We start from the raw sequence: 144,179 nt of genomic DNA, 5'->3' as shown, positions 1-144,179 counted from the left end.
GAACTATACAATAATTCTGAGGAGGGCGTTTCGGAGGCTCGGAGGCCAAAAAAAAAAGATGTGCGAACCCTTTTTAAAATATATTAGAGCTGAAGAAGACTTGCCTCTGGGTGTCTTGAGGGTGTGGTCGACCGAAGGGCCGCCGTCAGTCATGGTGGGGCCGCTGTTACGATACCACTGCATTGCGCTTGTTTTGTTTCCAACGTTCGACCAGTTACAGAAGTCGTCCTCAAAATCGCAAGAGGCCACCGAAGGGCAGCCCTTTTCATCGATGAGAATGTCGTCCACAGCGACTGCAGTGTCCGGGGCGCTAGATGTGGCTCCGATGAAGGCCACCTGTGGCGTAAGGAGGAAAAAAAAAGTCTTGTAACACCTTGTAGAGAAGGACCACATTTTCTAGCGTTATTATAGTGCCCGGAACGTGTCTTCGACTCTTGCCATTACAGCGTTCTCAAATATAGGCCTACAGCTCTCGCGTTTGGGCAGTGCCCCAGTAAAGCAAAATCGAATATTTTTTGTCGAATATCGGTTGTGCGTTATTACTTTTTCGCGTTCATTGTGGACGCGACTCTGGCAAAACTCCATTACTGATTATCAATTTGAGAAGCAAAACAAATAAAAAAGCAAATATAAGTAATTTTTGTGTGGATGCTGAAGGCGAAAGGCGCATTTTTTGTTTATGTAATATTTCTTTTTTTTCGCTCCTTCAGATTCACTGTTAGCGCGGGCAGAGAGGACGCTGACACACACTTGTAAGCGACCGTGGCTCGTTCAATATCGAAAACCACATTGCCGACTTATGCTCTCTCCATGCATTACGACGGTAATTTGATAAGCACAGTAAAATAGCAAGATAAATACCACCTTGTATTTTAAATTTTATTTATTCTTCAACATAGTGCCCACTGACAGATTCACACTTGGTCCAGAACTGTCCACTTTTTTGTATTCGGTCAGAAAAATATGCTCTCTCAAAACCTGCAAAATATGCACCTGCAGTTTTGTCATTGCGATTGTCGATTGGTGGGCTGGCGATTTGTGCTCCGGCGAAAGAGCACATTTTTCTGCCATTCTGGGACGTTCTATTTTTAGTTTTTTTAGACAATCTAATAAGCTTGTATAATAGGCTCCTTCTATTGTTTTAACTTCATCTCGGTAGTAGACCAAGATATTTTATGGGGTATCTCGAAAAACAGTGGGCACCCCTATTCCAGCTGACAAGAAAATCTTTACCTTCTTCGGTGCACTCTCCCCAGTTGTTGTTGACTGCTTTTACTGCAGCTTAGAGTGAGGTGTAAAGTGGGGGATTCAACTTTCATCCAAAGTCACGAATCGGTGCCAAAAGTCTTTCAGGTTGCGATTCCACATCGCCCGACACTGCATTAAAGAGTCCTTTCGGGCGCGTTTTCCGTCGACAGTGAGCAGGTTTGAGACCCGTCGTGCACACACCCTTTTTATGTTTAAGATTCCATACAGGATTTTCTGAACACGTTCAGTTGAGATGCCTAAAGTTTTAGCGAACTCACGCACTTTCACTCCACGGTTTTTCGAAATGATGCTGCGATTTTTATTAACGATTTCCTTCGTGGCGACCTCATCTGGGCGTCCAGATTGCGCTTAATCTTCAGTGGATGTTCCGCAACACTAAAATCACCGATCCCCCCCCCCCCCCCCCCCAAAGAAAAAGGTCTTCAACGCTGGTGCCAAACCCCTGTAACCATCGTCCAACTTTGCTTTAATCGGCGCAACATTCCGCTGTTTGTTTGTTTGTAATAAAAATCTATTCATCTCGCGAAATTCTTTTTTTTTAATTTTTGTGGTAGGTGATGAAGTGGCTGCTTCAAACATATCTTGAGCGTGAAGCACATGTCGCGTTTTCTTGAAGTAATGCCTGAGCTAGCTTGAAGAGCCATTATTGCCAGCCTTAATTTGATCACATGAGTTGTAGCACACCCATCATAGATATTCACCGGACTGGTCAAAGGACGCTCATAAAAAGTGGCCTCTTACAAACGTGCTCCAGCCCATGGGCTCCAAGAAAAAGTACTTTTAACATTTATTTCCGCCCGATGATGTAAAATAAAAGTGTCATGTATCTTGGAAGCGGAGCAGCGCAGGTGGTTACAACAAACAGTTATTCTACTCCTGGCTCCTTGAGATTAATAAACCGTGGAAGATCCAGGTGTCAGGTGCTGTTTGCTAGTGAATACGGCTGCTGATACTCCCTGTGGGTTTGAGGGATTTTTATGCCACTTGGCGGGCTCAAGAGGCAGAAAGTACCTAGTGTTCCAGCCGACCATTCAGAAGACGTAAGTCTCGCATGTCGTTTTCTTTAAGACTGGCTGAGCAATAACTTCTCCACAAATAACTTTAAATGACTCAATTAAAGGGAACAAGCACAGTTCATTTCACTGACATTTCAAGCCTGGTTACCCTCTTTCTGGGGGCACAACCAGACTTGAATAACCAAAGCGATGACGAACTTACAGCACAAATTTGCCTGCCTCAGCGTCAACTATTTTGTGCCACATGGTCAAGGCTGCCGCGGCATCCGTAGAGTCACACCCTTCTATATACTGACAAAGCCTGGCAGATCACCACGAGACGCGGCCGCCGAAATCGAAAAGGTAGAGCGGCAGACCCGAGATAAGAGGAGAGCCACGTGACTGGCGCCCCGCTGTGGAGAAACACCGAAACATACTTCTCCCGAGCGAACAAGTGTGTTTCAAGTCCTTGTTGCTGCGAAAGCTGTACGCTGACGTCCAGGTTCCCCGTGAAATGGCTCTTTCATGCTCTGTGCTACCAGATCCTTACGCTTGAAATCTGCAACCGGGCACTCCATGGCTCCATCGTTGAACTGCCAAGCTTTGTGAGTATAAAGGAGGCTATGGTAGAATTAAAACGCTGCCAAAGCTACTTCCTCAAGCGCGTCGCTTCGTTTGGCGTCTCCCTTTGCACTAGAACGCGTTCGAATGAGACGCTGGGCGAAGCCACGCACTCTCACAATAGTGCTGAGTTCTAGCACTGGGGTAGCTACGCTATTGTTGACAATTAAAAAAAAGAAATTGGCTTGGATTTTTCTGTGTTTCGTAGGCTCGTACTTTGTCTCTACAAAGCCAATACCGTGACTAGAAAAACATTATTGCATGTATTTTTTCGCCTGGAGAAATTCGCGCATTGAACGGCAAAACTGCCCCAGGAATATGAAAGCCGTGAGAAATGCGACACTCGCGTTCTCTCATATCTACTCTCGCCCTTTTTGTTGAACCGCCTGCGACCAACCTCCCAAGATTTCGAAATCCGGCAACAGGATACGCCGGCTCCGGTTACGTTGTTTGCAATCACTTCTGGGCCACGTCCGACGGTATAGGACTCTATAGAGTGCCTTCATGTGCGCTTCGCATAGAGTGATGCCAACTGCCTGTTTCCCTTTCCCATACCCTCTTCCACCGCCATTTTGTTTCTCTCATTGTTTCCCCGTGCGCCGGAAAGTGGCCTTTGTGTCCATCGGTAATCCCATTCGAGGGGGAAAACGCTAATCTTCCCTCCGTGGGTTCCACAACGCTGCTCCGAACTTGTGAGATAAGGTGCTTGTTTCCGGGAGGGTTATAAGCCCCACGGATTATCGCCGAGGAACAAAATGGCTGCTGGTTTGTCGGCGAGTGGTATTACAAAGGATGGCATCACCCTAGCAAAGCGCACATGAAGGCTCCCTAGGACTCTAAGGACACCAGTTGAGAAAGCGCTACCGCATACTGTAGCAAAAGAAAAATGCGTGACACGCCCGTCGATCAGCTAAATTTGGCAAACGACACTTATCCAGCCAACTTAGTAGATGGTAGTGTTGTTTCATGAGCATAATGCCATTTTCACACTGCCGGTTGCTTCAACTTCCAATCCGGTCGTTTGATGATAAAAATGACCGGATCCGATCGTGGTTGCGATTTGAACGCGAGGGAGAATGCACCTTAGAGGCGGCTACGTGACCGCTGCCCACTAAATATGCGAGGAAAGTTCTTGCCCACAATATTTAAAAGATTTTTATGACTGGGTGCATCTGAAAGCTTAGTAGAAACTGCGATTGTCTGAAGCAGGGTGTGTTCAGGTAGGGACGGTCATGGTGGTGTCATGCCTGTTTTTGTTTTCAATTATATCTTTATATGAGGTAGCGAAACCTGCCCACACAACGGGATAGACCTTAAATTTTTCAAGATACTTCCTTGTATTTGTGAGAAAAATAGTATTTGAGAGAAGGTTGAAACAACGATTTTCCCTACTGCGCGATGAAGGAAGTTTGAAGGCTGGAGGAATAAATAATTAATCTTTCTACACCATCAAATGTTTTACGTTTAATGCGTGCATAATTTACTAACAGAATTTGTTAAAGTTAGCTTATATGAGCATATCGTTTAAACGAAATAAAATGCCAAACTTTGCTTCATGAGCAAATCTTACATAATTTCGGATATTTCGGAGAATTTCTAAGTCACTTTAAATTTTTATTCTAAAGCTGAAAGTTTTTCTCTCGAGTGTTTTATCCTTTGTGAACTTTAAGTAAAGTAATTGGCGTTCTACTGTTGAAGGTATTGTCTGCATTGTGCCGGGAAATGGCGTAAGAACCGAAAACGTCAAATTTTTGCAATTTTTGTGCCGCAATTAAAAAAAAGAAGTAATCATTCTCGATTTTCTTTTAAGTTTACCCGATGTACCCTGAATGACTGGTCATTGCAAATCTGCAAAAGCACGTTGCATTATTTTGTTAAAAGAATGTGTAACAGAGTTCATATTCGCATCGATTACCGCTGGGTCGTTTCTGTCTTACCGACTAGTGGTACACGAGCGATGCATGCCATAATATCCGTAGTTGGTTATATTAATACCCAGGCGCCATGAAGTACTCTAGAAATACCAGGTGAACTTGTTTTCACTGCTGAGGTGGCTAATACTGCCCATGAATACTGAAGCTTAGAGTGCGTCCGATACTTATTAAGGTGTTATACGTGGCTGGTTAGATGCTCATCGTGCTACCTTTTCAGGTCCCTACTTTATAGCCAGCCGGCAACGGCCAGGCGGCGCCAGTAGGGTGAGAGCGCAAAGTTATACCCTGTATCGTTGTAACTTGGCAAAGCCCCACATTGCGTGCCGAAGGCTTCGAAATCCGCGACGTATACAAGGGCAACAAACAGATATTGGAGCATGACGCAGCGAAAAGCCTGATACTTTTTCGGAGTTGAGGCGCGCTCCGGAGATACGCAGTCACGTTCCGATTGGCCCGCCAGGGCCGTAGCTTCCGCTCTACTGGCACATTACGCAATCACGGCTTCCTGGGATACCCAGTATTTCTTGCTTCAGACAGTAGGCTCAGCGGCGCCACTAGAGTAAAAGCTCACGTTTGAACAATGCAGCCACCACTCCCAGGGGTACCCAATATTTCTTGCTTCAGTCGCTAGATGGCGCCAAACCAAACAGCATTGCAGGCTGCCTATTATGACTATTTGGCTGATAAAATATTTGATTCGTCGTTTTAGGAACCGCTAGGGCCACGCGAGGTTAGGAAGCCTCTGGCCCGACTGATAAAGGTCGCCGCGTAAACGGAAGGTTAAGTTGTTGGTATCTTATTGCATTGGAACGCATGGCTCGACTCCAAGCCCAAGCATAATTGAAAACGGCGGCAGAAAACAAGTGTTTCTTGATGCAGACTTGCCGACAAAATCAATAACGCTCCCCCCTCCCCCGAAAGTGAGGCCGATGGTTAAATCCGCGCGGGCAAAGGCGATCGTATCTCACCGACGCGAGGCAGCGATTCGCGACACCGGCGGCGTCCCCTGCGCGGTGTATACATAACCTACAGGGCGAGTGGCAATGGTAATCAAACTCCAGAGTCATTGCTCCTGCGGTATCACAACAGCCTCTCCCCACGGAAGAGCAGATACGGAGGACGGAGTAGGCGAGTCGTGTAGATGCAAGGTTGGTGAAGAGGATGTTAATGCAGTGCTTGCATACTCTAAAACAGGCAAACTGGATTGCTCTAGGCGAAGCCCGAATAAGGAACATGTGCGTGTGAAAATCAATGGAAAGGCGCATAGTGTTTCAAAACGCTTCATGACCCGTTTCCTGCACGAAGCATACGGCGCCTACGAACTTGCCCACCCCAGCTTTGCGATTGCCCTCACAAAGTGTATATCTTAGCGACCTATTCGGTCCAGTGCTTGCCACACCGGGAGGTGTGTCGTTGTACCTTCTGTGCCAAGTTCCAGCTGTGCCTCGTGGGGCTAAAAAATACGACAGGGGATTCACTTTCTGCGGAATATGTGCAGGCTCTCTGTGTATGTCCGCAGACTACTTCCCCTTGCTTCCTCGGAAAGTGCGACCAGTGGAACGGAAGAATCGACATTGGCAAAATTCAATATTGGAAATATTAAGGAGGTAATCTTCGCCACATGGGAATTAGAGGAGTAAATTAAGAAAGCGCTAACGGCCGCAGCGTTCATCAATGAGCTTAAAAAAGACTGTGATAAAGTGCATCTCCCACGACTACCCACGACCCGTGCAAGCAAAGGCAATGCATGACAGGAAACAGTTTCGTGAAAGGGGTGCTATTATTTTCCACTTTGGGCTTTGCCGAGAATCAGACCGTGGTGCTTGCGGACGAGGTACAGGCGTATCATTGGCAAAACAAACAAATCAGCACCATTACGTGCGTCGTAATATTAAGGACGTCGACGCGGAGCTATGCCACTATCTGCGACGATCTAACTCATGACTCCGCGCATGCAAGCTTGGCCTTGACAAACATTAAGGCACACCTCGAGGGCAACGCACTCAACCTACTCTCGCCTAACTTACGTTAGCGATGGAGTGGCCGTCAATTTTAAGAACCGGTACCAACTTCACCAGTTGCAGTGCCGTGAGCTACAGAAGTTTATCTTTTCGGCAACAGGGCACGGCAAGAATGCATGCGGCGGGGTAGGGGGACTTGCAAAACACCAAACCTACGGATGGCGAGCTTGAGGCATTTCGAGAACGAAAATATCTAGATTGAAAGGACGCAAAGAGGGTGCTGGGAATCCAGTCACTTCACATGTGAAAATATAAAACAATCAGATCAGGAGAATTGCTTGTTCGAGGCACGCAGCTCGGACTCTGAGCGGAAGAAGCCCTGATTCCATTGAACGTGCTCTAAAAGAATGCTTCTGTCACCAAATCCGGCTGCGCCCGGATATACTAGAAACTCCTCTCGTTGAATTACACGGAGACCAACCGAGACGTATATCACAGTTTTCCAAGTTTCTATGCCCTTCAATAGAAACAAAACCCCGCGGGACAAACGCTCCGAATGCCTTCCTGCTCCTGGTTTGATATATCGCGTGGCGCTTCCAACAACGCTCTTTTCGTCTCTTTCTAAATGCGACCTGTGTGAACAGGAAGCCTGCTCTGGACATTGAGCCGTGAGATTCGATCTGCGAAAAAGCGGATCGAGTTCGGGAAAAGTGACGGTGGCTGGCCAGGTCCGTGCTGGGGAAGCCTGCGCAAAAAGTGTGTGTGAGTGTGTGGCTATCCTCATCGAGCTGCCCACCAGCGTACCGTGGAATCCACAGGTACCACCCCTTCGGACAATGCGACGGAAGAGGCCGCAACCCCCGGACAGTGACAATTTAGACACTCTCTCTACCCGCTAGCTCTTCAATATTGCAATCTGGTTGATAGTAATTCAAACTTTTAGGGGAGTTCAGCTTTCAATTGTCTAGCAATTGTTTTTCTTCTGTAAATTCTCTAGGTATTTTTTTCATTTTGCCGCCCTCACACCGGCTGGGTGAAGTGCTAAGACTATTTATTGCCACGTTTTGGTACTTGTGAGCCCCAATATATTATTTCTCTTTATATTTAATTCATCGTTTGAATTAAACTCGAGTTATCTTAAAACCTGTGTTACGTCCTCTTTATTGGCTTGACCTATCCGCTGTGTAGGCCGGTCGACAGATGAGCAGTTCATTCTTTCTTTTCTATTTATAGTGAACCACGAACCTGTGCGCGTGCGACGGCTTAGGACATTCGGTGGTGGCGCTGGCTAATTCACACCAAGAGCGTTCTAATGGCAAATAAACATCTGCAGATTTTTGCACTTTATGACCCTCCTGAAATTTCATCAAACTATTTTTCCAGATCGATAACTCTCACGGCTCCACAGCAGTCCCAGTCACAGATCATGACCTTTCTGAATCCGAATGAGGCGTCGCAAGAGATCCTCCAGGAGCGACTTGAGTAGCGCCCGTGCGCACGCTTGTCTGGTGCCGTCGACGCTGAACCGCTTACGCTACCTAAATCCCCTGTAACTCAACCTTGATTTCCACTTATTCGCCATTGTTTCTCGAGATATAAGCTATTATCGTGCCGCCCTAGGCAAGCCCGCCATCAGTCGGGGTAGAAGATTCCGCAATATCGCTCCTTCCAAGCGATGCCTCGAGAAATGAATCGAACTGTTTTGTCATCAAGCTTTCGAGCGGTGCCCAGAAATACGTACCAAATTATTTTGTCAGCAAGGTACTAAAATTAAAGTACTAACTTAAAAGCGTAGTACAATGAACATCGAACCAGCCAAGTATAACACCCTAATATGGATCAGACGCGCCGCAACATTCACTTTTAATTGGCAATATCAGCAACATCAGCGATGAAACCAAGTTCAGGTGGTGTTTTTAGAGTGCTTCGTGGCACCTGGGTAACAATATTGTCACGGCTGGTGCCTAAGAAAAACAATAAATAAACAGGAAGAAATTAACGTTTAATGTGGAGAACTTGTGCCAAAAATAAAAGGGTACAAAATGATAATAACAGAGCGTCGCGGGCGTCGAAGTCGGCGTAGCAGCAGAATCAAACGCTGTGGCGAAACTGACTCCGCTCGCCTTGCGGAATCCCTTATGTACCCTCGTGGGTTTCTGGATCGTTCGGCGTAGAAGGTTCGGTCTGTAGAACATTCTAACCTCGAATCAGCAAGACGGTTCTCGAATTCACTAGAACATCAAATTACACTGTCAACAAAAATGTGTAGCCGCGTCCAGGAATCGAACTCTGGCCTTCTGCGTGGGAGGCAAGCGCGATAACCGTTAGGCTACGGCCGCGCTGCCTACTTGGCGCGCTGCATTACTCCCCCCTTAAAAAGTGCATCGCCCCGATGCATCCCAAAATAAAACAAAGCACATAAAAAGAACGGTAAACTAAAGAGTCACTTGAAACACATAAGATCCACAGTCCTATCGAGCGTAGTACGGCTTCAGGCGCGCGACGTGGACGACTTCAGGTCGTGGTGGGCGGAGTGATGATGTTCTTGTTCTGCCGGGCATCACTTCGTAGTTCAGCTCGCCGAGGCGACGAAGTACCTTGTATGGTCCAAAGTACCGTTTCAGCAGTTTCTCACTGAGGCCGCGGCGACGGATGGGCGTCCACACCCACACCCTGTCTCCGGGCTGGAAGTGAACGTCCCTGCGACCCTTGGTGTTCACTAGTCACACTCGTAAAGAAAAAGGACGGGTCAGCACGTTTTTGCGTGGATTATCGACGACTTAATGATGTCACCAAAAAGGACTCCTTTCCCTTGCCTCGAACTGACGATATCTTGGACGCTCCCGCAGGCTGCGAGTGGTTTTCTACGCTTGACCTCAAGAGTGGATATTGGCAGGTTCCCGTACACCCGGATGATCGAGAAAATACTGCCTTCACTACAGGTCATGGCTCATATCTATTCCGAGTGATGCCATTCGGGCTCTGTAACGCCGGGGCTACATTCCATAGACTAATGGAATCTCTGCTGCATGGTCTCATAGGCACAGTTTGTCTTGTATACCATGACGGCATTGTGGTATTGGGCAAGACATTTTCCGATCACCTGGTGAATCTCGAGCTTGTGCTTGCACGACTTCAAAAGGCAAACCTAAAGCTTACTCCAAAAAAATGTTCGCTGTGCACAAGCCAGGTTGAGTACCTCGGGCACATCATTTCGACGGACGGAGTTTCCACAGATCCTCGGAAACTCTCTGCTATTGCCGACTGGCCAACCCCAAGATCCAGCGCTGACGTTCAAAGCTTCATTGGGCTGGCATCTTACTACCGAAGATTCGTCCCTCGTTTCGCCCAAATCACCAAGCCCTTGTATATCCTGACAGAAAAGGAAACTCTGTTTGTGTGAACCCCAGAATCCCAACTGGCCTTCGAGACACTCAAAACGGCCCTCACATCTCCACCAACTCTTGACTTCCCAAAAGAAACAACACCATTCATCATGCCAGTGACGCTAGCGCCTCGGCTGCCGGTGCTGTACTATCGCAAGAACAATACGGGCATGAGCGAGTCATTGCGTATTATAGTAAGGTTTTTACGAAGCCAGAACGCAACTACTGCACCACACGACGTGAACGTTTGGCCATCATCAAGGCCATAACCCATTTCCATCATTATCTTCTGGGACGGAAATTCAATATCCGAACCGACCACGCATCGTTTACTTGGATCTTATACAATCCTGTGCGCAACAAAGACGAGGACAAAAGCAGAGAAGAGGACACATTAAGGCGCAACTTTCAACTGAATTTTATTGAAAACGTGTTCCGGTATATATATAGTCTCAACCATCGCCACAAGGACAACAAAAAAAGACAAAAGTATAGGAAGAAAAACACCATGAGAGAGCATAACTGGGAAACAACACTATCTCGTTCTCAGGAAAAACAATTCCTTCTCCGATAATGCGATCGACGGCATAGCAACACACATGTCTCCTAAATAATCAATGTGCTCGGTTTCTATGATTTCGCGTGTTACCGCTGACTTGCATTTCCCAATTTTTACACATTCATCCAACAGTGGGGTACAACCGCATGTCCTGCAATGCAAGTCAAGAAAGCCACCGTTCTTTTTTTGCACGTTGTTATTGTGCTCGCGAAGCCAATAACAACGTGCAAAAAAAGAACGGTGGCTTTCTTGCTTGCATTGCAGGACATGCGGTTGTACCCCACTGTTGGATGAATGTGTAAAAATTGGGAAATGCAAGTCAGCGGTAACACGCGAAATCATAGAAGCCGAGCACATTGATTATTTAGGAGACATGTGTGTTGCTATGCCGTCGATCGCATTATCGGAGAAGGAATTGTTTTTCCTGAGAACGAGATAGTGTTGTTTCCCAGTTATGCTCTGTCATGGTGTTTTTCTTCCTATACTTTTGTCTTTTTTTGTTGTCATTGTGGCGATGGTTGAGACTATATATATTCCGGAACACGTTTTCAATAAAATTCAGTTCAAAGTTGCGCCTTGTTGTGTCCTCTTCTCTGCTTTTGTCCTCGTCTTTGTTGCGCACACGATTGTATAAGATGTCAAACCAACTCGCCCAAACAACCACTCTTCTTTACTTGGATGTTGAGTTTTAAGCCGCCTGATGGACAGGTCGTCCGATGGCTGGAACGTCTTCACCAATACAACTTCGACATACAGCATCACCCCGGCTCACTCCCTACCAATGCCGACGGCCTTTCCCGTCGCCCATGCGGTGAGAAGTCGTGCAAGCAGTGCACAAGCATTGAAAAACGCAGCTGCATCTCGCTCAAAGCAAATCCTTGTGGCAACGAAGCGTTGACACCGGAAAGTCTTCGGGCAGCTCAACTTGACGATCCAGACATCGGCCTGCTCATACAATGAAAGACGAAAGAGTAGACGACCTCAAGGCAAGGAGTTATCCAACTTATCTCCTACCCTTAAGGGCTACTTGGTACAATGGGACTCTTTGTGCCTTCGCGACAACGTTCTCTATCGGCGCTGAAAGTCCGCTGCGGGTGGCTCTGTCGTCTGGCAACTGGTACTGCCACACACACTCTGCTCCCTCGTATTTCAACAACTGCACAGCAGTCCAGAAGGAGGACACTTCAGCGTGAACCGCACGATAAAGAAGATTGGCCAACGATTCTACTGGCTGCGGTGCCACAGTGACGTGAAGCAGTGGTGTCGACAGTGCGACATGTGCGCTTCTCGTAAAGGCGCTCACGCCAAACAGCGAGCACCCCTTCAAGAGCATGTGACGGGGGCGCCTTTTGAGCGCGTTGGCATTGACGTGCTAGGCCCACTTCCCCGATCTAAATCTGGTAACAGGTTCTTGCTAGTCATTGTTGACTACTTTGCAAAGTGGCCGGAGGTTATTTCAATTCCTAACCAGACCGCCCCTGAAATCGCTGACGCCCTGGTGAAGAATTGGATCACCAGGTACGGGGCGCCCCTGAGCATTCACTCGGATCAAGGCAGGAGGTTTGAATCTCACGTATTTCAAGAAGTTTGCAAGATCTTCAACATCGCCAAGACGAGGACCACACCTTTCCAACCGCAGTCAAACGGCTTGGTAGAAAGAATGAACCGAAACATCTTACAACATCTGTCGATATTTGTAAATGACCGTCAAGGTGACTGGGACAGCATCGTGCACCTATTTTTGTACGCATACCGTACAGCAGCTCATGAGGTCACCGGTTACACGCCAGCAATGATGCTGCTCGGCCATGACCTTCGTATGCCCTGTGAACTAACCATCCCACGAGCATCAGAACCGGCCACAGACCCTGTGTCTTTCGTGAGGAAACTGAGAACAAATCTCGAGCGAATGCACGCATTTCCTCGACAACGGCTGTCAAGCGGCCTCGCTCGCATGAAGACCCAGTATGACGCACACGTCACATCACGCCTTTTTTCACCAGGCGACATGGTATGGTTGTATAACCCGGTTCGCAAACGAGGACTGTCCCCAAAGCTGCAGCCTCACTGGCAAGGAACCTTTACAATCGGGAAACGGCTCAGTGACGTGGTCTATCGCATACGTCAAAACGATCGATCCCGGGCTCTCGTGGTTCATTGTGATCGACTGTCGTTGTATGAAGGACTTCGTTAAACTTGGAATAAATTCCAGAAGACGGGAGGGGGATAATGTAGCGAATGTGGTGTCGCGGAAAAGAAGACAACGAGGAGAAGAACGCGGAGTGCTCGCGACAGAGTTCGAAGCCTACGAGCAAAGCAAGCGGACGTCCAGTAAATGAACAGCCTGTAAGCGGTAACCGCTACACTATTAAATGATGCTTGCCTATCCAAAGTGCTCATCAGTAAGTAAATAGTACAATCGTCCCCACAGCCCGACCTGTGTTTCAGGGGGTGCGCTGTGTAGTGTGTCAGAGGGTTTGAAACATTACCGTTGCTTTCTACACTTTGGCTTCACTTTGTTAGGTGGGAAGCAATCCAGATTATTATTGCTCGTTTCATCTCAAATGTTTCGATTTCGGCCACAAGTTTCCAATGCGGCGCTCAATCAGAGGCCTCATATAAGCCTACAAATCAGATCAACCAACTTTTTGTCATTTAGTGCTAATGCAACGTAATGATCTGTTTCCTATGTTCTGTTCACCAACAAGCTTACAGTGCCGTGGGAGCTACACATTCAGGGGACCTATCAATCACCTTCCTCTCATCCCCGGACCCTGCTCCCGGTGCATGGATGTGGGCGTGAGCGTGATCAGATGACAAACACTGGACGTAGAACTGATCCAGCAAGCATGTAGCTTCCACTGCACCGCCAGCTAAGGGGCGAACAGAGTGTACCAGTTGTGCGACTGTACATATGCCAGGTCAGAACCCGTATTGTCTAGGTTCGTGTCGAATTAGCTCTGCCATAACCCGGCAAGGAGCCAGACATCTCATTTTTCTCCGACAGGATTCGCGGTGGTCCCCCTGGAGGGAAAGGAGCTACATCTAATTCCCTCACGAGCTACAAAGGAACTAAAAAGCCACAAATATTTTATCCATGACGACACACACGCCACACTTGAAATGAAAGTGTGGAATGGCGATAGGTGATACCATTAAATGACAATGCACTACAACATCATGCTTGTGTTTAACATTTCTTGAAGTCCATGGAGGTTCTGCAATAACCGCCACATTGAGTTGAAAAAAATTAATTCGCAACTAGCAGCATGCTTTTGTACAAATCAAATATTCTTTGGAATTTCTGTGCAACGCTTGATGTCCCCAATATTTAGGTTCATCAAAATTGAGTTCTGAAAAAAACATTAATTCAAGGCTTCTACAGTGCCTTTTTCCTGATTCCATTAATTGAATGGCAATGACAGCACCACAGGGATTGAACAAAGGGTGAAAAACGCCGCCTTATTGGCGAAACTACCTGCCGAAGGTGGCCACGAGATTCCCTTGTCACCACTTGGTCGCTTGAATAAGCCGTTAAGTATTGTATCTAGCTGTACTGTGGCAGCAATGTTTTAGTTGTGATGCTTATGGGGCCAGGTCTCCTTCAGATGTACATATTTTCGTCAGAGAGTAGCCCATTGCCATGGCAGCTGGTATGACAAGAGTATAAATACGTTAGCCAAAAAAACATTGAACAGTAAGACAAGCTAGTATACCATGCTATACAATTCTACATATAGAGACTAAAAAATGAAGGAAATGCCACATTGTCTATACAAGACTCAGTATCTCAAGTCTCTCTTCCCTAGACCTGCTTTTACCAAGACGCGATGCGTCGGCACTTGCAAGTTCAAACAAAATGGTACAATCTACCTAACTCGGTCTCTATAGTTTGCATTGCAAAATGAAACCACGTTTTTATGTAGGCAGTGACAAGAAGACTGCATGCATAAGCTGAGCTTCTTTTTTTAGAACAAAACAATACTGCAAAGCTAACCCACGTTACAGCCTGTACCGTATCTAAGTGAGGTAAGTTAAATTCTGGTTGCTCTTCTGAATGTCTATAATAGAGCACAACGAACCTAACAGTGCTATAGGATTTATTTGTCAAAGGCTACCCAGCAGCACAAAGTGAGTAAGGCACAAAACTTCCTTTAGTTGTCTAAGACCGGAAAATTAACCCCTCACAGGAGTTGATGTGTACGAAAAGCACGATTTAGAAATGTATAACAATGAGTGCATTGTGGGCCAGATGTAGATAATGCAACAGATTTATAAGTTACGATGCCACCTGAACGTATGTACAATGTCAAGACATGCGAATTCGCTGTCCAAGAAAGCGTGTTCCCCACTGCGTTATTTTGAGCGACGATTGCTACTCAATAACGTCCCTGCAGCTTGGTGGTTTCAGACGGTGCTGTATCATTAGTTATGTTAAGACGTTGGAAACTTAGTAGCAGACAAAAAAACTACTGTTGTAACTTCTACATCCATTCAGCCCAACTAGCTGACTAGGTAAAATCATAACTAGGGATGTCGGAAGCCTGCTGAGGTTGGAGTTTGAAAGGTTTAGAAGGTTTCGAACCTCGATCGTTAAAGTTTAAATAAAAAAAAAACTCAAAAATTTCAATTTTTGCGGTGTTTTCAATTTGAAAAGTTTGACGCTGTCAAGTTTTTGAAAACTCATGTTTGAAGATTTCCACTCCCTTTACAGATTGAGCATAAAAAGTTTGAAAATTTCGAAGTTAGTTCTTTGCAATACAAGTTTAAAGATTACAAAGATTACGATTACAAGTTTTTGAATCGCAAGGAACGAGATAAAATATCACAATCTAAAATAATGTTTTAAGGATTCATCTAGAAAAAAACGCGAAGGATGCTACAAAGTTGACTAAATCCCCACAGATTTTATTTTGTGACATAAACACTTCTTTCTTCTCGGTACCGGGTTCTTATGATACTTCTCTTTATTTATTATGATTTATGAAACAAGCCTTGAATTGGTTGGACGGTTTAGCGACAAGCCTCGAGGCGGTCTGGTGTGCATCAGGAATTGCTACCTCTTTAGAAACTGGAAGCAATGCGATTGAATACCCATAATTAAGATGCTGGCATGAGACAACGGAATATACAAGATGATGGGTGCAAACAAAGTCGCCAAGGCAAGACATCTTTCGCGACGAATGTTTGTAGTTCCTCTGGGCAATCATTTCCACTGGGATGGCCCGTGGGGCAGAGAAAACACTCCAAGCAGGTACAGCACCCGACAGAGCTCAAGGTCAAGGGGCACGCAACCAGACAAGCTTGCGGGTCCCCCTGCCCCCAAGACACAGCTTTTCAGGTAATGACCGGTCGTGCATCACGCTCACTACACTGCCAGTTTCTTTGCCACCTCTGTGGCTCCAAGCAAGGCACCGGCCTAAAAACCCCAGGTGGCAGGTTCTAATCCCGGCCCAGGTGCCCGCAGTTTGACAAAAGCTTATTGCGGAGAAGGTCGTGTAACCGAGTTTTGTGTTGCACGTCAAATGATTCCCAGGTGGTCTAAATTAATTTTCAGTCATCTGCTGAAGTGTTCCAAATGCGCTTCGTCGGTTTGGCTCGTAAATCCCCCAGATTTGATTTTGCATGGCCGTCTCTTCGCGCTGACCTTTTTAGAAAAATAAGAAAACAAGTGGAGATATTTGTAGCTTTAAAATGCAACTGAACAGTGACGATAATAGATCAAGTGGCGATCCACTGTTGGCTCTCACAAGTCGGTGTCGGTTTCAATGCGCGCCTTTCCCCAACCAGCCACTAACACAGAGAGATCGGGCAACTTGCATTAAAAAACAACTAGGGTTATGAACAACGCCCCAGTGAAGTGAGTTTGTCGGGTTTCAAACCTGAAGACAAGGAACCTGCAGCTTACTTTGGGGCAACCTGCGCAGTTTTACACGGTAGAGGCTCTATACAAGGGCCGGCGAAAATCTTTTCAGGTACGAGGCCGGCCGTGATCTCAAAACGAGTCGTCGGTGGCACCTCCACATCTTTCCGTTAAAACTATTTAGGACCTTGTACGATTTGAGTAAAGCTTCTTCGCACTTTGTCAAACTTCTGCTTGTTTCACATGCCCAATTTTTTCCCTTGAACTGAATAGCTTAAAGATTATTTTTCGGTTTTATTCCAGAACAAGAAAAATTTGAATATTTTCGGCCTGATTCCGGTTTGCACACAAATGGAAGTTTTTTGTGATGTTTGGTTTTCTTTTCCGTTCGATGTCCCATTGAAACAGCTCAATGCTTTTCAAGACGTCCATCCAATTTTGTTTTTTCTTTTTATGAAGAGCTTAGTGTTGTCATTGTATGTGACTGCAGAAAACAAAGCGAGAAATTTCGAGCTCACAAAACAAGGCTAGACGGATAGGTGGGACGCTGCAAAACCCCCAAAACAACACTGATACAATGACATATATAACGGATCGCTGTATTTTTGGTAAAGAAGTGCACGAGTGAACACGGCCGACGAGAAAAGTCACGTCACAATTCCAGTCCCTCTGCTCCTCACTACGCCCCTTCGAGCTGGTGAACCGAAGCGAGAAGGAGAGAAGCGACGCCTCTTCCTCTCATTCTCAAATTCTCCCATGAGGACAATGACGTCAAAGACCTCACTTGATCGCGGCCTTCTTTTCCAAAAGTACGGCCACCTGTTTGAGATATCAATGTACGAGATGTACGAGTGATGTTTTGGAGTTCGTGGCTTCCCGTTGAACGCTCCGGCGTCCTTATTTTGTGAATCCAAATTTCAGTTCGGTGTCCTTTTAATGGGGCACTAAAGCGGGAGACACATGTACGACGAAACCTTCCGATCCGACGTGCGGACTGCCGGAATGACCTTGGGGGGGAGAGGGTTTTCGTAGCTTTGGAGAGCGTTGAAAACCCTCGCCTCCGACCGTCGTATTGCGCGGTCGGACGTCGGATCGGACGGTTTCGTCGTACATGTGTTTCGCGCTTAAGGCGTGTTTTGAGATTCTCGTTCTATAATCATACCTCAACCTACGAGCACTAATCATCCTAAAAAGTCAGAAATTATATTCATCTACGGCCGATTCGCATCTTAAGAGAGTGATCAAAGTTGCAGACACTCACCGTTGGCGCAGAACGACATCTGGCGTTACCAGACCTTGCTGAATATGGTCTAACCACGAACAGCGCGTGTCAGCCACTCGCGAGCGATGGGTTCCAGCGCGAACGAGCACGACTGATCGACCGCTCGTCCAGGCGGGATCCCATCGCTCACGAGTGGCCGACACGCGTCGTCCGTTGCTCAACCGTATTCAGCATGGTACAGCAGCGCCATCTGTCGTTCTGCGGTGACGCTAATTGTTCGGAACTTTGATCAGTTTTTTTTAGTGTGGATGTTGGCTGCAGATGAATGTAGTTTTGGTTTTTCTAGGATTGTGAGCGCTCGTTTATTGCGTTATTACAATAAAACAAATATCTCAAAATTAACACAATGCTGCGCTGTAGCAATGCGACATATGCAGAATTGCAATGCCTACTCCACGGGCGTAGCTTCTCGGCAGTGCACCAGCGGGTGGTGTGTGGAGCGAACTCAAAGGAGATATTTAGAGCGGCCGGACGTACCGCAAACACTGAGAGATATCACGAAGTATCCAAGTACTGAGTCACGTTTGGTGTGAAAATGGAATCAAATCACACGTCATTCTAAGTGATAATCGGAAGTTCTGAACCGTTCGCACAATGTTACAGGAGCAGTCTGGCTGTACTGCGACGCCCGACCTATTTGTTTCAGTAGTTATAAAGTGATATTAATTTTTGGTGCAATGTAGGCATAAATTCTTCACCTTTTGGTGAAATGTAGCAGGGTAAGCACTTTGGCGGAGCATACACATCAATGCCTTTCCCCTTGGAGGGCATTCTTGCACATCTCGATACAAATTTCCCATCTCTAATTCGCTTCCTCAGTAGCGTGCAGCAGGACTTCAAGGGATAACTTGCTGGTTGGGAACAAACATTGTGGCTAACTTACAAAAACCCCTGAAAATAAAATAAAAGTTTTGTTTAAACAGTCTAGCTGGGACACACTCAATAAAATAAAGTTACGAGAAAAAAATTAGACCGATACTGACTGCAAGAAATTTATTTGAAATTGTGCGCGGGAAGTCCATGACGTCAAGGGTGATTCCGGAAAGACCAACTCGGTCGCAAAGGCGAAGCCGATCCACCTCTCCTCCATGCGCCTGAAATGCCGAGAGAGAAACAAACAACGTAAGGACGTGACTGCCGACTAAATCACGTCTCGCGCCATCAAAATTGCTCTAAAAATTTCTTTTACGCGTAAAAGTTTTTTTTTTTTTTTTACACGCGCATCCCCATCAGATTGTTAAAAAACATGTTTGTTTTTTTTTCTTTTCAGGGGCCCTTAAATAGGGATAGTCTCCCACTCAATGGAATGATCAGGTCGCACCCCTATAAAGCATAGCGACCTACAATCTGTCTTGCATACAGCCTGTTTTTTATATCCATGTTTGAATTTCCTTTTCTGCACATTGGTTCAAGAGTGGTTTCGGTTGACTGCTTGGTCTTTTTTCCCCATCAGGCAGGCAGTCTACAGTACTTCAAGCTTCTGCAATGCTACATAGTAGAAGGGACGTGCCAAAGGTCTGGTTGACGGGCAGGATCGGGCTTCACCATAGTGTGCTACGCAATCGATCTCTGGGAAGCAAGCGTCTGCATGATCTAGTGTGGTTGCTTGGCAGATGATTGCCTCCAACACTGGTGTCATCAATATACGTGGTGAATGTCTCGAAATATATTTTCAGATGCAAGACCCTGAACTGCACCTGAAACTGTGACGTATTTTGTGCATGCTCTTTTGAAGTTTTGATTACACTCTGAAAACTGTGCCTAAAAGAACTGCTGGAGAATGGCGGCACGGATGCAGGCATACCAAAGTGAGTCATAGGAGCGGCCATGAACTGGTGCAGATTTTCTGGATCCATGTGTGGCTCATTCTAGATGTTCCAGCAAAGATAGCGATCAGAGGGGGGAAATATTGCTTCTGTCGCGGTCCCAACTTGGGGTTCCTTGAATCTCTCTCCACTGACTTGAGAGTGAGCCACATCAGAACAGGCATCTGCGGTGCCCGCCTTTCACTGCGGTAACACTGCCAGGATTGGGACAAGAGCTTCATCCATGATTGTCAATCTGGGAACGTGTTGCTAATTTTGGGATAGGCCTCCCGAGGGGTGTATAGCATAAATTTGTTTACTTTGAGTAAAAAATTCTTCAAGACTCAGCCTGGGGGCATGTTAGGGGAATGATGGGGAGGGGGGGTGGAGGGGGGGGGGAGGGGGGGGGGGGAGGGGTGCGTACAAGTCGCTCGTCGTGAGAACCAGTAGCATTGCATTCGTTGCGCTCAGTGTCCTGGATCTCGTCTAGATCTGCCTGTAACTTATGCGGCCTTTAGAAATTCATCATTACACAGTGATGACATCACCAGCTGGAAATTGATGGGACCAAAATAAAGATGACAAAACTAGACTGTAGTTGGAGTCTATCACTAGCATGACGAAGCTATCAAAAGCATGGACTGCAGATTCACACAAGAATGTCTAATGGGTAACAGGATTTGATGCACAAAGAATTCTGAAGATGGCTTTAATGCTTCCGTTCTGATTCCCTTGGACCTCCACAGGCTGAAACAGCATCTCTAAACTATTTTGTGAAAGTTGGTGATATTTCCAACAACTGAAGAGGTCACATGCCTATGTATCAAGTGCAGAGAAGAGGACAATGAACAAGAAAGCACCAGGACAAGGTCCCTATTTTTTTAAACCGAGTTCATTATTGGTCTTTATCCCGTACTCCATTCTCCGCTCCTTGGGCGTAAAAAGACGTACTGCAGCATCCACCTCACCTCCAGTGCTGATCAAAGTAACACGATGTAAAATAATGATAGGCGTAAGAAGCAAAGAGCTTGAAACCAATTCGCGTCCATTTAATTTCGCAAAACTTGGTATGCGCAAAATAGCCTAAACTGATACAAATGAAAGCTGTCTGTGCAATAAAACGTAAAATACGACAGAAAAAGTAAACACTTACGGGGCATACAACCGCGGAAGAAAATCCGTTAATGGCAATCTTGTTCAGCGACAAACAAGTGTTCAATTTAGCTACGAAGCATTCAAGCGTATATAAAGTCTGCATTGCGTTTCAATGCAATAAAAACAGCCAATTAATTAAAGCAGTGCGATTGACAGCCTTGCGGGCGCCACGCGGGAGCGTAGGAAGGCGACAATGTTTACTTTTACATAAACCACTCTGAAAACGTAGACACCAGCCACACACGCTGCGCAGGGCTCTCGCTCTCGCTTTTTGAAATACGGTTGAAAAGCACTGTGCATTAGCACTGCAAGCACTCCACATGTACACGGTTCCATTTACGGAACACAGCGGCAAGGCCTACTTCATTCGAGCTTGGGTAGAGAATCGCCGAAATCGGAGCAGTCGGTCTGTGGATATCGGCATGCTTGAAAATTCTGCTACCAACTTTTATGCGTGTGATATGCGGAACAACTCAATGAATATGCACTGGCAGAAGAAGCTACGCGTACTCTACACAACATCTTGTCCGCCAAGTCACCACTGCACTCAACTATCCGGCGGAGCGTAGCAGACATTCCTGCCGCCGACCGGCGCCGCAAGTGCGTCGAAGTCAATATTTTAAGCGGCGGTAATCTGGCCAATCAGAGCACACCGCTCCACGCTAGATCTGGAAGGGCGATGTTTTTTTAAATACGTGCCCGGGTCAGCTGGGGCCGTAGCTAGGCAATCGTGTGCCGTAAATTCTAAATTGTTGGTAACGAAAACTTTGCTCATTGATCTTTAAGGTCCAATGAAAACAAATAAGCGAAATGCAAAACAATACGGCGCTGCTAAATAAGAAAACAAAAGAGACATCTTGCACTTCGAAAGCTTTCACGTGAATAAAAGGAAATGTATTGATTCCGCCGGCTTAGCGGGTAAGTGCCATCAAGAAAACGCGGGTACTCCAGTCGCACTGTACAAAAATTATTGTCGTTTTCCTCTGTCTTTCATGCTAAAAAAAAAGCAAAGGAAGAAAAACGTGAGCTTTACTTTGCACTTTTGTGCAGGGGTACTGTGATGAGTGATCCACCACGAAGAGAAGGAAGAAAAGAGATGCGCGAGGAATGGCGCGGTTTTTGAAAGAGAGCTCGAGAAGGGCACGAGCACAGCTCGGACTCGGAAGGCGAAGCTGCGAACAGCTGTTCGGACCTCGGTAGACGCGACCAGGCGTCAGGGGCCCGACTCTGTCCCCGCCTCCTCTCGTGGTCAAGGCGCCGGCCTGCCTGAGGCCGACTGGACTACCTGAGGCGCTGAAGACAACCCCAGCGACCGGGTTCACCAACATCTCCGGGAACGAGACGCTCCGGGCTAACAACTGCCGCCGAGCCCATCAACGACGGGCCCTCCACCATCCTCCCTCGGCGCTACCCCTCCATGTGACCAGGAAAGAAAACTGTGAGACAACCCGTACAATGACATTCTGTAAATAGCCGCAGTGTAAATATTTGGTTTTTCTTTTCTTATGATGTCTATGTCACAATAGTGAAATATTTCCTAACGCATCCTGTGTCTTCCGTACTTCTATTAAGACCCTAAACACACGAACCACGTACTATCACAATTGGCGTCCGCGACAGGACGGAGGACACATTGGATCGTTCGGAAATAATCATTAAGCTATGGATCTCAAAGAAATTATAGAGCTAGGCAAGCAGCTAGGCCTACAAGGTGTTGAACTTAAAGAATAGGCGGACGAGAAAGTCGCTTACGAACGCGAAGAGAAGGCGCGTGAGAGGGAGAAAAGGGCTGCGGATAGAGTAGCAAACCGAGAGAAGGCTGAAGTGGAAGCACGAACATTACAGTTACGCATAAGGCTAGCTGAGACGGGAGCGACAGCTACTGCCGAGATCACAACAGAGGGCAGCAATAACGGAAGAACAAACTCCAGTCACCTTTGTCCCCGGAAATTTATTCCTCCATACGATGAAAGGCGAGACGATTTAGACGCCTACTTGAAGCGTTTTGAATGCATTGCTAAGGGCGAAGACTGGCCAGAACCTAAATGGGCTACCGCTCTAAGCATGTGCCGGACGGGAGAGGCGTTGAAAGTCTACGGCAGACTATCGCCTCGGGATTCTATGAGTTATGAAGCGACCAAGCGAGCTCTCCTGGATAGATTCCGTTTTACATCTGAGGGGTATCGAGAGAAGTTCAGGAAATCGAAACCCGAAGGAGAGACAGCCAGCCAGTTCACTGCCCGGCTTCAAGGATACTTCGATAGGTGGATGGAGGCGGGGGAGACACCCTCAACATACGAAGCGCTGAGAGATAAGATCCTGGCAGAACAGTACTTATCTCAGTGTCACACAAAACTTACTATATTTTTGAAAGAGAGAAACTGCCAGACGCTAGCATCAATGGTTGAGGCCGCCGATCGATTTCTTGAGGCGCAACAACAAAAGAACATCTCCTCCTTTAGAGACGATGCAAGAGCCACGTCAACTCGTAGACCTAACCTCGATGCGCCGGCGTTCGCGAAACCTAAATGTTTCCTGTGTGGCAAGCTCGGTCACAAAGCACGAGAGTGCAGAAGTAGTTTCCGGCAAAAAATTCCATCCTGTTCGTTTTGCCAAAGAGAAGAGCATGATGTAAAAGACTGCCCCAAGAAACAAAAAAATCCACGAATCCTGTGTATGGTGGAGCCGGAATCAGTAGAAAGCACGCAAACTCCACCTGGAAACTTTGTAGAGGGATCAGGTCTTGGATCCACAAAGGATTGCGAGGCAGGGCTAGTTAACGTGGTTCACGAGAACCACGAGGTATTCGACGTATATAACATGCCCGTCTTACGGGGGTTGCTTAATCAACAGCCCGTCAGCGTGCTACGTGACACGGGTAGCAATACAGTGATAGTTCGACGCGACTTGGTGAAAGATTCTTGTCTCACGGGAAAGACAGGAAAGGTTTTTCTCGTAGACGGCACATCATTGCAGCTGCCGGAGGCAAAAATAATGCTGCGTTCTCCATACTTTGTTGGGGAATTGATCGTGAAGTGCATGGATACACCTCTCTATGATGTGATTGTAGGGAATATTCAGGTTGCACGAGGAGTCGATGAGCCGGACTTCGAATGGAAAAACAAAACGGTCCAGCAGGCCTCACAAGAACCTGAAAAGGAAGATGCCTCGATAGGCACTGCAGCAACGACTGACGTGTCAGCTGCAAATAAACTGAAGCCCTCGAACAAAACGGGCACATCTAAGGAAATGAAAAGGCAGGAGGTCACAACCGAAGTCCTAAAGGAATATCAGCGATGCGATCGCACGTTGGAGAGTTGTCGGAACAAAATCGGAGAGATACACCTCGCCAAGGATGGATCAACATACAGCTTCTATGTCTCGAAAGGAGTACTATGTCGACGTTATGAACAGAAAGGAGGTAAGGTGTTTAAGCAAGTAGTCGTCCCAGCCGCCCTGAGAACGTACGTCATGGAGGTAGCACACGACAGCGTAATGGCTGGCCACCAGGGAATGAAGCGTACCACTGACAGGGTACTAGAGGCCTTCTATTGGCCAGGAGTGCAGGCCGACACTAAAAGATAAGTAAAATCATGTGATGCATGTCAGAGGGCCACTCCTAAGGGAACGGTCAAGAGGGCGCCCCTCGGCCGAATGCCAATCATTAATACTCCATTTGAAAGGGTGGCTATTGACCTGATAGGTCCGCTTCCTACGAGCTCCGAAAATAAGAACCGCTACATTCTAACTATGGTAGATTTCGCGACGAGATACCCTGATGCGGTAGCGCTACCATCCTGTGACTCTCACACAGTAGCGGAAGGCATATTGGAGATCTTTTCGCGCGTGGGCCTCCCCAGACAGATTTTGTCTGATCGTGGGACGAGCTTCACATCGGGACTCATGCAGGAGCTCACTCGAATGATGTCCGCCCAACAGCTGCTGACGACTCCGTACCACCCCATTTGTAACGGTTTAGTGGAGAGGTACGACTGTAATTTGAAGCAGATGTTGTGCAAGATGTGCCAGGAGAAGCCCCGATCATGGGATAAGTATCTCGCCCCACTCCTGTTTGCCTATCGAGAAGTCCCCCAGGCGAGCCTAGGTTTCTCTCCATTTGAATTGATCTATGGGAGGCATGTTCGGGGACCATTGACGATATTAAAAGAGATCTGGACGGATGAGGAGCTAGGACGAGGTCTTAAAACAACATACTCTTATGTTTTGGACCTGCGGGATCGCCTTGAAGAAACCACAGAACTGGCACATCAGAGCTTGGCAGCCGCCAGCAAACACCAGAAGAAGATGTACGACAAAAAGGCAGGAAGACGACTTTTAAAAGTAGGAGATAGTGCATTGCTATTGATACCGGCCAAGAAGAACAAGCTGCTCGTGCACTGGAAGGGTCCCTACAAAGTAGTAGGAAAAATAAACGAAGTCGACTACGTCATAGATTTAGGCCATACTACGAAGGTATTTCATATTAATATGTAAAAAAGTATGAGGAGCGAGAGAGGGATACCGAGGTTAAGAATCAGGTGTGCTCAATAATAGCTATCGAGGAGGGGGAAGCGGAGCAAGGCATACCGTGTATGGACGTCAGGCCTTCCCAGGGAATCGATGATGTGGTGGTGGCCGAAGACCTCAGCGAGAGAAAGAATGTGGACGTCAAGAGCGTTCTACAAAAATTTGAAGAGATATTTACTGAGGTGCCTGGACGAACAGAACTGTTGGAGTGCAAGCTTGAGCTCACAACAAGCGATCCTATCCAGACTCCACAATACCCAATCCCCTTCGCGACGAGGGAGACGATAGAACAGGAAGTGCACAAATGTTGGCGCAAAAAGTGATTGAGCAATCAACGTCACCATATCGTTCTCCTCTAGTCCTAGTGAAGAAGCAAGACAAGTCACATCGCGTCTGCATTGACTTTCGACGTCTAAACGACGTACTCATTCCGGATGCCGAACCCATTCCGCGGATAGAGGACGTGTTCACGGAAGTTGGGAAAAAGAAATATTTCTCGAAGCTAGACTTGTCAAAAGGGTACTGGCAGATTCCCCTCGCCAGCGATTCGAAAGAAAAAACAGCCTTTTCTACCGAGAGTGGTTTGTATCACTTCAAATACATGCCTTTTGGGATTAAGACTGCATCTGCCATCTTTACGCGACTAATGAGGAAGGTACTCACAGGTATCAAAGGGGTACAACATTACATCGACGACATTCTAATCGCCACTGACACTTGGGATGAACATCTCAAAGTGCTCGAACAAGTTCTTCGGCGAATTAGCGAAGCAGGACTGACTGTTAAACCGACCAAATGCCAACTGGGAATGAGAGAAATCACGTTTCTAGGTCACAAATTGGGGCATGGTGTGTTAGCTCCGCTACCGGAGACCCTACAAAACATAGTAGGCTTTAAGCGACCCACGACAAAGAAACAGGTGAGATCCTTTTTAGGACTGACGGGTTATCATCGGCACTTTGTTCCGAATTATGCGGAGAGAGCTCTTCCTTTAGTTGAGCTCACGAAGAAAAGGGAACCCAACACGGTGCGTTGGACAAGTAGGCACGAAGAAGCTTTTCGAGAATTGCAGCGAGCTCTCTCGGTAGGACCGATTCTCCGGGCGCCGGACTTGACGAAAGTGTTTGTTCTTAGGACAGACGCGTCAGGTAGCTGTCTTGGTGCGGTGTTGATGCAGGAGTACGCGTCGTACCTACATCCAGTTGCGTATGCCAGTAGGGGCTTGATGCCACGCGAGAAAAATTACCCTACCATTGAGAGAGAGGCCCTAGCGTTAGTTTGGGCAATCCAAAAGTTTCAGGTTTACCTATACGGGCGAGAATTTATAGTTCAAACGGATCATCAGCCGCTGGAACATCTACATAAGATGAAAACAGCAAACAGTAGAATTACGAGATGGAGTTTGCTTCTACAAGAATACCAATTCCGGGTACACTATATAAAGGGAGTAGAGAATGTAGGGGCTGATTATTTGAGCCGGGTGTGACATGAGCTGAAGAACCTTACGGGGAACGTGGTTGTCAATATTTGTATGGTGCGTCTGTTTGAATGAGGGTGTGACATTGTAATTAGGACTGCAAACAAAGTTTTGTTCTAACTGCGGCGGAACGTGTAAATGGAACTTCGGGATCTACCCATGTGAAGTGTTTTTTTCTTTTTGTACTTCAAACGAAGACAAGGACAGAGAAAAAGAAACTTTGGTGGGGGGTCATTGTGATGGGTGATCCACCACGAAGAGAAGGAAGAAAAGAGATGCGCGAGGAATGGCGCGGTTTTTGAAAGAGAGCTCGAGAAGGGCAGGAGCACAGCTCGGACTCGGAAGGCGAAGCTGCGAACAGCTGTTCGGACCTCGGTAGACGCGACCAGGCGTCAGGGGCCCGACTCTGTCCCCGCCTCCTCTCGTGGTCAAGGCGCCGGCCTGCCTGAGGCCGAATGGACTACCTGAGGCGCTGAAGACAAACCCAGCGACCGGGTTCACCAACATCTCCGGGAACGAGACGCTCCGGGCTAACAACTGCCGCCGAGCCCATCAACGACGGGCCCTCCACCATCCTCCCTCGGCGCTACCCCTCCATGTGACCAGGAAAGAAAACTTTGAGACAACCCGTACAATGACATTCTGTAAATAGCCGCAGTGTAAATATTTGGTTTTTCTTTTCTTATGATGTCTATGTCACAATAGTGAAATATTTCCTAACGCATCCTGTGTCTTCCGTACTTCTATTAAGACCCTAAACACACGAACCACGTACTATCACAGGGACTTACTATGCCACGAAAAATATGTTAACTGCCATAGATCACTTTATCCTTATACAATCATTAGAAGATACAATAGCACGATTCTGATTGCTTCTTTACAGCTTATGTAAGGAGAAAAGTTCTCTGTGAAACAAATTGAACAACGAAAAGTCCAACATGTCTTAAAGAAAGGCATAGGTAAGATATGACCTAATTCTTTTTTTGTATATTGTTTTGTTTTTTAATTACTTATGAAGTGCACATTTCGCCAATATTCTCGAAAATACATCGTCCATGTCGGGATATTTATTGTGTCAAAAAACTAGGTTCAACTGTAAGAGCAATTGAAATCAAATACGCTCGCTTTATGCTCAGACAGTTTGGTTAAAGCCTGCTAACTTTTCAGGCTCATGCATATATTCTGTCGCTCTCGTGCCAAACTCAGGCTTTTCTCTGAAAAAAATATTGTCGGGCTCGGGCCGTGCCTAAGCTTCTGTCTAAAAATTCCGAAGGGCCCGGGCCGAACCAGGACAGTGTCTCTTCCGGGCCAGGTCGGGCAGGGCCTAGGGATTAAATAATCTATCGGGCTCGGGCCGGGCCCGGGATTTGCCTCTACCGGGCAGGGTAGGGCCGAGCCTAGAATTTCTGGACCGGGCAGTACCCTAGTGTTTATGTGTGTGGGTTTCACAAGAGAAGGCGAGCTAGCCGCTGCTTGCGGCACAACGAGGATAAACTGCCGAATTTCCCCTCCCCCTTCCCGTGGGGTTTCCCAGGAATTGAAATTAGAGGGGTGCCAAAAGTTTTAGGGGAAGGGGAGGGTTGGGGGGGGCGGGGGGGGGGGGGCATTGAGAATAGAGGCTTCGTTGTGAATTAAGGGGGCACCTTCAGAAAGACAAGGGAAACGTATTCTGCACCCCCCCCCCCCTTAGTGAATGTGTAGGAAAATTACTGCCCCACCCTCCCCTACCCCAGGTCCCTTGAAGCGCTACAACCCCCTCCCATTCCTTTTTTTTTGTGTTCTGCCGCCTCAGCGATCCCCTTTCGCCCAACATCTGACTCAAAGCAGTCTCAAAATCTCCCGCCCATACTTTTGTAATTTTGTTTTAGTATCGAGAATTGCGTAAAAACACGATAAACTAAAAATGTCTTTTCGACACCGATACTTTTTTTTTCTGACACCTAATAGGATACACAAAATGCATATCAAGCTAGTATGGAACATACATGTATCTTCGATACTGACCGTTTTCTGTTACTAAAAACAACGTATCTGAATCGGTGTCAACTTCAACCTCTTCCCCATCTATTGTGCTTTTTTATTAATTCATACTAAAAAAGCTAACGGGGTACTCTAGTGTTTTCTTCATAGTCCCCAAATTGCCAAAAAATTTACTGAGCACTCCAAAAGATATCGCTGATATAGTAACCGATATATTAGGCTAAAGCAACAATTTTTGTGAAGTTACTGAATCTAGCTTTGGTCGTCACAGTATTTTTCAAAGTAAAAGTGTCACCAAAACAATTACGTCAGTGGAAGGCAGGTAGACAGGGGTTCACTCTTTGGGTTGTAGATTTCGCTCACTCTAAATACAAGCAGCTTTATGGTGTCGAATAAATACATTGGAAGCTCGCTCCAGCAAACGGGCATCAGCACGAAACAAATGCTCTGCATAGCCCATTTTTAGGCTGCCCGCTCGGCCTGCAAGCCTGTGTCCCACTGACATCCCGGCACTGCAGAGCGCAGGTATATTTAAATGTGGGTTTTTGTATCACTTTCACGTCATCATTACACAATAAATGTCCTGAATTCTTTGATACTAAATACCATACCGGAAAAGGTAAAGGCCGGTGATTAAAAAAAAAAGTTAGTTGATGAAGCTAAAAAATAATTAATAAAAAAATCCCCTTTGACAAGTAGAAAAAAAAAATTAAAGACGTTTACGATTCCTTGTAACGCCGTATTAGAGCGTAGCTCTTGAGGAGGAGAAGTGGAAGCTTTGCAGGAAAAGGCCTACCTTCGTCGTAACCTTAACGAGTGACCGTGGCACCACGCGTGACGTGATTATGGGAAACATCCCTAGATGCAACGCGCTGGTGACGACTGATGCGCGCGTTACATCATTGGACGTTTCCCATAATGCAACGTGCGGCACCCACGTGACGTCACTCGTGACCCTCGTGTCGTCACTCGTGACGTCACGTGTGGCATCATTGTCGGAAACGTCCCGTAATGCAGCGCGCGGGTCACGAGTGAGACCTGCACTTTGCATCATGGGACGTTTCCCATAATGCAACATGCAGGACCCTTGTGACGTCGCGTGTTACGTCATTATGAGAAACGTCCCAGAATGCAACACGCGGGTCACAAGTGAGACCCGCGCTTTGCATCATGGGACGTTTTCTATAACGCACCGCGAGGTTACGCCGACGGCAACGTCGACGGCGACGCCGCTACAGCTGGGAACAGGCGCCTAACACCTCCGCTCTAAAACCATGGCAAGCAACTACCTTGGAAAATATGAAAAATTTATCTCCGAGAGGCCAATTTCCCTCACTTATTTTAGACGCAAATGTTCCACAAAATATCACACGTCTCGCACATAAGGTAACCTGCAAAACATTCCATCTGAAACACCTGAACCAAGCTATGTGTCATGGGACGACAGTCTCGGAAATCACTTTTCCTCGAGTTTGAATTGAATAATCAGCTGCTTAGGTACCCTTCATGCCAGAGCCGAGACAACATCCCTTAACGGTCTTAGCGTCACGGTCCTCCCGCCGAGACATCGTCGATGCTTTCCAACACGTCCAAGCAGCCGCCCGCTAGACCAACAGCTTGGTGACGAGATTTCACCGAGCTCCAGCTCCTCAAACACTTTGTGGAATTATGAAACCGCCGCTGTATCAGACTCACCCCTCGTGCCAAGCTCCGATTCTTTTATCAGGTCCGCTTCTTGCAGCTTGTCGCCCTCTCCAGGTTGGGTACCGCCCTTGACGGGTACGCTGACTCAAGTGCCACCTACCTTTTTGGCACCCCTGCTCCACCTCAACCATTTCGGTAAACAACACCCCTCACGGCAGCCCCCTTGTAAAGCTGCAGATCGGTGACATCTCGTCCACTAAGCTGGTGGGTCTGGCGGGCGGCTGCTTGGACGTGTTGGAAATCCTCAGCGACGTCACCGCAAGAGAAAGGAAGGGGTTCGGACTGGGGAAAGGTATTGATTCGGTCCAGTGTAAGTGGCAGTGTGTTCGTTGATCAAGGAGGCGGAGAAGCCACATTCCTGATTGCAGTCCTTGCGTACAAAACCGCCCCCAAATTTTTTGTTGAAAAAAAAAAAAAGAAACAGAGGTGGATAAAGCTATGTCAGTTGGGAAGAAGCTTGCCTGGCCGAGGTTCCGTCTATGGAAACGAAAAGCGTTGTCCGATATAATTTAGTGCATGGGGGGCGAAGGAGGGCATCAATTCAGCGAGAGCGACACCCACAAGTTTTCGAAGAATAATGTTTGCTGGTTGAGGGGCGAAGAAAAGGAGGTTACCTTCAGGCAGGCAGAGGCTGATGCCAATGGAGCTGGCATCAGCTGCAGACTGGGTGATAGGCTGTCTAAACCGCTTTTGGGGGCGACGCGGTATGCACTTTACAAGGCAAGACGTTTGTTGTACCAGGTTAGAGTCACGGGAGAACCGGTGACAGCGGACAGTGTCGGGCCGAAGGACGGTGTAGTGGGCATTTTAAACTTTAAAATAAAAAGAAAAACGCCACTGAACAGCGATACGGTGAAGCGCGCGTGGTGTTTGGGGGAGCGTGGCAGTGTAAAAAACGGTTCTAAGCTCAGGCAGAGGCTGTGATTTATGGCCAATTGTTTCAGTGGTGCCTTCATGGTACAATCTGCGAAACCGGATAGCGGTGGTGGGTTTCAAGATGGTATCATAAGGGTCGATACGGATGCCACAAGAGTGGAGCCGATGAAGGAGAAAGAGCATCTCAATCCTCAAGAAGTCGGCATCAGGGTGTGCTAGGATCAATTTGTCGACATGGCTCCAGGCCGATCGTCCGTTAGCGCGCAATTATCAACTAATGGTAGTTGCCAGGGGCCACATGTAAAAGGCAGCTCATATAATACCAAAGGAAAGCACTGTGAAACAAGCTTTCCGTCCATCCAGTCGAAATGGGAGAGATTTTCGGTTGCTAACGAAAATAAAGATAAATTCAATTCAATTCAATAGCGGGAGGACGATGCTAAGGTACGTGTACCATTTATTCCTTCAGCAGCGACGGTCCCTGAAATACCTTTCTCTAGGTGTGAATTGAAGAATCAGCTGCAGTAGGTACCTTTTATTCCAGAGACTACTGTGAAGCGTTGACGAACCTGACTACACTCCTAAAAAAACTGTTTTAAATTCGAAATGGATTCAAACGATCGACCCGTTAAAAGACATATACACAGGAATGACATACTTTTTTACAGCTTGGATGGTAGATGGATGACATAAAATGTACTTACAGCGAAAAAAAAAACAAAAAAACATTTAGAGCTATATTAGTTGCGCGCAACGGATGTATAGTTGGAGTCCGCGAGAGCCGCCACTGATCACGTGGTAGACCTGCGCGCCGCCGCCGCCGAAAGTGAAACCGTAGCCGTCCAGTGCCTCCGCTGAAGTCTCTAGAACCTCTCCACGCCGCCGCCGCACGCTAAGGCTGGCGCGCCGCCGGGTGAGCGCGTTTCTCAACGCCGCCGCCGATGCCGCCGTCCATTTGGGAAAGGCGCAAAGCTCTATAATGTTGTGCTTGCGCTCTTTCGGAAGTTTCTCGTGACCTTAACAGTTACTTATTAATCTTCCATTTTTGTTGCACTAATAGCAAAAATAATTAAGTAACCTTTAGAGCCCAAATGAAGCTCCCGAAAGAGCTCAAGACTGTACAATGTGACTACAGCGGTCAAGTTCCCACGGGCTACGGTGAGCGCCAATTACATATTCGTTTCGCGCCTTCAATGTTTCATGAACATTTTGGTCGGCGTTGTAAATTTATTTTATGACGGACTTTTTCTAACTATCTGCTTAATTGTTTTTCTTTTCACACGCTATAAAGGTCATCTGGTGTTATGGGATACGAGTGCATGTTTTTACAGGTAACCGCTTGATGAGGGTACCAGTTTGTTGCATGAACCCGTTTGATACAGGTACATGATTGTCAAGGGTGCCCGTTTGATACGGGTACTCGTTTGATACTCGCATTCGTTTGATACGGGTACCCATTTTGATACGGCACCCTCGTTGAACTCTCACCCGGGTACCGAGGCGGATACTACGCTACCCCCAGTCAGCAATGACTGAAATGGGTTGACTCAGCACACGCAAACCGCGAGCCTGTGGTGATTTCTTTCTGAAATTCTTTAGAGTAAAACAACCAGAGGAATGCAGTACAGGGTCCCTTTTGAACATCGCAAGCGGGTATAAGCAAAATACATACCAAAATGTAGTAATGAAGCTCCCGTTAATCTTAACATGTGCTACTTGCACAAGTTTTATTTTATTAGCTATTTTACCACAAAGATGAGTGGCGCTGTTTTGGTTTGAATTGTAGAGGTTTGAATGGGATACAATGGAGGTATTCGAGTAGGACGAGCCCGCAACCGTGACCCCGCAACATATCATGTTAACCGCTGCAGTGGGCTTGAATGCTTGCTGCACCCACTCTCCGGAACTCTCCAAAGTAGGCGCATGGACGCAAGCAAGTGAATTAGCTCCTGAAGCAAATTTTCTCGTTGATGACGTCCAATACAAAAAAAAAAACGACTCCATCTTAGCTTACGAAGGACCGCATTGAGCGATACAAGATGTCGGAGCTCATACAAAACCATTTGAGTGCCACGCATGGCCGACGGGAAGGACACAGCGGCACTTAGTCACGTAAGACGTTTACGGGCTGGATTGGCTGGGATGGCTCGTAGCGTCTACTGCGGTTTACCGTAAGAAGAAACGGTGGATAATGACGACAAGGGAAAACAGACCCAGGCAGAACACCACTGTTGCACTTCCGTTGCCCCAATGTTGGCAAGAAATGGTTCCAATATCGGTCTGAACTTGGCATTTTCAAAAACGCCACCTGTACCAATGGTGGTCCCAACATTGGTTTCAATGTTGTTCCGCAGCTTTGCCAACGTTCTAGCCCACGTTGGATCAACGTGGTTTGCGCTTTTTGATCCAATATTGGCATAGAGGTTTCACAGTTTGCTGAACCAACCTTAGGCATCAAGCGCCTTACAGACTGGCTCTTGCCATATTGGCTTAAATATTGGCAATTCCAATATTGGCATCCAGTCTAAACACTGGCTATTTTTCCATCCATTGTCTATGCCATTATTGGGTGCCATTGTCCATCCAGTGTTCTAACCAGCGTCACAAAAACAGTGCAGAGGACCAAGAGAGTCCCTTGCCCTTTTTTGTCAAGCACTGTTTTCTTTCTGATACTAAAATCTAATAAATGTAGCAATTTTGACATATTTGGACACTTTAGAAATCATTAAAGCATGCAAATGAAGTGTTCACAACGTTTGACCCTGTTGGAAAATCTAGATGATGGAAAGACGATGGAAAATCTTCATTCAAGCGTAAAGGTAATATGGGATATCCTGTACCAGCGAAAAGGCGGCTCTAGTATAGTGGACTAAGCGGGTGGAACCATACACGCTTTTCGTATTATGGGACATCCTAGACCAGCGTAGTGGATTATTGCGGAACCATAAAGGCAGATGTTAGCATACGTGCACAACGTAATATGGGACATCCAATACCAGCAAAAAGGCGATACCATCATGTTGGAGCCATATGGCTCCAGCATGTTGGTATCCCCTTTTCACTGCTGTACAGGGCGATTTTGTTTTAAGCTTTACATAATTGTTTAGAAAGTTCGTGTAAGCTAAATTAATGCGGTTTGTGCAGGCGAGTTATACGGCCAGGCGTACGTAGTATAGGGACCTAGTTGTAACGATCAGTCAGATAATTAAATACAATTTGTTAATTAACTTTTTAATTAGTGAAAATGAACATATGGTTTCAATTAAAAACTTGCTGAGTCATTGAAAACCAAAAAATCAACTCTTTTTAGAAGAATACAATGCAGGGGTAGCGTTTCGCGTGTCCTGTAAAAGCGCTTTATTCGGACGAGTTTCTAGGTTTCAGTTTCTTATCGGAGCGCATCTCTGCACTCACGGTCCTGTTCCCCAGGGGCTTAGACGCGCAACACACGTGCGCCTTGCTTCCCTCCATCCTACGAGGGAGGCGAGGGGACGGCTTCGAACTGCGGCCACCGGGCAGCAGGACCGCGGGCGCAAAGATGCGCTCTGGTAAGAAACCGAAGTCTGGGAACACGTCCAAATTGACCTTTTTTTCCTAGAACGCCGTAAAATGCTGCTCTTGTCTTATATCTTAACAAAAGAAAGTTGATTCAGTGTGTTTTGATGATGCTTAGCAAGTTTCTAATTGGAACCATGGGTCTATTTTCACTGACTAAAAATTTCAGGAACATACTATACTTAAAGAGAGGCTGAAGCGGTTTTGTATTTGAGAAAACACTTTTAAATCTTCTTCGCTTGACCCCCAGAATCTCAAATATCAAAATTATTTGGTAATTTGGTGAATCCAGGCTGCATAGAATCAATTTTAAAGCGCTGCGAAGGCACTTCCCCGGAGAGTGACGCCACAAAAGCAGCTTTCGAAAACTGTGCTCACGCATCTTCAGCGCCTATCAAAGCTATGCACGCTCATGCTATTTTTTAAAAGGGCAGAAAAATATGCCACGACTGTGCCAGTGTGGGAGAATATACCCAGAAAACTTTCGATTGGACGCGCGGCCCTTAAGGGGCACACGCCTGGCGGCCGGAAGGTCTTCTTACGATATCACTGGTGGTCGGATGTTGTTTTTTTTGTGTGTTTTCTCTCGTTTAGTCACCTTTTGTGGAAAACTAACAGGATATTCAGATTCGTGGGAGAAAACTACGCTAGAATCAACCTCCCTCTAGCTTTCTGAAAGAAGTCTGGCACTTCTCTGTAATAAGCCAAGTGATCATTACGAATTTGAATTTTATACATGCCCCACTGACCATATAACTCATGTGCACAGACAAGGTAAATGTAGCTTTTACGGCTTTTTTTTTAAATCTGTAAAACATACATAAAACACCCTGTAGATAATCCCCTAATACGATATGATTGTATGGTTCCTTCACCGCTTGCATCGTTCAAGAAAGACTTGTGGACATCCAGCATTTCATTGGAATGCTGGATGTCAGCGAGTCACCACATCAGTGAGTGGTTTAAAGCAAGTATGATGTTTGCACACCAGTAAGCTTTTATCCGAGGCCCTCCAGGAGCACTAAGAGCAGAGGCGAAATGTAGTGACCTGGTAAACTTGGTTGCAGGTATTTATTTTTAGAAGAGTTGCATGCAGCAAAGCTTAACTTTGCTCAAAAGAAGATTATTATAAATTCCATACTGAAAAATAGTGTCCCTTGAGCTGTCAGACCGAACTCCCACTCTTGCCACTCAGGAGTTTCTAACTTGTGCGTAGAGGATCAGCACAACCCAGATTTGTGCTGCGAGCGCACCTGCAATATAAAATTTGAATAAACATGATGAAAATTGAGAGAATTACAATTCCTTGTAATGTGAAATTAGAGCGCAGATCTTGAAGAGGAGGATGGGAGGGTACGCCCCCTCCCCTCCTCCTCTTCTGCTCTCTCCCATTTAGCGGGAAATTGTCCTGAATTTAGCGGTAAAATTTCCCCACTAAATTTAGCGGGTTAAGTTTCCCACTAAATTTAGCGCGGAAATTGATGCCACGTGACCTGAATACAAATGCAGTTTTCCTGATAAAAGTAGCGGGGAAAATGACGTCGCAAGACCGTGTCACGTCAAACATAAAAAATTCATTTTTTTCAGCTAGACTTAGCGGAAATATTAACGTCACGTGACCGCAACATTAATTCGATTTCCTGCTAAGTTTAGTTGGGCGGTTACGCCGACAGCGACGCCGCGAAACGCGGAAACGGGTGCTAAGAGCTGCGCTAAAAAAACTAAATGCATCAGGTGAAATAAAGTGAAAATTGGAGATAAAAAAAAATAAAAGAGAATCTAAGATACCGTTCTCAGCTCCTTCCTTTTGTCCGTTCTCAAATGTTTTGATTTTAAGATATGTTAATCTCTTTATTCATACCCAGAGAACCCCTCCCAGTTTCAGCATGAATGCAATAAATCAATGCAGACCAGACCTTGTAAATTATAATGCACATGAAAATTAATGTTTGCCACATAGTCATGTATGAGTCAGTGGCTCAGATCTCTAAATACATTTGTAGTGAGGAACATTCTTGAATAAAACTTCTAGGCTTCAAATTCGACAGTTTGAACTTCCATAACGAACACTGTATGGCACTGATTTGTTTTTGGGGGGACACATCAGAAACGGCACAGCACTGTCATCCTTGCATACCTAACAAGAATTAATTTTTTTTTAGCATGGCATGTGCTATTCTAATTTCCATACAGCCCCTTTTAACAAAATTTCCTTTGTAGAGCTTTTTATTGGTTCTTATTTAACTTTTACGACAGATTCGGTACCTTGAATTTTCAGTCGGCATCAACAGTTTTATATATTGATGTAACAGCGAAAGACAAGATGTATGGGCTTGGGTACGGCTCAAAAAGCAAAGATGTTTAGAAAAGTACTGCAGAAAACTCAAATGTCAAAATAAAAATAAGGTGGAATGTGGATACAATTATGGATATGGTCAAGAATACTGTTAGCAGATTCAATATGAAGATTATGTGTTAGACGCACACTCAAAGAAAAATTTTGCATCTATACTCATGCAAATTACTTCGCAGAACCCAGCGCTGCAGTCTTGGGTGAGAGTTCGCTGAATGAGTCTACTGAAAATAAGTGTAGACGAAAAAAGCAGTTTGACCTGCGACAATGAGCATTACAGAACCAAGTGACATGTCATTATTACTGTTACAGTGCCGAATGTTTCAAACTGTCAGTCGCATCATTCTGCGAGTTCCCTCCGTATATTACAGGGTTTGGCTCTCTCGAATGCTTTGCGAGAAAAATGATGAACTGGAAATGTCGAGCGTAGTTCTAGAAAAACTACTTCCGGAATCTTATCTCAGCATCGTAGAGAAAATAAAAAGTTTCTAGAGATAAGGTTAGTGCAGGAGTTCAATAAACTACATACTTAGTTTTGTAAAACCATCTTGCCGTAGTAAACGTATAAAGTTCCCCTAGGTAGAGCTAGTCATTACGGATGATTGTGCCCATTGCATAACATAAAATTTAATATGCGACCTACAAATATATAGACTCAACCAAATCTGAATAAGTGGAACACTTGGCATTAAAGATTGGTCTCACCATTAGTGTCTGCAAACATCCACATAATAATTTCCATAAACCTATGTATTTCAAGAAAATATTTGGTGCAAGCTGTTTAAAACACCAGAACACTTTTTAACACTAATAGAAAGCCTGTAGTGGGCCACAACTTAAGAAATTTTTACTTCATTATTAAGGGCAATTACACATATGTGAACCTTAAAACTAGGCCTGCACTGAATTGCTTTCTTAAGTTGAACGTGCTATGCTCGGTCCACTATATAATCTTTGCAGAGCTCACAATGTGCAAGTTCCTGTTTTTTTTATATTTCACATCTCCCTACAGCTGGGTGGGGTAGATACATAAGATCGATGACACCAACGTAACACAATGATTATTTTAAGAATTTGTTTGGGTATAGCACTAGCGAAGCCATCTGCCTGCAGTTATTTCTGTGACTCCGTCGAACCTACATCAGCGGGCTTTAAGTTAACATGTTAATCATGTCTGCAGACTCTTTTTTGTAATTGGAACTCCACCCAACCCAAGATTTGAATATGTTTCTGCAATTTAGGCTTAGTAGTGCTTCTGCTCTTCTATTAATAGGTAAGAAGAATTTTTATTTCAAGTGGCATGCCTAACACCTGGTGGCACGAGGACTCCCCTGTTGTGACGCTGATCGAAAGTCACAGGCAGGAAGATACTGCGATGCTCTTGTTGCTGGGATTACCTCCCCTATGGTCCTGGCCAGACCACAGAAGAGGCTTGATTCCAAGCTTGTGGCCACTAGGATCTCCAGATCTTGAGGCCACCAAGTAGCTGAAAATAAAAACAAATCACAATCAAGTACTTGGCTGAGTTACATTAGAATGGCTAGCATGTTCTTTCGTGATCAGCACATAGATCCTTTTGTTTTTATATTTGTACTTGTACCTATAAAAAAACTGCTCCTTCACAGACACAGTCATAGTCACACCCCGGGACAAGGCCGCACAGGCCTTGAAATGATCGGTACCGAATTAAGGCGAAGGATCAAATGCATTCATTTAACCCTTTTTCACCCCAACCCGAGACATTTCTGTCAAATATTCACATTTAACTCTAAAGACTATAAAAAAACTACTACTGCAATGCAGAGCCGTATAGTGGGAGAGTTTAGCTAGTGGGTGTGGTGACGAAGGTGCCGGAGAGGAGGAAAGGGAGGAGAGTGCCGAAGCAGGGACAGAGAAGGCAACAAAGTGGAGACGACCGCCATTTTGACGCAACACTGTCGGCGCGGAGCACTGTTGAGGCTACGCGTCGTCTGCTACTGGCTTATTTATTTTTTTTCCTGAATAAAAGTTTGCGTTCAAACATGGAGAAACTTCTTTCTTTAGGTTTTTAAACCAACGAGGAATAACATCATATCATTTTATTGCCAGAGCCTGCCAAATAAAAGGAAAGAACCGAAGTTTGGATATCGATCCTATGCCGGGCGAATGAATGAATGTGGCGGCCCTCCCTGTTGAGCTAGGAGCAGCCTAGAGTTCACGCGCATGCGCTCACGCCTCTCGCTCTTGCCGCGGGCTGATTAGCTCGCCCGGAAAGAGACGTTACGGCAGCGAAATCATAGACTGCCAGACTCCCCCGTATATGGCTCTGCTGCAATGGAAAGATTTTCCTACCCTCGTGCTCAGCGAGTGTCGACTGGGGATACAACCCTAGTTCATACACTCGCTGAACATGAGGGTAGAGTGTACCAGCAGAGGGCAGGTGTCTGGATAGAAAGAGTTTAGTTGGCGCACCCAGAGGCTAATGAATAAAAATGGGTACTACTCTGAGCAAAATGCCAAAAAAGCGTGGATCTCGGCTCGACGCTAACAGCGGCACACAGTATCTATTTTACTGACTAAGGGGTACTAAATCATTATTTTTTGCTACCTAATCAAACTAAATATTCTTCCCGGCTTGCTTTTTAGGAAAATCTCTGAATTTACAAGAACTATTAAGTCAACGGCAAAAAAAAGCAATGGCAAAACCAACAATAGAATTCGCCTGCTCTCCAGTAGCACGACATCTATGGCAGGCAGACCTGCAGAATCAGCAAGCAGTCTAAAAAAACAGAGTATTTCCTATGTATATTTTTTTTTTCATGCTGCAAAGCAATGCTCGAAGGAGGTTTCACGACATTAACGAAATTTCTTGCAATCATTTGAGAACAAGTTAGAGCACTGAACTTGCCCTAGTCCCTGGCATAACGTTTTAGTGTTGCCCACGGAAACTCACATAAATTTGTAAATAAAAACAAAAAAAGACTAACCTTCATTAAAGAAATCTATCTTTGGCAAAAAAAAAGTTACCTTGAATAAGATATATGAGATTCAGTTGTGCAGCCTCCATTTGTGTGCTTAACCAACTTTGAGGCAAATCGGCGACAATGAAAAGAAGATGTTTGAGTACAATTAAGGGAAAGACAGAAAGGGTGCACACCTACAACAAGAAAATTTAGAGCGACCACGGGCAGGAATCTCTGGTGAGGCTCTCGGAGCGACTCCCTGCAATGGGCCTGCGCAGACCACAGAACAAGATCGGTCAGAGCTTGCAGCCATAAGGTGCTTCATACCATGAAGTTACAGAAGCGGGTGCAATTGGAAGCAAACTGCATTTCATTTCTCTGCAGAACGAAGAGTTTAATAGCTAGTATGCATTCATAAGGTGATACAGACATGAATGCACAGACTTTTCAATGCAAAACTATATCACCAAATTGTTAACCATGCCGGGCAACACTAAAAACCGAGAGCATTATTCCAAACTATCTCAGCTTAAAGTTGACCACGACGGAAGCTTCAAGCCATCCTTGCAAATTCAGTGCGCAAAGCAAGCCATGTGACCTTCTTGTTGGACGCCATGGTACGTCGAGCTTATATTCATGTGTCATGCTGTTTTTCCTGCAATGGCTTGTAGTTTCAAAAGTGGTCTAGCTTAAAGAGACGCAAAGTATAGACGTTTGTGAGTGGGGCCCTCACCTAGTCTGCAGCTACATTGCGAAATAGGACGTTCCAACTAAGATGTTTGCTGCCTGTAACCACACGACCATCATGTGCCAAGCGATTGTTCGAGCTAAGTATATGTTCTCGACAGTGCCGTTATTTCACAAGCATTTTTATGAATGTTAAACAGGACTGACTTACAGAGAGACTGCACCGCAACAACTAATGACTTGGGATACCTAAATGAATACTGATATATTAACTAAATGCAAAACAATTACCTGGCAGGCATTAAATTTTTCAAGAGGCTAGGTCGACTCCGCACTAAGTTGAAGGAGTCGATGCGTAATAGGACAATACAAACAAAAATATGCCTTAGAATTCCTTTTGCGCCTGCAAAATGATGTGTTTTTGAAGGTAAGACACAATGTTCTTGATTCAGAAAGTGCATCAGCTGTACAAACGCATTAGCAGTAGGGGCACTCGCCAAGCCTATTCTACTCAGCTCTGTGCAGGTGAAGCTAAGTTTGAGTATAGAAGTACACGCTGACTGACACCATGAGGAAGGCAGGGAGAAGTCTCCGTTGTTCCACCACCAGCCCGTCTGCTACCTTCGATGACGTTGCAGCGCCTCATGAGCCTGGAGCGAGCACATCTGTCCAAAGCGAGGTGAAAAGCACAAGCACGTGCTGGAGGGCGCCCAGCCATTCTCTTTTTTTGTGATCGGCTATACTACATATTTTTACTATGACATATTTTTAAGCGAGAAAAAGCATTGCAAACATGCAGTCCACCTTTGACGATAATACAGAATTCTGATAAAGATAACAACAGTTGCCATTCACCCTTTTCCACATAAGTGCTCCCACCTATCGGAACATCTAATCATGTGGTGCGTGAGTGGGTTCAGGACTGAGAGGCTAGAAAATGAAGCGCTCACAAGGCTTGTCTGGCCCTTCCAACCATGCGGGCACTTTTCCCTATCGTCGCGAATCCCCGGTTTCTAGACAAAATAATTTAGAATGGACAAATCTTGTCCACGCCCGAGGTAGAACATTGAATTGTGATTCGCCCATATTGTGCGAACCATCCTTCAAACTGCGATACCACCTGCAAATGAACTATGTTGTGCTGCGGCACGTGTCCATGCTGCCTGCTTGAGAGGAAAATTACTGCTCGTGTTGAAGACGCCATCCCATAATGTACAGGCAAGAATGTTTAACAAACTAAAATAAAATTTATAACATTCAATAGACACAGATAGGCTCACAAAGTGTCGACACCATGATTGTTGTTGTTGGTTTTACTCTTGCATACAAACAAAAGTGACTTCCTCTTCCCTCCGCTGTACAGTAAAACCCCCTTATCTCCGTGGCCCCTATTTCATTTAATTTATTTTAACCTTAAGGGCCCGGTTAGGGCATTACATAAGGGGAGGGCAGTAGAACGAAGAATGCAATAGCAGACGCAGTAGTAGAATAATAACAGTAACTACAAACAAGAACATGAGAAATTATACATAATGGGCTAGTAGATTATCGTAAAACACTGTTCCATCAGAGGTGCTGACGATGGAGGATGGCAACTGGTTCGACTCTTTGATGGCATATGGGAGGAATGATTCGTTGAATGAGTTAGTTTTACCAGAAATACGTTTTATTGCACAAGAGTTGTTTAGGCGAGAGGATATTCTATCGGGGGATGAGAGCAGGGCATTTTTTAGTTCTGGGCAATGATAATACATTTTATGAAGAAGGCATAAACGGGAGAGTTTCCTTCGAATGAGTAAGGGTATAAGCCCGAGTTGACTTTTTAGAAAAGAGACACTGGTGAAGTGCTCATACGATGATAAGATAAATCGGGCGGCTCGGTTTTGTACTGACTCCAGGTGATTGATTAGATAGACTTGATGAGGACTCCAGATTGCAGATGAATATTCTAATTTTGGCCTTACATAAGTTTCATATGCCAACTTTCGGACTTGGGGAGGGGCGTCTCGCAGGTTACGTCTGATGAATCCGAGGGTCTGGGAAGCCTCTGCAGAAACGGCTTCGATGTGAGGTTTCCATGAGAGGTCAGGCGTTAGTCTAAGGCCAAGATATTTATACATTGAAACTGATTTGATCACGTCTTTGTCTAGGGTATAATGGAAGGGTAATTGAGTTTTCTTGCGGGTAAAATGGATTAGCTTACATTTAGATTTGTTAAGCGACATGAGCCATTTTCCGCACCAGTCGTTAATTTTTATTAGATCATTTTGAAGCAAAAGATTATCAGTGTCTGTTGAGATGGTATTATAGATGACGCAATCATCGGCGAAAAGTCGTATTTTGCAGGAGATGTCATGTGGGAGGTCGTTAATAAAAATTAGAAAAAGCAGTGGGCCAAGGACGGAACCCTGAGGTACACCTGAAGTGGCGTTTGTTAGCTTTGATTCATGCTCGTTAACAACCGTGTATTGCATGCGAGACACGAGAAAGCTGCTAATCCATGAATATGCAAGGGGATCTAAGTTTAGGGATGACAGTTTAGAAAGCAGACGTTCGAAAAGTCGAGAAATATGGCGTCGGTTTGTATATGGCGTTCTAGGTTAGTCTCCAGTTCATGAACAAATTCACATAGTTGGGTCTCGCAAAAGAACCCCCTACGAAAACCGTGCTGGTGCCTGAAGAAAAAGTTATTTGACGTTAGGTGAGTCATGATGTTAGAATACAAGATGTGCTCAAAAAGTTTTGACGCAATGCAGGTTAGAGAGATGGGACGATAGTTCGAGGCAGAAGATCGAGTTCCCTGTTTGTGGACTGGGGCGATCCTCCCAATCTTCCAGTCGGAAGGCAGACAACTCTCGGAAAAAGATTGATTAAAGATGAGACTGAGAATTTCACCGGAAACGTTGGCTGTATTTTTAAGATATTTTCATTAATATTGTCTGGGCCTGCTGAGGAAGTGAGCGGCAGGTTTTTTATTTGCTTAACAATACCGGATGAGTTAACAGTAATCAACGACATGGGATCATAACACTCTTCAGGGACAGTTGGAACATTTTGTGGGGATTCAGTGGTAAACACAGAAGAAAAGTAATCGTTAAGCACTACAGGGCACTCCCTCTCCGGTACAGGCTCACCAGCAGTATCCTTCAGATGGATATTTACGTGGCCACTTTTAGGTGACATAAGCTTCCAGAATATTTTTGGATTATTTTGCGAGATTGCGGGGAAGTCCTGGGAAAAAAAATTTAATTTTAGAGAGCTTAATGGTTTTGGTATAGTTTTTGAGCGTAGTGTAATAAGCGTCCCAGGCAACAGATAAGTTAGTTCGTTTTGCCCTTGCAAACAGTCGTTTTTTCTTATTGCACAATGACCGGAGCGCTTTATTATACCATGAATTCGAAGAATCTGTCCTAATACGTAAAGTAGGGACGTATAATCTAACCAGATCACTTATTTTATTCTTGTAAAGTACCCAGTTTTCCTCAACAGATCTTATCGAGAATTCAGATACGTACAAGCTATAACAATTTCGTAAATCATTGTTCATTGCTACGTAATCGGCTTTATTATAATCGTGAATAATTTTACAGATTGGGTTTTTGACAAATACAGGGAACGACAGGTCAACGTGAAGGATACTATGGTCGCTCAAACCGTTACAATGACTTACTGTTTTTACAATGTCCGGTGATGTAGTCAAAATGAGGTCGAGAATGTTACCAGAGGGTGTCGGTTGGTTAACCACCTGCGTCAGATTGAAGGTTTGACACATGTCAAGAAATTCTGTCGATGTGCGTGACCCATCAGATAATACATTGACCCAATCGATTAGTGGAAGATTAAAATCACCAAAAAGCAACAAGTCAGAGGAAAGAGTGATGGTGAACGATGAATCACAGTCAGGTGGTCTGTAACATACAGCCATAACGGTTTTATTGGATGGCGTGCAAACACATACCGCAGAAAATTCGATGCTTCTATTTGAAATCGTGACATCAAAACAGGAAATACTTTATTTATAGCTATAACTACACCACCCCCTCTTCGAATGGCTCTGTCATGGCGAAAAATGTTCCAGTCATCGTTATGGAGAATACTTCTTTGTCATCAATACTAGGATGAAGCCATGTTTCTGTTAGGACTACGATATCGGATTCACTGTCCGCCATGACGGCACAAAGATCATTGCGCTTCGGTATGACACTTCGAATGTTGGTAAAAAGAAAAGAATGTAGTAGGTTTTATCGCGCGGTTCAATGTGGCGGGACCTGACTATCTTTCCGTTAGCTTTTTGCTTTGTTTGCTATGCATTTAGCTCGACGACAGACTGTGAATCTTGATCAAAGAAATAGCGTTTGTTACTGATGTGTAATTTATGAAAGCGCACCTTAAACGATACGTTAAGGCTCTTTTCGTACTCAAAAAGTTTGGCTCGAGATTGTCGCACTGACGCGGAAAAATCGTCGCGGACAGCAAAATCGCTTCCTTTCAACTTAAACACGGAAGCCAATATACTCTCTTTGTCCTTAGAACGAGAAAATTTGACGATTATAGGTCTGTTCTTGCCATCACCAAATTTACCTAAGCGGTGCGACCGTTCTAGATTGGAGGGGTCCAGCTGGATGCCCAGTTTTTCTGAGCAGAAAGCAAGTACAATTTTTTCCGATTGACTCCAAGTTTCGTTCAGAACGTCAGGGCAGCCAAAAAATAACATATTGCACCGTCGAAGTCAGTTTTGGTGGTCACATTGTTTTGAATGTTGGCTATCTCAGCCGACTTGACGGCCTTTGGTGCAGCGCCTGACACAGCTTTTGCCTCGGCCAGTTCCGCCTCAATAGCAGTTAGTCTCGCTGACAGCTGACCTACCAAAGCACTCATACTTTTTTGTTCATTTTGGAGAGCCATAACCTTAGCCAGCATGTCGCCCTGAGTAGCCTCAATTCGCTAAACAGTAGATAGAATGTTAGCAATAGCTTCAGGTATTTGGGCCTGGGTCGGTCACAAAGGACATAATCGTAGCCACTCAATTCTGCAAAATTGAAGGCTGCGAAAATGAAAGTTTCGCCAACATTAAGGGGTTTACTGTTCTTCCGTGTGTCACATGATGTTAACATTTCAAGGAAGCTGAAGGTATTGGTTCAAGAAAAAAATTGACCCATGAAAAAAATGCCCTTCTCCAGGTTAGGCACGCCAGGTTCTTTTGCACTACCTATAAGGTGGTAAGTTTGTTTCGGCAGAGCGTTTGGTAAAACGGAGTCACAAAAGTGGCTATACTTGGCGTCAACTATTTTGTGCTGCATTATAAAGCTAGAGTAGATTCCACAGTGCTTCAGCACAGCACTGTTTGTTGCGAGAGCATATTTTTTTAGTGTTGCATCCCATTTGCATGATCTGGAGAAATTGACAGAGTTGGAGCACTCCAAATAATAACAGCCGACTGTAGAAGCATTGAGAGATGCACACATGCGAACTGTGCATTTCTTAAAAGTGGATTCGAGCAAAGGTAAAAGCAATATGTATACTTACGGCGGCCATACTTGCCTTTCCCAAGCACGACCACTTTTCCCTTGGTAGCACCATCAAGTAAGAAGCACCAGCAACACGCCCATGAGACGCCGCCGACTCCTGGATTGAATGACGAATCACCTGATGTCTTGGAAGGAGATCCCGAATACTGCTTTAGGCCAGATATTGTATCTCGTGGGGCAGGGACTAGAAGTAAAAATTAACAAATTTATCTGAAGCGTTACATTCCTGTAGGATAGCAGTATTTTTTTTATGCCAGTGATGCGTTTTATTTAAACACAAATGGTTGGTTTATATGATGAACCAGCACCCCCTATTTTGCTTAAGTGTAACGCAGTGTCTAACGTTACGTCCGACGGAACCCGAAATAAAAATAAAGTTACGCCCAACGTAACTGTCAAGCATTCGAGTTACATCCGACATAACCCAAAAGAAAAATTAAAGTTACCGTATTTACTCGGAAATAGGTGGAACCCTACCATTTGTTGGACCCACCGTGAATAAAAAAATAATTCAAATATAGGTCGACCTTTTTTTATATTTAAGAACAGGGGAAATTTTGGACAAAGGAAACAAACCTTTATTTACATCACTCTCAGCTAAATCACGCGGCGATGCCAAAAACTTAATCATGGTCAGAACTCTGGACATGTCATCGTCGTCCGAAGCTTCGTCAGCTTGGTAGACATCCCTCGCGAATTCGCAACAATACTCCACTGACAACGTTGTAAAATACCGACAAGGAGAAACGAAAGAAGGTGCGAAGCGACGAAACACAAGCTACAAAGACGCAATCAAAGCCGCCGTGTCGCCATGAGCAACACGCATGCCGAGCGTTGGCAGAGCCGCCTCAAGCAACAAACAAAAGTAACACCGGTGTTTTTTTTGTTTTTTGTTTTTTGCGCGCGTTTGCGAGGATGGAGGGCAAAGTGCATGGCGCATCGCGTTCCTCTCCTTCCCCGTCGCCCTGCAAGGGGAACGCTAGTGGCTAGAGGCGCGATGGTCAAATCCCACGCCCGAGAGATGCGCGCGATAGCTGCACCGGTCACCGCCGGCGGCCCATTTCGGTTGTTTTCGTGCACCAAAAGCTTTTTGAAACAAGAAGCGGCGCGGCTCTACGCTTGGTGACTCGATAACTGCATGCCTCCGGTAGGCTCGCAAAATTTGGTCACCAATGTAGGTCGAAATTCTTTGGCCACGATTTCCGAAAAAAAGGTCAACTTATATTCGAATAAACACAGTAGTCAGCCGCGCGACAAGACACACATTATGAAAGCGATTGGTGCGAGCGACCAAGGCGATGAGCGACGTTTTCTAGAGCCCAAGAACCGAGCGGCGCAAGCAGCGAGAGTTTGAAATCTTGGTCGCTCGGCCTCGGCACTCGTAGCTTCTTGCCGTCGCTCGTCTCGATAATCGCTATATTGCTTACATGCCGTTCAGAAAGGCGCTCTAAGTGCTTACCATTGCATTGGGACCAGCCTCGCATCCAACTGTAACCAGCCTTGACTTTTTTTAAGCCGTCCAGGTAGAAGTTAACATCGTACATACATCGTTTTCAAGCATGTCTCCTCGTTCATTGCTCGATTTACAGTTTCGGCAAATGACAAACCGCAATGAAGCAGAATTATTCTAGTTCAAAATTTTCACGAAAACTTGGCACGCATGCTTACACTGTAGCGCACCTAATGTAATTTAAAAGTGGAACGAAAACGGACGAGATTCACTTACCGCTTCACGGAGACGTACGCGTTCGGATCCTAGGCCTATGGCCGAACCTGGAAGTCGCCTGCGGTCCGCCGATCGGACGAGTGGAGCCGGCCGCGCTGACCCAGGCTGACCACGCCTGGTTGAACTATGAGAGACGCCGTCAAGTTGAGAGCCAGAGACGCAGTAGAAACGGATTGTAAAACGTCTGTCCCGTAAAACCTAAACGAGCCAGCGACGCCAAACCATGCCAAACCCGCTACGTTGCCATCTCCGCGACGACCGGAAGCGTGGAAGCCGGGAAGTTAGAAAAGCCGCGGCAGCGGAAGCCACTAGGCGGAAGCCTTACGTTTCGGTTTCGCTTTTCTCCGACGCCGGCCACGGTCGCGGGCTGGTGGCTTTGCGGCTGGTTGCGACGACGCGAGGGGCCACGAAAAGCCGCCGAGTTGGCCGAGTACGAGTCACGGCCCACGATACGAGTAACGGGCCGTTTTCCGCTGTAGATCGGCGATGCGGTATCCGCGGCTTGGTGTCACGATCGGTTTGTTGCCGTGCGGGTTGACTCAAAGCTCGAACGGCTCGAAGTTATGCAGTTCCGTTCGGGCACCAGCCGCACCACGTTTTCCTTTTCCGGTGCATCGTACGTGGAGGCCTTTCGACGAATTCAGTAAGCGTAAAGATCGTGCCGCTCTCTTCGGTGCTGTGGAAGAAGTAGAGAGAGGGAAGAAGCATCAAAACCAAGGCGTTTAGGACTCCAGGCCGGGCCGCCGGTTCACTCTGAACGAGACGCGATGTGTGTGCGCACGCTTTGAGGAAGCCTCCGCGTTTCCCCGCGCCAGACCTCGCCGATCGTGACCGGACCAACCGGACCCCGAGTCCGAGAGGCTCTTGCGCAGCCAGGAACGGCACCGAGGTAGGAGCTGCTCGTTCTGCGTCACCATGCAGTGCTCTACAGTGCTCGGAGCTCTCGGTGTCGTTCGTGCTTGCACCGAAGCCTTTGTGACCCCTTCGGACGCGCAAGTCGTACTTCGCAAAGGTTTGGACGGGGCCGCCCTCGCCGAGCAGCTCCGCTATATTCCACTTACTTATGAGCGCAATAAAAGCTTGCGTTTGTTCTCGGGAAAAAAATCCCGGGACCGCTCTCCGCGCCGCCGACGAGGTTGGCCTCCGCCATGTTCTCAGCTGCTCACTCGCTCCCTCAGCAAGCGCCTTCCGATAATCCTCCCCGTTTCAAAATGCGATGCGACCTCCGTTTACATGGGCTGAATGAATGCGCACTCGCCATCTCGTTCCACCACTGTCTAGCGATTTTAATGCGATGCGCTTTCTTTGCGGATTATGCCGTTTACGTTGACCGCGTATTGAATGCGGCAACTGGATTCAATGCGACTAAATCGCATTCATGTAAGCGCGGCTTATGTTATTTTTCGACATGTATGGTGTATGTAAAGATACCAGTGGTAAACGATGGACGTTTTTAGTTGGAAGGTGTCGGTCGTCTTTCTGCATGTATGATTTGGTTATACCGGTGGTCCTGTGGTATAAGCGTTTTGTGGGAAAGATTTCGGTCGCCTACGACATCGGACGCAAAATCATACCAGCCACTCCTAATCATATCGGCAAGCAAACTGGTTGCCAGTATAGACAGACCCGGAGCCATAGTGGTGCCAGTATCTCCAGTTATGCAGAACGCCAAACCAAACTAGCTGCATACATAATAAAAATAAATTATTTTGGTGTCATATCAGAACTGTACAAGCAGCAGGTTTGTCTCTTGTACGATTTTCCAATATGGGACTGTTTATAATTTATTTAAATCGAATCAAATATTTAAAAATTGTGCAACCAGGGGGGCCTAGGCGAAACCCACCCCTTCGGAGCATGGAACAAACCACTCCCGGTTTGTTCCATGCTCTGAAGGGGTGGTTTATGCCATTCCCCTCTCATACGGAAAACAGTATGTCGGGAAGACCGGGAGGTGTCTCAATGACCGGTTACGAGAGCATCATTACAACACAAACAGAGTAATATCAGGGAATCCAGGTATCCATTGCCGGGATTGCGGGTGTTCTCCGGACCTGAGTAACTGCACTATCATTGCCAGAAGTGGTAATCAGCTGACAAGAGATATCATCAAAGCTGGAAAAATAGCTTGATTGGACAACCAATGTGTTGGTGTACCATCCTTAGCTTTCTCAAAGAAAGAATTGGAATATCTAGAGATGTCATCAAAGCACCAATAGTGATGAGAAATTTATCGCTCAATTTTTAATTTTTAATATAATTTTTAATAGCATTTTTAGTTGTCTTTTATATATTTAATTATTAGTTATTTATTAATGTTTATTGGCTATTTGGTCTCTGGTGTGCAAAAATTTAAATTTTTCTCATTAAAGACAAAGGTGAAAAAGTTGAAGATTTCTGGAAGAAGAAATATAGGACTGAGTTGTAAGTCAGCGCTGCGAGTCCGTCTCCTTCTTGTGTGCATGTGAGTGTGGCTGTTCATCCGCGCTGTTCCATCCAAGCATGAATTACCAACTTGCCCAAGCATCTGCATTATCAAACCCATCAACCCCTAAGCTGAGAGTGTAGAGGAAGCTAAGAACCTCTGTGAACCAATCGCAGGTTTATTTTTAATCACGTGATCACGCTCTCTCCCCTGACCACGTGCAGAGAGCGGTGCACGTGACAGTGCCGGGGCGCAGCTGCCCCGGCACTGTCAGCTTAGGAATGAACTGGGTTCTCTTCCCTCAAGTACTCTGAGTCCTCTTCGCTCACACAGGAGAGATTGAGAGGGATTAGCGACGGCGTGGGGAAAACGGGACGGGAACTGTTCTCTTATCACCGTCTCTCGCCCTTTCCGAAGCAGTTCCGAGGTCGTCGGCGCGACGCTTCCCTGCACACTTCTCTCTCTCGAATTCTTTCGTTTCCCGGTACATGCGCTTAGCTTGGGCTCTTTTGGAGGGTATGCATATAAAGTTCGCAACGTCGACACGGGGTGGCGCCACAGCCACACTGGCTGTGGTAATTGGTAAGGAAACACCTTCTGAGTGTGCCTGCCAGATGGTGGCAGGGTGCATATCCTCGATAGATTGGCGATAGTACGCATGGCAACGGAGGACGCACTGGATTGGTTGATTAGAGGGAGCGACGCCGGTAACGTAACTCCTAGCAACCGAAAATCGCCGGCGGCGTCCCCCTTCACCAGTTTCGCCTCCACGCAGTGGAGGACGGCGGGTGTTTTACTGGGCGCGTGTTAACCCCCCCCCCCCCCCCCCTTTTCGAGCATCCGCCCCCTCCCGCTCTCGCGACTTCGCGGCGACAATCTGCGTACAGCTCATAACAAAACAATGACCCACCTCGGGCCACCCTTACACACCGCCTCGCGGGGCCCCGCCAGGCGGCCCAAGTACCCTCACTCCACCTCGGTCGCTATGTTTACGTCACGCCATCTCTCTCTGTCATCAGCCAACCTTGTGCGGCCGCCGTCCTTCAGGCGCACTCAAAGACCCCTAACCTGCTTGTATCAGGAGAAGAGATGTTTTGGGAATGTTCAGCCCGCGGAAATGTTTTGAGGGTCTGCATTCACCACGATCTTGAATTGTTGCGCGAAATGCTAGTGAGTAAATTGTTGATAGTCGTGTAAAGTGCATGTGTACTCTCCTTGTCTCTCTCTACCTTGTATTTTTCTTCCTTCGTTTTGCTGGCAAATCTCCAAGCAAGAATAACCAACCATTTGAGCTCCAGGCAATCACAAGCATTTCGAGAGTCAGCATGGCGGCAGCAGCGATTTTTTTAGTAGTAAAAAAAATCGTTGAGTACTAGAAAGTCGCATGAGTGGTGGACGTTGAGAGCCTCGAGGTCAGCGGTCTTGTACGAATCTATCCTTCAAGGGGTAGTGGTGCTCCCATATTATGCTTCTGATAGAAACTAGTTGGTAGTTGAAATCCGGAGCAGATGCTTAACCCGGAAACCCGGGCTTATTTTGCATGCTCAAGAGCGAGTTGGCGCCCTTCAAAAAAGATCTTGATCATCAGGATTGTTCGTAATTTCATCCCGTCTTGAACGATATTCGTGGCTTTTTTGCGCTTAAAGAAATATTGGACGTTTTGACAACCAATTGCCAAACAGGTGCCGGTTTTATTATTCATTCCTGGTTGTTCGGCTGATATGTGGCATCTTTCGCAGATGTCTCGTACTTCGGCAATTATGCGGTCAACCAGATGAAAATCACAAGAAACACCAAAGAAAAGTATCTTGGCACTAACTAACGCCATGGAGCCAAATATAATCAGGACCGTGTTAGGGCGCCAGGATTGCCAAACCGGGGCGAAGTTGTCTGGGTTTTGTTTATTGTGAATGCAACCGCTAATAACGCTCTTCACTGCTAACGATGATACGTATGTGTTTTTTTTATAACCCTTTATTGCCCAAAGCTTTACTTGATATCCTATAGACAGGCAAAATCTGTCATGATTTTAGAACACACAAAACAATAGAAATCTTGTCTCGGAAAAAGTACCCTTTTTCAGGGTACTATTTGTTTCATGTTGCATCTGTTGAAATGTTGCTCGGGAAGAACATTGGGCATTTGCGGCTCTACTTCGCGTCGAACCAATGAAAAAATTTACGACATAAGAAAAGGCCCAGGCACATTAAAAATATATTGCGCAGTAGAGAAATGTATAACTGAAGTTGTAATATTTTCGCCCGTCTTTCTTCTCCCAGTTTTCAGGCCAGGGGTGCACGACGTCAGATATCACGTCCACTGTTAGTTTTTTTCATATTAACGGACGATCGACCTGTTTTAAGTTGCATTTCGATCCTTGCTAAGTGAAGGTATCCCAGCTCTTGCGACGGAGGGCGATAAATTTATTGAGGCGCACGTGGCAGTGGAGAAAATAAATAATTATCTAATTTTTGTTATAATGTAGTACTGGGCATTAAATGATTAATCCCTATCCGAAAAAAAAAGTTTGCTCCTCTCCTTTCAAGCAAAGCTGGCCCACGTTCATTGCTGTAAATACAATGACCATGCGTCATGTAGCCTATGACATATAGGCAAAATGATTTTAGTTTCTGACACACAATGTGTGTACGAGCTGCAATATTTTTGGTAAGTGTGACGAATTGCCAAGGAACGCTTTATGAAGCGATCTTCAATTGGAAGTCTACATAAAAGAGTGTTAACCTAAGAAAAATAAAACAAAAAACAAAAAGCACACCCCTTATGGAATCTCATCCAAGACCCAACAATTGCGAGCTCAACATTCTACCACCTCGTCAAAGGGGAGAGTAGCGAAGTGATCGAAGCAGACCTACGCCAGGGGCGGAACGCGTTCAAGTTGTAACTTGAGTAAAACTAATTTGACTGTTACAAAGAAAAAAGTGCAATCAATGAGAGAAATCAAAGAAAAAATTCAAGAAGTTCCCTCCGTTACATATACATGTAAGAACTGAGTTCGCAATTACACACTATAACAAAACAAAAAAAAGTGATGTCCACTACAAGCTTGAGAAATGCCGTGAAAAAACATTCTGGATATACCGAGGGAATCTGTAGGATCAGTCCTTTTTTTAAAATTGACTTCACCCTCTCTCGTTCATAAAAAAATGAAACTATGTAGTGAAGTTTAAGAGCTTCTTGCGTCAGCCAATCATAAAAACGTTTAAAAAAGACTGGATAGGTTCGCCAAAAATTGTATCTTAATTGAAAATAAATAAATGAGTATTTTCAAGCGTTCATAACGCATCCCTCCCAGAGCTCAAGCCGTAAGCTCAATCGACCACAAAGGAAGAAAAAAAAATATGTATCGAGAAACAAAATGAAACGTTTTTGTTTGGACTGTTTTATGCGTTTATTTTACATCTTCATCCTGTTTACACTTTCAAAGTAAAACGGATGAGTGCTTTGTCAAAATATACTTTTACATGCTAGAGCTCCAGCAAGCAACGTTTTGTTCGAAGTGAGACAGCCACAAGTAGCCTTCGTACGGCAGAAAATAAGTTCTCGTGGCTGAAAGGATCAATGTGGCAATGCGGGCCAGTTGGTTCACAATTACAACTGGTAGCAGCGCGAAAATACACAAGGTCAAAGCCGAAATTCACAAGACGAGCGCTCAAAGAGTTGCGCCGCAAAGCACAGCATAGCGATGACACATTGGCAAAATCTGTAAATATGCCGGTTATAGTCGCTGTCACATGTGCGTAAGAATTGTTCAAGCAGGGCAAGTTTTCTGCAGACAAAGCACTCGCTGTACTTGAAGTGGAGGTTTTCCTCCTGTTCGAGTGCACTTGAGGACTTTACTTTTTTATTTTTTACAGGGGTGCTGTTATTTTCAGGTTAGGTCTTTGGAAAAAAAAGCTTAAAGGGTGCTCATCACGTGGGTTTCGATAGCCACTCACACGCCGTGCTGGTTGCTTAGGACTCTGAGGTAGTTGTCAGTCCCCAACCTCCCTGCGTGCTTGATGTCCTCAATAAAACGTATAAACACGCCGCAACGTTCAGGTTATTTTAAATATGCACAAAGTTTTGGTGTGTGTGTGTGTTTTTTTGTTGTTTTTTTTTTTTTTGCCGTGCACGGGCTTCGTTTTTTGTTTGAACAGCCCCTTAAGCTATATTTTCTCTTGTAAATCTCTCCAAACGCTGAGCAAAATAGCATCCAAGAAGCGCTTCCAGGAGGAGCACAGCAAACGACACACCAAAACACGGCAAGAGAAACTGCGCAACCGAGAACATATTCAGCGACTCTGACCTCGGCTGCATCTCCTCTTTTGGCTGAGTAACCTGGCAGTCCATGGTAGCCTAGTAATACAAATCGGTCGCGTGGACTATTTGAATTGGCGACAGAAAAGCCGTCCTCAGAGGGTAGTGCTTCCGCACAGGCACTCCCGCATAGGTGACCACCAGGGGATCCTTTCACTCTGTAACTCTGGGAATGGCTGCGCGCATAAAGCAGGGCACCTGTCTGACCGTGAAGCACATCCATCCTTTGTATGAAGCACATTTAAAGCAGTTACGTCACGTACTCTTTTCTGTCTGCAGACTGAGGCACCTCTCCACTTTCCTCATGACTCCAGTGTTGTCCGAATCAGCAGCAGCCGATTTCCGTGGTGTGTCCCTGGTAATGCTTGCTCTTGAACACTTGCAGCTCAAAAGTCTGACCCTGATCAAAATGTATTTCCAGTTTTACTCCGTATATTGGAACGATGTCTTCCGTCAAGATCGTGGGAACAGTGTCTGCGTCATACGTTCGCACTGGAAATGCTTCTGGCCATTTTGTAAAGTAGTCAGCAATGACTATCACGTACCGATTTTCCTGTATCGTTTTCGGTAGTGGACGTACAACATCAATGGCCACTCTTTCAAACGGAACACTGACGCTGGATGTTACCACCCCCCTCGGGTTCGTGATGATTGTCCTTTACGCGACGCAGAGTGGTCGCACTTTTTACACCATTCGCGCACATCTCGAGTTGATCCGACCCAATAGAATCTTTCTTGAACTCGTTGCAAAGTCTTGCATATCCCAAGGTGTCCGCCAGCAGGGCTGTCATGAAGTTCACGCAAGATGGTGTCGACACGGACTAGAGGTAAAATGAGCTGAAGTGTGTTGTTTCTTAAGTCTTTGCTCTCCCAGCAAGGATACAACAATCCATCCTGTAGAATGAGGGAATCCCATCGTGCCCAGTATGCTTTCACAACGCTGTTGTATGGTGTAACCACGTTCCAGTTGGGTACTTCTCCCATCCGATTGCACTGCAGAATAGGTTGCAAATTGCTGTCGTTTTCTTGAAGCACACAGAGAACATGTGCAGTCCAGTTTGTCGGGTCTTGATCATCTTGCTGGTGTTCTACCATCGCAGGACATGCAGTCGTTTGGGAAGACGACAACTGTTGGCAGTCTAGTGAAAGGCGGTGCTCGCTCTTTAGGCATGGGCGACAGTTGCCAGGCAACCAAGGTCGCCGCGAAAGTGTGTCGGCGTTTGCATGTCCCTTGCCGTTGCATCAAATTGCACGTTGGCTATACAAGATGATGTTTCCGTCACTTACGTCCATTGCGCAATTTTAGACAATTGGTGTCAGAAGTGGGATTCGGACCCACAAACGTGGGCGTGGGTTCGAATCCCACTTCTGACACCAATTATTAAGAAATACAGGACTGTTTTTAAAATGTCAGCGTTCCACGGTCTCCGTTCACCGCTATCCGTCCTTTTTACTCACGCCTTCTTCTTGTCCTCCTTTTCATCGTCTTCTTATTCGCAGCACCGCCACAACAATATGTTTCGACCATAAGGCGAAGTCTACAATGTAGCATTAAGCATTGCAAGACTTCACGCTTCCATTGCCCCCCCCCCCCCTTCCCCCCATTGCTATATCACATACTTCGCTTTTTGGTCCAAACATATGTTTCCGCATTGTCATTCGCTTAGTTGATTCCACAAACAGCAGTGATTGGCTGTCCTCGTGTTCTGCGAGAAAGAAGACGCGCGGGCTTTTTTTAGAGTTCCGGTGACGCGGATCATTCAGTACTTTGGCGTACTTATCTCGGAGTTGCCCTCACTCTCCACACCGCTCTTTCTAAAAGCGAAAAAACATTTCGGAAAAAAAAAATAGTTTTTCCTTTTACGCTACTACACAACACACTTTGAAATACAATAGAATATAAAAATAGAAGGGAGCCAGCGGTGCAACCAACAAAGCAATTAAACTTTTTCTTTTATTGTAGACAAATATTATAATTATATGCTAAAGATTACAACTCGATAGAATATTAATATTTAGGAACAGCCTGGGACGTTAATTCAGTTGGTATCTTAAACCTTGAATATAAGTACGATTCTTGCTTCCAGGGTAGACGCCATCGTTCCTTTATTCATTTTAGTCATCTCCAGGCAATGTGAACGGCTCTTTTCCTTTGAAGGGGTCACACTGCTTGACGCACTTGTTTCTGAAGCACATCTGAAGAACACAGAGAAAGCCTATTAAATGGGAGATGAATGTTTTATGGAGTATTCGCCCTTTCTGAATTCTATAGTTAACATTCGCGCGTCGTTGACGACTTGATCGATACAGAGATGACCAATGCAATCAAACAGCTGATTAATTTTTGTGTGCATTTTTAATTATGTCAACGTACGCAACAGATGGATTTGGTCAGTATGGGCTCCCGTTTTAGCGCTGTGTGATATCATTTTAGCAAGGTAAGCTTGGGTGAAAAGGTCACTCTTAAATTTAAGCATAAATAATATAATAGAATAATTTTTCCTATCTAGAAGGCTTTCAGTTGTAACTCGTGTTTAAACCTAAATCCATATCATTATCTTTTTTTATTATTTGACCGCTAGGCATGTCCTGCGTAGCGAAGGAGTTAAAGGGTATCCCTGGCGAAATATTTATGATAATTGAGTTTTATAAAATTTTCACCTTGTACTAGATATCCATGCTTGAGTATGTCCAGGAAATATTTAATGAAGATAGTAATTTTCTTTCAAAAATGAATTTTGAATTCACACCTCCGAATTACTAGCTGCCGCTCCACTGTCAGCAATGAGTGAGTGAAAGCGTTCGTGACGCCAAATCTTCTACCCGAGAGACGACGCTTCCTACTCCATGACGTTGTGCGTTCTGCTGGTAGTGAGTGGCTGTGGTTGCGAATTTCATCTGGTTTGGGCATTTTGCTGCATACGATGAAGCGATGGTCATCGGGTGTATGGTGTAACAACACCTTCAAGAAATGCAGCAGAGTGACATCTTATTGGCTTCCGAATTCGAAGACTCTGTGGCAAAAGTGCGTCCAAGCAGTCCCACGCGAACGCTGGCTCCTAGTGTCCGCGTGGGGCTAGAAAGCAGTTCCCAGCTTGCTGGCGAATAAAACCTTCAATGCCATTCTGTTTCGAAGTGGCATTTGTTTCCACATGTCGGGGGATCGCGAATGCAGACCCCACGGGTGCACCCCTCTGAGTCAATGCCGGCGGTTCGAATGAAAAAGGTAAATTTTCCGAAATCTCGAGCTGAAAATCTTAGTACATTTGCCGGTCATTGCTTAACTAATACAAGATCGACGAATTGTAGTCCAATATTTCCCACAGAGGATTGCGACGGTCTTTATTTCCCACAAATCATCGTGACAGCTTCTGATGCTGGGCGAAAACAGGCTCATGCGGCCCATGTGCTCATGGTCACACACCTAACGTCACAACAAGATGGCAGGACAGTAATTTTTCAGGTTAGTTTAGGTTTCAAATATACCGTATTTTTACGATTAAAAATTATTTCCGAATCTGTTTTAAGGGAAACGACTTGCTGCTTTAGACTCAGTTTCCTTTGCACTTTCAGAAATTATAATTATGTTTGTTTGAAAACATTTACCGTGGCGCTGGAGCTCCCGTTTAAACCGGCTCTAGCATAACCCGAACTTACAGCGCCAGTTTTCTTCCGGCGGATTGCGACATGCTCCATATAGAAGTTGTCTTGCTTTTTACCGTCTGTGACACATTCAAGAACACAGTGTGCGGCTTGATAGGTTACTTCAGTGTTTTGATCAGTTTATTCCGCCGCCTCATAAACCGCGGAGCCACCATAAAATTCTCGGGACTTGATTCGCCTTGTGACTGTAGATCAAGCCAGTAAACTGGACCGGTGCTTCTCAGATTACGTATAACTCTTGCGCACCTCATGGTGACGGACCGGTGGAGGTAGGTACGGAAGACCTCTCACTCCTGCCTGCATTTACGGCTGTTCTGTGCGCTAACTTCTAAAATCAACCTACCACTAAGATTGCGAAAACATTTTGCATTAACCTAGAAACTTCTTTGACGCTCTTTGGTTTCACTCGGCGAAGAATCACCTGAAACGTACTCCGTTAACTTTGTCAGCCAGATTCCCAAGGAAATCTGGGGCTAAAAAGTAACCTAGTACATCTTTAAATATTTTTCTAGATTTTCTCGATGCATCATCTTCTATCTTCATAATCCATTACCTGCGTCTTCATTTTTAGCTAAACGGACTAGTCGTCATAAAAAAAAAACAGTGACAGAAATGCAGGTGAATTAATATGCCCTATAAGAAAGCTTAAAGAACGTCCAGTTTCCCGCAAAGCACTTGAGACAGTCGATCCCGGCTGTCTGCGCATCGAGATCGGTGAGTGACAAAACCTAAAATTATATTTTGTATTAAAAAAAAAAAAAAAAAAACTGCGCTGCACTATTGAGATTCACGTTTTACCCTGCCAAACGCCAAAAAAAAAAACTGTTTTTAGATTTTCTTTTTTTTATGGGGGGATGGTTTTTTTATAAATATGTTTTGCCTCGTCATTCGCAGAGCGCTCTCCATGGATTTCAGTAATCGACTCTCCGATGTGCATTGCATGAAAGTTCAGGGAGTTCCCGAAAAAAGAGAATTGTTTTTTCGCCAGCGTAGAGATTAAACTTCAAACGAAGCTCTAACTTCGTGAGATGTGGACGTTAGCGGCTGGGATAGAACACGAAGGTTGAAGAGCGTGATTTTACTTGGATCACGGTATAATTGATAAAAAAAACGAAATTGTTCTATCAGCCGACGTCCACCTAAGCCTAATATTTTCAAACAAGAAATGACATGGTGGGTGACTGTATTATTTATTTTAGTAAAGAAAAAAGTTGTCAACAATAAAACAAAATATTTTCTTGCTTGCTGCTAACTGTTTATCAAATACATAAATCGCCGAAGCGTCCACAATTCCACAATGATTGTTTTGTTATGAGGATATTTGGCTTAGGTGGCATAGGCTCAGAAGAAAATTTATTTTTTCCTCAATTATATTTTTGATTTAGGTAACGTCATGTTCTCAAACATCCGCGTTCTATTCCACCCCTAGCGTCACAACCTCACGAAGGTAGAGCCTTGTGTAATGCATAATATGAATCCCTAAACAAAAAATATACAAAAAAGTTTTTTTTGGGGGGGAACTCCGTGTAGTTTTTTTTAGATTTCATAGAGTGGAAAGAAATAAAGATGGTTTTGATTTTTGTTTGTCGGATATTTTTCAACGCAGGATAAAATACTTCGCTCATCGAGACACGCAACAAGAAGAAACGTGGTTACCGGAGTTGAAGTTTGAATTATCCCTAACAGGGCGTGAAACCAAACATGAACAAGTGCCGGGTATTTAATGAGCGTGACTTATTCAGTTGAATTAATGTACTGCAAACTCGAAAGAGAGAGAGAGAAAGAGAGAAAACGCGTTTCTTGTTGTTGTTTTTTTTGACATATCATACACATAGACCAGTGGTTCTCAAATGGGGGTGCCGGCACCTTTCGGGGTCCGCGAAGGCTTTCAGGGGTCCGCGAAGCCCAGCCTCATCAATCAAACCCGGCGATAAAAGGTGTCTTTTCTCTGATTGAGAAGAAACGTTCCAGTTTTGCGGGCAAGTTTTTTCGTGTATCTGTTGAAAATAGAATTCTACTTCACACAGCCTTTACTATATCTATTTATTAAATCTTCATATTAATTAAGCTATATGTTTCCCTTTCCCTCACCACGAACGGGGTCCACCTTCATCTCTCCCCATTTGCACGGGGTCCGCGAAACACCATTGTTGAGAACCGATGACACAGTGAATTGAGCAACGTCCTTCCGCGGTTTAGTCAGCTGTGTGACAGCAAATGACATAAGCTAAGTGTAATACCAAATAAAAAATCTTTGCCCTAAGTTAGTTAGGCTGACCATTAACGAGATGCAAACGTTCACAGCGATTGTATTGTCTTAAAGTTTAATAAAAGAACTACCGCGGTGCACCGCACTTACCTCTCCATCACCGCAGGGCATTCCATCTACTGCGGTTTCCTCAAAACACCTGAAGTTTCCCGCCAGGCAGCAATTGAATTCGCAGTTGATAGCGGAATTTATGTCCTGTTGTTCCAAATCATAAACAGTTGTATTACAAAATCACAAAATACAGGAGGAGTCGTTTAGCGTATCATGTTACATAATAACGATACGCTAAACACAAACACTTAAAGGGGCCATGAAACGATTTTCCGACTGTCGATAAATGCTTCTTAGTATCACTCCGTAAGGTTAATAACCGAATAAACGTGCCTCAGCTGTTCTATCTAGGCAATGGCAGTCGCAAATAAATTTGAGAAATATGAGCATCGTTTATTCCCTCCATTCGGAGCCAAGACCAGCGGCCACGTGGCATTGTGCCTATCATATGCCATCAACGTTATTCATTGCGACGCGCTGGGGTAGGCAGACTAGAAAACCCGTGCTGAGCTCCAGCCATTGTTAGAGTTCGACTATTCTCGTCACTGGAGTGGTTGGACACGAGCCACTACCCGAGTGTCCGACGAGGCACTGCACCGTTACGAGCCGAAGTCGAGTGCTCACGCAGTTCTCCTGTCCAATCCATGAGCCGCGCTCGACCGTCGTCAGGCGAGTGGTTTCGATCCACAATTACGTCATCAAGCTTTGCGAAGGCAAGACTAAATGAAATAGTCTGTTTTTACCTTCGAAATTTCATCGCGACCAAGAAGTTTCTGAATCATTGGCGAGTATACTTGGGCCAGGGGAGGACCCGTACGTCGCTGTAAAGTCATGAACATTCCAACGCGATGTTGTTTCATGACACCTTTAAGGTTACTTTCTTTGAGTCTAGATAAGAATGTCTAAAATTAGATAGGGTTTTGTTATAAATTATTTTATCACTATGGATCGTAAGCTCTAACGACTTCTTTGGAGTCAAATGTGGATGATTTCACTTTTATTTTGAAGTGCTCTAAGGAGAGAAATGTCGACATATTGCGTCACGAAGGGAGAGCCTGCCAGCGGCTTTGGTCCGTATTCGGTTCTTGAGCTTGGAACAAACATCCAGCGGCCTTGGCTAAGTAACTTCAGTGACTCTGTTAGCCCAATCAAGCCAACACTCTTATTTTTAAGTTTTTCACGGTATTTCAGGGCTGACATAAAAACTAGTAGAGTGATGGAACGTCCCCAGCTGCAAAACTATTCTAGGTGGTAAATGTTGATTCCCGTGAGTAGCCTTTCGAAGTAAAATGCGAAAAAAATACCGAGGTCGGGTTCGCACTACTAGTGTAATGCTGCCTACGCCACGTGAGGACATGTTCCATGTGAAGGCGCGCGCACTTTATCAGCGTTTTGTTTGGATGAAAGTGTAATAAAATATAACGCTAGCTGGTGCCGTGTTCATGCACTAGTTTAAAAGCGCCAGCTTTCAAGAAGTGCGTGAATCCGGACATGCCTTCTGCGTGTCCGGATATTTAGTATTTGCAATAAACTTGATAAAACGCAAAAGAATCACTACTTGGACAGAGCGCTGGAGTACGCTACGAGGGAATAGTTATTGGCCGATAATATAAAATGACATTTGTTTTATCCCCCTTTCCCATTCTATTGTGCGTATAATATTGTGCGCCAAGAAAAACTCTCACAATACGGAAAGGCCGGTTTACACCCATGGATTTGCTTGTCACCGAGTCTGTTTTGCAGCCCTGTGCTCCATTGCAAACTGGGACGCTGGCGCAATTTAAGAAATACCCATCTCGAACTCAACTGAACTCGAGAGAAGGTTTTGCAGTATTTCAGAATCAAACGTACGTACTCTCTGTTAGAAAGGGTCTATTATAAAAAGCCGGTCTCGTTTGGATTCAATCAATGGGTGTCTCAGCTCCGAACTCTGACTCAGCTCTAAACTTGAGACTGACGCAGCATTTGCCTATGTCGGGAAAAAGCTACGTTAGAAAAAAATGCTAAATTATACTCGTTGAACCGTACGCAGATAAACTGAATGTGTAGACAAGCAAAAAAGCGCCGAAAAAATACAGGGACACAGACGAAGGGAAACAGGACAAGGCGCCCTTGTCCTGTTTCCCTTCGTCTGTGTCCCTGTATTTTTTCGGCGCTTTTTTGCTTGCAATGAACCAACTGGCCCAAATCTCCACTTTACTGCTGAATGTGTAGAGACGCAAAAAAAACAGGTTTTTACAGCTTGCAAGTAGTTGGTAAACTGAAATACACATATGATGATGACTCCAGCATTCCTTACTTCTGCATAAAGCGGTTATGAAATGATTTTTCAGCTTTTTCCTGTTTAGCTTTCCTCCTCAAATCACAAATCGCGCCATGTACCAAACAGTTCAAGAAGGCGTAAAGGAGAAAGTCCCCTCTTGCACGGACCCTCGTTTGTGTACCCGGGCACCACCATTTTTCCCCTAGAAGATTAGCCCGTCGCTCAAAGCTCGAACAAAAGTTACTTTACTCACCCCGTTCACCCCGAAGCTGACCATTTTATGGAAGCTACGCGCTCGTTGGGCCAGCCACACTTTTATCTCGTGATCACGCTACCTCGCGCGTACCCACGCGCAGAGAATGAGGTCATATGACGAAAGAGAGGCGGCTGATTGGTCCGGCAAGCGCGTAGCTTTCACTGCACTGTCAGTTTAGTGGTAAAGGACACAAGGGAGGTCCCGTGTCATGTGACGTCCTTTGGAGACGGGTGTCGCGCTTTGGGTACCGCGGATGTCTCACAGTGAAAAGACAGATAGCTTTCGAATGGAAGGAGGTACGAAATAGTCCTTTGTGTTTTCATATTTCGTAATAAAAGTCAGGCTTTTTAATTTCTACCTTCTTTCTTTTGGACCACTGAAAGATGTGCTATGAGTAAAATCCCTATCTAAATTCAATATTCCCAGCCCAAATTTCGCTTAATGGGTTTTTTAAAGGGGCCATAAAGCAAATTTTTTACTGCTCATAAATACTACTCAGAATCCCTCCTTAACGTTAGTAACCGAATAAAATTCCCTTAATTTTTTTTTTCTCTAAGCAATTTCAGTCGTCAAATAAATTCGAGATATATGGCATCGCTCATTCACTCAACTCGGAGCAAGAACGAGCAGCAACGTGGCCTGGTGCCTATCCTCCGCCGCCAACGTAAATCATAGCAACGCGCTGGGGTTAGTTAAACACAAAACGCGTGCTAAGCTCCAGGCACTGTTAAGAGTTCGGTTATTCTCATCCCCGCAGTGGTTGGGCACGAACGACTAGCCGAGTGTCCGCCGAGGCATTGACTGTTACGAAATGAACTTGAGTGCTGACGTAGTTCTTGTTTCCAATCCATGACCCGCGCTTGACTTTTGTCAGGCGGGTTGTTTCGAACCCCACAATTATGTCACAAGGAAGAATGGATAATTGGGGAAGTTGGTGCGAAGGCACCAACTCGCTCAACTGTACGAGCGCCAACGGCATGAGCGCTGTCAACCAAAATGTTTTTTATAGGTAAACAGATGAAAACGACCGTTCATCTTTAACAATACGCCCTCCCTTCCCCCCCCCCCCCCCCCCCCCCCCCCCGGTCTGTATATCACGAGACAATTCAAGGAAGCGTGATGGCACGTGAATAACGCGATAAAAAGTAATGATGCTAGCGCAAATCCAAAAACGCCACCTCACTATCCAGCAGTGCCAAAGACGGTTGGCTGACACAGGAGGCTCCTGCCCTTTTTATTTGGTATTTGGACACTTGGTCCGTGTGCTTGAACAAAACTTGGGTGTCACTCAATCTTGGCTCACACTCACAGTCGGGTCAATGCAACGCAAGAGGAGAGTATGCACACCCTTCAATGAACTTTGGTGCTCTCTTAGACGGATGTTTAAACAGCGCCGCGTTTGACCTATATACAGCCGCCCGCATGAGAAAGGCATCTTATACGCTGCTTCAACGGTGTATGATACGACCTGTGTGCCATGCTTTACCGTGCAACTCTGACTATTCGGTTTTTTCTCTTACACGCCTTTCTATGAGGGATCAAACTTGGCTGAACTTGTTCTAGGCCGAAAAAACGACAGTCACTCCGTATCTTGCCGCGATCCGCTTTAACCCGTGTGAAACGAGGTGAACGTAAAGGACGGAAGCCGCCACCTTTCTGTTATTTCCTTCTCGCTCAGCGCAGTTTGTTGCTGCATTGGCCCTGATCCTCTTCTTTACTTTTTCGCAGGCTGCGTCTTTGGGACTGACGGATAGTGAGGTTTCGTTTTTAGATTTGGGCTGGCATCATACCGCGTTTTAGAGCGCAGCTCTTAGGCGCCCGTTTCCGGCTTGAGCGGCGTCGCTTTCCCCGTTGGCGTCACCGTTGGCTTAACCGCGCGGTGCATTATGGGACGCTTGACGTCACGAATGACGTCATCAGTGATGACATCGTCATCGTCATCGTCACTGACGACGTCATGAATGGCGTCACTGATGACGTCATTGGCATCCGCATTGTCATCGTCATCGTTCTTGATGACGTCATCAGTGACGTCACTGACGACGTCATCGGCATCTGCATCGTCATCGTCACTTTACCTCATAGGTGTCACGTGACCCCCGTGAGGTCACGTGACCCCGGTGACGTCACGTGACCCCGTAAGGTCACGTGACCCTCGTGAGGCGACAGCGACGCCGCTCGGAGGAAGGAGTAGCAGACAGGATGAGGAGGTGAGGAGGAGAAAGGAGGGGCATACCTTCCCCTCAGTACCCTTCCCCTCCTCGTCCTTAAGAGATGTGCTCTAATTCGGCGTTACCGGGAGTTGTAAAGGGCTTTCATTTTTTATCGCGTTTAACACGTGCCGTCAGGCTGCTGTGAATTTTCTCGTGATACGCACACGGGCGGCGTACTAACAAAGATGAATGGTCGTTTTCATGTTTCCCTAATAAATTATTTTAGATGATAGCGCTCGTTTCGTGTGTTTCTTCTTTGACCTCGATTGTTTTTGCGTTGTTTCCTACGATGACGTCATAAAGCTCTGCGAAGGAAACAGTGAAAGCAATAGTCCTTGTTTATGCTCGCTCTTTGTCCACGACCAAGAAGCTTCTGAATCAGTGGCGGTCCGTGCGAGTATACTTGGGCCCAACTAGGACCAGTACGCCTCTGTGAAGTCATGAGCATTCCAACCGAATATCTTTTTATGACGCCTTTAATCAAGCAACGTTCTTTTTTTACTTACCGAGCGTGTGACCACAAATAATTTTGGCTGATTATACTCGAGCGACATAATTTACACAAGAGGTTCGACAACAGGCTGTTCGTCCTAAAGTTGTATAGAACTCTTGCTGGTTACTGCGTGAACCGTACTTACCCATGCTTGACTGCATGACTCTCCATCTCCAGGTTGTTTATTAAAGCACTTAACTCTACCTCCAGGGCAGCATTCAAATTTGCACTGTTTTATATTGCCCTGCATGAAAAAAAAATCCATATATTTTACAATCAAGCGTACATTGCTCAAGTTTCATATTTCAATATTGTATGCACCACGGCGCGAATGAAACGAGCGTATTATTGTTAGGAAATCTTAGGGCTATAGACCTTTCCAGCGGCACTCTCGAGCGAAGCGATTTGCAGCGCGCGTGCCTGGTTTTGAGACGGTACGTTAGTGTGGCCCGACGGTGCTGGGCTGTGGGTTTTCTAGTCACTGGACTGTGGCAGCCTGCGTAGGCGCACTTCCGGATGTTGGTGGAGTCTAAATTGCCGCGTTCTATTTTTTATTTTTTTATTTTGTGTTCCATGCCGTATAGAATTTTTCAGGGTTTTTAAGAATGCATTGTACTATCGTTGGGAACACAAACAAAGAAATGAAAGCTGTTTTTGGTGAGTCCGTGCGCAACAACAAATGCAGCTGGAATGTTGGTTTCATTTTATGTTGATGTTTTTACTACACCATACGCTTAGACGTGTCAATCTACAAAGGTCTTAACCGTCGAATATATTTGACCGCATAGGATATCCGAACTACATGGATATTCCCCGCAAACAGCATGAACCGTTCAACGAGGCTCATCAATTGAACAACATATATTTTACTTACCCCACGGTGCCGCGTTATCTGAACAGTATTTGAGAAAAATTTCAAATAACACAGCATATCCAATATACAGTGCCGACGATAGTCACCTCACGGCGATCGGACGGAATGGGCGTGTTTAGGGCACATGTAGAAGAGAGCCGCTTTTTTTCACAGCTTCAAAGCAAATGAACGAACGTGTCTATTCCGTCCCCACACCCCAGACCCGACCCTATCAGCTATTTTTCGCGAAGGCCCGCAACATAGCCGGGAAGGCTTTTTGAAGATTATATCAGCGGAAATAGTCCTCAAAGAACGTCGAACTGCCCGCGTCACAGGCTGCCTGACGCTCGCCCTCTTCGTTCGTTACTGCGGTGAAGGCTGAGTAGGCCACAAGCCCTGGCATTCCCTGGCTCTCAAATTGGAAGAGATAACAAACAAAGGGTAAGCATCCTAAACAGGCCAATAAAGCAAAAACTTCCAACAAAAGCCGGTGCACTCTGAATGCACAATGCAGGCAGGGAGTTACGTTGACCGTGTTTCCGCAGCTCAGGCGGGTGGCAGACATTTCTGGCTGATAGAGGTCGCTAGATTCGCAAAATGGCGGCAGCCAGAGAGCTCTCATTGCATAGGTTTATAGGTCTCCTGCGCTGAAGCTTTGAACAAACTTACTAGAATGGAAAGTTGGGCGAGTTGGTATGAATTCATTTTGAAATATGAATTCATTAGCCTAGTGGACAGTGAGGTAATATTTTTGGACATGGATTGACCTGAGAATTGAAGATCGAGATTGAAGATCCAAGAAAGAAGAAAAGAGGAAGACGCGATGACTTATTTATACCTGTGCTGGTGTGTTTTAATGTGCTCGTTTGTTTTAATTTGATATGATTTACAGTGTTGCGTGCTTAATGGCGAATGACTGGAAGAGGAATAAGAAGAAGCCGACCTCGCGTGAATTTCTATGTATGTGTTCTGAATAGACAGTTGATAGTCAGCGCCTCGTTCTGTGTGTTCCTCCTTGTCCGTGTGGTATTCGCGCTGTTTTTCAAAATGAATTTGAACAAACTGTGGCGCCCTCTTTTTGAATTGTACAAGCTGGCCTGACTGGGCCTAGTACTACTTCTGGCACGTTGAGTGAGGTTTTGGCTTTCTGCGGGGTACTGAAGTACAGAAAACCATTTTAGGATTTGCGAAATCGGCTGGATTCAACTCCGCAAGATAATACAAAATGCCAGATTCATGCCACCACCACTAGATTATGATATCTTATTTTTGAATGGCGACGAGACAATATCTTGCGTCCCGACGCTTTTTTTTTTAATCTTTATTTTGGAACGCGTTATGCGTAGTGTCTTGGCTCACGCTCTTAGCTTCTTAGCTTTGACCGGTGCTTTGACGACGATCGAATTTGTGCTGCTTCTTTGCGTTTTTTTAGAGCACAGCTCTTAGGCACCCATTTCCGGGTTAAGCGGCCTCGGCGTCGGCGCAACCGCGCTCTTTACATTACGGCATGTCACAGTTCCACCGCAAAATTTAGTGGGTTAATTTTTCCGCTAAGTTTAGCAGTAAAGGTTTTCCGCTAAATTTAACGGGGAAATTTACGTTAAGTGAACTGAGCACCGAATCAATTTCCCTTCTAAATTGAACTAGGAAAATGACGTCAACACTTCGTGTCATGTCACCAGTGACCAAATTCAGCGGCAGAAGCGTCACGTGAGCACGTGTCACGTGGGCACGCGTCACGTGAGCTGCATGAGGAATTTGAGATTAGGAGTAGGGGTGAAAAATGCATCAGCGATACTTCTCTCGCTCAAGCTACGGATGAATATGAATATTTGAGACGTGCGCTGGGCGGGGACTAACGTGACGTGTTGTGTCTGACGGTGTGCTCCCGTTGGTATATGTTTGTTTTTTCCTAATAAATTCAGCTGAGAGTGCACCCTGTGACGTTGTTATTCTACTCTTGCTCCCTGTTCCTTCGGCGCTTATTTCCCAGATGAAGACGACGAGGAAAGGAGGAGAAGGAGGGAAGGATGAGGAGGAGGAAGAAAAGAGGAGGAGGAGGAGAGGGTACGGAGGAGGAGGTGTATACCCTCCCCTCTGTACCCTCCCCTCCTCTTCCGTAGCTGCGCTACAGACCTATTTCACAAGAGCGCCGCCATCTTGAAATAACGTCACTCCAGTGTGGGCGGAAACATTGCTTTGCCGCCGCCACGCCAATAGAAGACATTTAGGGTATCAGCGTAACCGTTCTCGTTTTGTCTTCCTTTTACTTTTGTTCTAGTTACAGGTTAAAATACTTTTATATGTTTTCGTCGCCCATACCGGATATGCCTACCTGGTATGGGGGACGGGAGTAAGCGAAAAAGGTCTATAGTTTTGCATTACAGAGATTCGTAAACGTCTTTCATTTTTCGTTGTAACCTCGCGTTCAACACAAGAGCAGGTACGTTTCTACGTGTGACAGTTGAGATGCTCAAGTTTGTACTACGCGAAACAGGTCCTAAGTTTTGCGCTATATGACTCCTAAGGAGCAGAGTAACGCAATCCTTCGACCCGCGTGTTTTGCCGACAACATGGCCGACAACAGCTCGGCGCAAGTCACGTGGTACTCATGGTTCCAGGAGGCGCCCGCCCATGAGGATTGACGCAACACCGCTGATTAAACAATAAGCGCCGAGTTCACACCTTTCGAAACTAGTCTGTCGTAAAGTTGGTGAAGCACTAAACACTTTGTCGAATTCTTTATAATATTTGATGCGTGCGAAAAGTTTGAGACGGCGATTTCCAAGGCAATGGCGTTTGGAGCAGAGGATTTTTTTTTTGTGCAGCGGAGATGGACTTTTCGGGAGTTGGCCTGAGTGGGTCACGTAAACGGGGGACGTCGCCGCCTCCTCTGCTGCATAATGCCGCTCAGGAAATTAAAAAAAAAAAAAAAAAAAAAAGTTCTTACGTTTAGCACAAATTATTGTAAAATGTTTCATTATTAAGTCAAAAACTATTGTCGTTCCGTACATCTCCAAAATATTGAAGTAGAAACGATTTTTTCGCGCTCTCCATGTATTTGTGACCAAAGTTGGAACCACCGGGCGTTCGCCGCTCGTCGCCGAGGGATGGCGTTCTCGATTGCACTATACTCGGCTCCGAAGGAGCTATATAGTGCTTTAGTCCCAAGGAGTCCCCTTCGCAGTGCTCCCTGGGCAACGCAGGAGGCGTATATGTGCTCATACATTTTTCGGTTTAAAACCGAAAGCATTGCATTGGCTGCAAATTAAATTATGCGTTTGAATATAGTCGGTTACAAGTTAAGAAGGTAGTAGAAGCCCCTCCCCATAAGCGTGACGCGCCCGCTTCAGACGCCTCCGCAGTCGAGAAGATAGTTCGCTGAAAACGCCCCTTCTACTTCAATGGATGGATATTGACTACAGACAGACCTTGTAGCGGGCGGCAGCTTGCGCCACCTAGCCGAGGCAAATTACTCGCTCCGGAAGGTTGACGTAAAAAGAAGGCTTCAGTGCAACGAAAATCGTAACTTTTATAAGTAATGCATATATGGTTGTTGGTTTTATCTTGATAACCTTCTTTCTCGAGTTAGGTACATTCCGTGTATTGTCTGCGTTTGCTAAAAGAAAACTGCGTTTCGGGTTTTGAAAGTTCCTGCGCTTCGCGTTTTAACAATGCCGAAGTCGCCCTTTTCCGTTATGAATCCCAACGTGGACACAGTGGAATGCGATTACTCCGATTCTTCTTCGTCAAGAGAGTCTGGTGCAGCCTCGCCGCCTACGCCTAGGCGCCTCTACAAGAAGTATAAGAGTGGCGATGTCCTCAACCGAGCTACACGGCAGCTGATAATGAACGCGTACGTCCAGGTGCGACACGAACCGCCCGCCAAGCCCGGCCAGTCCGGCCTCACTGTGGAGGAGTCCTGCATCAAAGTCAGCAAGCTGCTTGGCGTTGGTGTACGCACCGTCCTCGAGATTAGGAAGCAGGCGAAAGAAACCGAGGGACAAGTTGAGACACCTTCTCGGAAGCGCCAGCAAGTGAAGGCGAGAGGCGGCGCAAGGTCAGGTACGGCGAGTTCACGTTGTGCGCGCTAAGATCGTGCGTCCACCGTTTCTTTCGACGGAACGAGGTTCCCATGGTCAAGAAGATAACGGCCGAATTCTGCGCCAGCACGGAACTTCCCTTGTTGAAGGCTTGGACTGTGTGTCGCCTTTTCCACGACATCGGATTCGAGCATGACAAGAGGAAACGAAACTCCCGGTTGATTGAACGAGAGGACATAGTCGCCTGGCAGAAGAAGTACCTGCATGAGATCACACGTCACCGACAAGATGGTCGGAAGATCTTCTACTTGGACGAGACGTGGGTGACGGCAAGGCACACTGTCTCAAGGGTGTGGGTAGACACTAGAGTGGCCTCGTCTCACGACGCCTTCATGCGTGGTCTCTCGACTGGCCTCAAGCAGCCATCGGGGAAGGGCCAGCGTCTTATTGTCACCCACATCGGCAGCGATGAAGGCTTCGTCGACGGCTGCCTGGACGTGTTCCGTGGACAAAAGACCGGTGATTACCACGAGGAGATGGATGGCGCCCGCTTCGAGAAGTGGTTCGACGGTGTCCTCGACAAACTGCCGACAGGAAGCGTTATCGTCATGAACAACGCTTCTTACCATTCACGGCGGTTGGAAGCAGTGCCGACGACGAGTTCCCGGAAGGACGACATCCGACAGTGGCTGACGTCTTAGAAACTTTTATGGGACCCCAAGATGGTGAAGAAGCAGCTGCTCGACATTGTGGCCTTGGTGAAGCCACAGCACCTAAAGTATCGTGTGGACACTGCTGCCGAGACAGCTGGCTGCACTGTGGTCAGGCTTCCACCGTATCACTGCGAGTTCAACCCCATTGAACTGATATGGGCGCAGATCAAGAACGGTGTTGCTGGCCGAAATTCGACGTTCAAGATTGTCGACGTGGGGAGACTCCTCAACGAAGAAGTTGACAAGGTCACCACTGACAACTGGATTAATGATGTCAGGCACGTTATTGACATTGAAGCAACGTTCCGACGAGGCGGTGCCACAAGTGCCCACATCCAGCCCATCGTCATCCAGCTGGATGGAGAGGACACCCCATCCGAGAGTGACCTGTCTGGTGTCGAGCCCCTTGACGAAGCTTAAGGCCACCATTATGGAGAAAGCGAGGAACATCTCGGAACACAAAACGGTCCTTTTAAGTACAACTTATTTGCTTTAAGATCGGATTGTTGTTCTTGACCACCACTAACCTCCCGTGTCTCATGTTGTCATGCTTCTCTGCTCGTTGCCGTATAGCATTTCGATATGCAGCCACCACACAAACTTTTTATTTTTGTTGCGATAATGTCTAAGCTGGTTTATACATTGCACTGTGCCACAAATCACCAGTATAGATTTCAACTTCACGAAAACAAAAGTTTGCAGCCCATCTACGGCAAAGACATCAGATGCCATATTGACCCTTCCCGCTGTCTAAAGATGTTTGCTACGCAGCAAATGGAATTTTGATTGCAAATAAGCTCTTTTTTGTCTAAGAAAAACGACACAACATATCACTGCCAGTGCTCTGCATTAAAGCATAAATGGGACGTCTGTGGCCATTTACATGACTGAGGCTTCTGGGAATAACAAAGCCGTGTGTTAGCACAGTGGAGAGCGAAATCGCAGTACCAGTACTCTGTTTCTAAATCTAAAGGGAACGCCTGTGGTCTTTCACATGACCGAGGCCCCTCTGAAAACAACAATAATGTGAGTCAGCACTGTGGGAAGCTAACTCTTAATGCCAATGACCTGTTTCGAAGCATAAACTGGACGTCAGTGGCCATTCACATGACCGAGGCCACTCTGAGAAGAACAATAACGTGCATCAGCCCTGCGGGCAGCTAACTCTGACTGCTAATGACCTGTTTCGAAGCATAAACTGGACGTCGGTGGCCATCCACACGACCGAGGCCACTCTGAGAATAACAATAACGTGCATCAGCGCTGCGGGCAGCTAACTCTAACTGCCAATGACCTGTTTCGAAGCATAAACTGGATGTCCGTGGTCATTCACACGACCGAGGCCACTCTGAGAATAACAATAACGTGCATCAGCGCTGCGGGCAGCTAACTCTAACTGCCAATGACCTGTTTCGAAGCATAAACTGGATGTCCGTGGCCATTCACACGACCGATGCCACTCTGAGCATAACAATAACGTGCATCAGCGCTGCGGGCAGCTAACTCTAACTGCCAGTGACCTGTTTCGAAGCATAAACTGGACGTCAGTGGCCATCCACTCGACCGAGGCCTCTCTGAGAATAACAATAACGTGCATTAGCGCTGCGGGCAGCTAACTATAACTGCCAATGACCTGTTTCGAAGCATAAACTGGATGTCCGTGGCCATTCACACGACCGAGGCCACTCTGGGAATAACAATAACGTGCATCAGTGCTGCGGGCAGCTAACTCTAACTGCCAATGAGCAATTTCGAAGCATAAACTGGACGTCGGTGGCCATTCTCACGACCGAGGCCACTCTGACAATAACTATAACGTGCAACAGCGCTGCGTGCAGTCCAGCAGAGCGTACGAAGAGTGCTAACCAGTCTGTTCTGCTCTTGCAGCTTCTGCTCCTTCAGTCTGCATTGCACTCGTGCACCGCATAAGGAGACGGTTTTCAACGCGTCATCGCAGCCACAATACCGCTGGTATCGGCTTAAGGATTTCCTGCCCGACAAGTACTGCGGCCTTCCTCGTGCCTACGTGACCGAGGGGGCGTCTACGCGCCTGCAAGCAGTGAGCTTGCAAGTTTGCTTCGGACGCTTGGTCTTCCAGACCGGAACTCAAGGGGCGTTACTTCCGCAGCAGGATCCTATATCAGCGCATCACTCTCAGTCGGCGGGTTGCAGTCCAGCAGAGCGTACGAAGAGTGCTAACCAGTCTGTTCTGCTCTTGCAGGTAAAGTGCTGTTTTGGTTTAAGCGCTTCTGTGATTTTATACTCTGCTGGACTGCCCCAGTTTTTCAACATGCCTAACGACGCGGAGAATCGAGAGTGTATTGTGTGTCTAAAATCTCTAGGTTTGGATGGTCAGGGGCTGAAATGCTCTGTCTGTAACCACTGGTATCACATTGGGAAATGTGCGGGGATTTATAAGACTGCTCTGAAGGGGCTTTCTCAGGAGCAAATGCTTGCTTGGCAATGCTCTACATGCAAATTGCACTTCGCTCGGCAATCTTCAACTGATCAAGAGCCTACTCAAGAACAGAGCAATCCGAATGAACCGGACATTGCAAAACTGATTTTGGACATGAGCTCAAAGCTGACGGAAGTACTTGGTCGTCTTGATTTGATGGAAAAGTCGATCGCGGTGCAATCAGCCAAGCACGATGATGTGATTGCAAAACTTACGCAGCAGGAAAAAACAATAGAAGGAATTGAAGAATCAATGGAAATGTTGGGGTCACAGTACGATGAAATTCTTAAAAAAGTAGAAACTCAAGAGGACACCGCTTTGGAACTAAACAAAAAAGTGAGTAAGATGGAATCCGCAATGTCGAAGCAAGAAATGGAAATCCGTGAACTTAAAACAACCGTAGATAACATGGAACAGTACTCAAGACGAAAAAATGTAGAAATCCACGGCATCCAAAAGTAGGAAAATGAGAATCTACTTGAAATCATCCAGTGTCTCGCCAATAAACTGCAACTGCCTGTACCTGCGACGGAGGATGTCGAGGCTGTACATAGGTTAAGTGCTCGAGAAGGAAAAATTCCACCTATTATTGTACGTTTCAACGAGCGTTCTGCCAGGGACCAGTGGCTGACGAAGCGAGTGGCACTCCGGCAAGAAAAAATATTCATTAATGAGAACTTGACTAAGTCCGTCAGGGAACTGCTTTGGAGTGTGAGGCAGTGTGCTAAAGAGAAAAATTACAAGTATGTATGGGTCAAAAACGGGAAAATTTTCGTTCGTCAGGGCGGAAATAGGGCAGTCATTCGTATTAACCGTCAGGAAGATTTATTGAAAATCGCTTGAAATGTCAGTGTCGTTTGAAACGTTTTCAGAGTGGGAAACCCACTGGAAGGAAGCCATCGTGGCATCTCCTAGCACCGAGGTAACCCTAAATATGTTACACATCAATATCAGAAGTATACAAAAACACTGGAATAATTTATTAGTTTCCCTGGCCGATCATGTTGACAGTTTGGATATTTTAATTTTAACAGAAATTAATACTACCATATCAAACGTCTCCTTGTACTCTCTAGATGGGTTTTAATCGTTTTCACTGTGCAGAGAAAATAGAAGAGGGGGCGGAATACTTATGTTTGTTAAAATTTCTTGGTTCTGTGAACCAGTAACCACATCTCTCACTCAAGCTGAAGTGCTGGTCACTGCTATCTCAAGACAGGACATTTCATTCGTCATTGGCGCATTTTACAGGCCGCCAAGTTCGAATATTACCTTATTTTTTGACGAGTTAGCAGGATTACTAAACACGTTTGGCAATGATAGCCAGCTAGTGTTCGCGGGCGATTTTAACATCGATGTAATGAAAGTTGCGAACAATGGAGTTGCAAATTATTTGAACCTGTTTTCAGGTTTTGGATTAGAAAACTTGACCACGAATTTCACGAGAGAAGAGTTTCTTGGTAATCGGTTTACACGTACGGCGATTGATCATGTAGTTGTGAGACTAAATAAAGCAAAATTTCCCTCTGGAGTAATTAAGCAAAAAATTGCAGACCACTATTTTGTATCCTTTACAGCATTTTGTGGCGCACCGCAAGATGACATGGTTGATCAATACAGCGTGATTCTAGACGGAAGAAAAATAGATAATTTTATTAAGCAATTTGACTGGAGTAGTTTACTCACCATGGATCATATCACTGCATATCAAACAATGGTGGCTCAATTTGAATATATATACAACAACAGTAAGAAAAAAATAAAAATAAAACAAAGAAAAAGCAGAAATGCGTGGATTACTGTAGAAATAATGGAATTGTGCCATGAAAAGAATATACTATGGAATCGAGTGAAAGCTAACCCAGCAAACAGCGCACTGAAAGCGGAGTTTAGAACCTTACGGAATAAAATAACTGCTGAAATAAGGCTAGCAAAGAAAAGGCACTATAGCACTCGTTTGCAGCAAAACCCAAAACATCAGAAGAAAACGTGGCAAACTGTGCAGGAACTAACTGGCCACAAGAAAAAAGAAAGCATAGATGAAACAATTAAGAAAGCGTTTAGTGATACTGATTTGAATTCACTAAGTAACAAATTTAATACTACTTTTGTGCGTAGCGTGTCAGATCTTCACTCCCAAATGAGGGGTGCTCCGGACTTTGCATCCAGCCCCGTTAGTGGGTGTGGAAACTCGGCTTATTTAACACAGATGACAGAGGATGACTTAGTGAAGATTATCAAGAATACGGCTCCAGGCAAATCACCAGGAGCTGATAGGATTCGCCTAAGAGATATATCGGCAAATCTTGAGCACCTAAAGCACGTACTTCTGAAGATAATCAATTCGTGCCTTTCTACTGGTCAGATCCCCGACGGCCTGAAGATCGCGGTCGTGCGGCCCATCTATAAGAAAGGTAGCCGTAAAGTCATATCGAACTACAGACCAATCTCTATCCTGCCCGTGATTTCATTGATACTGGAAAAGTTCGTTTTCAACATAATGACTTCATTCTGTGAGAAATACTCCCTTTTATACCCGTCCCAGTATGGGTTTAGAAAAAATAGAGGAACAATTACGTTATTGGAAGATCTCTCTGACCATATCCACAAGAACATAGATAACAACAACTTTGTGTTAGCTCTCTTTCTGGATCTAACAAAGGCATTTGATTCAATTAACCACAAAATACTGATAAAGAAATTACTACGCATTGGCTTTAGGGGCCCTTTTATTGAATTTTTAACTGACTACCTCTCGGCCCGTCACCAAATGGTAAGCATTTGTGACGTTAAAAGCGATTTATTGCCAATTAGTACGGGCGTCCCTCAAGGTTCCATTCTCGGTCCTCTTCTTTTTAATATTTATGTAAATGACCTTGGCAGTCTACCATTTTCTTCGACGGTATATCAGTACGCGGATGACACTGTTCTGGTTTTTGCAAGTAATGACGAAGCCACAGCGTTACCGTATTTTCAACGCGATATACATGGGTTGATGGCTTGGTTCAGAGCTAACCAAATATTAGTTAACGCGGACAAAACGAAACTAATGCATTTTCATAATCCTCACAAAGTATTAAATTTGTCTACGCCTTTAATGCTACATGAGTCTGACTGCAGAGACTGTGAATGCACACCTTTAGAATATCTGTCATCTGTAAAGTATTTAGGTCTTTTTTTTCGACAAATTTTTAAACTGGGGCACTCACATAGACTACCTTGCGAAGCGTCTTCGCGTGGTTTCCGCATACTTGTTTCATCTGCGTATGGTATCTGACGTAAGTTTACGGATGAAGGTGTACCAAGCGTTAGGTGAATCGGTGCTCCGTTATGGTATAACGATATATGGAGCATGTTCAAATTACAAGAAAACAAAATTAGATAATATTCTACACAATGTGTCCAAAAATATTGCGTACAGAACAAGGTGGAGCGGTGTAGATCCTGATTTAAGAATGAGGTCTCTTCTAATTCTTTCCATTGAACGACTGTACATCTATGTAGTTTGTCTAAAACATTATTATAACGACACATTCAAGGTACCATTAAAAAAGCAAAGAACGCTAAGGAAAACAGAGCGGTTTGTTCAGCCTAGGATTTTTACGAATTACGGAAAAAGAGTAAGATCATTTTATGTCCCATACTTTTTTAATAAATTACCTGACGATCTATTTGGTTTACAGTCATTCAGTGTTGTTAAAAGATGCCTAAAATATTGGTGTCTTACTCATACTAACTAGTTCAGTGCGTGCGTCTCAGTGCAGACTTTGTTATGTTTTAATATGTGTGCGGTTGCATGTGCAGTTGCATTTTGATATTGTATAATTTTGACTTCTGTTGGCTGTCGGGTCCCGCCCACAAGCACCCTCGTGCTTTTGCGGGCCCGTACGTATCTGTATGTTTTCGTTCAGAAATAAATAAATAATAATAATAAATAATAATAATAATAATAATAATAACTGCGAATGACCTGTTTCGAAGCATAAACTGGACTTCGGTGGCCATCCACACGACCGAGGCCACTCTGAGAATAACAATAACGTGCATCAGCGCTGCGGGCAGCTAACTCTAACTGCCAATGACCTTTTTCGAAGCATAAACTGGACGTCGGTGGCCATTCACACGACCGAGGCCCCTCTGAGAGTAACAATAACGTGCATCAGCGCTGCTGGCAGCTAACTCTAACTGTCAATGACCTGTTTCGAAGCATAAACTGGACGTCGGTGGCCATCCACACGACCGAGGCCACTCTGAGAATAACAATAACGTCTGTCAGCACTTTGTGCGGCTAACTCTAACTGCTAATGATCTCATTTCGAAACATAAACAGGACGTCTGTGGCCATTCACACGACTGAGGCCACCCTGGGAATAACAATACCTTGTGTTAGCACAGTGGAGAGCAAAATGCCAGTGCTAGTGCTCCGTTTCGAAGCTGAATAGACGCGTCGAAAGTTCCCTTGAAGTCGACGGCCATTATGACTCTTGGGTCGCACTTTGGCGAGTTGGCCAACACCTTGTGGTGGATGAGGAGCAGGCTGCCCTGTGCGCCGAAGTGCGGTCTGAAGTAGTGCGGCATAGATTTCCTGAATTTAAGAGGCGCCATTGTACTCGCTTGAAATATATCGTAAAAACAGCACTAATTGCTTGACGTGAGAAAACGTCGGCTACAACATTGATCAAGAATTGTCGAGAGGACGGAGATCTGGGGAATGCCAATGCCAGTAACTGGGCCTATAGCTCAAGCTTGATATTGTCCGTCTTGCAGAAGCGCTGTGATGAAGTGAAGCGGTCTTCCATAGAGACCTCAGTTTTGAGCCTCCCGGACTAGTGCAATGTACAGGATTAAATCTAACGTTTTCAAAGCTGATAAGAACCACAATGCACAGATTGCAGCCAGACTTGTTGCCAAGGGCAGAGTTGTGAAGTACCGAAAGGTTGTCTTGTCCAGTCCAGAACCATATCAAATTTTCCTTATGGCCCCTTATCCAATTCCAGGTCGTGAACTTTAACAGCAGAGGGGCGTGAAATTCATTTTCTTCTTTGTTTAGAGTGCATTTGTTCTGGCAATGGGTATCTAAAAATGATGCCTGCGATAGTGTTTAAGTAACGCGGCTCGGGAACAGGCTTTTTTTTCGCTGCCACTCATTTCATCAAATGACATTTCTCCGACAGTTTGTTTCAACGTTGTGACGTTTTATCAATAGATTGTTTCATCGACACTCGCTCATCGACATATCTTGCTATGTTTCGTCGACAAGATCTTGGTTTGGTTAGGGGTGCGCTGCTTAGTTGGTGAGCAAGGGTAGGGGGTAGGACCACCCTTACACGCTGCTGCGAAGCGGCATGTACGGGTGGGCTGGGTGGGTCCACATTTTTGTAATGAGCTGCCGGAGACTGTCGCCGCAAAGCGTCGTGAACTGGGTCGGTCGGATAGTTTATTATGTGCTTCAGTGATAAACGCACAACAAAATGTTCCTAAAGCGTACAATTTTTGTGTCGATAAAACTTCACAGCACAGTGTGGCAGTATCGATGAAACGAGAGTCGTAAAAAGTTGATGAAACGTGTCGATGAAACAACAGGGACCCTTTTTTCCAATGGTTCCATGGAGGCTCTGACAATGAGGACTGCAAGGTTGCCTCCAAGATGCTCAATGTTTTTACACGAGTCTGTCTTTGCCAAGGTAGACCAGAAAGACGATGGCAGATTCTGAAGAGCTCGTTTGCGGCTACGGCCTGGTATGATCCAGAGATAAACATACATCAGAAATGTAATTAGGCGGTTTGAGCTGTTGCTTGATTCAAACATTGTTGATTTTATTGTTATAAAGACAAATCATTCTGCCACTTGCATTCGGACCAAGATCAGGACATCAAGAGTATTCGGTATGTTTTCAATTCTTCATTTAAACAAATATTTCGCATATAAGAAAGCCACAATTCATGAAGCGGTAAGCTGCCCTTACAATCAATTTTTATTGACCATACTTTTCATCTTTTACAAATTATTAAACCAATGCTGCGATCCAGCATTGTGGACACATTTTCATTCTAAAGTAAACTGGAAAAATTGGTGCGTGTTTACCGGTAATACCTCAGGCCGCGACTCAACGCGAGTGGAGCTACACGCGTCACGTACCCGGGTTTCGAAGCATAAACTTACGACTAACAGCGCCTCGAGAGCAAGCAGAATGTTCGGAAGCATTTGAGAGAACCGAATTCGCTTCCCTCGAATTCTCTAGTACTTCTTCCAAAAGAAGACATCAGCTTCTTAACGTCCAAAACAATATCAATTAAATGTTTGTAACATACGCATCACTGGCTTTATCATTTGTGTGCCACCTGTATGTAACAGCTCATTATTGCGAACGAGGGTGTACCCGCGGGTACTATCGCAGTCATTGATTACCGTGCAGCCGATTGCGACGCGGAGACTTGAAAATGACGCCACGTTTCACAGATGAATGCATACTGCTTCGAAAGCGTCATTTCAGTAGACAGACTATTTATTAACGCCAGCAAAGGTACGGTCGAAATTGGGTAAAGACACTTACTGTGTTCGCGGCCCACTTATGCCCCTCCCGCACAGCCCACTACACTTATAAAGAAGAGTTTGGTGACCGCTGCATTTTAACGTTGCTCCACGGAAACCACTGCGAAGAAACGCCGATGCCTTCACGATGTTGAGGCGCAACCCGAGACAGAGAAGCAGACGGCGTTCGACGTATGTACAATGCTAGGCCTTACTATCGAAATTTTCGATGGCAATGCTATCGCTGGATTCTCACGCTGTGGCGCAGAACCTATTGCGAATAAAAGTGGTCGGGTAAGTGAAAAACAGCATTAAAAACAGAATAATTGCTGCAAGATACTCGAGTCGTAGAAAATCTGCCCGGCAGCCATGTTGAAAATATTCATTTGCCAGAACAAGATTGGTTCGGGCAGGTCGTGACGTCACGGAAACAACGGGACGCGATTGGTGGCGGAGGAATACAAGATTCCCTTTGAGGGGCTTTTGCCGCTACCTTCTTGACTTGTAACCGACTACAGTGTGCTCTTGGAACTTGCGAAAAGTTAAAAATTTATTTGCTGATTTTACACTTGAAGTTTTTGAAAGATAAATTCAACGTATAAGATAAACTTTTGTGATATATCAGGCGGGCGCGTTTCAAACTGGGCGTTCCAGCTTCGAACAGAAAGTTGAGTCATGTCGAAATGAGTTTTGGCTTTCTTGGCATGCATCGTCGTTATATAAAAAGTATTAGACTGTCCAATAAGTGAGTAACTCGTTGTGTTGCATCTTGTGGAAAAACAGATATCTCTGCATAGGGAGTGACATCAATCTAGCAGATGTGCCTCTCTCCTAATAGACAATGACCTCATAAAATAGTTCGAGTTATTTAAATAACGGAAGCATATGCTCCCACTCAGGTTACTTTTTCTAACGAGCTGCCTGACGAATGCCATAAACCTAACAGGACAATATTACCCATAAATTCAGCTTAAAACGCAGTGAGTAATTTGAACACTCAAAATTTGCCAAAAGTTATATGTTTAATTAAAAATATACGTGCAATCTCGGAGTGAAGGCCTACATTTTTATAAAGCGTCATTAAAATTATAAATCTAATATATGAGTACAGTGAGATGTACAGGTTGCTCCAATATAAGGTGGACAGCGGTGTTCAGGCCAAGGCTGCTCAAAAGCGGCACAGAGAGTCCCGAAGACACACGTTAAGCTGTTCAAAAGTCTGGGAAAGAGCACAAGAAACATTTCTTATCGCCCCGATTCGGCGGTCGGTTTCAGGATTAGCACGCCGGAGGCACCTTCGCGACATTTACCCCTTTTGGCTTGCCCTTCCGTGGGTGGTCTAACTCATAATAAGGAGTTTTAGTATATATTTTCGAAACATTTGTGTACAATACCTCCGCCGACGCCTTTCCGCATGCATTGTATCGTTATCGGGTACAGTTATCGTAAGAATCAGAGTTCTTTACTGAGACTCCCTAACGCCGAGACAGTAACGTTACGCTCGGTTCTTTTGTCTTATTCTCCGATGTATGCACGAGTAGACCCATATACTCCAAGAAAGGTGATCAAAAAACATACAATAAAATGACAAGTACCAAAAGTTTCAATCAATTAAAATAAAATGTCTAAACAGAAGGACCAAGAGCGTATGCTTGCGAAGACAAACTTTGATGAGATTCGTGTTTTCTGACCAGGAAATATCTGGGGTGCCTCACCTAATAAATCGTGATATGGGCTTGAGTTCATCAGAGTCAGCTATTTATTTGGGTTTCTGTGCCACACAATAGCGATGCATGCGTAAAAGCTGTTTCAATTTGTCTGATTTTTATATCGAGTCAAAGATAGATGAAGTTGGACTTCACAGTCCAGAGCTGGTTTCTCGTTTACTTGAGTCATAACGTCATTTAGGTTAACAATTATTTAATAACGTATACAATCTGATTTTACGCTATAGTTTTAATCAGGGTTCATACCTGTCGTACGGTGATGTCACAAAAGCTTGGATGTTTATGTTCGCAGTAACTAGTCATATTCAGATTCGTCCCCGGAAGCACAGCCGCATCTGGCATAGTAGGTTTCGGAGTTGATTTAATTTTTAGACAATCTTCGCTTAATGTCCTGAAAACAACAACAACAAAAAATGCTTGCACATGAAGAGAACTCCCAACATAACTCAGAGTCTTTTAGACTTAGAGCATTTATAAAAACCGGAAAGTTCATAATGGCGGCTATCGGCGAAGTATTGTATTGAACGGCCAGTCCGAAGTGGACGAAAGGAGCAGATTTTGAGACTGAAGGTTTCGGAAGCAATCTCGTCGGGGATGGTTGTTCTACCTGGAGAATTTTAAAATAAGTTAATAAATATTTATGTATCGTTGAGGCTACATAAATATTTATTACATTATTTTAAAATACTTCAGCTAGAACAAGCAGCCCCGACGAGATCGATTCCAAAAACCTTCAGTCTCAAAATCTGCTCTTCTTCGTTCGCTTCGGGCTGGCCGTTCACTACGGTGTATTGCTAATTGAGCGAAATATACTTACTTTAAAAAGAATATTACACAGCCAAATAGCTAATGTTTGTAATGGCGCTTAAAACAATTTGCTACAGAGTACAATAAGTATTAGAAACTTTTTTTTTTTTTTTTACGTAAGGAGAGTCGAGGCAAGAAATTTTATAGTGAAGCCGATCATGCAGGAGGGGGCGCGATACTCACGCCGCGGTACCACCATCTCTAAAAGATGCGAATACGGAAAGCAAGAACGTCTTCGGCGCCATGGAACACAAACGCGGGCGCGCAGTCAAAAAGCGACACCCAACACGCCAAGAGAACGTGCGATGACTGGGCAGTCAAGCGAGAGAAGTAATTGGTTAATATTGCAGGGAAACAAAATCATCTAAAAGCATGAGGATATTAAAATAAAAAAAAAAAAACGCACGAGGTGCCCGAACAGCAGAGTCACTTGCACGACGTATTGACTCAAGTCGAGAGAGGCATATTTGTTTTTTTGTTTGTTTCTTTATTTATTTTTGACACAGTTGTCAGGGAGGTTGGGACAAAAGGCGAAAACGAATCACATGACTAGGTCCCAACCCCCGTTACAGCACTCAGCAGCAGGGCACAGGAAATGAATCAAAAACAGCATTAATCAAAAATAAAACAAAATCTCAGAAGATAAAAATATGAGACACAAAAAACGTACAATCCATTTTGATGTGAACTATACTAGGAATACACACTAGGCACATTGAAGTATACCGTAAAGTATTTTTTAAAAAGAAACATGCACTCTATTGTCTCTGCCAATTCGAATACACAATAATTTCTGTTAAGAAGATCGGTTATCTGGTAGGATTTTTTTTTGTGTTTGTGTACAGTAATTAGTTCTTATTTTAGATTTTGAAAACTGCTGATGTCTCAAATTGTAATTTGTTTGCTTGGATAAATATGTTCCGTAAAATATTGCGGGATTCGTATTTATTTGAGTATGAACTGAAATTGCGATCTTTAGGTAAAAAAGATTGTCTAACGTTAATATTCCATGTTTAATAAAGCTAGGGGAAGTCGATTCAGTCCAAGGTAAATTATCAATTGACATAACTGCGCGTTTTTGCAATGTAAATAATAGCTTAATATTACTTGCTGTAGTCGTCCCCCAGACCAATAAACAGTAATGCAGCCTCGAGTGAATCAAAGATATATCCAGTTGTTTTTTTAACCAGACTGGAAGGAGGTATTTTAACTTACAAATTAAACCAATTGATCTAGAAATATCCCTTCGGAGTTCGTTCACTTGGCAAGTCCAGTAAAGATTTTCGTGAAAATGAACACCAAGAAATTTAAAGGATTCCACGCGTTCAATATTCGAGTTTTAAAAAGATACACTAATTTCGCTAGTTATGGGCTTATTTTTTGCTCTAAAAATACTGTACTTAGTCTTTGCCGTATTCAGCTCTAACTGGTTTGAGCCTAACCATAAATGAAGTTGCTTCAGCCAATTATTTGTTTCTCTTCCTACGATATTCAAAAAGCTACCAGTAAAGAATACATTCGTATCATCTGCATATAAAATTATGTTAGGTGTTTGTGGGATGTTTACTATATCATTGATGTAAAAAAAGAAAAGTAATGGCTCGAGAATGGACCCCTGCTGCACACCGTATCGAATTTTTGCTAAAGGAGAGCGCATACCATTGAGGACGGTATATTAAAAACCTTGATGTCAAGTAACTGCTTATCAAGTTTAGCACACTGCCTCTTATTCCATACAGCGGCAGCTTTCGGAGTAGGATGTCGTGTTTTATAGAATCGAAGGCCTTCCTGAAATCTAAAAAAAACACCCAGAGTGTAGCAATGATTTTCAATATTGTCCATGATTTTGTTTTTGATATTTAGCAGGGCCATTTCAGTTGATTTACATTCCCGAAGAATCCTCCGCAATTAATCTTCTGATCTCAGTGTTGATAAACAAAAAATACCCGGCCATACAGGGATGAACAGCAACTATAGAAAATACACTAAAATTATGCTCGCGTGCCCTGAGACTCGTTTGTCTCGTTAATTCATTTTTTTCTTTGTTAAAAAAAAGGACAGGTGTGAACTTCATCGCGAGGCAGTCGCCGGAAAAATAAAACTAGAAAAGTACAAGCTAAAGGCTAAAAAAGCTAGATGGTATTTTCCGACTGTTTTGCGCTAGGAAAGCTTAGAGACAAGTACATTGATGCCGTCAATTACTCTGAGTCGAACTAAACACCAACGAAAACAAACATGAGCGAAATGGCAGTTATTCCATAAATACTACAGATGCCCTCCTTACTATACTGTTAGAAAATTAATCAAACATCTCTCGTTGGTTATTTATCCTTTGTATTTTTAATGTAGAAAATCGCGTAACAATTTGCGAGCATTCACAGGCGCTGTACGTTCCGACAAATGTACGACTTTGCACTATCACGGAACTGCAGAGGAAGAGATAAACTGATGCGTGATGCAATTGCGCGCCGAAGTGATAGCCAATTCTATCAGTTTCACCGCGGTTTCATTTTCTTGTTTCGGCGAGTGTTTTATTACCAACGAACCTCCCAGGCTGAGAGGTTTCCAACTCGTGTTTTCTGGCAATGACCCCAAATCTTAGGCAAAATAATATATCGACAGACTTAAACACACAAAAAAATAATAACATTGCTTTGTGCTTGGATCGACTGAGGTATCTGTTAAGTGGGAGGGCACAATGGGAAAGCTCGTTTAATTGTGGTCTAACTCTGCAGTGAGGAGCGTGTGATTTGGCATCCTGTCACCCTCTTACTGTGTCTTCAATGAGAAGAATAGAGTTTTTTTTTGTTTTTTTTGATCGAATACAAATTTTGATAAAACAAAAACCGTGACAGCTACACCAATGCGATCCTTGCAAGCGAGTTATGCCGCCAGACAAACAATATCTTCAAGGGGAATGCAACAAAAATGACTAATAATGAACATTCGCAAATCGCTTTATTAGTTATATGTTATAGGGCAGATGTTTATATTGAAAAAATAATAAAAAATCGATCTTGAAGGCCAACATAGTTTAAAATAAATGGATTAAGCAGCCACTTCAAGGTATTCATTGTGAAATTGTGGTCTAGAAATCTGTCGATACCGAAACGAAACACGCCCAGTGTCCCCCGAAAAAACAACCCTCATTCGACGCCGGAGGGGCACGTGTCAATGGTGGAATTTTCATCATTACTTTACGTCACAGCGCCGGAGGTGATTTGCAGTGGGTGCTCTCTGCCTGCTGAACTGAATCGATAAGCCACCTTACGTCACCGACAAGTTGCTTTCTTTTGTGGCGCTATATAACAAAAAAAATTTTTTTCCTCCGATTAATATGAAGACGTCAAACACTATCTATCTGAGACGCAATCGAATAATCTTGAGAAGACACATTCCTTTGCCTGTCAAAGGGACACTACAGACGCATCGGTATTGTTCGTATCAATAGCTAGTTTATTTGAACGAAAAACATACAATTTCATACGTAATTCGGGCCGTTCATGATCATGGCAGAGTCGTAAATTGTGCCGCTCAGAACGTGTGCAACGTTTTGGCTTTGAGCTAGCTATTGCTCTTGGTGCTTTTGCTTTCACTGCTTTTGAAAGGGATGCACGGGCGGCATTGCTAGCTCGGCTGTCCTGTCTTCAGTGTTCCAGAAAGCGATTCTCCAATGACTTCCCCGGTGTGCTTCAAGTATTCAGTCACAAAAAAGTGGACGTGGGCCTGGCATGCGCTGAGATGAGTGGCAATTCCCGTCTGGCCACAGGGTTGTATGCCGCTCGTTTCCTGCATCGTCGGGTTGCCAACATGCCCAGTTTGCGAGCGTCTTTACAAACTTTCGGAAGATTGGTTGTTTGCATCACGGAAGGCGCAGAAAGGCCGCATTTGTAAGTGAAAATGATAAAACTGACGTCCTCGCCTACGTGAAAGCCCACCATCAGAGCCCGTGAGATTGCGCCTGAGTGCGGCAGGACCTTCACTTCCGTCTGGAACGTGCTCCGGAAGCAAAACCTCCATCCGTGCCGTCGTTTCCTACATCAGCACCTCACTGATGTGAACTTTGAAAGGTGACTTGAGTTATGCAAATGAGGCTCTAATTAAAGCGAGTGAAGACAATAAATTTCTCAACGAAGTAATTTGAAGCGATGGAGCAAAATTCTGCCGCGACGAAACTGAACCTTCATAATGCTCATTACTAGTAAGAGAATTACCCTAGTTGGTTAGAAGATAGCCGTTAGGTACATTGGTCTCTCAAGTCCTTGTGCGGCATCCTCGGCAACAAGCTTATTGGACTTTGCTTTCTGAAATGCGATATCACTGGGAGAAAGTACACAGTGGATGTCCTTAATGAATTTGTCGATGAATTTGCCTGCGTGCTGCCACTGCAAGACCTTTGACACGCGTGGTTTCACCACAACGGAGCATAACGGCCTTTTTCGTTTGGCTCCAGAACTTCCAAAAAAGTTCCAGATCGGTAAATTGGACGAGCATGGACAATGATTGGCCTCCCAGATCGCCCAATTAGACACCAGTTGACATTTTTCTGTGGGCAGTTAAAGCCTAGGTTTCCAAACCTCGGGGCATTATGGGCTTGGGAAAAATAATTCCCGATGCCTGTCACAGTTTCCATCCCGAACTAAGACAGCGAGCGAGCTGCGCTTTCATTAGAAAAACATTTATTGGTTTGCATTGTATTTGAACGGAAACACTGCGAGAATTTTCTGTGACTTCACCTTTCGGACAGACGTCATTTATTTATTGACTTTAAAAGGTAAAGCTGAAAAAAAAATGAGTCTGTCTTGCCCGTGGCATTTTTTAGTTTGCATGTTTTCGCTTTGAAGAGAATAGCCATCAGGCGTCAATATCGATGCCTAGAATCACACGGTATCACACAGTGAAACAGGCGAATAGAACGAAAGAGCTTAACATGCTTCAAACAATATACGTAATCATCAAAACTTATAGAATATTAGAAAAACACTGGGCGCATTCCAATGTTCATGACATTTTTAAAATAACTGCTGCGACTGAGACAACAATTTGATTAGAAATATGTTGAACTAGAAGGTTACTACGCGTACAACTGTAATACCTCCTAGCAACCTGCACAAGACTACAATAATCTAGATATGCTGTTTCAGGCGTTGAATTTTTATGCGTGGGTGAACATAGGGAATACCTTGCGCGCCACTTTTTCACCTATTCTTTGTTGGCTTCTTTTTCGGCGCTTTTTTACCAGGATTCCCTTTTTTTACTGAGAACTTCCCACTCTGTAGCAGTAGGTAAATCAGCGCCTAAATTTATTATTTACTTCTTCCTTAGCTACTCTAAGCGCAACTATGTTTCTGCTGGTAATGCTCGTCGCCTTCTCGTGCTGAAAGTTTTCTTTTTTTTTTCTTTACCCTGATTTGTAACCGTGATTTATACGGTTTCTAGTGATAATGGCAGCGAAGCGAGATGACTTGTCGCGGTTGATAAGGTGGCTTATCGTTTTAGTTCTCCAGCCACAGAACACCGATTGCAATCAGCTCTTGCGGGCTGTGACGCAAAATTGACACGCGCGTCGCCGAGGGCTCGCACGTGTGACCGAATGGTTAACACATGCAAGAGTGTTAGATACAAAATTTTAAGTTAATCAGAATCTTTGTCTATTAGCGAGAGTTTAAGGTAAGAAGGAAGCAAAGAACCGAAAATAACTAAATATCTATCCACTTAAGGCGGAAACCCGTGCCAAGAAATCCCAGCACAAAACTTTTCGTCGTAGTCGTCGATGCCGTATCGACAGCAAATTCGAACAAAGGCGGATGATGGACTCGATGCCGAGTTAATATTTTCATCAGACTCGTCGGCTCGAAGGAAGGGAACCAATTATATTTGGAGCGGATACATAAACCCCACCGCAAGATGAATTTTGTGTTTACTTGATTTTACAAGCAGCCTGCCAGGCAACTGGCTGGCCTTGCCAGTTTAATTTCGGTTTGAAGCCCAAACAAGGATGACATTTCTCGCCCCGTAGCAAACACTGCGGCTATTTAGTCCAAATTTTATGTTACGGCTAAGCTATAATAAATTCGAACTTCAATTATGAAACTACGTCGAACTCAGGTCTGAATTTAAACGTTCATTTGATATAAAGTCATTTATTTATGCACTAAAATATTTATTTTTCTAGTGACCCTATCACCACAATAAACTTTGTCCCGTGGAAAAAAGACAAATTTGGAGGTTCTACGTGCCAAATGAACGACGGGCATCTGGCACGCCCCAGCGGAGGAATCAGGATTAATTTTGAACACCTCGGGATCTTTTGACGTACAACCGAAAGCTCGGTTACACGGCGCCTTCTCCGCAATAAGCCTCAGTCTGATTGCGGGCACCTTGGCCGGGATTCGAACAATGTCCCGTGGCTAAAACAATCCTGACTTCTAAATCTAAATCTAGTACCTCTAGAAAAACAAAAAAAGAGAACGCTGAATATATTGTCCCGAATGACAAATGATGAGACGGCGAGTAACTAGATCAACTAAACGTTTAATGGAACAAGCTTGTGCCCCAAACAAAACAAAAGAAGGTTAACGTCGCAGGTGTCGATATCGGCGAAACAGCAGGATCGAGCGCTGTGGCGAGACTGACTCCGGCTCGCCAATTGGAGTCAGTCTCGCCCCAACGCTCGATCCTGCTGTTTTGCCGACTACGACGCCTGCGATGCTCACCTTCATCTATTTCGTTTTTGGCAAAAGTTTGTCTCATCAAACGTGTAGTTTCTCTAGTTATTAGCTGCCTAATTATTTGACGCTCGTGTCATTTTGGTGGAGGTGCGGGGTGTTGCGTTCTATACCCATAAAGCGTGCCCCTCCGAAGGCACCCCAGCCAAGTGAATTGCTCAGCCCCGGAAGGCTACCCTCGCCGATGACGTCTAAGCCCGAACAAGCCGTCGTACCAAAGGTCAGCCCCACGAATTTGGTCTCTTTCCCAAGAACCGGAAGAATGAGATACCGTACGATGACCACCCCGCCTGTCGTCGTCCTGCCTGTCCGGCCGCGATCACCTATTAGCTTTCTTGGCGAGATCAACGAGGATGTCAGACTGGATCAATTATTACGACTGCGTGGCCTGTCACAACGGCTGGGGTGGCGAGCAGCGCCTGCAGAGCTTTTATTTCTCTCCTGAAGGTACCGCAAGGCGCTGGTTTGAAAACAACGAAGCACATTTACTTCGTGAGACCCTTGCAAAAATGAGCTGACGCGTACGTTCCCCAGACAACACTGAAGCGAGAGGGACGAAGATCTGCTGCAATTGAGGACCCAGGGTTCCAATGAGAGCGTCACGAGAATCGTGGAAGGTGTCCTGTTCCTGAGCTCCCGCGTCGACCCTCAAGGCACCAAGGAAAAGCTGCGTATTCTGATGCGTGGAGTAAAGGACGACATCATCGGTGGAGTCGTAAGCAACCTACCGACAACTGTTCAAGAATTTGTTACCGAGGCGACGAACATAGAGTGTGCCATCCTTGAAAGGGCAACCCACTACCAGCGGCACCCCGGTGTAGTTGCCCCCTTGCCAATGGGATTGGACAACGGCTCCAGCCTGACGGGTATTTGGGAGATCATTCGCGATGTCGTACGTGAAGAGCGAAAGAAGCTGCTGCCCACTCCTGGACGCCTGGCCTCACTGTTGCTCGCCTTGGTCGTCCGAGAGGAGCTTTACCGAGCCTTCCAACCTGAAGTTCCCCTTTACACGACGACGCCAGAGGAACCGACCTTGAGCTACGCCGCCATGGCCCGACGAACGCCGCAAGCTAACCGCCAGGCCACGGCACCTCCCGACGGGGGGCTCCGATGCCGCAGTATTCTCAACGTTAGGAAGGAAAAGTCCAGCACGTCTGCCCTGAGCGACCCTCGCCGAGGAAGACAGACGTGTGGAGGACGGCCGATCGACGCCCGTTGTGCTACCACTGCGGAGGAACGACCATATCTACCGCCCTTGCCCCTACCGGCAAATAGAGCTGCGGGACTTCCACCCATGCGACCCACGCCCACGGTACGGTGAGCGGCACCTGAGGATTGAAGAGCAGTGGCGTCAAAAAGGGGAGGGGGGGGGGGGGCGGGGAGGAAGACCGCCCCGGGCAAAGCGCTCAGGGGGGTGTCGCGGAGGGCCACGAGAGCGCGGGGGGGGGGGGGGGGATGTCGCGGCGATGCGGCACTCTTCCGGGTGCCGCATACCATAGTGACGCCACTGTTGAGGCGTACCTCCGACGACCTCTGTCTCCCCCGCCGCCTGCTGCTCGCCGTAAGTCCCGGTCGCCGTCACCAAAACGTCCATCTTCGCCGATGCACCTACCCCGTCCTGAGAGCCTGTCGCACTTGGCGCGCTGGGAAAACTAGGCGCGATAACCGCTGGAGGTGGGGTTGCCGTGAAACGACGACGTAAAGAGCCTCCGAAAACACCTGAGGCCTCCCACTTGACCGACAACACGCATCGGAGCAACGCTTCTGCAAAGCTGCGAAACAGCCTCAACGTGATTATCGACAGCTGCGACGCTTCGGCCCTCGTGGACACCCGAGCAGACGACTCCGTCTTGAGTGTAAGGTTTTCATGCCGCCTTCGGAAAGTGATGACACCATAAATTGGCTTTGAAATATGAACTGCCGGTGGCCATCTCTTCACACAAGTCGGGAGATCCACTTCTCGCTTCAAGATCCACGGTGAGACCTGCCCTGTGAAGCTTTGTCGCTCTGCAAGAATGTGCGGGGATGTTATCCTCGGAATGGAAATTTTCTGCGACTATGCCGCCGACATCGACCTCGGTGCGAACGGGCTGACGCTACGAAAACCTGTTCCACCACAGGAGGAAGAAAAGCGACGTCATCCGATTTACGAGGCCTCGCAAACCACGTAAACTTAGTGGCGAGGTCGAGTGTTTTCGCACTCGTGGAGATCAAGAAAGGTTCCTGCGGCAAAGTTGTGCTCGAGAGAAGCTTTCAGTTGCTTTTGGAAAGAGGAATCGGTGTTGTACAAGGAGTAGCAGGACTCCAAGAACCAGCTATGGTCCTGGTTACTAGTTCGCGAGAAGAGCCGCTGCACCTTACGAAAGGTTTCGCCGTGGGCCACATCGAGAAGAGCCGACTTGATCGCACCGCGAGAGAACGCCACCCTGGAAACATGACATTGACTCGAAGCTTCAAGCTACTGAACGAGGACGGCAGCATGACCTTCTGAGCGACTTTGGCGAGTGTTTTGCAGCTAGTTAAGTGTGCGACATATAAAGTTAGCGAAGCACGGCATCATTACTGACAACGACGCTCTGCTCACCAGTCGCCGTACCGACTATCCTTAAAGGAAAGGGAGGTGATTTAGAACATGTCCAGGAAATGCTCGACGACGACATCATTTAACTCCCAAGAAGTTCGTGGGCGTCACCAGTCGTCCATATAAAGAAAAGGGACGGAACCCTGAGGTTCTGCGTGGACTATCGTTGACTAAACGCTGTGACTAAGAGGGACGTTTATCAACTCCCCCGCGTAGAGACAACTTTGTACCGACTGCGCCATTCCCGATCCTTTCCGTCGATGGACCTGGTGAGTGGCTACTCGCAGATTGAAGTCGACGAACGCGACCGCGAGAAAACTGCCCTCCACACTCCCGACGCTCTGTACGAGTTCAAAATAATGCTGTTCGCGCTTTGTACAGCAGCAGCCGCCCTTCAACATGCCATGGACACCGTGCTGGCAGGTCTGAAATGGCAGAGCTGCCTACTCGGTCAGCTGTGCGGGCGGCAATTTTAGTAGGGTTGCATTACGCGAAATATGTTTCAACTTCAGTTATAAACCATTCAATTCTCGCAGGGATTGGCGAAGCTAGCTGTTTCCCCAACTTGCGTTCCAGGGAAATATTCAATGGGTTTAACTAAAAGGCACGGTAAATGCACGCGGTTTAGGAAAAAGCGTTAGTAAACCTCGAGCTTTTAAGTGGTCTAATCAGCGTATAAATTATAAGTTTTGATGATGTTCTCACTTGATAAATGCATTCATTTGCATTAGAGAGCAATTAGAGAAGTGTCCGCTGTTCCTTCCGTGAGCTCTGGGCGCCATGATGTACTCCTCTTTTGAGTCGCATATGTCTTGCGGCATTCCGGGTATTTTCGTATCAGGCGGATCCCCGTCGTGAGCCGCTCCAAGCCTGTAAGGTATAGAAATGTCGAGGGAGAACACCAGAGCGTGATGCCTTCGTCGATGCTCCAACGGTTTTAGTTTGGAAGAATTTCTTTTTTTATTTGAGAATGGCGAATCTCTATACCTTTCTGGAAGATCCCATGAAACACTGAAACAACCCCCTAATTCTCTCACGTCATTTCTCTCTCTCTCCCATGAAACACCGGAAGTCCACCAGATTGCCCCGCGCGATGTGAACGTACGATTGTCGCGCGATGTGGACAGAAGTTGTCGCAAATGGGATTGCAGTAATACGTCGAGGATACGATAGACGAGCCACATATGTCCGGAATGGTCTATTGTCAAACTTTAGGTTATCCTCGGGGACAACTATAAGCGGCATTGAAGTCAATACGCTAAAAAACAGTGCCCCCACGCGCCTGCTATTCTGCCAGTAATTCCCCACAAAATAGCCTTTATTTTTTTTTCTGCGAACAAATTATTTGTTTACACTCGGAAGTTCAACATACCTAGCGAACTAGAAAGGTCGTCGTAAAAAAGTTCTCCTATTATTTTTACAGTACAAATGTAAGCGGGAGAGAAACCTCATTGTGTGCAGAATATATCTGCCTAGATGTGTCCCAAATGACGTTTAAATGAAGCACTAATTCAATCCTGCGCTAAATTATTTAACAGATTCAGATAACAAAATACCTTCCACCCTATAAACTGAACTGGAAGTAATAGCAAAAAGATAAACAGGAGAGAACTGTCTTATATTTGCATTTTTAGATCGTAACAGCAAAGTCGAAACAAAGTATGTCGTTTTTTTGGCGTCGGCAAAGTTTTAGTTGAAGTTATAGTAGAAGCATTCTTGCTGAGCAGGACATAAATCGTATAATTTAGAATGGTTCATAGTTGCGAAATAAGAAACAGCAAAATATTTCCGTGAACTACATTCCGTCGCAAGTTCATATGACGCTTCTGCTCAGTTGCTTTAGCTATACTGCTACGGAAAGTTGGGCCGGGTATGATGCGCGGGATACTCCAATTCGCATATTCTAATATTTATAGTCAGAAGATTCTTATATACTTACGTATGAGCCAGTTCGTGTGTAATAAGTTGAATGAAAGAGTATGTGTGTGGTTGATCCTCCACCATTGCAACGCGTTCGCTTACGCTGCAAAAACCATTATTAAACGCCAATCCTAAAAAAAAAAAAAAAATTTAGTAATTTTAGATTACACCACATTTTAGTTGTGCAGGCAAGCTATTTGTCTCTCTGCCATTGTAATCCCTCCAATTTCCATCTATTTCCACGCCTAAAAATCATGCCCAGGAAAAAAAGACTAAGTAATTGTCATTGGGAAGGCGCAGTTTTTTGAGAGTGAAATTTTGGGAAACAAATATCGTAAATTCTGCGAATATTAAAACGCGGCCTGAAGGTAAATATAATATGTACGATGTACTGTTTATCAGAAATATCGAACTCGAAAATGAGTTAAATTACGTCTTACGTGCGGCAGTCGTGGCTATATTTTATGCTCCGCACGACGCATGAGTGTGTACTCGTGGCGGTGAAGGTTTCTAAGGTCCGCATAAACCGCTATATAAACCTATATGTTTTACACTGTCGGGAATACAGCAGGTAATGTGTTTTTCTGACGTACCTCGAGCGCTTTATTGCAAGCAAATCATGTCATGGACGTCCTCGTTAAATTAAAAAAATAACTATGCTAATACTGACAGACCTGTGCGGGATGTCGGTTCCGGCATTGACTATTGTATACGAAAAGCACGTGTTATCTCTATGAAAGCAGACTGGTTTTAAGGAGGGCCATTTGCTGAACGTTTTTTTCTATCTATTGCTGCTTAGCACAGACACCGGAAGGCCCCCAGTGACGCGGTGTAATTGCCCATCTGATAACAATGATAACTATTTTCGCTCGAATTTCTGCAGCGTTTCGTCTCAAGACTGAAGATACGCGTAGCGTTCTCATTAAGCCTGACTCAGAGCCACAATAATGGGGTGCATATTAGGAGAAAACCTTGTTGTCCTGTTTGTAGGGAAGGATATTCTTTTCTTCCAGTACAAACCAGGAAATATGAACACTTTTCTAATATTGAAGAAAAATGTGGACATCTTTAGTAAAAGTGCCCCGTTTCACTGATATGGTGGGAGATGAGCGCGGCGTCTTTAAAGCTCAAATTGAACCTGTCAGCCGCACTTATACAAGAGCGAGGGAGTGCAAGCCGTGGTCTAAGCTTACTTCGTTTCACCTTAAGTTTGGACACAGCCGGCGCTACGAATGTCATGATTTAGTGAAAAAAAGGAAGAAAAAGAAGTGAAGGAAAAGGAGAACGGTATCGCGGGTGCGAGAGGAACTCGAAACTGAACAAAGAGCTGCGACGGTCGGCTGCTCGAACGGTGCGCCACCCGGCTCCGTCGTGGTGTCAGTGTGGTCAACGTAACCGGCTCCGTCCCGGCTTCAACGCGCTGAAAATCAACGCACCTGGCTCCGTCCAGGCGGCAGGGCAGCTGATCGCATCGTCCCGGCTTCAGCACGGTGACCATCAGCACCACCGGCTCCGTCCCGGGATCAAGGCAACCGGTCCCGAGATAACCAACCCCCCCCCCCCCCCCTCCCCCGACATCACGGAACGCACTACACTCTAAGAAAAAATGGAGGAAAAAAGTAGCAACGGCGCGCCTTCCTCCCTTCTACCGACGCGCCCCCAAGCGGACACGAGAAGAAGGGAGGAACGAGACGTTTTCCTCCTTGTCCAGGCAGACGGGAGAAAGCTTTCGCCCTCCCGACTCATCTTCTTTCGGTTGTGTTTGTCGAGCACATCGCGCACGTTGTTAAATAAATGTTGTTGAGTTGATTGCGCTTCAGCGGTAGCGAAGACCGCCTGTAATTCCGTCTTTTAGTCCAAACGTCCAGAGCATTTCGTTTGCATTGGCGTTTTTACCACTAATTTTACCAAACGAGCAAACGAAGCCGCTAGAAACAGCGAAGTTCCGGAGCAGTGCCAGCAGCGCTACATACACTGGGTAAGATGGCCGTCTCTGGATTGCGGGACCCACGCGGAACTACAGTAGCGGAACCACGCGGAACAGCGTCGACATTTTTGACGTTATGGAAATCACAGGAATTGCGTCCAAGGCAGGCAGGTTTTGATGCCGGCTGCCATGGTGCCTTCCGTGCTGAGGTCGGTTCTCTTTTCCCGAGCCGAGTGCCAACCGGCGTTCAACGTGGTTCTGTATTTCTGCTTGTCAGCAACATAGCAGCTGGATCGTGATGGCAGTGTTGTGGGTTGTGAACAGAAGACTGTAATTATCGCCGATGTGACCGTGGGTTCGCGTATCAGTGGTGTAACAAGATGAGATGACGTAAACTGTCGGGCATTGATGCCGTTGGTCGGGCCGTGATGGGAGGGGGCGGGATGTCGCAGGTGGATATTCCGCTTTACATTAAAGAGTTTAAGATCATTTGAGGGACTAGGTGCAACCGAGCGACGTGCGGATAGTCATGTTGGAACGCTAGTCTAAACGGAAAGCTCCTATCGTACAGTGGCCAATGTGACTGTCAGTCCCCGAGTGCGATTGCTCTCTAAGGAAAAGACTGAACTGTACGAAATTATGACGGAAAGTACGTATATTTACAACGGAATTTCAGCATTAAAAAAAAACAGGTAAAATCGAAAGAAAAGCTGCCCTTTATTTTGCTGTTTAAATATACTACGGTTCCTCGAGAAACTGTCCACCAAGTGGCGCGTTGAGATAATCTTATGTGGCGATGCAGGCGAGTTGGTTATGCATGTTGAAAGTAGTGAAAGCGCACAATAAAGACGAATACGAAGACGGAGAGGCAAACAGGACGAGCGCTGAGATAAGCGCAGGAAGTTTTCGAGCTCGCCACGGCGTAGCTGTCGCAAGTCGTGGCTTTGACTGCATTCAAGTTCATCGAAAAGCGATTTCTCAGCCCGTGAAGCGTCACTTCCAGCTGAGTGAATATCCGCTCTACAGAGATTAATTCAAGACGGCAATTGCAGCCGTGCGCGAACAGCACAAATAGAAAAACAATGGCTAGAATAGAAATACAAGCTACGACGTGCCCTGCGGGGAAACAAACTCATGACTTCGCGCCGCATTGGAGCGGCTTGATCTATTGGCTTTCAAATAATTACGGCATGATCGAGCGTTTATTTTGAATAAGAAATTCATCCCCTGAGCCATTCAAAATATCTCAGTGGTGTGTCATTGCTGGGAAAAAATCAATATGCTGGGAATATTTTTTGTTGCTTAGGGAGTCACCGAAAAGCTCCGTACGTTCAAAACGACCAGTGTAAAAGACGGAAACTCAGAGCTCGAGAGTAGTGATCGGGTTAGTGTGCTGTTGTATTGAGGTTTTTTATGTGCGATGCATGTGTATGCGCTCAATGTATGCTCAGCTGATGTTTGTAGGGCTTGTAGTATGCGTAATGTGTGTACATGTGTGTATAATAGAGGTTCTTAAATATCCTAAAGCGCCGCTGGCGTGAAAAAATTTAAAAAAAATATTTTTTGTGAGACGTGAATTGGGCGGTACTTAGCGCCACCTAGCCTAGCTACTTGCGATTACTCTGCTTGACCCTGCCATCTGGTGGCAAGCTATCTAACCTCCTATTACTCTACGCGTCTACGCCAGAATTTCGTGTTACCGTGCTGAAGTGAGGTAAGAGGCTGCTTCGGATTTGCTTTTTTTGAGGGCGGCTTTTGCTTTTGCTGGCGAATGGTTTACCACTCCTTTGTGATGTCGGCTGACGCAACGGTTGACGAAGGAATTGTGGCTCGAGGAATCGCAAAGGTAAGACATAAAGTGCGCGAACTGGGTGTCGGTTGTCTCCGTTGAACATCGCAGTGCTGACGATGAGAAGACTGAGTGACTGCATGCTTTCGAAACTTAAGTTTTTTTTTACCCGCAGGGGGAAGCCGGCTTCGGAAATAAATACAGTTCACAGAAGGCTCGTGTTACGTTTTTATTTGGAACCCCTCTCGCTCCGCATAATACATTTAGTGTTCTCGCTAAGCCTTATTGAGCTCGATTTGCTCGATTCGTGGCCGCCATATTGAGATACAGGCGACGGAGGAACTTTTGCTCCCCTGGTTATACGGACGAAAGTTTCTCTCTTTCTGAAGCAACACATGTGTCAGGAGCGTTCCTCCATTTAGGGAGGACTATACTGACCCCTTTTTCTAAGAGATTATTTCACCAACGATCAAGGGGTGAACATTCAAGGACACCAGGGACCCGAGCTACGACCACAGGGGTGACTATACTGCCTACCCAACGTGCTTGAACGGTCGAATGTTTTTTTTTTTTTTTTTCTAACCTTGCTTTTTTTTTTATTATTTACTTCCTCACTTGAATATATTTTTTACTCACGCATTTGTCTCAGCCTCCCGAGCCTTCCTCTCACCATCCCGGACTAACCCGAAAACGCACAGATGCGACCGATGAAACAGCGTTAAAACGCAAGATTTTGACGTTGTTTGATTGGTCAGTGGTGAATATTGGTTTAGCGATCATAAAGCACATACAAATAATTGACGCGCACCAAGGCTGTTCCTTTGGTGCCACCAGCTCGTAGCGTCGGGGGCGTCCGGACTTGGAGTTAAACGAGATGCACGTGTAGATCACTACCTTCTGACTTCTCGGTTAAATATTTGGGGTTAATATCTGACCAACATCTCCTTTGGAACCAACAAATCGAATATGTTATTAAGAGAATGCGGGTTGTATCGGCGTATCTTTACAAGCTAAAAAGTGCATGTTCTGTAAACTTGCGGAGAACTATTTTTATATCTCTAGGAGAATCAGTTATACGGTATGGGATTACGATATGTAGGAATCGTTCAGTGTATAAAAAAACAGGGAATGAATAGAATCATAAAATATAGTGTTAAGAATATATCTCACGGGTCAGTGTTCGATAAACCAGACATTGAAGAAAAAATGCGCGCGTTAGAGGTATTGTCATTTAATCGATTTTATAAATATGTGATAATAACAAATAAATATTAAAGTAGACCATTTAAACAAGAGGTAAAAAAACGAATCTTGCGGCGTACAGATAGGTTCAAGGTCCCTAAGATACAAACAGATTATGGAAAGAAGTTAAAACGACACTATGTCCCTTCGATGTTCAACAGTTTGCCAGAATCTTTGCTGAACTTATCATCCTTTCGTGCGGTAAAACGGATTCTAAGAGAATGGTGCCTCACGCTCGCGCAATAATAATTATATAATTACTTTGTGCGTATTCGTTGCACAAATTCCTACATTATTGTTGTTTGTTTGTTTTGTTTCTCCAGTGTTCATTGTGTCACGGTATTTTGTTGGCTGCCTGGTCCCACATACAAGCATCTTTGCTTTCGTGGGCCAGCACGCTTACACCTGTATTTTTTCAAAGATTATAAATATATTATTATTATTATTATTATTTTTATTATTATTATTTTTATTATATACCTCCCTTACAGGAACCAATAGACGCGGCTTCGAATGGCTGCGGCCAGAAGATCAAGGTTCTTTGTTTTGACCATGCCAGTCTGTCGGGGCCCTTAAGAAGTTTTTTCTTACTAATATTGCCGACAACGTTTTTTTTTTTTTAGCAGACTCTGGCTAATTGTAAAAGCGTACAGGAGTCTAGTTTGTTATATTTTCTACATATTGCAACAGCACGTTAGCTTCAGAACGTATAAAAAGTGTTTATAACAAAAGGACCTGTCGATTGCAAGTATTGGGCGGATGAGGGGCATACAGAGTTTAACTTCCTGTCGAAATACATTATTAAAAACAAAATATGTGTCGGGTACAGTAATCAAAACTAATTCTCACCCATTATGTAATTTTCAATATATTTCATGATACTAATCGCCATGTCCATTCTGAAAGTAAAACACAAATTGAACGTGCTTGCATGTTGTATTATACACAGTGCGAGACTGTTAGAACAGACACGATATTGGCGCCTTTTTGAAGTCTACTTCTTACGAGTATTTCAATATTTTGTTACTTATATTAGTACCACAAGTAGTACTTCCCTCAACAGTAATATCTCTGATGACAGCCTTCATGCTCCGTTAGAGTTTTTTTCAATATTTTTTTTTTAAGAGCTGCTTTGAATAACAGAATTGCGCGACGCAGAGAAACTACATCACTGGAGCACCGCGTGACCCCCGGTTGATGCTGTGGAAATAGAAAGTCCCGCACCAACTGCAAGACCGCCCGAACGTTCTCTTGGTGGCGCGAGAGAGCAGTTTTATTGGTTGACCCTCCTGTGAATCTTGCCGCATAGGAATCAAGAATGCAAAAAGACCTGCCGCAGGTAGCGTCCTAATAAGAGACAAGACATTGAGCAACTTTTAGATTGCGCTTACGATGTGACAAGGACGACAATATCTTCCGGACCTCTTCCGTAAAGTTGAGCCATCCAATCCAATGTTTCCTCTGGGTTTAAGTACTTTTTTTTTGAACAGGAACCACAGTCAACATCATATCCATAAAACACGTAGAGAATGTCGTCCAACTGAAAACGAAATTACAAGAAATATTTTCAAGCCTTCGGCTATACTTAGATAGTATACAGTATAATAGCACCTACCGCTACTTCTACAGTAGTGAGTAGAAACTGAACCATTGGTTCCGTCGTGTCTTCATATTGTAAGTTAACCTGCGAAATTCATATAAAAAAAGCACAGTGAGAACGCTAAGCTTCTGCCAAAATGAAACAGTACGTACCTTGTGTACTTTGTCTGGTGTTAGTGAAACAAACTAATGTTGAATAAAATTGTACAGCAGTTCGCGAAAAACGAGAACCGTGTTTTTCGGCGCGATTAAATAACCTTTCCATCGCAAAAAGCTCAAATCTCACGAGAATGTGACTCCAGCGTTTGGAGTAGAGCCCGAAAGTTTGTAAACAAGACGTTACCTGCATAAACGGATAATTAAAAAAACAAAAAAAAATAGAAACTCCAGTCTATGCTGAGAAGGTGGTTGAAAGTAAATGCGCTCTTCCAAAACTTAATTTTTATATATGAAAGAGTTCGTAAGCTACCGCGGCCGTGGCAGCTTTTGCAACCGCAATCATTACCGTGAAACGCATGCGGGGAGCGCTAGTGCTTTGGATTGTTAGTAGGCTAGTGACGTCCCTTCACACTTCGTACTCTGCCGGTGCCGCGGCAGCTTTTGCAACCGCAATCATTACCGTGAAACGCATGCGGGTAGCGCTAGTGCTTCGAATCGTTAGTAGGGCTAGTGATGTCACTTTGCACTTCGTACTCTGCCGGTGCCGCGCAAGCTTATGCAAACGCAATCTTTACCGTGAAACAGATGCGGGAAGGGCTACGTGCTTTGCATTGTTATCGGGGCTAGTGACGTCGCTCCACACTTCGTACTCTGCCGTTCCTGCGCAGCTTATGCAACCGCAATCTACCGACGAACGCATGCGGGGAGCGGTACGTGCTTATCATTGTTCTCGCGTGGCTTACCAGCTATCACGCGGTTTTTACACTTGTTTTGTGGTTTTCTTATTGAAAGAAGTGCCAATACAACTTGATAGATGGTAAGGCGCGCGATAGTTTCATGTCTACGGACAAACAAAAACCGACCTATGAGTCATACGCAGCTTCGCTGTAAAATTCTTTAGAAGCCGACGTCCACCTAACCCTAATACTGCCAATACAAAACTCGACATTGTGGACGACTGTGGGATTTATATCAGTGGAAAACACTTGTCAGAAACAAAGGATGTTTCCTTTCCTGCTGACAAGGTCTTTTTTATTTAAAATATATGCTCCAGCCGCCCACAGTGAAATTTCTCGTTTTGACAATATAAAGTTTATATTGGCGTCGGCTCACAAAGAAGTTCGTTTTTTTTTTCTCAGTTACCATCTGATGCAGGTAACGTAATCTTGTCAGATATTCTCCTTCGATCGCAACCGCTAGCGTCACATTCTCACACCGTTTGAGCTTTCTGCAATACATAGCTTATTTACTTGAGCCGAAATACACAATTATGTTTTCTTGAGAATTCCTTGTACATTATGTGCACCAATTCTTCAAATCCACTTCGGGCGGTCCGCAAAAATTGGTTTCTTCGGGTATAACGCTGCTATTTACTACAGAGGTGACACTACGTGCTGGAAGCTTGGGGTGAAAATATAAACGGAAAATCTTACCCCGTGAAAAAAAAAAAAAAAAAAAAAAAAACTTGTTTTGGGTAGTTTATGGCAGCATCCTCAATGTCATGTCTTTGCTCGCCCAGCAGTACTCTAAGCAGTGCGTGCCACCGACAGATGTCAGAAGCGTCGAGCACGCAGGTGCTGAACTTAGCAGATGACCTTACGAAACTTTTTTACTACGCCGGCGCGCGTCTCTCTAATATACAATTCTGTAAATGCGAAAATGTGTTTATAAAAAGAAATAGAAAACCAGGATTTAAGGTGAATCATGACTTCTTACTTTTGATACCGAGATGACGGGTCAAGGCGCCGCACACTCCCGCCATCTCTCGGCAGCGCACACAACCAGTCGACCATGGTCCTGACATCGCCTGCAAATGCTTTTACAGTTTGAGCAATCGGTTGTGTTTTTTACGAGGTAAGTTCATTTTTTGTTCATTTACCACCTAGCCGCACCTCTGTAGCTAATCGCAACGCGATACGTCGAGAAATTTATTTTTGTGGACTCTCTCAAAAGGGGTTCGCGTTGATGCTAAAGACTGCAATTGGACAAAAGTTGGTTTGATTCTTCCGCAACGAATCGGAACATTACGAGGTAGAATGGATATAGAATATGTTAAATTCAAGGTCCCGAAGTGAAAAATAAAAACTTAAAGAATTGAAATATTTCTAAAGGCTAAAATAGGAAACATATTTTTTTCAATATTTTTTTTCGACATTCTTGTATTTTTTTAACTCGTGATACCATCTTATCACGAGACACAATATTTGTGGCGTATTGTTTGTGTTTGAAAAGTTACCAGGTTAGTTATATTTAAATATAATTTCTCTAACCCACCTCCAAGTTCCGTGTATCGAGCAAACAACAGCAAAATATGAGGATATTGCTGGCCTGTTTTGTAAATAAGAATGAAGGTTAGAAAGCCGCTGTAAGGCAGCGTTGGGCGTGTGGCGACATAGGCGACATAATGTGGGTTTGAATCCTGGGTTTTCTTAATATTGTGGAGGTAAGCTAATCACGGCCGCAATCCACCATGTCTTGCGGAAGCACCGAGACGGGATGTATTCGAGAAGAAGTGTTTTGGAGGCAATGGTAGGTGTTGCCTAAACGCGGAACGCGCTGGTACATTTTTGCAAACGTGCTAAGCCCTCTTTGTGCTGTAAAAGTACTTTTATTGTTTGTCCCGTGACACGTACATGCATGATTGCTTGTATTTGTACTTCAAAAACACGGTTAATCAACCGTTCTGCATAAATGAAATTAAGGCTAGAAAATCGCCTAAAACATATAGCATCATCCCCAGGTTTTGTATCTTTTTTTGGACGGATTGAAACGCTGGCAAGTTGGCTGCGACAGATGTGTCCAAAACATTTGACAAAATTTCAGAGACTGGCAAAACACCCACTTAAGTATATTGGAGAATTACAAAAAAATCTTATGATATTTGGTTGTGTGCAACATGTAGTGTTTTAAACGGGATCGCATTGTGGCCTATTGCTCAAGGCCGTCAACAATACCGATTTGTGCGAAGTTTTCGACAAATCACCGCAATATGTATTTTTCCTTTTAATCTAATTGTATGGTTCATCCAACGAGGTAGACGGGCTTAGAAAAACAAACCGGGGTCCAGCTCCGCAGACAAAACTAACCCCAGCAGCCCCCTAACACCAAAGGGGGCCGACGCTATTTATGGAAATGTGACTAATCGCTACTTGACCTAACCAAATACGTGACGTAAGAGGTAAAATGGCAGCGCCCAGGCAGTGTGGGCCCCAGCTGGGTTGCAGGTTGTCGCATGCGTAGTTCGTTGTCCTTGGTCCGTGCAAGCTGATTTCAGATGCGGAAGAATTCTTCTGAAGGCGCTCGAAAGCTATTTCAGAGTTCAGCGTGATCTCTCATGTAGGTATACCGCGGAAATACGGAGCAATAAAACTTTAGTGAGCCTTTCGCTGGCAATAGGTGGGGATACTTTCACATAAGAGACAAAAGTGACCCTGCGTTGCACGGCCTTAGGATTGATTCGGATATCGCTACGATATATTTTAATACGACGTTTTGTATTCTCGTTGACTATCGGAATGTCCAAGGTCTGCAGTGAAGCATGTGCGATGTAGCTGGATACACAGTTTAGCTGCAGCAAGTGCGTAATTCGTGCTCGGCAGTGTGCAGTGGGGCTCTATATTGAAGCTTGTAGTTCCCGTGCACTGCTCGACGATGCTATGATGCTTTCTGAATTTTTCTGCCGTAGACGTTAAATTTTACAAAGAACAGATGGTGCAGTTCAATGCCTGGAAGGCTGTCCCACATTCGTTTCTTCGCCCGCGCACCCCCCTCCCCCCTTCCCAGTGGTAGAAACAGCGAAAAAGAGGACTTGCCAGTAAAGCAATTCAGCTTTTTGACTGATCAGGATAATTTCTTTTCAGTAAGGTGTTTTTTACCACGTTATTGAACGGAACATTAAGGGCAAATATTAACTCCCAATGATGAATGTATGCTCCTCACCCTAGCTCACCTCATGCCAATTTTATGCAGAAGTTGAAACAAATCGTAAGCAAGAAAATCCTGCTAAATGGTGTATTGGGAACTATTAATTAAATATTTCGGCCAGCTTCGGGCAACAAAAAGAATAGGTAACCGAGCACGTAGAAGCTCTCCATTACCTGAAGCAAAAGGTTGCAGTGCAGGGATAGAGCGCCCATGTTTTTTGGTTTTATATCTATGGGTGTCACAGAGGCACACATTTGTGTAATGCTCGTTAAAGACTGAAATGAACGCCCCCCTCCACCAACCACCAAAATAGACACACTATGACGTTCCAATGTAAACTGATTTCCCATTGTCGAAGCATCTGTGAGCGGGCTCTGCGTATTAGCTACTCGAATTGCGTCCACGCACAGGCTGCACAACCGAAGTTAAAATAATCATGTGACACGTCGCCATACATTCCATTTATCGTGCGAACGAACTGAAATCTAGTCTCCCTCGAGTATTTTTTGATATTTGGAAATAACACGCTACGGCTCAATTCTCGACGCGAGTCGGTTGTGAAATATTTGAGATATAACAATTTATTTTGACAATTTAAAGTTAATACAAATGTAATACTTCTTGTTAACATAAAATATGTGCCATGTTGTGAAGCCATAAACGTAAGCACTGGCTCAGCCGTCTGGATTCCCAGGATCAACAACAAAAGAAAGCAGCAACCACGCCCTCATTACGGGCACCACAACGAAAACTGAGTGGAGCGGGAGGTAACCACGACACAATCTTCGACCCTGTGCTCATTCTACTGCAAAAAGTCACTTGGCGCCTATATGAAAGTAAACGGGTTTATACCGGTTACAGTTTAGCCACACCGGTCACCAGTATGTCGAAGAGGTCGCCCGTATGGCTCAAAGGGGTAACCCGTATGAGCCATAAGGGTCGCCAATTTGAAAAAAAGGTCACTCCTTTTGCAAACGGGTCACTCGTCTGGGCAAAGAGGCCACTCGTTTGGGACAAGTTGTCACACGTTTGCTCAAGCCGGTCACCACGTTGCAGAAACGCGTGACTGGTGACCGGAAAACTGTACCGGTTTAACAAAACGGCTCTCCGGAGCCCGTTTGATACTGAACGTACCGATCGGCGGCATGAGCACGCCTGCTTCAGCCGTTGTAGCCTGTGTATCTGGTAGCCCGGGAGTGGCGGGAGTTCGATTTCAAATCGTCCGCGTAATGCAAGTAATTATATTTATATTTCGATTGCGCTGATGTTCGCTTATACTGCAACTGCAATGAGCCAGATTTTTAGAGCGCAGCTCTTAGGGGCCCCTTCCCGGCTTGAGCGGCGTCGCCGTCGCCGTCGGCGTCGGCGTAATCAAGGTCACGCCAAGGTCACGTGACCCCCAAGGTCATTCCAAAGTTACGTGACCCCCAAGATCACCACAAGATCACGTGACCCCCGAGGTCACCCCGTGGTCACGTGACCCACAAGGCCACGTGACCCCTCCCCCAGGGTCACGTGGCCCACAAGGTCACGTGACTCCCCAAGTCACGTGACCCCCCGAGGTCACGTGACCCCCTCAGAGTCACGTGACCCCCCCTCCCCCCGAGGTCACGTGACCCCCCCCCATGTTACGTGACCACCCCGAGGTCACTTGACCACTCCGAGGTCACGTGACCCCCCTCAGAGTCACGTGACTCCCCTCCCCCGAGGTCACATGACCCCCTCCCCCCGAGGTCACGTGACCCCCCTCCCCACGAGGTCACGTGACCCCCCCTCAGTACCCTTCCCTACTCCTCCTCAAGACCTGCGCTCCAATTCGGTGTAACAGGGAGTTGTAAACGGCTTTCACTTTAGAGCGCAGCTCTTAGGGGCCCGTTCCCGGCTTGAGCGGCGTCGGCGTCGGCGTCGGCGTAACCAAGGTTACCTCAAGGTCACGTGACACCCCCCGAGGTCACGTGACCTCCCCGATGACGTCATCGTCACTGATGACGTCACCGGCATCCGCATCGTCATCATCATCATCACTGATGACGTCCCCGGCATCCGCATCGTCATCGCCATCATCACTGATGACGTCATCAGTGACGTCGCTGATGACGTCACCGGCATCCGAATCGTCATCGTCATCATCACGGATGACGTCATCAGTGACATCACTGATGACGTCATCGCAATCCGCATGGTCATCGTCACTGATGACGTCATCAGTGACGTCCCTGATGGCATCATCGGCATCGTCACATGACCCCCCAAGGTCACGTGACCCCCCCAGGTCACTTGACCCCCCCCCCCCAGTACCTTTCCCTCCTCCTCCTCAAGAGCTGCGCTCTAATTTGGTGTTACAGGGAGTTGTAAACGGCTTTCACTTTTTTTAGAGCGCAGCTCTTAGGGGCCCGTTCCCGGCTTGAGCGGCGTCGCCGTCGGCGTCGGCGTCGCCGTCGCCGTCGGCGTCGGCGTCGGTGTCGGCGTAACCGCAACCCTCGCAACCCTCGTGAGGGTTACGAGGGTTACTTACCCTCGTAACCCTCACGAGGGTTACGAGGGTTTTTACCCTCAGAAGGGTTACCTTCACAAGGGTTACCCTCACGAGGGTTACTTACCCTTGTAACCCTCACTAGGGTTACGAGGGTTAGTAACCCTCGTGAGGGTAACCCTCGTGAAGGTAACCCTTTTGAGGGTTACGAGGGTTAGTAACCCTCGTGAGGGTAACCTTCACGAGGGTTACTAACCCTCGTAACCCTCAAAAGGGTTACGAGGGTTAGGTTACCCTCGTGAGGGTAACTCTCATAACCCTCGTGACCCTCACGAGGGTTACTTACCCTCGTAACCCTCACGCGGGTTACGAGGGTTAGTAACCCTCGTGAGGGTCACGAGGGTTACCCTCACGAGGGTCACGAGGGTTATGAGAGTTAACCTCACGAGGGTCACGAGAGTTACCCTCACGAGGGTCATGAGAGTTACCCTCACGAGGGTCACGAGAGTTGCCCTCACAAAGGTTACTAGGGTTACCCTCACGAGGGTCACGATGGTTACCCAGGTCAAGTGACCCCCCCTGGGGTCACGTGACCTGGGGATACCCCCCGAGGTCACGTGACCCCCCGTTGACGTCATAGCCACTGATGACGTCATCAGTGACGTCACTGATGACGTCACCGGCATCCGCATCGTCATCGTCACTGATGACGTCATCAGTGACGTCACTAATGACGTCACCGGCATCCGCATCGTCATCATCATCACTGATGGCGTCATCAGTGACGCTACTGATGACGTCATCGGTATCGTCACGTGACCCCCCGACGTCACGTGACGCCCCAAGGTCACGTGACTCCCACAAGGTCACGTGACCCCCAAGGTCACGTGACCCCCCGCCCCCCGAGGTCACTTGACCCCCCCCCCCCCCAGTACCCTTCCCTCCTCCTCCCCAAGAGCTGCGCTCTAATTCGGCGTTACTGGGAGTTGTAAACGGCTTTCATTTTTTTCTTTTTTTTTACTTTAAAACTTTGGCGTTCCTTGTTGTCCCAATTCACTCATTTAGCTCAAATCTCTCTCGCAAAAGACGCCACCGAGTGAAAGCAAATACTTCTAGACTTCGGTTCGCCTCAATTCAAGACGCAGCGAAGTTAGCGCGCGAACACGTGAGTGCAAGAACATCCAGCATTGCGATAGCACGCCCGCCGTTGCAGCAGTCAAACTACAAACTCGCGCCGAGTGCTTACCATGCTCGTGCGCAAGCCGAGCTTCTGACCGGCGCCATTTCCAGCGTTCGAGCGTGCTGAAATAAGCGCGATTCGCCCGCTTTACGAGGCTACAAACACATCGTGCTGGAACTCCCAAAGAGAGGATGCGAGGCGTCCCGGTGTCCTGCACCTTGATAACCTGATTGATCATTCTGGTCACTTCTGTCACGTGACTCGACGGGGAGGAGGGCACCAGCCGCGCGCAACTGTTGCGCCTGCTAACACTACACGCTGATAAGCATAGCCTCCGAGATACGGAAGCGCGCGCGCTGACAGCGGCTTCTTATGGCGCATTCACACTGGAAGCGGATCCGCGTTCGCGAAGCGGTCGCGGATGCGGTTCGCGAGCGACCCCGTTCAGACTCACCGAGAGCCGGTTGGCGGTTTCTCGGCGATCATGCGTGATCTTTCGAGACTTGCGTTTTGCAACCCTGTTTTACAATCCAGAATCCACTTTAATTCAACATCCAAAGCCAAAGTTTGGCTATTTTGGCACTCAGAATATTTCTCTCCGGGATGTTCGCGCGCATCGCGAGTTCAGGCAGCGAAAAGCGAAGCATGGACCCGCCAAACCCGCCTGTGATTCCCTCCACTTCGCCCACAAGCAAAGCTCAGCTAGGCGCGCCTTGCTGACTCAGAACAGGATGCCCCCGACCTTTTCTTCGAAGTGGACCCTTCCCGCATGAATAGCTGACCTTGTTTTCGGGATAGAGGGCCAGTTTTCCCCCTCGTTGTTGTTCGCTCCTATCATTTTCGAAGTTGTGAGCGGTGGGGTGGACCGTGGTGCGGGGAAATGTGTTCGGTGCTAGCCGGTCGTGGCTTCGTTGGTGGCGGACTCTCCTCTTGTCACTCGCTCGTCGATCGAGTATACTGTTTGTTTGACATTAAGCTCAAATAAACACCGTATGGATCACCTCTGCATTGTCTGGTACGTACACTTTATTCCTTGAGTAGGTTTCCTTTATTTATGTTATTAGTAGTAAACGTTACAGGTCGGGCTAGCGCAGGTACCCTGCCCCCTCCGCGGTAGTGCGTTGGCTACGCAATCAAGCTCACGACGTCTCTATCGGCCTTCGTGGTGGCCGTGCACGGTGTCGAAAGCTTTCAATAGTTCACGCGACTACCCTAGGGGGTAGAAAAGCTGACATTTCGGTCGATCAGGGGCGGGTTCCGACGTTCTACAGGCAGAGATTAACAAGGCAGCGAGCTTGGGCTGTGGCACCCGGAATAATCAACAAACTCTTACCCGAACCAAACCACTGGTGGGAAGCCCGTTAAAATTACCGAGTCAATTCTTTTCGCGGCGGATTCAAGTGACGGACGTGAACATAAAGTTTCTCCGTTGATTTGTCGAAAGCTAAGACTACAGCGTTAGGACTACATCGCCTTGGACGACTCACCAGCGACCGGTGCCATCTTGTTTCGAAAGTCACTGACGTCACGTCAGCGTCGCGTTGTGATTCGTTGCCGCTTTGCGGTTCGTGAAAGCGGTTGGGAGAAATCGGTCCCGAAGCGGTTGGCAGAAACGCGCTCCAACCGCTCGATCCTAGCCGCTTTGCGGTTGAGAACGCGCGGATCCGCTTCGCGAACGCGGATCCGCTTCCAGTGTGAACGCGCCATTAAAGCGCAGCTCTTAGGCGGCCATTTCCGGCTTGAGCGGCGTCGGTATCGCCGTCGGCGTAAACGCGCGGTGCATTATGAGACGCGTGACGTCACTGTTTACGTCATCAGTGACGTCACTGATGACGTCATCGGCATTCGCATCGTCATCGTCATCGTCACGTGACCTCTAGGGGTCACGTGACCCCCATGAGATCACGTGACCCCGGTGACGTCAATTGACCCCCGTGAGGTCACGTGATCCTCGTGAGGCGACGGCGACGCCGTTCTGAGGGAGGAGTAGCAGACAGGATGAGGACGTGAGAAGGAGGGAGGAAGGGTATACCTTACCCTCAGTACCCTTCCCTCCTCCTCAAGAGCTGCGCTCTAAATCGGAGTTACAGGGAGTTGTAGGCGGCTTTCATTTTTTTTTCTTCGCTTGTTGCCATATGCGGTTCTAACCTCGTTCATCCGACCTGCTTCCACCGGCTGCCTTACACCGCAGTCTTATTGGGATGTCACTCCACAACGTATTGGATGTGCACCAAAGCTATCAGTGTTCGAAAAGTCCTACTCGTATATCGGCAACAAGTGATTCTTCAAAGATCTCAGTAATTCTTGCGGTTTGGTCGGGTTAGGCAAGTGACAGCTTGTGCACCGCATCGTGTTGAAACTTCAAGGAGCCCTTCCTTCTCGTTTTTGTGTCTGTGTGGTTGCCCTTGTTTGACTGTGTCGACATATATCTTTGATTACATCTTTAAGTCCGCTAATATTATGGTAAGTGCACTGCAATCAACTTGTTGGCAACGATTGACCGTCCTTCTACGCGTAGTCTTCCAGATTATATATAGAATTATGCAGCGTCTATTCTCGCTGCAGCCGGGAGAATGGACGCCATATAAAACCAATTTCAAATATTTACAGGTCCCGACTTCTTGCAACGTACAAGAAGTATGCGCAGTTTTAAGAAAATGTTCTTGAGGAATTATGTAACCTGGTCTTTTCACTTCCTGATATCAACTAGGCCCTAAAGAAAAATGGTTTGTTTCACCATCACGTACACTAGAATATAGCCACACACTAAATTACCAATTAGGTACTCCATTATATGAATTATTTTTAAATGGTGTTGATATTCATGCAATGACGCTGGCAGAGGTAGGAGCATTATTTTAGGGTTCGTTTCTTAGTTACGGCTAAGGCATTCAGATCACTGTACCATTGTATGCTGCAATGAATGTATTAATTTAATCTTTTTCTCTTGCTTTTGTTTGATCTCATGTCTGTACATTAAAAATAGTGTCCTTTCTCTCAAAGTAGCTATTTTGTTCGTTTTTAAAATTGCTTGGGAATCGCCGGCTGTAAAGGAGGCGAGGACTTCGGTCAAGCTGCTGCAGCAGCCTTTGCTCTTTGTCCCCGGTTTCAGTGATGAAACAAACTAAAGATTTTATTATCTTATTATTATAATCTCCCTGGAAGTCAACCATTATAGTCTAGAATAACCTCGGTTCTTGTTTGCTTTTCAATCTTCTCAAATGTATAAAAATAAAAGCTTTGAGTGCCTCTTCACAATTCACAGGTCGCTTGCACGCTTGTACTTGTCTACGGAATACGTTTTAATAAACTTCTAGGAGAATTGAAAACCATCTTTTGTGTCTGTTTTTCTGCCCATATGCAAGAACCTGCGGAAGCACATTTTTTCTACGGGTCTCCTCCATGTTATAGATAGGTTTATTAGTTTCGAGACGTCTTAAATAACTTTAAGGCAACGAACCCTTCATACGATACCCACTTAGGACTAGCGAAGAAGTTGCCTGAATATCCAAAGGGCGCGTTCAAATATGGGGTCACGTGCCAGGTCAAACGGGCGGCCGTATCAAACGGGCGCCTGTATTAATTCGAAAGCCTGTCTCACGCAGCGAGCCGACGTCATCAGCTTTGAAACCATGCAAAACGGCACCTTAATGAAACCACCCATCAAGCTACCAATGACACATTTTACACTTCGGTCCCATTGGCTAGCGCGCGTCGACGAGGCTGCCATTGGCCGCTGCTGGTCAGTTTGTGCTGTGTCATCCTGACTGTGTTATCACACTGTTGTGTTATCACTGATCACGGCGTTCGCTCGCCTCTTATCGGTTGTACGGCGCGTGGCAATATATACGGCCCATAGAATCAACCAAAGGGGCGTTCTGATGGGAACTACGTTGCTGTCTGTTCCTTCCTTCGCCGCTAGACGCACCACAGTTTGAACGATCGCTCACCCTATGGCGCTGCGTGTCCGCGAGGCAGCGGCTCCACCGTTCCACGACCAAGGTCAGCGCGTTGTACGCCGCAGATTAAAGAAGAGAGCGAAGAGCGGCGTGGCGGTGCTTTTGCATTCGAAACCCATAAGGCGCCGTTCACACTCTTGCGACCGAGTAAGACCAAGAGAGACCAGACCGATTTCTAAGCCTTCTGCGACTGCTTAGGACCGAGTGCAATGCAGCGGAGGTGGTTCTAAGAGATCGCAAGACGCTTAAAAACCAGTCTGGTCTCTCTCAGTCTTCCTCGGTCGCAACAGGGTGAACGGACGTTACCGTGAGCCATTTAAACGGGCACCCATATTAAATGGGTACAGTATCAAACGGGTACTGTTTCAAATGGACGCCGTCTCAAACGGGTACCGTTTCCAACGGATACCCGTATCCCATATTAATATTTAATCCGAACGGATCGACAAGTTTACCACCCGTTTGATTCAAATGGGTCGATCAGTTTGCCACCCGTTTAAATTTCAAATGTTTTTTTTTTTTTTTTTTTTCAGTAGCGAAACAGAGCAGGTGCAAAGCAAGTCGATTTAGTGTCGTTCATCGTCCAAGCATAATATGGAATTTTAGCAAGTCTTGTTTGGAGCGCACGGTTTCTAAATTATGAACGGTACAGTTACCCCGTTCCGTCAAACCGTATATAAAATTTAGCGCGATTTAGCGAACCGTAAAAGTCGCGCAGCCGTTTAAATGACGATGATGATTGTGTCTCACCGACATCGCCATCTTGTAGTAAACATCCGAAACTTTCTGCAGCGTGCAGATGTGTGGCTCGCGTTTCACGGTGCGCACGCGCACACCGCTGTGAACAAGACGTCCGAGGTAAAATCTACCAATCGAAATTTCAGAAGGTCTGAAATTAGATGGAGTAAAATGTGCCAGAACAACCGCGAAGGTGTTGATTTCGTCTCTTCGCGGTCGGCATGGCAGCTCGTTATTCCGGACGACGTAAATCAAATCACACACCTAATTTACCACATTAACAATACCTTGCTATTATGAGTAGTCTTAGAAATTATTTCGTTCACTCAGAGGTCGGCGTTGGTGGTTGAACTTACTCTTACTCATAACTAGGTCAAAATAAAAGGTAAAAAAAAAGCAAAAAATCTCACTTAACCTCACGGCCGCACTTACCTTCAAGTCCTCATTTACGAACTGCAGAAGTCATGAGCTCAACAAACTAATTAACTCACTCAACTCATGAACTCACACTCTCCCCAAACTCACGACCTCAGCGTAGTCGCGGCGCTGGCGCTCGTGTTGCTCGCGGGTTACGCGACTCTTACAACCTCGCCTCGGCCGCTGCCACCTCCCACCGCCCCGATGCCAGCCGTCAGGTGACCGAATGAAAAAAATCTTCGTCATTTTGTTAGTTTCGCTTCGACTCCTTCCGCGCTCTTAACGAGTGCTTGAGAAGGGCGCGCTACTTAGGGGAAACAATGGCAGACCATCGCGAATTTTCTGAAGAAGTATTATTCAAGGCTGAAAACTCCGTGAGACGAATAGGCTGCGAAAAATCGACGAATTTTGCCCTTGCTGCTTTTGCTCTGCGCGTGGAATCACCACAGTGGCTGCTATGTCGCGCGCAACGCGAACGTACCGTCGGGCGGTGTTCGTCAGTTATTCGTCGCATTATTCGCTCTGTGGAGTTCGGCCTTTACGCTGTGCACTGTTTGTTTCAAGCATTCGCGACAACTTCGTGCAAGGATGAAGTGAGCATCGGCATCGTTCTTAATTCAGGTGTGCGTTACTGTTACGCAGAGATCCACTATTGCGGGTGTGCATTTTGTTTCTGCGTAGAATACTGCGAACATCTCTGTAAAGGGAAACTGAAGCTGTTCTGTATTTGAGAAAAAACACTTCAATGGCCTTCATTCTACCACCAGGATCAGGAATATCGAGATTATTTTTTTTTGAATTTGGTTCACGGAGGCTTCAGAAATTAATTTTAAAGTGCCGCCGAAGCCCCTCCTTCCCGGGGCGTGACGTCACACTAGGAGTTTTCGCAATCTCCGCTCTCGCGCATCTTCAGCGCCTGTCAAAGCTATGTATGGGCACTCTTGCTATTTTCAAAAAGGTCAAAAAGGGACGTCACGACTGCCGTCAATGCGGAAAAATATACCGCCAAGCTTGCAACTGCACGCGCTCCCGACACAAGCGACACGCGCTTGGCGGCCCAAAGATCCTGGCATGACGTCACGACTGGTAGGAGGTTTTTCGCGTTTTCTCGCTTATAGATGCATCTTCAGGGAAAGCGAATGTGGTATTCAGATTCACGGGATAAAAATACGCCAGAATTCACCCCTAACTCGTTTTTTCAAGAAGTGCTTCAGCTTCCCTTAAATGGTAGGACGGTTTCAACGGCAATTTTTTGGCCAGTGAAATTATTTCGGAACTATCGGCCGTTATTAGTGATCGGCCAAGCTTTGGCCGAATCCAGAGCCAAAGTTTCGCCAAACGTTTCTGAACGTTCGGCAGGTTAGGAAAAAATGCATTGTTCTCTGACTTAAAATTTGTTATTTCGTTTTTTGGGGGCAAAAAATTCTTTTTTAATTGCATATTGCCACATTTATTATTAAACAAAGCGATATTCTACAAGGTAACCGAGTCAGTGTCATTTTTGTGTGTTTACTGGCCATTTTACAAAGCCGGTGTACAGAAGTGGTGTACAACAAGTGAAAGCCGTTTACAACTCCCTGTAACGCCGAATTGGAGCGCAGCTATTGAGGAGGAGAGAGGAGGGAAGGGTACTAAGGGTCACGTATTCTCGGGGGAGGGGGGCGGGCACGTGACCTGGGGGAGGGGTCAAGTGACCTTGGGGGTCATGTGACCCCCTCCCCCGAGGTCACGTGACCGCAAGTGAGGCGGTCACGTGACCCCGTGGGGGTCACGTGACCCCCCCAGGGTCACGTCGCGTAGACGGAGACGTTATACGCCGGCTGTTGAAACAGGCACCGCGAAGCATGTCACAGGGTGACGCACCTCGATCGCTCCGGCCCATGGGCATTTTTGGGTCGGTTGTATGAAAATGTGTTAGGAATGTTCCCTTCAAAACTACCGTCCACCTCTGTGCTGTCAATTTGTCTTTCCCTGACCACTCTTTAGCATTTCTAAGCTTTTTAATAATAATGAAATTGTGAAGAACGTGTATGTGCACGCCCCATTTATGGAAACCGCGTTAGCGTCAATTTGGCCATGTTTCTCGCTTTATAACTTAAAAGCCACACAAATATTCCATCATGTTTTTGCAGACTCTGTTAGTACATATTATAAACGTTAATTTCAGACAGTTTAAAAAAATTAAAGATGGCCTTTCTTCTAAAATGATTTTCAAAATAATGCATTTTTAGCTAAATGCCCCTGTGTGAGCAATTCTAAATTTTCTCGCTAACCAGGAGAACAATATTTTGCGCCAAGATGCACTATATACAAGGCAACACACTGACAAAGCTTGAAGACCTTAGCTTTTATAGGTACGGAGAAAAATATTCTTTAATCCAGAGCGTTATTGGGCAATGTGCCGTGTTTGCGATTTTTTTCTCAAAATAACTACCCTAATGCTCGGTGAGTAAAACTTTTTGTCAATCCTTCCTATGCCTAATTTGTCAGTGAATATTTCGAGACCCGTAGCCAGAACAGTTTTTTGGGGGAAGCCGCCCGAAATGTCAACATCGCACTATACGCAAAACGCGCAGGAGACTGAGAGGGTGCTTACACATTTTTTTCGCAATCACAAAACTTTTTTTTCCAAAAACAAGGATTGATTTTATACTTCTGGGCATAAAACCAGCAAATTACATTTTTTTCATCAAGATTAAAAATGGTGACCGGACATGGTTGTTCGTTCTTATCTGAAAACTCCCGGGAAACATTTTTGCTAGATTTAGCGGGGAAATATTTCCGCTAGATTAAGCAGGGAAATTGTTTCGCTAGATTTAGCGAGCGAGTTACCCATAATGCACGGCGCGGTTACGCCGACGGTGACGCCGACGCCGACGCCGCTCAAGCTGGAAACAGACACGTGAGAGCTGCGCTCCTAAAGAGATTGGGCAGTAGCGGGCTCAGTCACAATACGCATGCTCCCGCTAAGAGGCCTCATCAGCGCAAGCCTTCAAGTGTGCATTGTTGAAACAAAGGTGGTAACAGTGTGTTCTAACTTTCTCTGCGAGCCACCACTTTGTGCGTGAAAATGAATAGAAGGGCTGCTGAGCCTTCACCAGAAGAGGTAGTAATAATATTGTAAATCACTTGATGTCAGCTTTTCATGACAGTGTGTGTCCCATATTCGCAATATCTTGTTTTAACTTTTAAAATGCCAGCTTCTAATGCTGCGATACACGCGGAAGTTTAGGAAGATGGAAAGAGTTAGAAATGTCGGATGTGCAACGCCGAGCATGATAGTTGTTTGTTTAAGTTTAGGCGGATAGATGAAAGTATCGAAATAACTCTAATAAAAAACGATGACAAAAAACAGATGCCCGCTCCCGGCAGCCAGGGAGTAGACACGGTCTAAATCTAGAGGTAATCTGGAAGAGTACTTGTAGGAAACCAAGAAATTGTCGCGAAGTAGGCTCCACCGCACTTACGTTGACAATACCGGACGTGAAAGGTGTAATCCGAACTGTATGGTGACAAGGGCGTGACAGCCAGCCAAACACAAAAACGAAAGGGAAGGCTTCCGTGAAAATTAATCACGACGTAGCAGAAGCTGTCATTTGTAGAACCGAACACTAAACGCATCACAAAAAATTCTGGGGCCTCTTTAAAAAAATCGCTTGTTGCCGATATACTGGTAGGACTTTTCGAATTTACTGCAGAAGCGGAATCCGCAGCACCCACTCGGGGCGCAACACACGCCAAACTAGGTCCGGCAGCAGGCATGCCGAGATGGTCAACGGTTAATGTGTCATACGTCGCACCACGCGACCACGCTTCTGCCATTTCCCGCGCACAGAAAGCGGAGTCAAGCGATAAAATATCTTCGGCTGGTTGGTTCGGCAAGGGCGCACGTTCTACCACGCTTTCAGCTGAGGGAGAGAGAGGAAAGGAGAAAAGAAAAGGTCAAAACGGGAGTGCACACACAAAAGGCTTATTGTCTCGGGCATTCCAACCAGGACCTGGTCCTGATCCCAACAATGACCACAACGAGAGGATTTGTCACTTGTACCCAAGGTTGATAGTGCAGTGAACACTACACTTTCAACCTTGGGCTTGAGGCAGGTGCCTTGGGTTTGAGGCAGGTGCATTGGGCTTGAGGCAGGTGCCGTGTTCTGCCTTATCACCAGCTTCTAGACGGTAGGCGCGTGACCCTAACCGGAATCAAGATTGGCTTAAAACAAGCATAGCGTCTACCCTGCTGTCAATACCGACTTAACAGGACAGTTCTATGAAGTCCAGCTTGTGAGCTTGCAAAAAAGCTGTCCAGCCCAAAATCTAATTCGAAATGAAAATTAAGCACTATTTTTTGCGCACGGTGTGCACAAATAAATAAATAAATATATATATATATATATATATATATATACCAATTAATTTAATATTATTTGTACACTGTTAGGCTCACGTTTTCAAACTTCAAACTTTTTTACAAAAGAGTTAGACATAAAAGACACCATGGCTGGCACACCTTCCGACTTCCTACACACGATGAATCGCTGACGCTCGCAAACGGAAGGTTGCAATGCTGCGGGAACGGTTTTTGAAAGAGGCTGCGTAGGTTACTCCGGGCGCCACGGCTTTGCAGCGGTTGAAAAGGAAAAGGATTCTGGATGATGAACTAGCGTCTTGCATCTGCAGTAAACTAACTGTTCGTGTTTTCCCGCGAAATTTAGCGGGGAAACATGAACAAAATTAGTTTCTCTGCTAGAATTGGCGGGCAAATTGACGTCATGTGACATAAGTGCCAATTCAATTTCCCGCTAAATTTAGCGGGACGGTTACACCGATGGTGACGCCAGCACCACTTAAGGCTTGAAAAAAACGCGGCTAAGAGCTGCGATCTAAAATCCTTTATTTAATAAAATCGTTTTTTCGATCTTATGCACTTCGTATTGTTACACGTCAAACATACGACCAAATTAAATTCGTCTTTTAATCTTCAAAATGGGCAATTGATTAATTGTTCCAAATATCGTAAATAACATACGACCAAATTAAATTCGTCTTTTAATCTTCAAAATGGGCAATTGATTAATCGTTCCAAAGATCTTAAATAACTTCTCTTTGAGGATGTTAACAATAGTTAACCAATTACATGAGACTTATGCAGTATAGATGAATCAAATAGCGTCTTCGCGAGTACATATAACTTTTTGCTTACACGACCGAAACGGGCTATAATGCCATTATCAGGGGATATATTTTTACTCATACATATCGTGAAGGAGCTATATACGGCAGTATTTGAACTTTTATACCGCGATATATGGCCGTATTGCACCTGTATATGGCAATACATGGCCGTATTTACCCACTTCTGTGGCCGGATATGGTAGTATTTGCCTACTTATACGGCCATATGTGACCGTATTTACTCCCATATATAGCGGTATGTGGCCATATTTGACTCCTTATTTTATAATATATGGACATATATAAAATACATTGGGGCCGTATATGACATTTTCGTACGGAACGGCTCATGGATCGCACGAGTAGCTCATTTTTCATTCTTGCAAAAAAGTTTGCATAAACAGCGAGTCAAAAGGTTCAGACGGTAGCTTGATAATATTCTAGTGTTTTTTCACCGGTTGTAGGGCTGCGATAAATAAAGTATGGGCCAGCAACTCGAAAAAATATCTCACCCAAATCTGCTTGTAAAAAAGTAGAACAATTAGGTTTCTTTTACAGATGGCTAATCATTTTGTAGTGTACCTTGTCAAGTCCTGTTCTTGTTTCGTTTTCACATCGTTCACTGCATATAACAGCTCACAGAATTTAAATATCGCAGTAGGGGCACATTATTGTTTTGTTCGAATTTAAGTCGTCTCTTTTTAAACTATGCAAGATATGCTCTGAGAGAGGGTGTGTATAGGAATGCTTCCTCGAGTATATAGCGAAGTTCTGAGCAATTAATTGGAGGTTGCCATTTAGCTTTCCTAACTTTGTCCCATACAGTTTTTGGATTGACCTAAGGGGTTATTGAGCCAATGTAGCCCCCCCCCCCCCAGCTTTTTTTCATGGCGCCGATGCTGCTGACCAGATTGGGCTTAGGCCTGTTTAAAATACAACAGGTTGGTAGTTGTTGGGTATTGTCAAAATAGTCCCCAAAAATTATTTTTAGAATTTTTTGCCTCCTTGTATATTGAGAATCCCCAAGGTTTTGGATTGCGAGGACCACAACTTAAGATGATAGACATTCAATTTTAGCTGCCCAAATACTACTCAGTGAAGTATCTGGTTGCCTAATCGACAATTAAGCCCCTTAATTCTGCCTCCGTTACTTGGGCCAACATGCGAAACTCCTTCCAGTTGGGTTTCTGAAGATTCTATTTGTGTGGTGGTTGCACCGAGCTGTGGGGTCTGTTTAGCAGGTTATTTTTTACAAGGAACTGGTTGCTGCGCAGCCGAGAAAAACACGCACTCTAATCTACCTTTGTAAAGAAAGATGAGGACAATATTGAGAGATGGATGGCATGAAAACTACGGTTAGAGGCGGAAAATGAGCTTTGATCACCATTATTTAAGTTACGTAAGTTATTTTCCTGGATAATGTTTTCCAAACGTTTTCTTAAAAAATCATATCTGGTGTTGCCCCACTTTGGCCTGTGAACATTTGGGCCTCCATCAATGAGAAAGGGTGGGATATGTGGCTATAAAGGGGTTTCAAGGTGCTCAGCAGCTATAGCTTAAAAATTTGGGATATAAAGTGAGCATATAGGTATGAAGACATCCACATAGAGTCCCACTTCCACGGCTTTCACATCTTCGGAAAGTGTGATTGGTGCCGCAGAATAACTGTTGTGCACGCCAATTGCTATGCATCCAAGTGGTTTTGCGTTCTGCTTTGTCTTTTCGATACAGGTCTTGCTGTACCTTTTATACCTGTGCCACACGGGCAACTGGAAAGCCGGTTACAAAGAATGACATTTGAGCAGACGGCTAATCAGCGCCTGACACTCCGGGCGTGGCACATTCCACGCGCTACTTTTTCGCGGTTCACACAAATGTCATTCGTCGATCACACAAATGTCATTCGTTGTAAATGGCATTCGAGTTGCCCCAGTGGCACGGGTACTAGTCGTAACTTGTTTTCCTCCTAAAGGATTGTCTCGTGCGAGAATTATGTCAGTTTGGAAATTGTATAAAAGTAACTCTTTATATCGTCTTGGTTTGCATTAGGCCATGACTGCTCCATTGAATGAATACTGTAGTCATGTCAAAACACATAAAAGATTGTCATAAAGGTTTGCATATTATGAGAGATGCATTTACTCCTAGCTAGCACTTTTTATTCAAAGGGAAGGGTGTTTCTTTTTAGCTCCGGTTACAGTTTATACCTCCATTTGTTATAAAATATTTCCTCCAGAAGAATGTGGCCTATACATCTTGCTTGATTCGGGGTTTCTTTCGCTCGGCTTGGACCAACGGTAGCCGTTATTTGTACGATTTGTGCTGAATTTCCTGGTTTCTTTTACGGTAGTCTAGACAGTGTTTTGGGCTGGGTTCCCTCCTAGGCTGTGGGACATTCAGTTGCTTTGCATAAGCATTGTCTGCGTTTCTGTCCGCTTCTTAGAACTACGTAGGGCGGGGGGTAGTTGGCCAACAGGCATTTTCTGATTGCCATTACTGGAAGTTTGGATCTTATGGGGCAGTGATTCTTCATAGGGTTTTTTAATCTAAGGTGGAGAGACTATATCTATGCATCGCAGTAGCTAGCTTTCAGCAAGACCTTAAGGTGTACAACCGTTATAGTGCTGCCAGTTTGGGCAGCTGCTCGAGGAGGCCGGGTGTTTGCCTCTGCATGAAAAACGCCAGAGCACTATTTCGCATAATCGTCCTTGCTGGATGGTTTTGCAAAGCATCGCGAGCCTAGACATGATGCAGTTTAGGGGCCTAATTTGGACGTAAAACACCTGAGTGGGCTCGGGATACATGTTCGAACCTCACATCATAGGTAGCCAACCTTAATATGTAAAGGTGAGTCAGGTGGTTTGGACGTAAGCTTTACTTGCTTCAATGTAATTTGTTTGTGAGTATTTCATTTCTGAATCCCTCGAGAGTTTTGTTCACTGGAACCTCTAGCACTTCTTCCACACAGATGAGCCTCTTTTGACGAGTTTACATTGCGGTGAGGCGTAAAAATGACTGGACTATTTCTGAGATCTTTTGCTTTGAGGATCGTCTTGCTTGCACTCTCAGATAATGCTTCATGAAGAACATCAACCGAGACACTTTTATTAGTGTTTGAAACAATCGTAATGCCGTTCATTTTTTCTTTCAGTAAGGGATGGCGAGGTTTTACTCAGTGGGGGATCGGGATCGGTGCCTGACATCGCTCAAACTTTCTCCATGTTCCTGTCTTATGTTCAACCTTTTTGCTTTCTCCGGTCTAAAGCCATTTCTGGTCTTCCATCGTGATTGTTTGGTGTATGGTTTCCATCAAATCGAGTTAAGTTTACCCCTCGCATCGCCCCTCTGCTATGAAGCCCAACAAGAGGAAATTTGGAGTGCACTCAGCAAAGAATAGGCGAAAGCGCGAGAATACCAAGTCAAGGAGAGAAGCCTAACCAAGCGCATTATCGTCAGAGACAATTGATGGTATCCTTGCATACGTTTAGCCTTTTCCGCCTAGCGGCGAAGAGGAAGTAAGGAGAGGAAAGGTAAATAAAAAAAATAAACGAATAAAAAAGAGGATTATTTTTCGATTAGCACCTTGTCGGGCCAGCCAGGTCCACCGTCTACGGATAGCATGGGATAAAGCGGAGCGTTCCCTTCCTCCAGGTGTTCCGAAGGGTCCAAACAACCTCGGAAAGTGCTCAGCCTCCAAGATAAGTCTTTTCCCGTATTGTGGGAATGCCGCGCGCGGTATGCATGGGTGGGTTTAAAACAAATCCTTTCTTCCAGCCCCTAACCGGCAGTCTGCCCGGCATCGATGACCCATGCCGACATAGACTCCGAAGGTCATTGCGCGCGCACATTTCCCAAGCACGGCAAGGTGGAGATCCCCCGGGGATTAGAAAGTTTCTGAGCATCATTGAAAACAACTAGACACTAAAATTTCGAAAGACTGAACGCAGGGGTAACGCAGTATTGTGCTAGATTTACGTCTCGTGGGACGAGCGCAAGGCTGGCAGTGTGAAATCGCAGAATATAACAGACAGAAAAACAACCGTGTAGTCATTTGAGGACCCAGCAAAACAAAGCACGGGCATCAAATACTTCTAAAATATTGTGGTTTAGTGGTTTTCAATGACACTCAGCAGGTTTCTAATAAAAACCATTTGTTTATTGTCACTAAGTGAAATATGAATAAGCAAATTCTAGGTCATTATCTTCCTTAACTTGACAATAATTCGTCCCCCATATCATGTCCTCCTTGCAGTATAACTCAGGTGCACAAAATACAAAAGCGTAGATTTCATGGCTTTCTTTTAGATATATCGGTCAAGTCTAAAAACACGAAAGGTTTCGGTTATCAGGAATCAGGTAAAGAAGTTATCATACCAATACCATACACAATCCTAAGTAGACTGCTAATTCCTCTTTGGTCTTGAAAGCCTTTCTGTACTCTTTGTCAACCAAAATCTTAAGCTCTGCAAACAAAATGCTTCCATCGGTTTTTACTCCTGGTCCAGCTGTAAATAGACAAAACAGAATTGTAAGAAAGTAATGATTTTTATTTAAATAAATAAGATTATCTAGTTACAAGATGGTTTACGATTTATTCTAAACATTTGTCAGGTTGTAACGATTCGCATTATGCTTGGCAAGTTTATGTGATCATACAACTGAGATTGTATATTATCAAGTAGCAGTATAAGCGGCCTTGGGAATCAGTGACAGCAACTTAATGAACTTTTACATAATAAAAAAATAATATGTATAATGCTTATACGAACAAAAACATTGATTTGTAGCATATATTACAAATGAATGATGTATGGAACATAGTGTTCACAAAACGATCGCATAGATTTGCATAAAACGTCTGAAGAGTAGTGCCGCTAAGCGAAAAACAATATAATGTTTTATAAAAATCATCACCCTTCTCCAAACCTTCACCACTCACTAAAAGCATTCCAGAGTGACTGTTGGAGTAGGTCGTAGAGCCTAAAAGGTAGGCATGGAAAATATTTTAGGTGGCGCAGACGCGCAGCATTTGTCTGCGGAACAAGTGGTTTTGTGTTTGAATCTTTGTAGAGCATGAGTATACAGGGTGGCTCGAAAATACATATATGCAAATTTTATGACTAATATCCTTAAACCAAAAGAAGTAGAAAGGTAAGGTTCTAGTAGTACGTTAAAAAAATACCTAAAGGTTTGTCCAAGCTGCCTAACATGGTGTCTCCATTTGCAGGATGCGGACACTTTCTCTTTTTTATGCGGACATGCTGATCGGGCATGGGCGGAAGTAGAGTATCGATATCATCTCCTGCGTGCTACTGCAGAAGCGCACATTGAACTGTGTTAAGTGTCTACAATAAATATTTTAGTGTTCCTCAATATTTTCTGGAATGCATACGGTCCTATCTTTTTCGTTTAGAATATATTAGTACCTACATTTTTAAATACAATTGTGAAACAGGCTGCATATCAATTTAATTCTCAAGGAGTGCTTCTGCACATTGTTTTATTTATGCTGCCGTAGAAACAAAAAGTTATGCGCATGGCAAAAAAAATAGTATACCGGGACATGTGGAACGGCGAATTTCGGGGACTAGGACGTTAGTCATTAAGTATTCGATGTTTTAAGAACAGATTTCGGGATCCCGACTATGTGTCTGAGCGCCTGATTTATTGCCTACGTGATGCCGTGACACAACTGAGCGGTACCACTAGCTAGTCGTGTTGAAGCGTCTCGTGATCGCTGGAAATTTTGCCGAAAGCATGTCTACAAGAATGAAGTGATAGTTCCGGGCGACCTACTAGAAAAAAAACTGAAGTGAAATGGAATAAGTGCCTACTCAAATTTGGTAAATAAAGAAACCTGAAAGCAAGAGCTTAAGGGACGCTGGCGCGAGCTGCGTGAACGTCATCTGGACCTTCGTCCATATGACCTGAATCGGTCAAAGAGTGAAGGAACCACCGAAAAAAGTCTCATGGAAAGTTGCTAAAACTTGTTACTACTACAGACTCACGAGACGTTTTGGTGCCGCGCGAGTAAAGCAACCGCGCCATCAATGGCCTGAATTCTGAGAATCCCAGTGCTGGCTCTACCCGCAACGGAAGGGTTACGTCTTTGTGTTCATTTTGGTGGCATACCTACAGGCCAAAGCGCAGAAGTAAGCCTACGTTTGCCACACTTGGTGTGAGCATTGCGGGTATTCATAATCGAAAACCGGGTAAGATGTAGCCCATGCGCCGTGGCGGAGTCGCTTGTTAGTTATTATGTAATACTCACGAAAAGCCACGACTCAGTGCCGTCCTACTTTGGCCGCAATCGGTGTATGCTTGAAGTGTGCACTGAAGCGTACAGAAAAGCATTTCAAACGGCCGTTCTTGCAGGGTGTGAGGTGATGGTCTCGTAACTCATTTTGCTATCGTGTTTCTGTGTCGACAGAGGGTCACTGGACGTCTTGAAATGTTCATGCACTGGATCGAGCGAGCGTTGGTGCGAACGGTTGTTCAAAGACACGTATGCTTTGCTTGTGTACTTCTGCTCGTCCTTCGTCCGTCTTCACGCCGTTTTACAGCGCAGCTCTTAGACGCCCGTTTCAGTGTTTCGCGGCGTCGGCGTAACCGCCCCGCAACTTAAGCCACTTAATTTAGCGGCAAAATTTCCGGGCTAAATTAGAGGAAAATTTATCGAGGAATTTTAACGGGAGGAGGAGAGGAAGAAGAGGAGATGGAGGAGGAGGGGAGGAGGGGAGGGTGGACGAGGAAGAGACGAGGTCGAGGGGAGGAGGAGGAGGGGAGGAGGGACGAAAGGAAGAAGGGGAGAGGAGGAAGAGGAAGGGAGAGAAGGAGGAGGAGAGGAGATGGGGTGGAGGAGGGGAGGAAGAGAAGGGAAGAGGAGGATGAGGAGAGGAGGAGGGGAGGGGCATACACTCCCTCCGTACCCACCCCTCCTCTCCTCAAGAGCTGCGCTGTAATTTCGCATTACAGAGATTTGTAAACGTCCTTCATGTTTTCGCTTCTTAATGCACAACCAACTCGGACACATTTTAGCATCCTTCAAAAACTTCGTAGTGGAAACGAGCCGGACGCGCTCGCACGGAGTGTCGGCAAACTGAACTTGAAGTTCAATGAGATATCAAAGGTAGGGTGAAATGTAAAGAACAAGTACCCCAGGCATATAACAAGTGCGGACATATACTATTCCTGTCACCATCAGCTGTTCCCGTTGGCGATGATAAAATGAACGTGACTAAGGATAAGTGTTAATTACAATCACGCCCTATACGCAGCGCAGCCTATCTTATGATTAAGATGATGATACATGATTGAATTGTGTATCTACCCTCATTGAGAAGAGTAGCAGAAAGCTTTAAGAAAAATTTAACCCCGGATTGTTATAATCGGACCATACAAAGTGCGTATTAATTTCCCATGAACGTCACAAAATTTAGCCGTCCTCCTTTTATGTCAAGCTTGTGAGCTATGACGTAAGGGGCTAGCCATGTATCTAATAAAAAGTTCATTTGTAAAAAAACAAACAAGAAAAAATGTCGCTTGGAAGTACCGACCAGTAACTTTCACCAACGTCGCTCAGGCCGATTCATTGAAGCCGGACGCTACGGCGAACGACTAATATGTTTCTATTTTTCCACCTTCACACGAAAAAAACTTATTAACCCAAGGTGTCTCCATTATTGTATCGTTTTGGAAACAACAACGGGGCCGTTAATAACACAAAACAGCTTCCTCAAATCACTGCTTTCACCACCATGATTGTGCCTAAGGACCGTGATCTGATTCCGTGGAGCACGGTTTCAAGGTGAGTGAAGTTGAAGTTTTCTGTATGTGATCTACCTTGCTAAAACATCTATAGGGTTCTGAACATTTGTAAGGTGTTATATCATCTTTTTGTCCCTGCGAACCATCAAATGCCCAATAAGCGCAAATACAAATACGAAGGCAGTATACAGATTCGCAAGCTCGGCGTCCCGGCTTGTGCCCCATTCATGAAGAAAAGGTTCGTTGTACGCCTAAGCACTTATGAGTTGTGAATGCGAAAGCATGCGTGCCGTTCCTCCGCCTCTGTGCTTCGTTTGCGGCATATTTGCGTCGCCCGTGCGAGCGCTCTCCCAGCTCTCCTCGCAGCTCTGACCTTCGACGTTTCGTGTTACAAGCGCGCTCGTGGCACGGACACGCAGCGCCACGGGGCGGCGGTCGCTGAAACTGACGCAGGCAGAGACCAACTTGAAGCCTCGTGGACGCGCGCCAACCAATGGGACCGAAGGCGAAATCCATCAGCTTTACCCCGCTCCTTTTGGATCGTGGAAACTAGTTGCCGTTGTCTAGGCTTTTCGCTTGGTTTCATAGCTGGGAGCTGGCTTCGTTTGGAGAAAGGATTTAACGTGCCGTTTGGCGCGCTTCAAACTGATGACGTGGCTCGCTCTATGGGACAGTTAATGCTTTCGCATTAATAAGCACTGCATCCGCTAAAAGCTATCTTTGCGACCTTGCCATTGCATACGCTTATCATCTCGAGAATATAATAGCGGCTAACAGTGGAAATGGTGAAGTAATATATTGCTGGACTCACTCAGAGGGCGAGAAGCGCAAGTCTTCTTTTTCAAATAACCAGCGTCTACCCATAACTCAACTTGGCGTTTATCGCTCTTTGACTTCGCGTGCACGCTCAGTGCTCATGGGACGTTGATATATTAACAATGATAATCATTTGCGTCAGGGGCGGTACAACTAAAATTTCTCCAGAAGCATAATGTGCGTGTGCGTACATCCGCTGTATCCGCTGGCGCCTCCAACAAAATATTGTGGGAAAATATCTAAAAGAAACGAAGTTACCCACATATATTCGTCGTCGCCTATTTTAGACATTCACATTTAATTTTTTCTAAAGATAGGTCGAGTGCGTGTACCAAACCCTGCAATTTTCTGGTGTATTAATCGTCCAATCATTTAGCAACAGGTGTATCCAATACAACGAGTGACAACGTTCAATAGCACTGAACGACAAATGAAGAAAGCATGGTCTCAGCTTTGATGGGTCCTCAAGGCCCAAGGCCACTCAAGAGCCGATGACTTCGAGTTCATTGCCTCAGACATTTTGCGCGACTGAGGCTCGATCAAAGTGCCGGTTTGCGTAGAAGACGAGAGGCTACTTTTGCTCTCAATTACGGTAGGTGAGAAATTATAATTCTAGAGCTTTTTGACAAAACTCAGACGAAGGTTCAGTTCCTATGTAACCTGTGTCTCATGGCTGAATATATGATGATCAATGAGTATATTTTACCCCTATTTCCCAAATACACCTTGTTGCTGTCGTGATCGAGACAATATTGATGGAACTGCGTTGGTGCCTTCTAGCATAGGAATACAGGTGTGAGTCGTGTCGCGTCTGGTCGCGATCTGGTGGCGAGAAGCTCCGACCGCGGAAACGGCGGGCAGAGTCCAGGGTTACCCCGCGGAGGTGGCAATGATGATGGCGGCGGTGGAGACGATGATGATCTCCCGACAGTCGCTAAGTGTATGTACTGGGCTTTTAACTTTGAACACACGAAAACATTGCACTTGCCCTACTCATGGACGCGCTTTTCTTGATTATAATAAATGTTACTTTTAAATGAATCCGCTAATCAAATGTGTCTTGATTGCAAGTAAAATACCTAATATACTATACCTTTATTATTATTCTCCTTATCGGAACGAGACTTAACCTTGTATATTTTATGAGGAATACGCCCATCTTCTGATCGGGCTGTGATACTAAGAGGTGCAATTCTTAGTTCATCATTCAGAATTCCTTTCTGAAACGAAACAAAAACTGAGTTGATAAAAAATGAAAAAACATGCATTCGGTAGACGACAACTTAGGTTATAAACAGGGTTTTCTAATATCAACTACGTTCGAAAAGATAGGAAGTAAAATCTTGGTTGATTTAGGAATCACCAAGAATACACGGCTTACTGAGATCTTTTTAGCAAAATGCTGGCAACTGATGTTATTCTCGGCAGAGCTCCTGGACAACGGCAGTGATGATGAGAGGTCAATTTATGAATTGCTTTTTCATTGGAAAACTTATAAAGCTGATTATAAACGTGTGATGAAAGTGAATTGCAAATATCACTCTTATTGAGTCACAAAAATATTAGAATTCATCTAAGTAAGTGATTGAAGTAGCATTTGAAATAATAAAGTTTAGATCACCGTTTCAAATTCTTGCTTTTTGCATAAAAAAAGGAGGCAACTCCTTCATCACCACAAGAAATAATCAAATATCTTAGTAAAGAGGCATTATTATTACAAATTCTTATGTATTTCAATTGCCAGTTTCTAGATATGATTACTATGTAAGCGCAGTATTGTAGACATCGAAATATCACCAAAAATAATGGAACAAAGCACTCAGGTTTAACTAAAATAAACTTTGTAAATAACTCCCAAATTGAAGCCATAGTGAACTTCGAAAACCAAAACCCGTTTTTAACAGAATCACCATGAAGCCAATAAAATATAAAAATAAATTGTTAAGTCTTCTAGTGTTGTCATTAGGGCTTTTTAATTCTCCATCAACTTTCAGTAATAAAAACGTTAGTTCGCGAAATGGATAACACGTTTTATAAAATTTTAACAAGCATTTGACACTTCAAGAGAAAGTCTTTTTTTTGCAAAATTAGATGACAAAGTTTAATTTATTACAGGTATCAGGGGAATGTCATGATGAGCTGTATTAACACACATTTATTATGAAATAGCGATATAAAGTGTTCTTAAAAGAATATCGCTTATTAAACATGCAATTGGGAGCTGTTTCCAAGTCTTTCAGACCTTGTTTTTGGGGAACGACAGATACATGTTATGGTTTCATATGCAAATAACATACACATCTTTAAAATATTTATTCAGCTTAGGTACTTCAACGGGCATCACGAAAAGTGTAAAGATCGTCAGGAAAGTAGCTTCTTAGATGAAAATTTTTATTCGCGGTGGAAGCAAGAGCAGGAGTTTTCAACGTTGTCTCTATTTCTGTAAGTTAAAATATTACTAGTAAAAGAACAATGGCATTGAATTACTGCTTATGCGCGCACGGACAAAATTAAAGATTGAAAACTAAAACAGGATGCATGCAAATGCAGTAATTCTCCTTAACATTTCTTTGATCCACAAGTGTTAAGATTCGGCAAATATGTTAACTGTAATCTTAATTAAACAGTTTACAATAAAATTGCTTTGAATTAGATACTAATGAAAAGGTATTAGAAAATGTTGCAAGTTTGCCGAAAACAGATGTGTGTAAAAATCCGCAGAAAGATGTGAAGAAAGGGATTTTATTGTGCAGTATATATTGTTTTGCTATCGTTTATACACATCCGAAATCCGTGTACACACCAAATCTGTGACTTGAAAATATGTTTACATCCTTCAAAATTTGCGATTTACTTTTTTTTTTATTTTTTTGCCGCAATTGGGAATATAATATATCAGTAAATATTTCGTTCATCTTGAGCTCCAATGTGTTGATTGGATTTTTTAATATAGCCCATTTTCACTTAACAATAAGAGGTCAGTATTATCAATTAGTGATTATATTATTAATCAACTCTATAAGCGCCGATATATTTAATGGTAACCACTGATGGTTTGCGTCCGTGACCTCCCAAACAGGATTTGCCTCGCCGTGATTGGCAGGATATTTGCCTCGCTGTAAAAGAGGCGATTGGGCATTCATAATGAATATACAAAAAAGCTTTGGTTTGGACAATCGCCATCTTTGACCACAGAAGCGCTTTTTATCGCGTACGTCGCTAATAGTGACATATTTGTAAGATTTATTCGCGTATTAAATCCCGCTTACGTTTTTTATGTTGTAGTTTCTAAATTTGCTTCTACTAAGACTTCTCTGTTTGGCACAGAGCGCCTCATGGTTACAGCGTAACCTCTAAGTTATTCATATCAGAAGCATAATTTTAGAGCGCAGCTCTTAGGGGCCCGTTCCCGGCTTGAGCGGCGTCGGCGTCGCCGTCGGCGTAACCAAGGTCACCCCAAGGTCACACGACCCCCAAGGTCACCCCAAGGTCACACGACCCCCAAGGTCACCCCAAGGTCACGTGACCCCTCCCCAGAGGTCACGTGACCCCCCTGAGGTCACGTGACCCCCCGAAGTCACGTGACCCCCCGAAGTCACGTGACACCCCCCCCCCCCCGAGGTCACGTGACCACCCCCCAGGGTCACGTGACCCCCCGCCGAGGTCACGTGACCTCCCAGATGATGTCACCGACATCCGCATCGTCATCGTCATCATCACGGATGACGTCATCAGTGACGTCACTGATGACCTCACCGGCATCCGCATCGTCATCGTCATCATCACTGATGACGTCAATGGCATCCGCATCGTCATTGTCATCATCACGAATGACGTCATCAGTGACGTCACTGATGACGTCACCGACATCCGCATCGTCATTGTCATCATCGCTGATGACGTCATCGGAGTCCGCATCGTCATGGTCACTGATGACGTCATCAGTGACGTCACTAATGACATCATCGGCATCGTCACGTGACCCCTCAAGGTCACGATACCCCCAAGGTCACGGGACCCCCCCAAGGTCACGTGACCCCCAGGTCACTTCACCCCCCCCGTACCCTTCTCTCCTCCTCCTCAAGAGCTGCGCTCTAATTCGGCGTTACAGGGAATTGTAAACGGCTTTCACTTTTTCTTCTTGTCCACTTCGAGAGGCATATCTAGATATAAAGAAGGAATATACCACTTCAACTGCGCCGTTTCTGTCTTCCACGGCAACTGATGCCATTTGATATCTGTCATGATACATGTTTGCTCCAAGCTTTTTTCCATCCATCTGTTGAAAAATATGAAATAAATTACACGCTTTTTCACTGAACGTTTAGATCGAATGAACTTAAAATATTTGCTTTATATAAAAACACTTGAGGTGGGGTGGAGGAGCGGTGTACCGCAGCCCATGAAGCGTACACCCCGACGCCGCGTAACGTGAGCCCAGTCCCCGGCTCAATAAGACCGTCCGTGGAAACGACGAGGCTCGAGGAAGTCACCTTGTTCAAGGTTTGCCCCCGGAATTCGGTGTACTGCTGGAGGACCCACCACTCGACGAAGCCTACGATGAGCAACCAATCTTCGCAGACCCCTACCGCCACCCCATCGTCTACCTGTCACTTGCCCCTCGGAAAGCTGCGTTATTCCGCGGAGATATATGCGAAGACCTTGACGACTGGATCCAGCAGTTCGAACGAGTAGGTCGTCATAATGAATGGACGCCGGCCCAGTGCCCGCAGAACATCTATTTTTCACTGGAGGGAAGGGCGGGAAATTGGTAGGAAAACCGCGTAACTACGATCACCTCATGGGAACTGCTTGAAGAGGGTCTCCGACTGACGTTCTCGAGTCAACATAATTCGAGAGGGCTGAAGATCTGCCTCGGTTAAGAACTCAAGACCCGAATGACAGTGTCCCTAACTTCGTGGAATATGTTTGCGCTTAAGTTCACGCGCTGACCCTCAGGCCACAGAAGAAAATAGGCTACAAGTCCTGATGCGAGGCGTAAGACAAGACATCTTCAGAAACCTCATCCGTAACCAGCCTACGACGGTTGATGGATTTGTAACCGAGGCAACAAACAGTGGGCAACCACTGGCGGCTCGAGCCCGCCACTACCACCAGCTCGGCAACGCCTCAACACTCGCACTGCCGCACTCTGAGCTCAGCGCTAAAGGTGACAATCTTCGCGAGATCATCGGAGAAGTAGTTCGAGAGTAGCTCTGAAAGCTGCTGCCTGCCGCTGGTCGTCCAGCCTTTCTCTCCAATGTCGACATTCGCAAAGGGGTCCAATGGGCACTTAAGCAAGAAGTTCCTGTCGACTCCAAATAGGTAGCACCGGTGCCGACATGCGCCGCCGTGGCTCGTTGTCCAGAGCCACCCGTCGCTGAACACTACGAGGCTCCTCCCCGACGCGACCCTCCATCGCTGCAGTACACCCGACACTCGCCCGGTGTAACCTGCACCTAGGAAGACGGACGTGTGAAGAACGGCTGACCAACGCCCGATCTGCTCTCACTGTAGGGAAGCCGATCACAACTTCCGGCGATAATAACACGTCTTTATTACACGAAAAAATATACATCGTTACAAACAAGCCTGCAAGAGCACGTGATTGCTTGCAGACATGGCCTGACAACCAGCAAAGACACTACAGATAATATCAAAATATGCAAATCACAAAATAAAGGGAAAAACCCAGTACTCTTAACCCATACGACAATTTAAAAATCGTGTTTAGAACAACAATTTCTAAGTTCTTTTTTAATCACTCCAAACAGATGTAGATCTAAATGGTCGTTAGGCAACAAATTAAAGTAATGAGCAACGTAAGAAGACCGAACTCGGTTTCCGCAATTTGTGTATACCCTAGGGAAGGCAAACCGCTCTATTTTTCTAAAAACCCTTTTTTACAGGTTTCTTATGCGTTCTATTATAATAATTCTTAACTAGTATTATATAATCTTTCAGATGACAAAAGCTGTAGCAAACGCATTTTTGACTGTTTTTAACTCATCCAATTTCGTTCCTTGTGCTAAATGTCTACAAACGTTACGCAAATTATTATATAACTTACTTTTTCTAGAGTTCTAACAAAAATCATAAACTGTTATACCCTACCGAAGCACGGACTCTCCTAAAGCTTGAAAAACCCTCCCTCTCAAAGTCAGGCTGGTTACAACTCGAAAACAGTATATATATATGCATGTTAACACCGCAGCTTGGGTTAGTTGGCTTTCTATAATTTGTACTTCAAAGCGCATAAACGTATCACAATAGGAAGAACTCATTCAAACACAGACACAAAATCAAACATATATCGCTGACTCACATCTCTTTGTATTTAGGCTTCAATTTCTTCTACTTCGTATTAAAACAAAATCTGAAAATTGTTTTGTCATTTTTTTCGCGCATTAAAACGAATTTGTAAAAAAGTAGGCGATTATCATCTTAAGGTTAAGTAAGCCAACAATTTTGCCGATAAGGTAAGAGATGGGCTGCTCACAGATCCATCGTCAAGCCTGGCAATATGCTTTGCTTCAATTATTTCTCTTGTTGGCTGGTTGTTGCTTCGGTCAAGCACGGTGCAACTACGTAGTTGTGCCGCACACCCGCAATCCCGGTAGTGCAGACCTAAATGTCCTGAGTTGGCTCTAGTGATGTTATTCTGGTGTTACTAGAATAACCGATATCTCACCTTATCCGCAAAAGAATTTGGCTTATGTAACATTAAGGTGATAATCGCAGACTATTTTACAAATTCGTTTTAATAAGCGAAAAAATAAATGACAAAACAATTTCCAGATAATGTTTTGATACGAAGTAGAAGAAAACGAAGCCTAAATACACAGAGTTGTAAGCCAGCGACGTGTGTTTGTTTTTTTGTGTTTGTGATGGATTGAGTGCTTGCTATCGCGAGACGTTTATGCGCTGTGAAGTAAAAATTATAAAAATGCGGATACTGCGCGAAGACATTTCTCAAGATACTCAATCTGACCATTCCCAAAAAGATTTTCACAAAAAAAAAATCCAGATATTTTATTTAGGTGACATATTCAAGCGACATACAATTAAATTTCTCGCAGTTAGGTCGACGTAGAACTAGCGGTATATTAAATGCCATTGTTTTATGAGGATTGCGGAAACACATTAGTTTCATTTCATCTGTGTTAAGGTATATGCGATTGTTTTGAGCCATGCCATTAGCTCGTGGATGTCGGTTTGAAGGGACACAGAGCTTCCGATTTGTTGTTTTCCGTGAGGAGCGGTATCATTGGCATATTGAAAAACGCGTAAACAAGAGTTTAATTTACCTTTGTCATTACCGTAGTTGTTAAAAAAAGTACCCAAAATGAATCCTCGGGGAACACCTGAAGGAACCATCAGTAAATTGCTTTTAAGATCACCAATATTTACTACTCTAGTTTGTATATGAGTAATTTTAGATGCCCCTAACCACAACCCGGGCTGTGCGTGTCTCACCCGAACAATCCCGCCCACGTTGCGGCGAGCGTTCTCGAGAAATTGAGGAATGCATTTGTCGTTCGCCGTCTTGAGCTGGCGCTTCTCTAGAAGGTTCCCACCCGCCTTCACCCCGACGTGCTGCATCACCTGTCTATAGGTCTTGCAGAAAAAGCTTGTCTCCCATGTCCCGCCAAAAAAACTAAGCGCAGCAATTATGTGGAATTATAAGCGCAAATACGACAAGGAAGAATAGACAAGGGAGACAGAATGTCGTATCTGCGCTGTTAATTCCACATAAAGATAGCCAACTAGCCCACCAGATGATCGTAAGCGCAGCAATCCCTGCAGGTTGGGTTGACGTCGATCGACGACGTAAACAGCCTCCAAGAACGCCGGACGCCTCTCGCACGACCGACGCCATTTATCGGAGGGACAATTCAGCAAAAGTGTCCAAAAACTTCAATGTTGTAATCGACGGCCCCGACGAGTCGGCACTCGTGAACACGGGTGCAGACTACTGTCTTGATTGGGAAGCTCTTTCGCCGTCTTGGGGAAAGTGACGGCACCATAGGACGGCGCGCAAATACAAACTGCGGAAGGCCACAAAATAACGCCAATGGGATGGTGCACTGCACGAGTGGACATTTAGGCTGAGACCTGAAGTTCGTCCTTCCCCAAGACTGTTCGGGATACATTATTCTCGGGGTGTATTTTTTGTGCGAATAGGGCGCCGCCATCAATCTGGGAGAAAATCGGTTGACGGTAAGAAAACTTGCCCCACTGCTGAAGCAACCCAACGCCACGTCACCTGCAGTCTGAGTTATCACCAAACACTTGAGCCTGGAGTCACGATCGAGTGTGGGTTTACCCGTTGAGATTGATGACGCTACTTGCGGTGAACGTCTGCTCGAAGGACGTGCTGAGTTGCTTCCACGAAGAGGAATCGGCTACGTAAGAGGTGTATCGAAGCTGCGAGACGGGCATGCCACGGTCCTCGTTAATAATTTCCGACAAGATCCGCGACACCTTACGAGAGGTACTGCCGTGGGCCATGTTGAAAAAATCCGCGACTCAGCCGCGATCATCGCACTCTCAAAAGACTCGACTTGATCGCAGCAACTGAGAACGCCGTCTTCAGAGCATGACATCGACCCAAAGCTTCCTCCTTCTGAACGACATCATCTGCACGAGCCTTTCAGCGAGCTCGGCGAAAGTGCGTCGCCACGTCCTCAAGGGTGTGGCAAATGACGGTATTAAAGCAGGGCTCTGTTACCAACGACGATGCGCTTCCTTTCCACCAATCCCCTTACCGAGTCTCTTTAAAGGGAGAGATGTCATTCAAGACCAAGCTCGAGAAATGGTGAACGACGACATCATTAAAGCTTCGAGCAGCCTTTGGGCCTCTCCAGTTGTGATTGTCACGAAGAAGGACGGAACTCTAAGGTTCTGCGTGGACTATCGTCGACTGAACGCCGTGACGAAAAAAAAAACAACAACGTGTATCTACCTCCCTGCATCAATGAAACATTGAACAAGCTGCACCAAACCCTGTATTTGTCGTCGATAGACCTATAGAATGGCAACTGGAAGATTGAAGTCGACGAAAGCGACCGTACGAAAACTGCCTCTGTCACGCCTGAAATGCTGCACGAGGTCAAAGAGATGCCTTTCGGACTTCGTTCAGCACGAGCGACCTTCCAGCGTGTCATGGACACCATGCTGGCCAGTCTGAAATGGCAGAGTTTTCTCCTCTACCTGGACGACGTCGTTGTATTTTCACGCGATTTCGACGAGCACTTGAGACGCCTTCGAGCCGTGCTCCAGGCAATCAAGATAGTCGGACTCACCTTCAGGCTGACGAAATGCCGTTTCACCTATGACAAACTGAAGTTCTTAGAACACGTAATGAACAAGAAGGGTATTCGTCCTGACCCAGAGAAGCCGCGTGCCGTTGCGGCCTTTGCTCCGCCGTTGGACAGAATGTCAGTACGTACATAGGTTCTTGCGTCTCTGCGCTTTCGTAGACGCTCCGTTCGAGACTTTGCTCATCTTTCTGCGGATCTAACTCATCTCGAAAAGGACGCTGTGAAGTTCCAATGGGGAGACGAACAGCAGCGGGCAATCGAAAAGCCTAAGCAGACTCCAGACACCACCGATCCTCGGCCATTTTGATCAGTCTGTACAAACAGAAATTCACACCGACGCAAGTAAAGACCAAGGGATCACTTACGCAGGTCGGACTTTGTCTAGGTCGGAGAGGAACTACTCAACGGCAAAACAAAAGAGTACATTGCTGTCGTCTGGGCGATAACGAAGTTTGGACCGTACTTATACGAAAGTCCACTCCGCCTGGTCACAGATAACCACCCGCTCTGCTGGCTCATCTACCTGAAGGGCCCATCAGTACGCCTTGCTCGGTGGAGTTTACGCTTGCAGAAGATTGACATGACTGTGGTGTACAAGTACGGTTAGAAGCGCAGTGACGCTGACTCTCTGTCAAGGCCCGCCTTCGAAGCCGAACCCACCTACACCAACAACGATGACCACGAATGTTTTCTCGGAGAAGTAAATGTCAGTGACATGGCAGCACTTCAACGAGCTGATCATAAACTGCAAGCGCTCATCAAGCCCTTAGAGAGACGAGGTACTAAAGTTCCCGAAGTGTTCTTACCAGCCCTGCCAACCTTTGAAATTCGACAAAGTGTGCTGTTCAAAGAGAACTTCTGCAGGAACGACGAAGAGAACAAAGCGTGAACGTTGGTAGTTTCTACCAACATTCGCGAAGAGTTCTCCCAAGGCAGCCATGACGACCCGACGGCTGGGCACCTAGGTTATAGTAGGACACTTGCCAGGATTTGTGAGCAGCATTAGTGGCCCAAAGTTCCGAAGACTGTACATAACTACACGAGATCCTGCCACGTATGCGAACGACGGAAGAAACCGCCGACAAAGCCGGCAGGACTCCTGCTCCCGATTGCGCCGCAGACCATCCCGTTCAACCAAATTGGAACGGATTTTCTCGGCTCATTCTCGCCATCAACGCAAGGCAAGAAGTAGTAAATTGTCGCAATCGATTACCTAACACGATACGCCGATACGAAAGTGCTTCAAATCAGAACTGCCATAGAAGTCGCCACGTTTTTGTTTAATGCATCGCTCTCTGGCACGGCGCCCTCGAGATCCGGATTACAAACCAAGGATCATCATTCAATGCACAGATGATTCGAGAGATCCTTCGTCTCAGCCATACCAGCCGCCGTCAAACCGCGGCGTTCCATTCCCAGACCTATGGGCTGGCGGAACGACTAAATAAGAGCATCGCCGGCATGATGTCAATGTAGGTTGACGTGGAACACAAGTCGTGGGATGAAGTTTAAGTAACGTTCGCGTATAACACAGAAGTTCAAGAGACCACTGGAGTTAGAGCATTTGAACTGGTTCACGGTCGCAAGCTAGAGACGATACTCGACGCGGTGCTGCCCCACGAGTCAGCTGCTGATGGAAGTGACGACGCTCAGATGGTTGCTCAACGGGTTGAAGACCGCTAACTTACCCGGCTCAGGATCCAAGACCAGCAGCCTGTCGACTCTGGCCGCTACAATCTCAGTCGTCGGGACGTCCACTACCAGCCCGTAGACAGGATGTGGGTGTGGACACCGATCCGTCGTCGCGGCCTGAGTAAGGAACTGATAAAACGGTACTTTGGACGCTACCAGATTGTCCTTCACCTAGGGGACTTGAATTGCGAAGTGGCGCCTGTCGGAACTCGGGTTTGTTCACACGCACGGCCACGACCCGAAGTGGTTAATGCCGTTCGTCTCAAGCCTTTGAACGCTCGATAGGACTGTGGATATTTCGTGTTCCAGGTTAATGTTCAGTGCACCGTTACTTTTCTTTTGCTCTGTTTTGTTGTGGGTTTCATCGGCGCGAAGCACTTCTTTAAGGGGGGAGTGACACCGCGCGGGGAACTAGCCGAGTAAGCAGCGCGCCTGTGGCCGAATGGCTATTGTGCTTGGCTCCCACGCAAAGAGCCGAGGTTCGACGCCTGGGAGCGGTCACGCCTTTTTGTTTTTTCTGTAACTGTCGCGCTCCGGTGTTGTCGATAATTCTTTGATTATTCGATGTTGGAATATTCTACGCGCCGAACCTCCTACGCCGACTGTTGCAGAAACCCACGCGTGTACGTATAAGGAGCTCCGTGGGGGAACTTGATCGAGTCACAATTTCGCCTGCATTCGATCGTGCCGTTACACCGTCATCGACGCCTGTTATTCGTCATTTATTCTTCTTTTGTATTGGTACAAGTTGGGGACCAATAAACTTTTAGTTTCTCCAGTTATTTGCCGCCTCATCACTCGTCATTCGTCACATTGTAAGTTTTTTAGTACACGAATTTCAGCCGTCAGGTTACTGTTTCTACTTAAGATATGTATTCTCCTCAGTATAGGCACCTATCTTATATTATTTCGCATCGTTGCTACTTTGATAGTTATCAGAACCGAAACGTTATCTGCAACGTTCTACCAAAGATAAATAAAAACAACCCTTGGATCATTTTAGATATCAACCGCAGAACGATGCCATAATTTGCAATTTCTAAAAAATATGGTAGTCAATGCCTTTATTATCATTATATTGCACCATTCGTAAATAAAATAAGCCATTACTTAAGACTTAAAACAATTCAATGACCACTTTTACCCTCTAGTGGGAAGAAGGGATCAAAGGCACCCTCAGCCAAATGTAACTCTTTCAAACGCGTGTATTATAAAGCCCATCCAGGGCAATAGTAAATAGGATCGCCAAATCATATATTGTCACGGATAATGCGTGACAAATAGTTAAGTACGGATAATAAAAAGGCTAAGGCTGCGAAATTATGTTCATAAATAAAAAAATTAAGGAGTGATTGGTAAAGTGCCAAGCCGACACGAGTGCTAACGTAAAAATTGCAAAAGCAGGACTTTCACATCTGAAATAAACAAAAAAACATAAGACGTACAACAATATTTATAAATCCTTAATTATTACGGAGGTTTGAGTGATCACAAAGTACGAGAATGGTGTTATGTGTTCTCTGTTTCTATGCTTGTTCTGCCTAGTTAGTAACCTGAACCCAAAAGGGAGAAAACATTTGCTATTCCGATAAAAACATTCGTCAGATTTTTGTATTTACTTTCCGTTCTGCAATTCAAATCAAGTCAAATCAAATCATTTATTTGCATCTGCAAGTACAGATGCCGGAGCCACGGACAAAAAAGCCAATCTTTGTTGGCTTGACGAGGTCCGGGCCCTGAGAGCTTGGCAGATGGTGACAGAGATGCAGAAAAAATAATCAGGGTAATAAATATGCACAAAAACACGTTAACTAAAAGGTTAACATAACCTAATACATATTGCCGCGCGCCAAATAGTCAAACGCGGCCGTGGCCTAATGGTTATCGCGCTTGCCGCCCACGTGAAGGGCCAGGGTTCGATTCCTGGGAGCGGCGCATCTTTTTGTTTATTCCTGCAGACTAGTATTCTGGTAAATTCGTGAACCGTCTTGCTGATTCGAGATTAGAATGTTCTACGCGCCTAACCTTCTACGCCGAATGCTCCAGAAGCCCACGCGTGTACAAAAGCGGCTCAGCGTGGCAAGCTGGAGTCATTTTCGCCCCAGCGTTTGACTCTGCTGTCACGCCGACTTCGACGCCCGCGACGCTCTACTTTCTTTTGTTCTTTTTTTATTTTTTTTTGGGCACAAGTTCGCCCCATTAAACGTTTAGTTTCTTCATTTATTATCGCCTCATCACTCGTCATTCCTGACAATATTATACAAAAAGTAGGTACATTGATTTGCGATTTAAACTATAAATGTCAAGATGATCTAAAGAATATTTATTGAGTAATGTGGGTAGGTTATAATGAAGGGACTGCAAGCCATAATTCGTACGATAACGGGACACCCTCCGTTCCTCCGAGCAGCGGGTGCGAATGGTGGTTATATTTCTGGTTAAATTTGATGCACGTCTCAAAAAACCAATCCCTTCTGGTGATGAAAAACAAAATGACCTAGTCCCAATTGTAATGAATCTTAGACCTGAAACCGTATTTCTCACTGTATGTATTGCTGCCATGCCATTTTACTATCTTTATATATTAAGCACATTTATGGCTGGATTCAAAGTATACAAAGTAAGCACATATTTTTGCCGGAATAAAATGATGGCTCCACCGGGCTCCACTACAATACGGTTAAAGAAAACTTTCTTTTGTGCAACAAGTAACCAGCGTATATGGGATAGTGTTACTTAAGCTGTGGAATGAAAAGAAACAAGTAGCTGGCATTACGAAAGCCGCCGTATATGCCATTTCAAAATACTAGTTTTACGGACACTATGTTGGCATGTTGTAAGTACTTCCCTTAAATCTCTTAGCGGGTTACTCCAGCGCTTGATGGGGATTAACGCAGCTTCGACGCATATGTGCTAATGTAGATATGACCCTGAAAAGAGTACTAGCTCTTAGCTTAATTTATATTGAAGCAGTGTGTTTTATGAAAGAGGAAACTCACACATTTGTCGACTGTTGTTTCATCATTGGTCTCGCGGAATATCAAGATGTCTGCGAGCACTGAACTTTTCTCCAGCCTAAGAATCATGTCATCTTGAATGTAGAGCAACTTTTCAACGTTCAGTCCTCTTGCCTCAAGAAGCCTTGGATAGACGACGTACTCAGGAAAAGGCACTGCACATATAAGAAATGAAATTAATTGTCTCGTTATAATTTTAGTCGTAGTGACTTCTTCGTAATTCAGCTGTTGCAGTAACTTTGAAAACAAGATTTGTGTACTCATCCGAAACTGCTAAAAGGGGCGGGTGCGTTGATATCATTTTATGAATTATTAAATTGTGGAAGTAGATTTTATTTTCATTTATTCGTAGCGTTAGGACCCGGTGAAAATGTAATCTACACTCTAAATTTAAATATTTGGTTGTCAAATGCATCATTCATTCACCCTCGCATCTTCCGAAGTACAAAGACATCTAAAATAACCTTGAATATTCACTTTTTAAATTGTATTTCATCAAGGAAGACGCAGTAATAAAGTAAAAGTGATGCTATAAGGTTCAGTTATTTTGTTGACTACGCTACGTAGATAAAAATATAACTGAAACTCAGTTAATATATATTGCTATCTTATTTTGTCTAAAATTAAATAGGCACAGAAGGTAGCTGCAAAGCTCATACCTAAATATGAAAATGAAATTCCACGACCATATGTACCGAAGGCTGATGAAGCACCATGGATCATTTGGCACAAACCTTAGTAGCATAGAGATGCGAGGAGGGAGCTAAAGTAAAGAGAATTCATTTTTGGAGGGTGGGACGTTCGTAGTACCAGCTTCGCCGCTAGCAGCGCTTAGTGGCACCCCATTAGACTCAGTCTGCCGACCGGCGTCTTATGTTAAAGTTATAGCGGCATGTTGCGAATTTGTTTCCCAAACGCTTCAAAATCTTTTCACGTTTTTGAAATGTCTATCTCAAAGGACATTCCAGACTCCAAAAATGTTTGGCGAATTGATAGACAATATACTTCTTCCAAAACCGACGCGCCCCATCGCGGCAAAATGCCACGCAGTGCACTCTGGCAACCAGCTGGCCACTCAGTTTCGGTTTCGATTGAGCAGCTTCATCTCATCCGAGGTGAAAATCAGTCCACTTCCAGCTGGATTATGCAACTGGAAATGAGGCAGTCCAGCAAGATTCCAGCTAAAATCCAGCTGACCCAACTGGAATCCAGCTGGACTGCATAATTTCCAGTTCCATAATTCAGATGGAAATGGACTGATTTTCGCCTGGGATGCCATCACTCCGCGATCGAACGCGCTGCTTGCGTTTTCGATTATCTGACATTTTATGAATGTACAATATACTCACTCTCGAGCGATACGAAACAAAGACTGGGGCGCTTTCCTTGGTTCCCGAAACACCGGATATTGTGCGTGCGTATGCAAATGTAGTAAGACGTGGCTAAGTCACCTCACCCCACGAGAGCGTCTTTGAACTCAATGTCAGTAATCCCGTCTAGTACCAGTGAACTACAACTGAAATTTGGTCACCTTGAGCCCTACACTATTTTTTGCCAAACGTCCGCTTGTTGTTACTTCATGGGCTGAAAAGCATGCCGCATCTTCACAGGCGCACGGCACATGAACTTTTAAGGAAATGTAATGAATTCGAACTCACTGCTGCACAAAAGTTACTATGATGTCTTCCTCTTGTCATCACATATCTCACACTCAAATTTTATGCCGATAGAAGATTACGCTTTCGCAAACGCTGAGACCTGCTGGCTACGACGAAGCCCCTAACAAGCGTCCCCTACTCCTCGCTAAGTCTTTTTGGGCGAGCTTTTACTGACGCCCAAGATCTGTGCCTGAACGGTATGTCTGAAATTATCTCGGAATACTCAGCCAGGAAGAAAGCAAACACATTACAAATATTATGGCCATTAGCAACCGTCAAATGCGCTTTGAATAATTTCGTTCCTTTGGCGCACCGCATAGGGTTTCATGTTCGTCTGGCGCACTTCCGGCGAACGGTGCGACATTCTTCACACAAGTGCTCGACTTTTGCTTTCTTAAAACGGTTTGTACGTGCTAATGTGTCTATATGATTGCAGGATAACTTTCCGCGCATACGCGATGTTGAATATTTGTGAAATTCAAGCAGGTGGGGACTTCACTTTGTGTGGTGCTGCGGGGCAGTGCAGATGAGAGATGAGAAGTGCGTTAAAATGCACCTTGTTTAATGGCGACTCCGAGTTTTACCTCGCGTACTCAGGCGTATTAAAAGAAACAAAAAAAAAACAGCGATTGCAAAAAAAAAAATAAAAAATTATTTCGTCTGTGGACGCACGAAACAAACATACTTCCTGATCAAAAACACTAATGTAAAGGCGCGAGCTCGATGTGCATACTTATTGGTCGTTACAGCTTGTTAATTCGTACACACGCAAGATCCCCGAGCTTCGCAGCGTCGAGATTCCCAGCACTGGCTCGTCCACATACCTC

The 144,179-nt window shown here is 45.4% G+C and overlaps 1 protein-coding gene across 1 annotated transcript; it reads right to left on the bottom strand.

The window, feature by feature from the left end:
- Positions 1-57,045: 57,045 nt before the first annotated feature.
- Positions 57,046-142,148, bottom strand: LOC115324358. The gene is made up of 13 exons (XM_040210466.1): positions 142,121-142,148; positions 141,677-141,849; positions 131,849-131,941; positions 128,756-128,882; positions 123,454-123,584; positions 101,074-101,142; positions 100,850-100,998; positions 100,308-100,357; positions 94,520-94,631; positions 82,711-82,855; positions 66,284-66,382; positions 60,953-61,057; positions 57,046-57,126 (listed from the first exon to the last, which is right to left on the bottom strand). The coding sequence occupies exons 1-13, from the start codon at positions 142,146-142,148 to the stop codon at positions 57,046-57,048; spliced, it is 1,362 nt and encodes a 453-aa protein (XP_040066400.1).
- Between the last annotated feature and the right edge of the window lie 2,031 nt (positions 142,149-144,179).

Source organism: Ixodes scapularis, unplaced genomic scaffold (assembly GCF_016920785.2).
Source record: "Ixodes scapularis isolate PalLabHiFi unplaced genomic scaffold, ASM1692078v2 PGA_scaffold6__148_contigs__length_123643588, whole genome shotgun sequence".
In the NCBI taxonomy this organism is placed as follows: domain Eukaryota; kingdom Metazoa; phylum Arthropoda; class Arachnida; order Ixodida; family Ixodidae; genus Ixodes; species Ixodes scapularis.
The sequence above is the reverse complement of the archived record's forward strand: the minus strand, read 5'-3'. Positions and strand labels throughout refer to the sequence as shown.

What these genes read in the sequence shown, in the direction of transcription:
- LOC115324358 (XM_040210466.1), bottom strand. Translation starts at nt 142,148, where the DNA reads ATGTCTTTGTACTTCGGAAGATGCGAGG. An exon ending in GAAACGGCGCAGTTGAAGTG is followed by an intron (nt 128,883 to 131,848) that starts GTATATTCCTTC and finishes GTTTCGTTTCAG; the next exon opens with AAAGGAATTCTGAATGATGA. An exon ending in GTGACATCACCGTACGACAG is followed by an intron (nt 66,383 to 82,710) that starts GTATGAACCCTG and finishes TTTTTCATGCAG; the next exon opens with GGCAATATAAAACAGTGCAA.